We start from the raw sequence: 144,179 nt of genomic DNA, 5'->3' as shown, positions 1-144,179 counted from the left end.
CCTTTCATACAGTCACCTGCTGAGAACAGCTTGAGTGACGTTTTGCCTGTTATTCAGGAGTCATGACAATTCTTACCGAAACTTACTTGATGCCATTCAAAAATCAGTTCCAGTGGCTTTATAATATAACAGTCAATCGTTGCTCACTGGCTTATGTTCATCTTCCTTTTACTGTTAGTTTTGTATTGGTTTTCAATAGCTTTGCCTTCATGTAAATGTTGTTAATACTGTTATTTTTGTTAATTAGCATTTATGTAGTAACTAGCAAAATACCCGCGCTTCGCAGCGGAGAAGTAGTGTGTTAAAGAAGCAATGAAAAGAAAAGGAAACATTTTGAAAATAACGTAACCTGATTGTCAATGTAATTGTTTTGTCACTGTTGTGAGTGATGAGTGTTGTTGTCATATATATATATATATTTACACACACACACATAAACATATATATATATATATACATATCTATACATATACACATATATACACATACACATATATACATACATATATATCTACATATATACACATACATATACATACACACATACATACATACAGTACACACACATATATACACACATACATACTGTACATACACACACATATATACACACAAATACATATATATATATATACATATATACAAACACACATATATAAACATATATATACATATACATACATATCTACATATATACACACACAGCTATTTCGTATCAGTGCAATACGCGGTTTGTTAAAATGGTTGACTCCCGCTCTTACGTGCAATAACAAATCAAATCATTCAGTTGTCTTTGCTCATATGTCATTTTAGAGCTGGACGCCTGGCATCTTTTTGGCCACAAGTTCGTTTCTGTTTGTGTGAGGTTCTGTGTTGTGGAGATTCTCAGGATGGATTGCAGGTGCTCATCAGTGAGGCGACTCCTGTGTGCTGTTTTGTTAGTCTTTATCACTGAGAAGAGCTTCTCACACAGATATGTGCTACCAAACATGCACAAGGTTCGAGCCGCATGTAGACGGACTTTTTTTGTTCATCAAAGTCACCAAAGCGCCGTGCAAACTCAGTGCGCAGTGCGCTCAGTTTATCACCAAAGTGCGTATTTGGGAACACCATAGTGACGACTTGGTTTAACAGTACTTGGCAACAGGGAAAGTGGGGCAAGGTGAACTGGTGCATTTGTGTCTCCCATAAAAGCAGCTTCACTTGAAATCACTTTGTGATTGTGCACGGGTTAAAACGTCCGCTGAAGTGTCAGATTCTTATTTAATTATGCTGTTTTCTGTATCTTCTGAATTGCATTCAGGTTACCCTGATGCAAGGCAGCTGAAGCGCTGCATTATGGGATCTGTAGTTTATTGTGTTACCAGCGCTTCATATACCCGGCTTTAATAACAATAATACAGTATATAAAATGATCTCGGGCGGATATAATTACACGCCGGGCGGATGTGGCCCGCGCCCTTGAGTTTGACACATATGGACTAAATAGAACTTGAAAAGATATGTTTTTCAAATGTGATCGCGCAATTCAGATAGAGTTGACGCAAGACTACAGCCTGCATGCCTCAATGAGTCATCCTCCCTCGCTCTTACTTTTTACCGCTCATCTAATGAATACACTGAGTATGGCTTTACCAAAACAATCATTGATGGCGAATAAAGTATCCATTATTCGAGTATGTAGATCGGGATATATATATATACATATATATATATATATACCCGTGTATCGCAGCGAGAAGTAGTGTGTTAAAAAGGTAGAAAAAGAAAAGGGAACATTTTAAAAATAACGTAACATGACTGTCAATATACAGTATTTGTTTTGTGAGTGTTACTGAGTGTTGCTGTCATCAAGGATTTGATTATCATTATTTCTTTCAATCAGGTTCGTATTTGTAGGATGTGTTGTGTTCAAGTTACATTCCGTGTTTGTCAATCGCTGTAAAGATGACAGGTTTCATTCATCGATTCGTTTCTTACTGCATCAATAAACAGCTCGTCTTCTTCTTTATCTGAGACCTGACACACTGCATGCACGGGTTTTTTACACTGTCTTCCTTTAGCGGGACATTGACTTTTTCCACCGTGTGCTTTGTTTCCACAGTAGCTGGATTTATGAATATGCTTATCAGACGCTTCATATTTTTGCTGCCTTTTCAATTGTGTAATTCGGTTTTGTTCAGCTCTTTGGAACTGTTGCTTTTATCTGTGCACGCGCCAGTTCACGTGAGCCGCTCGGTGTACATGCATCGAAGGTTCCCAGCTGTGCTGGTGCCATCTCGTGCTATGTCCATAGCTGTATTTAATGTTACCTTAGTCCTGGCACTTAAAACTTTCTCTCGCAGTTTCGCTGAGTTTGTGTCAAACACCACCCTGACCATCTCATCTTCCTCTCCATAAGCACAGTCCTTCACCCGTGAATATTTACCCGTGGCAGTTTGCTATTGGATTGCCGCTGACGGACGGCCTTATATGGGCAGGCACTAAATTACAAACGCCAGCGGCAGCCTGTCTATGAACTTAATTTAAAGTGTAGGTTTACATCGTGCTTTGTTTCAGTAGCAGAACTCATGAATATGGTTGTATATGTCACTTTCGCTTCTTATTGTTTCGCTGCCTTCTCAATTATATAATGCATGTTTTCTTAAGCGCTTTTTTGAGGTCTTCCTGGTTTTCTATGTACTGCGTGATTACGTGGGAGGCGTGATGATGTCACACGAAACTCCGCCCCCACAGCGTTGAAGCTCATCTCCATTACAGTAAATGGAGAAAAACTGCTTCCAGTTATGACCATTACGCATAGAATTTCGATATAAAACCTGCCCAACTTTTGTAAGGAAGCTGTAAGGAATGAACCTGCCAAATTTCAGCCTTCCACCCACACGGGAAGTTGGAGAATTAGTGATGAGTCAGTGAGTGAGTCAGTGAGTGAGTCAGTGAGTGAGTGAGGGCTTTGCCTTTTATTAGTATAGATGTATGGTGTATTTTGTTATGTTCCCTGTGATTTGTTGGGTAGCCTTATGAGGGAGGGTCCCCCTAAACCCCCTGACAGTACTGAGGGACTCCCAGGGTGAGCCTGGGAAGTAGGAATTTCAAAGATTCATTTTTTTTTGTTGTTAATATTGTTTCTTTATTTTTAAAGGGTTTTTTTTGCCTTTTTCCTTGTTTGCCTTATGTTTGTGCTTCTTTAATGTTTATATAAGTAAATCATATATAAAGATTAGCTTTTTCTTTGTTCCTGAAGTCTGAGGTTTTATGTTTTCCTTGAAGTGTTTTTGTGTATTTAAAATGGTTAAAGTATTTTTTTGAACTTTAAAAACCAGTTCCTCACTTTGGGACTTGTGGAATTGAGGTCATTCTCTGGGTAAGCCAGTGAAGGACTGGCCTTGTTTGTGGGTCTTTTTGAAGGCCTTTCACCCTTTTCACCATATTTGTATTGTGCATTCACAACAGGATTTACCAAACTATTCTTACACCCAACAATATTGATAATATTGCCTGGAAACCCCCCTGCTTTAATTTCTAAATTTTCCATTAGCGTTTGTGTTCTATAATGGGTGTTAGGTTTTCTAATGTTTCAGCCAATAACTACTTCTTGGCCATAGCTCTTTGCAGCTGCTTCCACTCCCAAGGCATTGAATAGAGATCATTCAGTCATCCTCCTTAATACTAGGAAAATCCTATATAAGGACAAGTTGAACACATCCAGAATGGAGTCATCTGTACATCGACATCATGCGTCTATTTATTCAATACAAAGTAAATCGCATCCAAGTTCTGATCAGTAGACATCTCAGCACTTCTCCTTACTTCAGTCCCCAGAACATGGAAGGCACACTAACAATAAACAGCAAACTACTGCTCTTTCACTGAGTATACTGTTATGCTGGTACATTTATGCCTAGACTTGAGTTCGAGCACCACTGAGATTCAGATCAGGTAGGACAGTCCACCAGTCATGCCCCTCCAGATATCTGGGATGAGAACAAAGCCAATCCTCTCATTGACTGATACCACCTCCAAATGCTACTGCCTTTTCTGAGAAGCAACTCCATACTAGGAAAGAGAGGGATGGGGAAGAGAGAGAGAAAGAGCCTCTGATCAAGAAGCCTGCTTTTTATTCCCAATTCTATGCACAGAGGGGAATCAGATAGTGTCCCACAGGGCATTTTAACCCAATGAAGAAGCCCTGACAACTCCCAACAACAGTGATGCCCCACTACCTAAGTGTATTTATTAATATTGTTCCTACATTGCAGTGCACCTGCCTTGAAATTTACCTGACATCTCAATGTTGGTTTTTCAGACTGAACTTGAAAGAGCTGAGAAAGACTTCATACTGTCAGAAATTCACAAACAAACAATTTTACATGCCCCAAACTACTTTTTCTGTCTGACACATGTTTTATGGTTATATTTGATATTTATTTATTTATCTAATATGTCATCTTACCGTGTAGTGTTACATCACTGTATGTTTCTGCCTCTTCAGGAGTAGTAGTAGGCCCTTTCATTGTACTGTAAAATATGAGAATAAATGAAATTGAAATTGAATTACATTAAACTGAGATCAGTATGTTATAACTTTAAGATAAGACATAATGGTGGTCAAATATGGAATATTTTTCAGGCCATTACTGTAAAGCAAACTGTCAAGGCTCCCCCAACCACAAGTATAACAATAAAGCAGTTGTATTAAAAGGTCCTCCAGCCACATTAAATTCATAATGCTAATAGTTTAACTAGTTGCCTAAATAACAAAACATTTCTTCAGATATCAAAACTTACATTAAAGCACTGAGTCTCTGAAACAAAATAATAATAATAATAATACATTTTATTTATTTAGGGCCTTTCCTATGCTAAAGGTGCTTCCCAGAGTCTCATAAACAAACAGCAGGTATATGTAACACTGGATACAGATGTATTTTGAATGGAACACTAAAACAGATAGATACAGGATATAAAAAAGGCATTATATAGAATAGAGGACAATAAACCAGAGTAAAATACTAAATTCAAAACTAAAAGAAAGCCAAGCAAATAACATCATTTGTGATATAACACACACACACACATTTTTTTAAACATTCTATTGAAATTATTAAAAGCAAGTAACATTCCATACAAGCAAGACAAACTTGACAAAACTAAGTTCAAATCAAATCAACCCCCACCCATGACAAATTATACTGAGCATAAGGACAGAGAGGAAGACTGAGAGAGGAGGCAGAACGTCAGGTTAAGTTAAAAGCCATCCTGAACAGAAGAGTTTTAAGTTGTTTTTTATTTTTCAATGTAAGGAATCAGCTGATCTCATTAATTTCTGAAGTGCATTCCAAAGTTGGGGCGCTATACAGCTAAAGGCCCTATCACCCACAGAGTGCAGGTTAGTGTAGGGCAGAACAAGATTACCAGAATCACCCTTAGTGGGTGAACAGGAGCATAGTGATGGAGAAGGTCACTGATGTAGTTCGGTGCAAGGCCAATTAAAGGTTTGTAAAGCTTTTTTTGTATTTCAATATGGCTTTCTCATAGCTTCATTTTAGTGTAACCCTGATATTCTGCGCCACCACCACCTGATTTAAGCACCGTGCTGTCCCTATATTGATGGATTAAAGGCCACAAGTCCACATGACCATCATCATCAAGTTCTTTCATGTGAAGCCTGAAAACCATGAAAACTGATATATATCATTTATGTTAAGTAGAATGCCCAGAGGGGGCTGGGTAATCTCGTGGCCTCGGAACCCCTGCAGATTTTGTTTTTTTTTTCTCCAGCCATCTGCAGTTTTTTTTTTGTTTGTTTTTTTCTGTCCTCCCTGGCCATCGGACCTTACTTTTATTCTATGTTACTTATGCCTCCAGATACTGATGCCTATGTTGCCTAATTTTATTTTTAGATTTTTTCTTTTTTCTTTCTTCATCTTGTAAAGCACTTTGAGCTACTTCATTTGTTTGAAAACATGTTATATAAATAAATGTTGTTGGTATGTTAATAATAGAATTTTATACTCGATCCTGTAAGGCACAGGGAGCAAATGGAGGCAAAGCAGGATAGATTGTATGTGCTCGACGTTGCTGGTTTTTGTAAGGACTCTTGCAGCAGAGTTTTGAATTAACTGGAGATTTATATAAGATTAGAAGCTGCACCTGCCAGTAGAGAGTTACAGTATGTGATTAAAACATGGGCAAGTTTCTCAGCATTAGAAAAGGAGTGGAAGGAATGAACACGGGAAACGTTTGAGAGGTGGAAGCAGGCAAGTTTCTTAATGTGGTTTATGTTGGTAGAATAAGAAAGGGAGGAATCAAAAATGACACCAAGGAGGTCTGATGAGATCGTCGTCAAAAGTAACTGGCAAGGAGCTCATTTTCTTAAGTTGCGCTTTAGTGCCAATTTTGCAGGAGTTCAGTTTTATTGCAATTTAATTTTAAAGAGTTCTGCTCCATCCAGGTTTTAATTTCACTAAGGCAAGTTGTGAGCTGAGAAAGCCCTGATGAACTTCCACTTTTAACACTGAAATAGAGTGAAGTATCATGTGCATAAAAACGATAACCGAATCCATAGCTACGAATGATATGGCCATGGGAAGCAAACAGATACAAAAGAGCAGGGCCAGGGACAGAGCCCTGAGGAACTCCTTGTGTGACCAGCGCTGAGTTGGATCTGCTGTTGCCAAGACTAACAAACTCTTGCCTGTCAGTCAAATAGGACTTAAACCTTTGGAGGGTAGTGCCAGAGATACCGAGCATGTTCTCTATTCTGGAGAGTAGAATGTCATGTATTGATAGTGTCAAATGCTTCACTAAGATCTAATAAACTTAATAAGCAGGTTTGTCCAGAGTCTGCTGCCATAAGCAAATAATTGGTTATCCGAAGCAGAACAGTTTCATAACTGCACTGCGTTCTGAAACTAGACTGAAAGGGTTCCTTAAAATTATTATAAATTAATTAATTTGTTAGTTTAGAGGATACAACACCCTCAAGAGCTTTTGAGAGAAAAATTAAGTGAGAAATAAGCTGAAAAATATTAAGATTGACAGCATCAAGAACAGACATTTTTAACAGTTGGGTTATACAATAGCAATTTTGAAAGTGGCTGGCACAAAGCCATTCTCAAGGGCTGTATTTATTATTGTCATAACAGTCGGGGTTATGGCACGAAGGCAGGATTTAAGAAGTGTGGTGGGGATGGGGTTCAATTCACAAGTAGTCGGCCTCCTCTTACAAAGAAGGTCATTAACAAATGCAAATTTGACATGTGGGAATTTTGAAAAAGAACTGGATTGAGTGGGAAGACTGGGACAGATGTAAATGGATGGATTTATGTTAGTTGAATTATTTAGATCTTAAATTTTATTGCAGAAAAAGTGGAGGAATTTTTCACAGACTTTAGTAGAGGAGGTAATTGGGCCAGATGCAGGTTGAAGTAGTTTATTGACTACAGAGAACAAAACCCTTGGGTTATTATGGCTACTTTTCATTATTCTGCCATAATTTGTGTTCTTGGCTGCAGTGCATCACTGCAAGCCCTTTAATGGTCAGAAAAAGCCTGGATATGCACTGTGAGGCTAGTTTTACGAGACCTTCTCTCAAAGAGTCGGCCAGCTGCTTTCATAGACTGTAATTCTGAATTGTACCATGGAGTTGAGTGCTTAAAGGAAACCTCCTTACGCTACAAAGGAGGTATTTTATCTAGTGCTGAAAGAAGGGTTGTGTTATAATAATCAATCTAGTTTTGATGGAATAGATGAAGACAGAACCCCAATTTGAGAAAATAACATGTGTAATATACATCAGGAGCGTTTTGCCTTTAATGAATTTGTAATCTGAGCTTTGCACTTTCACTTACGGTATTACTGCATGTTGTGAGAATTCTACAAATGTACTGAATGAAGTGAACACAAGAAGTTACAGTTTGTCCACGTATAGGATAGTCATTTTTGTTTTAATAGAAGTAATCTGTGATCTAAAAATTGGAGGGAAATTTGAATTGGTACTGAAGGGTTTAGATGGCTAAAGTAGTGAGTCCTTAACAGAAGGATAAAAGAGAAGAAAATGTCTCTATTAGCAACAATTCTGAGAGTTTCATAAAAAGAAGCCAATAACTAGTGGCAATAATGAATAAAAGAAAAATTAAGATATTGCGTTTACAAGAGTAAATGGAATGGTAGCAAAGTGAAAGTGCTTTATATGTGATACAAACTACCATAGTCATGATGCTAAACGAAATGGATTAATTCCACTACAAGACCTGAAGGAGGAAACTGTGGAAGTAAACAGAAAGACAGAACAGTTGATGAAGATTAAAGGATTATGTGTTGGATATTTTGTCGTAGTTAATTTTTCCAACCTCCACTGGCCCTTTCTTTAAGGACAGATTTACAGTTGATTGGCAGTTTCCGACCCCTGGGGATTTAATAATAATGACATTAGGTTTTTTGCTTTGAAGCTTAGTTTATTTATTTATTTTTTTATTTGTGAAATATTTTGAAAGGTTTTCACTGCCATTTTTCATTACCTGTTGTTGAGAGCATGTACTTTGAGATTGTGAACTTTCAATCATGATGCAATGGGCTAAAAGTTCACCATGAGGTCCAATCCATATCCGAGTCTAATAATTTTTCCTTTGTGTAACAGTCTGCTGGCTAATACCCTTTTTATTTTTTCAACTCTGATTCTTGTCTTGTTATTTGGTTTTGGTTGCAGTCTTCTTGATTTTGTGGTATTCAACCTGTCTTTTCTCATGGTTACCTATTAAAATCCTTCACACTTTCCTGCAAAGCATGACATTATGGAATGGGAACACCTACCATATAATCAGCTGTTATGCAGCCCAAGTTAGATGTCATGAAGAAGAGATGGAGGAGTTTTGAGCAAGGTTAGAAGTGATGAGAAATATTAATGATGAAGACAAAGTTATTTTGCAAAGGCCAAAAATAAAGGTTTGGAAGACAGCCATGGGTGACATGGGGTGTGAAAAATCTATGAGGAAGGTAGAAACAACTTGAGGTTTGCAAGGAGGCATGAAAAAGTAGTTGTAACACAGCATAGTAGGTTTCAAATTATGAAAGGTTGGAAAGATGAGAGAAAAAGGAGACCTAGTTTGGCCTGAGCTCTCTTCCTGACATAAGTTTCTCTAATCTTTGTTTATTTTGCTGCAAGTCAAGTCAAGTCAAGTTGGGGAGCATGCACTGGTACAGTGCATTGCCACACCCACTACACGTCGAAACAGCTCAGGATCCCGGTTGGCAACCCCCGCAGGCAGACACGCAGTCCAGTCCTACCCTCTGGAAATGACCCTCTATCTGCCACAGCCAGGTGTTACGCGGACGACCCCTTGGCCTGGTCCAGCCACTTGGGCCCCCAACAATGAGGATCTTATGAGCCAGATCACCCTCGGGGAAACACGCCACATGGCCGTAGTGCCGTAACTGACGATCCCTCACAATGCAGGTAATGTGGCTCATTCGGGACTCCATGAGCAACCACTCATTCGACACAAAGTCAAACCAACGGTACCCAAGGATTTTCCAGTGGGACACAGTACCAAAGGAGTCCAGTCTTCGTCTCAGGTCACTGGATAGTGTCCATGTCTCACAACCATATAGTAAGGCAGGAAGCACCAGGACTCTAAAGACTTGGACCTTCATCCTTTTGCATAGATATCGGGAGCACCACACACCCCTTTCCAGCGACCTCATGACCCCTTATGCTCTCCCAGTCTGTCCACTGACTTCACAGGAAGAGTCACCAGAGACATGAATGTCACTGCCAAGGTAAGTAAACCTCTTAACATTTTGGTTGATGGTATTTTGCTGCAGCAATGTATTTATATTTTGTGAAACATTTCAACCAAATTAGTCTACTGGGAACCAAATTGTTTCATGCACATAGACAGATGGGCAGACAGACATAATGTCAACAGGAGATGTTTTTTGCATTATATGCAAACACATCTAATAAAAATAATATGCATTCAGACTTTGATACCAACAAATCCTTATTTCCTTTTAAAGTACTGAACAACATTTACAGTTTTCAGGTATGCACCACTTAATGGCCACATATGGTTCCAAATAGGCAGGTCTAATGTGATTTGGTTGTTAAACGGACCCATATATATTACTGTTCTGGCAAGTATTTTTCTTTTGTAATAGGTTTGTGCAATTTTTTGACAAATTCTTCAGCTGCACTTGCAGCCTCACCATCCACTTTCGTATTGTGCAATTCAAAGTGCTATTTAAAGTGCTTAAACCATGCTGAGCTAAAAGTAAATTGCACGTCATATTCACATTTCAGGTTCAGGTCTTTGCAGTGATCATCATGGTGCTGAGGGGAATTCAATTCAAGATTTGGTGTTTTGTCCGGTTCATAAGCAACCAGACCATTTCTATACCTGAAATTGGTCTCTCTCAGTGCTTCATTAATCTGGTTATATGCTTATGAGACATAATTTACATAGCAAAACTCTGAGAAGAGTCTGGCTGTGGGTTGCAGCACTTCTACTACACAGCACACCCACTACAAGACATAGCTATTTAATAGTTGTCATTACATGAGTAAGTTAACCTCCAATAATTGTAATCTTAATCATAGTGTAAATTTGCTTCATGAAAACGAAAGCCTTGAGGATGTTGAGAAAGGCGCAAATGACTGGGCATGGTGCATTACATGACTGATGTGTAATACCACGGCTGGTAAATATCATCAGATATACAGTATGCAATTTGACAGGCTCACCAATGGAGCAGAGCAGAGCAGCCAGGCCCTACTGGGTTTGTTAGCATACTGTGGACCACCTGCTTTGTGCTTCTCTAAATAATCATACGTCTGCTTCAGGATGCTAGTCTGTGGGAGAGATGAGGGGTCATTAGCCAGAAAGCCCTTAAACAATTGATACTGTATATTTAAAATTATTATTATTCCTTTTAAAACCTCAACCAAAGCAAGCACAGTGTGAAAACTGTTCTCACCCTACTCCTTTCTGCTGTTCTATTTGCATCTGTTATCCATGTCTGACATTACTTTTTGACTGTCTGTTATAACTTACTGGGAATGCCCCAGTAGTTTTTCTTCTTTTTTTTCTGACTGGAGGTGTTGTTTTTATCTCCTCCTGTCATGATTTTGTGTTTGTGAAGGCTAATACTCGTTTTTAAACAATTATTTGCATCCTATTATTTTTACGTTGTTTATGCTTTGAAGCATTGAAGTCTTTATCACACCAACATTTTGTTCTCACCTTTAGTTGCAATTGCCACCATTTTATTTACTGTTACTATGCCCGTCGCCAGTCACATGACAAGACATCCTGTGACCTATGCACTCTGCCTATATAAGAAGGAGGCTTGCAAGTTCTGGCAACCTAGCTTTGGGATATTTTTTAAAAGAACTTCAAGCTTAAAAAGAAGACTTCTTATTATATATTTTTCACCTTAACATTTGACTCCTTACTATTTGGCTCGGTCTGACCCATGTTTATATTTTGACCACATTTTGACAGGGCTTTTACTATTTTTCCTCTCCTGGTTTAGAAATATCATCTCTGTTTTGTGAACACTTACACATTATAGGTGTTTCATAGCACTTGTGTTGTCAACTAGCCATAACTCAACAATATTAATTGATATATTGTTAGGAAACTGTTGTGTTAATCAGATTGAAGTTGCTTTGTTTATTGCATGGTCATGCTAAATAAGAACATTTTTGTGTGCATTGTTGTTTTGATGTAAGATTTTGCATATAACTTGATAAATGTTTTGTTTGTCTTTATTTGTAATTTAGGCAAAGCAATGTAATTTAGTGTTACTTTGGTGAGAGGCATTCGTATTTGCCCAATTTTATGATTTTTCTTTGTAATTTTACGACAGGATTTGGGGGATGTGTTTTAAACCAGTTTGATGAGTATTTATTTGCTAAAGTCTTACTCTCATCCCCCAAACAAAGCCAGGTTAGCTTAACATATGGTCTTGGGGGGGTTGCAGGTGTTAAGATGTACTATTTCCCACATCGGTCTGAGATATGGCTGTCTGGATTGGCTGTAGAGGTTAGACAGAAAACCTATAAATTTGCTTGCTCAACCACATTCTCTCTCTAACCAACATATGATGAAGAAGCATCTCTCTTGCTAAGCTGTTATGATGTAGAAGTATCTTTCTCTTGCTAACAACTGAAGAAGACCATCACACCATGAACTGAAGACAACACATTGAAGAGCACAGCTTCAGCCATTTTGAACAGACATGTGGCTAAAAGCTGAGCACCAATGATGCCTTAACTGGAGACATTAAGTAACTACAAGTCTGTGTACCACCTGAATTACACATCACCATTTTATCAGGTTGTATGGTTGCCAATATTCAAATGTACTTTGCATTTTGTTATTATTTATGAATATTATCAGTAATACATTATTTTATGTGTAACTTAACTCCTGCTTGTCTTTTTACTACATCTAATTGCCTGAGGTTATAGATATAGAAGGGAAGGTGGGAATAAGTTATATACAGTGGTATATGGGGGTAAGTAGAGCAAAATATATTACTCTACCAAGATAAAACAATTGTGTAATTCATTAAATATATAATTTGTTACAGTATACTGAGCCTGCACTCAGTGAAGAGAGCTATGAAACAGTAAAATAACTTGTCTTCTTTCAATTGGAAATTAGATTTATGCTCTGTTACATGCACACAAAAAGGGCTACTCATTACGTAAATCATCATGTTTATATTTAAAAAGGGAATTAGTTATTAAGTTTCAAAGACAGTTCATTTGGAGAAAATGAAAAAAATTAAGGTTCTAGATAAAATACACTTTAGCAAATATTTTTTTTTTTTTGTTAGTTATTTTTCCAAAAATCAATTTGATAGGATTTTTTGCTAAAATTCACAGGATATACTTAGCAACATTTTAAATTAATGAAACCTATTATAATGTGAATGCTATGTGATTTTTTTTTCTATCCCACATGGAAATTATTAACTTTTTCAATGGGCCTATCATATAAATATATCCTGGATTCAGTTTGTATGAACAGAAAATGAACACATATGAAGCAGTGATGTCTTGACTGTAGGGACTACTACCTCACTTTTGGGGAACATATAGTTACTGTTTCATTCTTTTTCTAAAAAAAACAAGAGTGATACTACAAAGTTTTTAAAAGACATAACAGAAGGGTGGTGTTATGGTTTTTCTGCAATAAAAGTCCTTCAAAAGGACTCACAAAAACAGGCCTGGACTTTACTGGTTTCCTCATAATAGACCCCACCTAAGGAAGAGCTGAGCCTCCCAGCACCACATGCAGACATTAGGCCTGTCCAAGCCCCAAAAATTGGGGAACAAACAGGCTTTTAAAGTTAAAATGTCAAAATGTATATTGAAATTCCCCTCAAGGCAACAACAATGAATGTTTGTAAATGACAAATTAATTAGAAATAACAAAAAAGAACATAAAATGGGAAAAACAGAAGAAAGGCAGAAAGGAAGAACAAACTAGTTGCAAAACATACTCCAGAAATCAACAACCAAGAACAGCAGCAAATTTTTCCAAAAAACAGAAAAATCAAGTACTTACCAAAAAGAAAATTGCATTCTTGTAAACTGAATAAGCCACCAATGGACTTTGAAGCTTCAGAGATATAGGGCTAAAAGCAGTCCATCAGTGGCTCTACCAACAAACCAAAAGGAAAAAAGGAGACCACATAATACATACGTAGTCAGTCAGTCATTTCCTAACCAGCTTAGTGCTGAACAGGGTCATGGGGTCTGCTGGAACCTATCTCAGCTAGCATAGGGCGCAGGGCAGGAACAAACTGTGGGCAGGGTACTAGACCATCGTAGGGCATACATACATAGTATATAAATAAAAGAGTCAAATAATAGTAACCAAAAAACACATAAATACAAAAAAAAAATCAGAATATCAGTAATACTTTGCAATAAACAAAGAAGACACAAAAAGGAAAATAAACACAAGTCAAGTACAAAACAATGGCTAAAACATTACAAGATGCAGACAGGCTTACTTCATGCTTTGTGTAAGAGATGGTGAAATTTGGTCAGATTTTTGCTGTAAATATGTTTGTAGATGGTATTGTGACATAGCGAATGGCTGAAGTTAGCAGACAAAATGAGCAAGAAATGTATCCTTATCTCAAGCAAATAATACCAAGAACCTGTGATGAAATAATTATTTCTAGTTGCCTTCTCTTGTCACAAGGATACCTCATAAACACAGAAGGCATGTTTTCTTAAATCCAAAACTTTGTCACTTCAAAGTGTATGTATTTGGTACGTTTTAAGGATTTTTTTCTATCACCTATGAATCTATGTACCCTAAAGCCCAAATGTAAACTGCAAGAACAGAAAAAGTATTTTTAATATTTATAAAAAACAGTTCACTTCAGAACCTAATTTTCATGTGGCAAAATTAATATATACCATGATTGTGAAGAAAAAGCTTTGAATTGAAAATGATCAAACTTATCCTTTAACCAGCCAACATTTTTTTTTAAAATGCATGTGGACAAAGGGGTAAGCCTTATTTACCATAACAGTATAATGTATCCCACTATACACTGAGTAGCCATCTTTGAGTACTTCTGTAATGTGTACTCCACATTATTTACTTATTAGCATCAAATGTGGTGATGATATTTTTTAAAGAAAAAGGACAGATATGTATGTGACATTTGTATGAAAAAAAGAAAAATCTAATGGTTTAAGTGTGTTTTATCTTGACGTGGCTGTATAAGGAATTGCAACCATGCTGGGGTTTTCACATGTGACAGTGCCCCATGCGCATTGGGAAATGGTGAACTACCACTTAATAGACATGCAGCAAACAGAGAGGCAATGGCTACAGACAGGCTAAAATCGCCAGGCTAAAATCGCCTAACTGTAGATATAATGGTGGTCCTTACAGGGGCTTCTCAGAACACCAAGCACATCATATCATTTCACAGGTGATTTATGACAGTTGACAAGGTAAATACAAGAAAAATGGTTGTGGTGAGGTAAGGTTCAGAAACACTGGACATTGTAAAGATGTTCATTGGTCACATGAATCCTGGTTCGTATTGGTTCATGTTGATGGATGGATTAGATTATGGCAAAAACTTAAAGGTATAGGGGTAGAAGTAGTAAAATGACATAAGGAATGTTTTTTTCTAGCTTGTATTAGATGTCTTGATATAGAAAATCATTACTCAAAATACTACAAACTATCTGATCATCATCATCATGTGCCTTAGTAGCATTTTATCCATTGGCAAAGGCTTTTTTTAGCAAGGTAATAATACTATGCGTTACAGTGCTGGTGTGTTCCTGAAATGGATCTAGGAAAATAACAGCAAATTCAACTTAATGCATCCAATAATTCATTCACTAGAGCTCAATCCAATTGCTTATCTGTACAATGAGATGGAAGGAGCTCTTCAGAGTACAGACCCAGCAGCAGCTAGCCTGTTAACAATTACAACCAAACTGGAGCAGAGGTGCAGTGACAAGTTATGTGTGCCTGTTTACATAGGTACTCATTGCAAGAACAAATCTATGGGAATTTCCCTTGACACTCGCTACAAAGAAATGGTTGGAAATCCCCTTAAGGGCACCGTCACTCTATTTTAGTGTGTGAATGTTTGTGACAAATGTTACTTGTTTAGTAATGTTAAATGTTATCAGAGTAGATTTTGTAAATCATGCAGACCATGTATATGTCTGGAAGCAAAAACTGGTTTGACTAGGTTTGTTTAGACAATTTTGGTTAATTCTGATTCACCTATTCAGCCACAGGGTGAGTGGGTAACAGTGAGACAAAGGACTTAGAAGTCAAAATATAGTCCTTCAGCAGTCCTGACTCTTCCTTTCACTGCTGCCTCGGGTGAGAAACATCCATCCTTCCATCCAATATCCAACCCGCTATATCCTAACTACAGAGTCACGGCCAATACAGGGCACAAGGCAGGAAACAAACCCCGGGCAGGGCGCTAGCCCACCGCAGGGCATGCACAGACACACACACCAAGCACACGCTAGGGACAATTTTTTATCTTTTATTTTTCCATCTTTAAAGCTGTTCATGTCTTACTTGAGAACTGTCATGTACCAATCTGAGTTCTATCTTCAATATCATGCAGTGTTCAAAGGTCTTGAGGACATAGAGGCTACATTTGCTAACTATAACCAAAGCTTGCAAACAGCCATTATTGTATGACCTTTTTTTTTTTTTTTAATTTCTGTTGCAGGTATGTGCAATTATTACATATTACAATGTGCAATTTGGGGCGACATGGTGGCGCAGTGGGTAGCACTGCTGCCTCGCAGTTAGGAGCCCCAGGTTCACTCCCTGTGTGGAGTTTGCATGTTCTTCCTGTGTCTGCGTGGGTTTCCTCCCACAGTCCAAAGACATGCAGGTTAGGTGCATTGGTGATTCTAAAAAATTGTCCCCCGTGTGTGTGCGTGTGCCCTGCGGTGGACTGACGCCCTGCCTGGGGTTTGTTTCCTGCCTTGCACCCTGTGTTGGCTGGGATTGGCTCCAGCAGACCCCCGTGTCCCTGTAGTTAGGATATAGCGGATTGGATAATGGATGAATGTGCAATCTGTATTTTTGTGCATGTTATATTTATTTGCATTTTATTTACTTCTTCATTTATTTAGATTTTTAAAATTTACTTTATTAATATACTATGGGGCTTTGCCTCCTGCTTGCTTCGCTGACGAACCCCCTTGCCTGCGCTACATGCCAGTAACTTCACAACACAAATTAGGCTATCTATAAGTCTCCAACTTAATGTTTAAAACCAAAAAATATCTACATACTTCTGTCATATCACCTATGTCCATATATTCGATTTCTTTTTGCTTTTACCTTTTCGGCAATAACGCATTGAATTTTGATTCCGTGTTTGGAATTACATCGTGACAATGCAACGTATAACTGCCTGTGAGTGAATATCGTTTCTTTCACTCTACACGAACTGTGTCTGACAATTGTATTCACACAAATGAGAAATCATTGAACTGTATGCGTGGATGTAAATGTTTCAAATGTGGGCAGAACTTTTCCAAATCTCTTTGCATAAAGTCTTGTCTTGCGGAGCTTGTAATTTTCTGTTGCGGGATTTCACTTCTCACCAAACAACAAATCTTTTAATTCTCGCGGATACTCCTCTTCACTGGGAAGAAACACTACTTTTCCCTGATGGCAACACAAATTAGATGATCTACAAGTCTCTGACTTAAACTTTAAATCTGAACAATATATTCGATCTCTTTTCGTGGTTCTGTTATTTCACCGAGTAATAATTTCCGCTCGTTTGCGCTAATGCAATCTTTACTATCATTTTTTTGAGACTTCAAATTTTTGTACTTCCATTATCTCTAACATGCTCTGCATGTGTATTGCAGCAACGTTTTTGAATTCTTTACAACGTTCTACTTTGTCATCTGCTCTTTGTCTTTTATTTCCGTGCCCGGGGAATGGTTAAATTTCTTGACATAAGTCTCATCTATCAGGACTTAAAAGTATCTCTCTGAAAAAGTCACGTCTCGACTCTCTTCCCAAGACTTTTTTATTATAATATTGAGATTAATATACATATAAATGTACTTATTGCAGTGATTTATTCAATTGGTTGTGTAACAAAATAAAAATAAAGGATCTGTGTTTATTAAATCCTCACTGTCAATTTTATATTAATCTGTATACATTATCTTTGAGAATTTTGCATGTTCTACCCATGCATGCTTCTGTTTTTCTGTGGGCAGTTTTTGCACCAATATGCAGATCGGCTTCATTGTTGCCTCTGTATTGTCCCTGTGTGATTAAATGTGGATGTATATGTGAGTGTGCCAACAATAAAATTTTGCCCTGCAATTTGATCCCCTCAGACCCTAAATTGGGCAAAGCAAGATGGAAAATAGATTAATTTCTACTTTACGCTGTAGACAAACACAATTAATTCATTAACCTTTTTCAACACAAAAAAAACGCAACAAAAGGTTACAAGGGACTTTTTAAAGTGGCTGCTCACTTGACCACAATAAAGATTGTCAACATGAATTTGAGTACTTTACATAAATGAGTGTCACACACATGTGCTTAGGAAGCAGTCAACAAGCTCGAAGGTGAGCAATTTATTACCTGCCGAAGGGTTGAATTATGGTACTGATATCTCTCTTTCTACCTTTACATAGCCAAGGAAGAAAAATAATCCACACTCACTAACAATAACTCCCATATCAGAAACTGGCTCCACAACAATATCCTCTTACGAATCAACCTCACTTCTGACTCCCATAGATGGCGTCACTTCCGATCCCATTCTGATGACATTACTTCCGGTCCATTCTGATGATGCCAACTCCGGTCCCGTAATTATGATGTCACTTCTGGTCCCACAATGAGGATGTCACTTCCGGTCCAAACTGATGATGTCACTTCAGGAACAGACTGATGACATCACTTCCTGCCAACTCATTTCCTTCAGCCATTTTCTGTCTATATAAAAATGACCATTGCAGCTCAATTTGTTGTCTGATGTATGAATTTCAAATTGCATTCTGACCGGTTTTTAAACAACAATTATTATACGGGGCAATTCCCCAACTCTTTAAGATTGTTTTTTGATCTTCATTTATCACATAAGCAACTTTGTTTTACAGAGAAAAAATCTGCAATGAACAATGTTAGAGCTGTAAATGCCTCAGGCTTTAATGACAGATATCAGATTTTTACACGCCAGCATGCTACTAATCAGAACTTTGGATCTCCTATTTGTCTAATCACAACTTCATTCTATTGAACATCTTTTTGATTGAAAATTCTAGAATGGTAATGTAGGACAAAGTGAGCATCACCATTCCGGCTAGGTTTTTTAGTGGCACACAAGGCCAGAATTAACAGGAATGCAGAAACCCAGCTTCACCCCTAATCAGCCTTCCCAAGAACGTAGCTGAACAGCAGCTTGTAACATTTTTGGTCAGCCCTGTACTACATCTGATCACAAAGATATAAATCAGAGTTGAAATGAGCTCTTTGCAGACTCCTGGACACATGGAGGTGCCAAATGGATCACAAAGTTTGAACAAAGAGCTATATTTCAACGAATGGCAATGTGATGGACACTGATTTTGTAACTGGAAGTGACTTTAATTTCAGTTACTAGAGATTGCATCTCATTTAAAATTAGCTGCATTCATCTCTCACATTCTCTAAAACCTCTCCATTCCGAAACCTAAATTCTGATGAGCTGCTGTCTCTTTGTGGACCTGTAAGCTGAAATTCACTCTGCCAAGACAAGCTCTATGCCAGTGACGGAGCCCAGCCTGAGAGTCAATCAGTCTGTGGCACTGCTCAGGTGTTATGAGAGCCCATGTTGCTCTGATAGTGGCCTTCAGGTCTTCTGAATTGTTGGGTCTGGCGTATTGCATCTTCCTCTTCACAATACCCCATAGATTTTCTATGGGGTTAAGGTCAGGCGAGTTTGCTGGCCAATCAAGAACAGGGATACCATGGTCCTTAAACCAGGTACTGGTAGTTTTGGCACTTTGTGAGGTTCCAGGTCCTGTTGGAAAATTAAATCTGCATCTCCATAAAGTTCGTCAGCAGCAGAAAGCATGAAGTGCTCTAAAACTTCCTGGTAGATGGCTGCGTTGACCTAGGACCTCAGAAAACACAATGGACCAACACCAGCAGATGACATGGCATCCCAAACCATCACTGACTGTGGAAACTTTACCCTGGACCTCAAGCAACGTGGATTCTATGCCTCTCCTCTCTTCCTCCAGACTCTGGGACCTTGATTTCCAAAGGAAATGCAAAATTTACTTTCATCAGAGAACATAACTTTGGACCACTCAGCAGCAGTCCAGTCCTTTTTGTCTTTAGCCCAGGCGAGACGCTTCTGACGCTGTCTCTTGTTCAAGAGTGGCTTGACACAAGGAATGTGACAGCTGAAACCCATGTCTTGTATATGTCTGTGCATGGTGGTTCTTGAAGCACTGACTCCAGCTGCAGTCCACTCTTTGTGAATCTCCCCCACAGTTTTGAATGGGTTTTGTTTCACAATCCTCTCCAGGGTGCGGTTATCCCTATTGCTTGTACACTTTTTTCTACCACATCTTGTCCTTCCTTCGCCTCTCTATTAATGTGCTTGGACACAGAGCTCTGTGAACAGCCAGCCTCTTTAGCAATGACCTTTTGTGTCTTGCCCTCCTTGTGCAAGGTGTCAGTGGTCATCTTTTGGACAACTGTCAAGTCAGCAGTCTTCCCCATGATTGTGTAGCCTACAGAACTAGACTGAGAGACCATTTAAAGGCTTTTGCAGGTGTTTTGAGTTAATTAGCTGATTAGAGTGTGGCACCAGGTGTCTTCAATATTGAACCTTTTCACAATATTCTAATTTTCCGAGATACTGAATTTGGGACTTTCATTAGTTGTCAGTTATAATCATCAAAATTAAAAGAAATAAACATTTGAAATACATCAATCTGTGTGTAATGAATGAATCTAATATACAAGTTTCACTTTTTGAATGGAATTACTGAAATAAATCAACTTTGTCATTATATTCTAATTTTATGACTGCCACCTGTAGTAATGATAGTGATTGTTATATTACTTAAGAGTCACTAATGTGTTAGCTTCATTTTTACATCCGTTTTTGTGCAGCCTTTAGCAAATTTACTTTCTGAGTAATATGCTTCCTTTTTCCACTTGTGCAAAAAAAGTCAAGATTACATATATTTCGAAACCTTAAAATGACATCACGAGAAGTTCAGCTTCCCTAAAGTGGCTTGTTGGTTTTTCATACAAATTTTAACACACCTGATAAGTGCAGTCTCACTACACTGAATTGGATTAAGCCATTCCAAAAACTTCTGTGATTCATTAACTTTACTAATGTTACAGGTGAGAAAGAGCATTGTGTTTGCCTTACTAGATGTTGACATAATGATAATCATAAATTTTGACTTCATTTTGATTGTGACTGGCTTAATATTACATGGTTTAATTTAAAAATGGAAGCAAATAGCTTTTTAAAATGGGCTGCTATCACATTAACTCAGAATGGAATGTCTCACCTTCAAAGGACAGATGAATAAGTTCACTTTGCTCATTCTTGGTTTGTTCATTGCTGCCAAACACACACAAGTCTGTAGGGGAGCTGAAGATATAACTAAGGGGATTACTAAGAAATGTTATTCACATACTAGACAGAGCAATATCTAATTCAGAGTTCCTTAACTTCGATGCTGGAGTGTTACAGTAGCTGGAGGTTTTTGTGCTCAAACCATTTGCTTCATCAGAAGACAATCCTTGTTATTTAATTTCATGGTCTGCATGCAGGTCTTCCAACTTGCAAGGGAAAATTTGGGGGTTGGTGGCAGAATTGGCACTCCAGCCACCATAAAAAGCTTCACATTGGTTCCATTCCATCTAAACTAGTGTGGTGCTGAGGTGTCACCGGCTGCATGGCTGTGCTTGGATCTTAATTTGTAATCCTGAGGTGGTTTGTCGTGTGGTGGGTGCAGCAACGCGCTCTACCCATGCCTGCTCCCATACCCGTCTCTCTCACTCATTCTTATATGGTAATTTTTTCCTTTTATGAGGATATCATTTAAATAAACTGTGTGTTGCACCAAATTAGTAATTATCAGTTCTTTTTTCCCATATGGTTTAATACCTTGGCGCCCTGCCCAGGGTTTGTTTCCTGCCTTGCGCCCTGTGCTGGCTGAGATTGGCTCCAGCGGACCCCTGTGACCCTGTAGTTAGGATATAGCGGGTTGGATAATGGATGGATGGATGGATGAATGATTTAATACATTTTATGAAAAACACATGCGTGTGTAAATGGGCCCAATATACAGTAGATGGCAAGCTGATGGCTCCTTTCTCGTGTGCATCACAATTGCTAATTGGCAGCTCGCTATAAAACAGTAGACAATTAAAAACAGAGAATTCTGCATAGACCGTCAAGGTTAAAATAAGCACTTAAGAATTGGGAATTTTGACAAGCAAGTTCATGAAAATGAAGCACAAAAATATTGTTTGAACAATAGCTGCATCGACAATGATGACTGGAGAAGCCCTGGCCACATACAACCCTGACTTGGATTAAGCTGATGTGAGAGTGTTCTTTTACATTGCTGCTTCTACACTATGAAGTATTGTAGAAATTACACATCGGTAGTGTAATCTGCTATCACATCACCCACTGCAAAAGCCAGCATTAACTGTACATCTTTTACTTACAGACAATAACAAAGTGCTCAATTTTTGTACAGAATATGCATGCCTCCTTTCTTTCTAATGCTATTATACGCCTCACTTGCCCTGAAATGTAAAATCTTTTTAAAGTGCTTTGTAATACAGGAAATAATTAACTATTGTGTAATGTGGTAATGTTGTATTAGCTAGTAAAGTGATACATACGGAATATGCATGTTACAAAATATCTTTGAAATCTGTACTTGTTTCAAGTACTTCCTGACACAAAATATCTTTCTTTTTTATTTCTTACTCTGAAGCAACCAACTTGAAATAAGGATGGACTCCTGAAGTCTATTGCTACAGTTTTTGAAATCTTTTATGCTCACTGCAGAGTTCAATTGCATTGGCAGTTATATCTTTTTAAACTTAAAGGTCTGTTGATATTATAGTTCTGTCTGTCATTTTTTTCCATAACAAAATGGTCATTTAATAATTGTAAGACTTTACAATGTAATGAGGGCTTAAATGTCAGAGAGAGACATACTGTATAAGAGGTACTCCAATTTCTAACTAAGGATATGCCAAGTGAAATGTGCCACTAGAATAAAAGGTTTCAGAAATTCTGCAAGATAAAGATCTATCCATTGTTATAATAAAATGTTAATAGTGTGACATTCTTTTGAAACAGGGAGGTAATTCCTAGATGAGTTTAGAGACGTACTGTTAATGATTTTGTCTCTTTATTCAGAAGACTGAAAACTGGCATTGTAACAAAATCATCTGTAAGAGATTTTCATAAAATAAGGCTTATTAAGTATAGGCAGCAATAAAGTTCAAAAAGTATTCAACACATCACTATTTACTGTCTATTTAAGAAGCTTTCCGCTCATGTACACTACTTTACCAACCATTCATCCATTTTCTAAACCCGCTTATCCAGGGAGCGGTTGCCTGGCAGCTGGAGCCCAGGAAGAAGGTAGGAAGAATCCCTAGACCTGGCACCAGTGCATTGCAGGGCAAACACCCCCACACCTGTAAATACACCATGTCCAATGTAGCAATGCCAACTCTCCTCAGCTCATGTCTATGGACTGTGGGATGAAACTGAAGCACCTGAAGGAAACCCACACAGACACGGAGAGAATAAGCAAACTTCTTGCAGGGACCACAATGAACGTAAACTCCATTTTCCGTATTGTGAGGCAGCAGTGCTACCACTGCAGCAGCCTACTATCCCATAAATTTTTCCTGCTTATGAAATATTATTCTTTCATATACCATATATTTTACTTCTATGTGTTATTATTTTTATGCTTACTTTTTCTTGTTTTTATACATGCTTGTTTTTTTTCACTATTATGCCACATCAGGCCTTATTATGATGCCTACAACTAGTCCAGAATGCTGCTGGTCGCTTATTGGGTGGCTTTCGTAAGCGTGACCATATTTTACCAGTATTGACCTCGCTCCATTAGCTTTCAGCAAATTCTATTACCTGTTTTTAAATGTTTGAATGGAACAGCCCTGTCTGATCTCTCGGAACTTCTTCACTTGTATGTGTCAACAAGAACCCACTAGCCAGATGCTCTCAGTTGTGCCAAGGTCGAGGAGCAAGCAAAACGGGGATCGGGCTTTTGCAGTGGCTACTCGTTTTCTCTGGAATGGCTTGTCTTAGGCACAACCCAACACTGGACAATTTTAAGTCATCATTAAAGTCTTGTCTCTTCTCATTGGCATTTGATCCTGCAAGAGGTTGAATGTATGTTTGTATGTGTTGGCTCATGTACATTCATGATTGTAAATGCAGTATATATGCATGGCTGTGGCTGTTTTGAGTTTATCTTTTATCTAATGGTAGGTTTTGCTTGCAGTTTTGTGATGTGTATATAAATATATATATTTTAACTGCTTCTTGTAGCACTTGGGTTACGTTTTGGCTGTTGTAAATGTGCTAAATTAATAAAGTATGCCTTGCCTTGCCTTGTCTTGCCTTCTTTCTAGACTGCCTGTATTATATTAAGAAATCATGTTTTATCATATAAAGAATGGCAACTGGAAACATATGAATATTCTAGGAAATAAAACAAAACCATAAGGTTTTTCATATGTTCACTATTTTTGTTATTAGTTATGACAATACCCAGTGTTGCCCAGATACAGGCCATTGAAAACAATAACATTTCTGTTAGTTCTGCAGTTTATTTTGTAGAAAACCACCTGAACTTGTCATTTCCAAACAGGCACCACTGTAAAGCATCATCTGTAAAGTTTCTCCTTCAACAAAGTTCACTTGGCTTTCGCCATAGTGTGGGAATTTTCCTTAAATGTTGCACTGCAAAGTATTGGCTTTATTTGTTTTTGAGTTATAAAACACACAAAGATTCCAATCTGGCCTGTTGGGCCCCAAGCTGAAGGACCCAAAAGTCAGAGGGCCCCTCATGAAAATTAAACCAACTAGGCATTTGAAATGACTCTGTCTAATGGACAAAAGGAGTGATCTGACTAATAACAGGGACTTTTACGATATTGTTAATGATTGTATAAGGGGAAATGCAAGGTAACAACAACTGATTTATTAATTATTACTCTATGTTTCTCTTCTAGTTGTGTTTTCTATTGTTTTCAGACCTGGTGATATGTGTTTGTATATATTGATTGATTGAGTAAGAATATTAAACAGAGATGGTGTTGGTAGCTATAGTGTTGTTATTTACAGCTCTGCAGAATCAATCGGGCACATTTCACTGTCCAACAACGGGTTCGGGGATTGCCGGCACGACAGTTACCAACCACCTTACGGCCACAGCTCCGTTGGTGGACACCGGTGGTGAGGGTTGCCGTCAAGCTGAAGAAGGAGTCCTACAGGACACTTTTGTCCTGTGGAACACTGGAGGCAGCTGATAGGTACCGGCAGGCCAAGCGGAATGCAGCTTTGGAGGTTACTGAGGCAAAAACTCGGGCATGGGAGGAGTTTGGGGAGGCCATGGAGAACGACTTTCGGACGGCTTCGAGGAGATTCTGGTCCACCATCCGGCGTCTCAGGAGGGGGAAGCAGTGCAGTGTCAGCTCTGTATATAATGGGGATGGTGCGCTACTGACCTCGACTCAGGACGTTGTGGGTCGGTGGGGGGAGTACTTCGAATACCTCCTCAATCCCTTTAACATGCCTTCCAATGAGGAAGCAGAGCCTGGGGACTCGGAGGTGGGCTCCCCCATCTCTGGGACTGAGATCACCGAGGTGGTCAAAAAACTCCTTGGTGGCAGGGGCCCGGGGGTTGATGAGATACGCCCAGAGTTCCTCAAGGCTCCGGATGTTGTAGGACTGTCTTGGTTGACACGCCTCTGCATGGACATCAGGGACAGTGCCTCTGGATTGGCAGACTGGGGTGGTGGTCCTCCAATTTAAGAAGGGGGACTGGAGGGTGTGTTCCAACTACAGAGGGATCACACTCCTCAGCCTCCCTGGAAAAGTCTATTCAGGGGTCCTGGAGAGGAGGGTCCGTCAGATAGTCGAACATTGGATTCAGGAGGAACAGCGTGGTTTTCGTCCTGGTCGCGGAACAGTGGACTAGCTCTACACCCTTAGCAGGGTCCTGGAGGGTGCATGGGAGTTTGTGGACTTGGAAAAAGTGTTTGACCGTGTCCCTTGGGTAATCTTGTGGGGGGTACTCCGAGAGTATGGGGTACCAGACCCCCTGATAAGAGCTGTTCAGTCCCTGTACAATTGGTGTCAGAGCTTGGTCCATTGCTGGCAGTAAGTCGAATCCGTTTCCAGTGAGAGTTAGACTCTGCCAGGGCTGCCCTTTGTCACCGATTCTGTTCATAACTTTTATGGACAGAATTTCTAGGCGCAGCCAGGGTGTTAAAGGGGGTCCGGTTTGGTGGATTCAGGATTGGGTCACTGCATTTTGCAGATGATGTTTTCCTGTTAGCTTCATCAGGCCGTGATCTTCAGCTCTCTCTAAATCGATTCACAGCTGAGTGTGAAGCGGCTGGGATGGGAATCAGCACCTCCAAATCCGAGACCATGGTCCTCAGCCGGAAAAGGGCTGCTCAAAGTGGAGGGCTTCAAGTATCTCGGGGTCTTGTTCATGAGTGAGGGAAGAATTGAGCATGAGATCGACAGGCAGATCGGTGTGGCATCTGCAGTGATGCGGGCTCTGCATCGGTCTGTCGTGGTGAAAAAGGAGCTGAGCTGTAAGGCAAAGCTCTCAATTTACCAGTCGATCTACGTTCCTACCCTCACCTATGGTCATGAGCTATGGGTAGTGACTGAAAGAACGAGATCACAAATACAAGCAGCTGAAATGAGTTTCCTCCGCAGGGTGTCTGGGCTTTCCCTTACAGATGGAGTGAGAAGCTCAGTCATCCGGGAGGGTCTCAAAGTAGAGCCGCTGCTCCTCCGCATCGAGAGGAGTCAGATGAGGTGGCTCAGGCATCTGATCAGGATGCCTCCTGGACGCCTCCCTGGTGAGGTGTTCCGGGTACGTCTAACCGGGAGGAGGCCCCGGGGAAGACCCAGGACACGCTGGAGGGACTTTGTCTCTCGGCTGGCCTGGGAACATCTCGGGATTCCCCCGGAAGAGCTAGAAGAAGTGGCTGGGAGAGGGAAGTCTGGGTATCTCTTCTCAAGCTGCAGGCCCCGGGGCCCGATCTCGGATAAGTGGAAGAGGATGGATGGATGGATGGACATTTCACTGTCAACACAGTGCTGGATGATTAAAGCTCAGCTTGTGAAAGTCAGCAGTCCCATGCTGTAGATTTCATAAACTTCAGCACTGCACCATCTCAATTTGAGTTAAACAGTGGCTGTCATGTTTGTCATTGCCATGTGGGAAAGGAAGGCAGCCAAATGAGGATTACATTATTTCTCAGTTTGTTTTATTGTCAGTTTTTACTTGTTTTGTCTTTTATTGTTAAATATCAATCATTTATACACCTGTGTTCCTTTAAAGCATGCTAATTTTATGCACTATCCACTCATCTAGGATACTGAAGTTATTAGACTGTGTTTGATGTCTTATAAATATAAATATATGTTAGAATTTGGTTGAATATTTAATAGGTCTACATGTTGAATCTGGCAGGTGCATTTGGCTTGTCCAATATCTTTTCAGACCTAGGATCCATCTTTAGCCTATCCCTTCAGGACCTGAGATCCATCTTTGATTAAACATACACCATCTCTTTATTTACAAAACATACTAGTTAAATATACACATCCACCAATCTCTTTAAATCACTTTCTGTTTTATATACTACTGGTAAAGCAGGACCTCTCTTATATTAGAACTTAAGGCAGAAAACTGTTCTGTGTGAGAAATCAGTCTATCGCAGGGCACACTCTCAATTTAGAGTCACTAGTTTGCTCAATAATTAATAATAAAGTGGTACCTTGACATACGAGTGCCGCAACGTACAAGTTTTTTAAGATACGAGCCGTCACTAGGTCGATTTTTTGCCTTGAGTTACGAGCCAAAATTCAAAATATGAGCCATCAAAGAGTTTGCAGCCGCACATTCTGACTGACGACAGAGGAGCTGACAGAACTACAGACTCAGCAACATATGGAAGTTCTGCAGGAGATGGGTATCGCAGAGGAGCTTATTTCTTAAAGTAAGATAAAGGAAGTGTTTGCAATGTGGGAAAAAGTTTTGAACTTTTAAAGAAAAGAATCACCCTGAAAAAGTTGCAACTGATTGCGCAGCGGCGCTTTTTAATGACACTTGCCTAACACTTGACTTTATTGAAAAGAAACACCCTGAAAAAGTTGCAACTGATCGCGCAATGGTGCTATTTAATGACACTTGCCTAACTCATTTCAGAAACATTTTAAAGGAGAGGATTAAACAAAGCTCCTTGGACAGGTTTCTATTGAGACGCCCTGCAAATGAAAGTGACGAAAGCATGGCAAAAAAGAAAAAAACTAGTGAAGAAGAAAATTAGGTTAGGCAAAAGTGAAGTGAAAGAAAAAAACATTACAATACGCTAATCGGCTTTGCCAACATCTGTTTATTTCTTTAGATTCTCTTTTATGTATTAAGTTTTATTTTGTTTGTATACAATATTTGTTCATTATAAATACATTTTCTTATATTGAAAACATTTAACAAAAAATTGGGCTGGTTTTTTGGGGGCTGGCACAAATTAATCTCATTTCAATTAATGGGGAAAATTGATTTGAGATACGAGCATTTTGACTTAGGAGCCCAGTCATGGAACGAATTAAACTTGTATCTCAAAGTATCACTGTAGTTTTAATAATCACAAAACACCAGGAGAAGCAGAAAGAAAATCATCATGAAAATCATCTTAAAATTAAAGATGTAAATCAGCTCCATGTCAGACACAGAATGTTTGCTACATTTCAATAAAAATGTGAAAAAACCACTGTTACCATTTTTTGTGTTGACATCAAAACAAAGAAATTAGGAAACAGCAGTTTGTTTAATTATAGTAGGAGGAGTCCACTTAAAAGCAGAAGTTGGTTGTGATTAAAATCTGAAGTCCTCAGAACTGAAATTGAGAACCCTCGTGCTAGACTTCTAGGTGCATTTCATGCGGTGGGCAAACATTTAAGGATCAAAGATCAAGGATCTTTATTGTCATTCCAGTATGCATATGCAGAAATGAAGTTTGGTACTCAGGTCCCGGTAATTAAACAGTGCCCATGACAGCCCCATAAAAAAAGAACGCCACAAGTAGCTTCTTAACCCCCAAAGCTTTGTGATAAAGGCATCATAGATAAACACAATAAAATAGAACAAAATAACATTTAGTCAGTCAGTCAGTCATTACCCAACTCGTTATATCCTAACACAGGGTCACGGGTGTCTGTTGGAGCCAATCCCAGCCAACACAAGGCAGGAACAAACCTTGGGCAAGGTGCCAGGCCACTGCAGGGCACACACACACCAGGGACAATTTAGGATCACCAGTGCACCTAACTTGCATGTCTTTGGACTATGGGAGGAAACACACGCTGACATGGGGAGAACATGCAAACTCCACACAGGGAGGACCCGGGAAGCAAACCCAGGTCTCCTTACTGCGAGGCAGCAGCACTACCACTTTGCCACCCAAAATAACATTTATACTTACAGTAAATAAAGTAAGATAGATATAGCTAAAAGAAATATTACTGCAGTATGCCCTATAATTAGCAGCAAGTAAAAAAGTTAGCAGCAAATAGTTTAGTACATGAGACTACTGAAACAAAATGCAAAAAAGTATAGTATAAGCCACACAGAGTGTACAGTGAAATTTAGTGATGTTGAATTCAATAGTCTCATAGCGTCCAAGAAGAAGCTTTTCCTTAATCTGGCAGTGCCAGCCTGTAAGATGCTCAATCTTCTGCCTTTTGGGAGATGGCCAAACAGTTTATGTGCAGGATGAGTGACATCTTCCATACTAGTCCTCAATACTCTGTTGGCTGCTGCTGATAATCCACTGTGCAAACTTAACAACTTATTGCAGTGCTCTTGTCTCTGTGGCAGAGCAGCTGCTGTACCACACCGTAATACAGGAGGTGAGGATGCCCTCTACCACACACTTGTAAAAGGATGTCAGAACAGATGGGCACAGACCAGCCCGCTTCAGTTTCCTCAAGAAGTAGAGGCGCTGATGGGCTCTCTTTACCAGACAGGCCGTATTGTAGCTCCAAGAGAAGTTATTTGTAATATGCACCCCCCCAGGTATTTGAAGCAGGTAAAAATTTCAACGTCTTCTCCATTGATGTAAAAGTGGAGAGAACCTGTCTACTGAGTTTTTTTTTCCTGAAGCTAAGGTTGCTAACCTTATACCAAGCCCCCAGTTTAGCCACATTCATCTTGTATGCTGACTCATCATTATGAGTGACAAGTCCTACCACTGCTGTGTCATCCACAAATTTCACTATTTGATTGTTCGGATAGTGAGATATCCAGTCATAAGTCAGCAGAGTATACAGTAGGGGACTCAAAACGCACCCCTGTGGGATGCTGACATCAAGCATGATAGTAAAAGATGTAATGCTGTGGATTCTGAATGACTGGGGCCTGGTTGTTATCAAATCCAAAGCCCAGTTTCAAAGTACTGAGTTTAAACCAGTTGTGACAGCTTGTTCACCAGCATTTGAAGGACGATGGTGTGAAAGGCAAAGCTCAAATCCAAGAAGAGTATATCTGATGAAGACGTCCTGTCTCTCCAGGAGGGTGAGAGCCAGATGAATAACAGAAGAGATGGCGTTTTCTGTGGAGATGATCTTCCTATAAGCACATTGATGGAGGTCCACTGTTATATTGATGATTTATTTTATCTATTCCATTTGCAGCCTCTCAAAATACTTTGAGATTATAGGTGCAAGAGCCACTGGATAGTAATCATTCAAGCAAGACACTGTGGAGCTCTTTTGGACTGGAATGATAGAGGTCTTATGGCATGAGGGTACAGATGCCTGTCACAGTGAGATGTTGAAAATTTTTGTTAGCACCTCTGTTAGCTGGTGAGCACAGTCCTTCAAGACCCTCCCTGGGATCTTATCTGGACATGCATATGGGGATTAATAGAGACTGCTGATGACATGGTGAGGTGCACCTCATCTGATGGAGTGGTTAATTTGACAGTGGGAAAAGTGTTCAATTTCTTGAAATGTGCATAGAAAATATTTAGAGCATTAGGTACAGACAAGTCCGTGGGACACTCTGCCTCTTTGCTATTATAATCTGTGATGCTCTTAATGCCTTACCACATACTCCTGGGGCCAGTGGTAAAAAAAAAGTAAAAAATGTACTTTAAGAGCGTAGTTGTTTTTCACACTTTTTATTCCCATCACCAGTTTCCTTCTTGCTGCCCTAAGCGCAGCTGCATCTCCAGACCTGAAAGTAGAATTCCTCTGCATTCATCCAGGGTTTCTGGTAGTGATGTGTGGTGATTGTTCTGGTCATAGCAACATCCTCAGCACATTTACCGATATAGCTTGTAACTGTTAGTGCATATTCCTCCAGGTCCACAACTCCCCAGTTTGTTGCCTCCTTAAACATCTGACAGTCAGTGCACTCAAGATAGTCCTAAAGCATAGGGCCACCATCAATAGGCCACACAGTGATGGGTTTGTATTGGCTTACTGGACTTCAATGTAGGGCAGTTATAACATAGGGCAATTATCCATCCATCCATCCATTCAATATCCAACTCGCTAAATCCTAACTACAGGATCACAGGTATGGCAATTACATATATATAATTATATATATATATACAGTATATTAATAATAATGATAATAAGGATAATAATAGGCGGCACGGTGGCGCAGTGGTAGTGCTGCTGCCTCGCATTTAGGAGACCCGGGTTGGACCTGCGTAGAGTTTGCATGTTCTCCCCGTGTCTGTGTGAGTTTCCTCCCACAGTCCAAAGACATGCAGGTTAGGTGGATTGGTGATTCTAAATTATCCCTAGTGGGTGTGGGTGTGTGTGTCCTGCGGTGGGTTGGTGCCCTGCCCGGGATTGGTTCCTGCCTTGCGCCCTGTGTTGGCTGGGATTGGCTCCAACAGACCCCGTGACCCTGTGTTTGGATTCAACGGGTTGGAAAATGGATGGATGATAATAATAATGTATAACATATTGTTCAGTATCAATACTTTACATTTATAAAGCAATTTTCTCATTACTCAAAGTGCATCATTGAGTGAGAAGCCACTTCAGCCACTACTAATGCGTAGCACCCTACTGGATAATGCGACAGGAGCCATTATTGCACCATTATGCTCACCACATATTAGCTATTAGGCACCGACGTGGTGACAGAGATAGCCAATTAGAGACTGGGATGATTAAGGGGACAGAATGACTAGGCTGTGGTGAGCAATTCAGCCTGGACATCGGAATACACCTTACTCTACACGAAGGATGCCCAGGGAAATCTTTAAAGACCACAGAGAATCAGGACCTTGGTTTTACATCTCATCCAAAGGACGGTGCCATTTTTACAGCACAGTGTTCCCATCACGGCACTGGGGCCCTGGGATCCACATTCAGATCACTGCTGGCCTCAACAACACCTTTCCTAGCAGCAACCCAAGCTTTTTCTAGATTGTCTCCCGTCAAAGTACTGGCTGGACCTGAACATGGTAAGCTTCCGATGGATGATGTGTTCTGCAGTGCATGTGGAATGACTGCTGGATAATTGTAAATTTTTAATTAAATCCCCTCAAATTCAGCAGTAAAGGAATATTGTTATTCTTCTCATTTTGTGAAATTGCTATCCATCTGTATTTTTCAAGACAAAGTTACAAGGTGTCACTGCTTTTTCTGCTAAGCAGGAACCAGATAAAATTGCACTTCATCACAAGGCATACTGGGACCCATATCTACACTAGGTTTAAAAAGTGTTAATACTTAACTTAACATGGGTTTCTTTAGGATAATGGAGAAAACCATGGAACATAGAGGACATGTGTCAAATTCAAAAACAAAAAACAGCCTCAAACACCTGTAATGAGATCTGCAATGGAGTAATGCTAATCATAGCACTGCTATACCAGCCAGTATCTAACACAGAAAAATGTATATTTATGTTTACAGTGTACATATAATTTTTGCACCTTTAATTGGTTAAAGTTGATTTTAGATTGATTAAAAAGTTTTTCTCTCATTAAAGTGACCTTTTGTGACAATCAACCCAATGCACAACCAAACAGGTTTCTTCCCCATTGTTTTTTCTGTGATTTCTCAACTCATTTTCCGTCCACTTATTGTGCTGAGGGTAGTGGGGGTTAGTGGATTGAGTAGGTCTGACAAGTCTTCCATTTCCCAAGCAATAGTTTTAAACTCCTCCTAGGGAATTTGCAGGCAGTAACAGAATTCTTCTTGATATTTTTTCAGAGGCAATCAAACTAGATGAATAAAAACAACTATTGCCTTCAGCAAGCACATTTGCTGATGACTTTGTTTCTCGATCCTTTGTTCATTTTGATGTGAACAATACACCAAAATAGTCGTAATGCTCCAGTTGGGGTAAGTGAAATATCACTTAAAATGACTAAACCCTGGTCCCAGAGCCGGACTGACGTTTACAATCAGCTGGAGCTTTCCCAGTGGCCTGCTGTCTGGCATTCAGAGCAACCAGTGTAATAAACTAATGGTGAAATTATATAATGTTATTCTAATGGAAAATGCTCTGTGGTGGGCACATATCCTTCGGTTTAACGTCGGAGGGTTTCTTGTTTTTGTTCAAGTCAGGTTTTGACTTCGCATGCGTCTCGCTCTGACAATTAAACAGGAGCGCAATGACGAGATGTGCGTACGTCTGGTGCTTTTGTGATTAAAGTTATATATGAAGATTGCTTAAAAGTTTATAATATACTTCGAATTACATTTGGATGTTGTATGGGTTTTGGTATTTTTTTACTGTGAATTTACTTTGTTTTATTTTTGTTTCAAATTTTAATGAAGTGTATCGTGTGGTCACTTATTTAACGTTTTTGACTGAATATGCTACACGAAATGCTTTATTTTATTTTGTTATTAATGAAACACGTATGTGAATGGAATGGTTTGTGTTTTTAAATGTACCCGTTGTTCTTTATTTCATGATAAGCTTGTTAATGAACGTGTCTTGTTTTTATTTTATTTTAGTATTTTTAAAGTGCGTCTGTTGCGCTCTTACAGTTAAACCTTAGCGCTATGATGAGAGAGTGACTGAAGTGGCTACACGTTTCATAGTTTTTTGTTTATTAAGTGCATTCTTTAAAAATGCTTGACAGAATTCTGTGACACTGAGTCATTTTTTGAGTGTTTTGTCTATTGAAGAAATTCAAAGTGGTCTTTTTTGACTAACACTTCAATCTTTGTGGAAGGGTATTCAGCATTACCATCCAGACGGTGACAGCGGCTGTGCAGATTCCAGACTCACAGTTTAATTATTGTAAACCTAATTTATGCCCTGTGGATTCTATTGACCACTATGTGTAAAAGCTGAATCTACTGTCTCCTCGTTTATATAAAATTCCAAGACAAAATTGTGTTTGCTCTTTTTTGAGTCTGTGCCTGTATAAGAAATATATTGTGTGGCCTTAGACTTGGTAATCCCGGCCTGAATAAGCTTCCCAGTCCGGCCCTGCCTTGTCCTCTTTACCAGGAGCAAACCGCAGCCACAGGTAAGGAGGTGCTGACGGATTGATCCATGCTCCTTCATATTCAGGTATTAACCATCCAAGTGCAAGTCAAGGATCCGTTCTGTGATTCTCAGTACTAATATGATAAGGTGACTTGCTATTTCTGTTATTTATATTTATTATGTGGTAAACCTAGTAACAACGTTACAGAATTTTTAAAGCTGTAATCGAATCTCTTAAATGACAACAACCAAGAAACAATATTTCTGAATTAAGTAGAAACAAGAGAATGCAGAGTGAACGTGTAATGTTTTAAAAGCTTAAATACATTTCTTCTTAATGTGACGTGACGAAAAGATTCTAAATATATTTTATTGTTTTAATGAATGCAAATAAAAAGAACTTCTCACAATTATAACAATTGTTTATGAGTTTAATTTTGCAGACCTGTAAGCTATTGACAAACAGTACGCAGACATCTAAAGTCCAGCCTTCTTCTGTGATTGCGGCATCGATTATCATGAGAAGAGTCAAGGAGCCGCCTCGCACACACCTCCCTGTCGTCTTGAACCCACCTACATACAGATGAAAGATTACGAGAGAGACAGTAAGGGCGGGGCCGCGCGGGATTGGTCCGCTTTCGTCTTTATTGTGACAAAATCCTACAGCGGACTTCATCTCTTGATTTTTGCCTAGACTGCGTCGCTTAACTGAATGCCAAGGACTGCGACGTCCTTTGTAGCTTTATAGGACCGAACACACACGAGGAGCGGCGCCCAGGAGTCGAAGCTTTTCTACGGATTCTTCCCGGTTAGTAATGTGAGTTTCAAAGTTACCGTGCCAATTACTTATTGTACTAAAATAACTAAAAGTAGACGAGCGCTAAACAAAGTCCAAAAGGCAGAAACTAACCGCGAAATGTGGGTAGCATGAAACGCGTTAATATGAACTTTTTGATCCACATCGCTTCCATACGGTCGTAGTTAAATGAGAGTGGAGTGGCCGCGCTTCTCAGCTTTACTTGATCACCAAGCCGCTGCATCGGCGAACAAATGAAGGCGATCGGACGAGAGCGAATCCTACATACGCTTTAGGAAGCAAAAGCTTACTTAATTCATAACGCGAGAAAATGGATTATGTTTATCGCGATGGAAAATGTGTTACCTTCGAGTCACGCCTGTTGTGCCCAAGGAACATGCCTTCCCCTCCCCAGTCTGAGGGGCTTTGTGAGCGCTGTTAAGCTCCCCCGCCGCCAAATTCTCTCTATTGCAGCGGTTTCTTACTTTTTTTTTAAAAACATGTACAGAACGTTAAATTAAACAGGACGTCCGCAAATGTGGCACAATCGTCCTTTTCAGCATCAATAAATGTGATATAGGTGAGAAATGACGTGTTAACTGGAAATACTGTGTAGGCTGCTTATTGATTTATCAGTATGTTTCAATAGCGGATAGATTCAGTCATTTCACTTTACACTTTGTTAAGAGATAGGGACATACCTGATTGGTGCGATGACTACTTATTATAAACCTCAAGTACTTTTATTTATATAGCACATTTCTGTACAAAAAAGTAACTCAAAATGCTTTAAAAAACAAACTAGAAATTACAACTAAAAGTATTAAACAAAAAAGTTTGGATTAAGCATGAAGTACTGTTAAATGGGTAGTCTTGTAATACTTATAAGGGCAATGTCTAATTTGAATGTTATATTGCTATGCTATAGCCAGATGGCTAGAGAGGAGAGGAAAACAAAAATTCTGGCTGGCTTGAATAGTTGGAAAAACAAAACAAACCCATGTGCCAGTTTGTAAGTTCATTTTTGGGAGACCTTAATGCTGCCGCGTTTTGCTTCAACAAGATTCAAAATCGGGAAGTCAGTTTATCTGTAATTGACCTCATTGTTTGATTAACTGGTCACTTTTGCCTCTCCTACTCTGCATTAATAAATTTGCTGTACTGGGATTCACAGTAAAGACTCAAAAGTATTATGGCACCTGGGTGGAGCACTCCCTAGTTCAGAGGTAATGGAATAAAAAAAGAATTACAATACAGTTGAATAGTTAATATAATACCATACAATATTGTGAAATATAACACAGTAGTATACAACACAACATTCTTTGCCTGTGTATGAAATTGTGAAGCAACACTGCTGAAACATTAGTCTTGTCTCACTTGCCACCTTAACTAACTGAAATCAATAACCTTCCTTTTCATCTTCTTCTTAGACTTCATGTAAGTAATGCTGTCAATTTCTGATCAATCAGATTTTGCTACTGTTTCATTTTTAATAGAGAGAATTGCTGGTGAATTCAAACTTGTTTTGGTCATGGATGATCACAGATATGTTTCAATTAGCTTTTGTTTACCAAGACTTCTCTTACGAGTTGATACAATTATATGAATGGTTAGCATAATTTCCAATGTTTGTGAGCATATTCTGCATTTAAAAAACTTCAAAATACCTGAAACATTATATGCACTTTCAGGCAAAAGTACCACCAGTGTCTCAGTTTTTTGGCACAATACTTTACAATTTGCATCACATTAATTGACATCACTAAGCTTTAGTTGACGTTTTTTCCACTTTTGCAATAATTTTAATAATTCATTGTGGTCTTTTTTGATATTGCACAAGAAACCCTAATTTTTCATTGAACTCTTTCATTTGTGGAAATCTTTCTGTCGAGAACGTGATTATATTGTCTAATTTTACAATAAAGGATTAAGGATTGACCAATAAAGTCATTAAGTTGGAGAAATTAAATACTTCTAAATTCACATTTAGTCTTATTGCTGAAATTTGTGCTACACTGGAGGCATTTCATCAGAACTTCTTTACAGTTTTTTATGGTGTAGTGCCCATGTCCATTTTAGGCCCCTGCACTGATTTGCTTGCCATATTGATTTTAAACAAAATACCATTCCACATATAAAGACTAAAATCTTTAATTTTTCTAATTAAAGATTTACCTTCAGAAGTAGCAATTGATTCAATGTTTGAATTTTCTGCTAGTTCAGTTAAGGTTTTTCTTAATTCCAAGGCTTCATTTTTGAAGGCTTTAACACTAGAAATTCTACATTCCCACCTAGTGTTGCATGACGGCTTAGTGTTTAATCTGTTTCTTCTTCAATTCCAATCTGTATGCTGAAGGTGAAAAGAATACAAGAAACCTTTGTATTGCACCAAAGAAATCCCTTGGAAAATGTTAGACTGGCAACACTGTCCCCATTACTAAATTAAAAGAGTGACATTCGCAAGGCATAAAAGATGCTTGTGGATTATGCTTCAATGTTCTAGCCTTAGGATGCAGTATATTGTTTTCTACAAAAATGACGCTGCATGGTAATGGGAATAATGGTAGGTCCTGTCAGGTCGCAATCAAAAAATTACAAGTGGTACCAATGTACTCGACTATGAACACCCTTGATTCTCTTATATTGGCACCATTGTTTTCTACCTGTCTACTGCAATTATCTAAGATAATTTAATTTGCTTTATGTGCTTGGCTTACTCATTTCTAAATCAATTTAATAAACATGATAAACAAAATATAATGAGTAACTCTATGGGCTGACTTTCCACAACTCTGAGAGTGCAAATGAAAAATAATTAGTTTGCATTTATGCTGGAGCACCCAATACATTTAATATACATGAATGAGTGTGTTCCATGAAGTATGTCAGTGGTTTTGGGTTTTGTTTTTTATTTTTTAGAAAAGTGGAATGGCACCATTTAGCAAACTGTTATAATCCCTATCGATCAATAACTATTTGCAAATCAGATAAATGACTATTTTGGTATACCTTATTCCTTCCTAGAAATGTGTTGTGCTTCTGTTCCTCTCAGTCCTTATTTTTTTCCACACTTCTGCTGATGAAACCGTCCGCTGTAAATCCAGTGTTTATTGTCAATGTCATTTCTGGACATATTCTCTACTCAGGCCGTCTCTTCTTGTTGCGTTTCTTTTGCACATACGTGTGGTGTTCCTATCCTGGAAGGTTTCGTATATTTCTAGTATGTACCCATGCTTCGTGTATGCAATTTTATTTTTTAGACGATGAATTAAACAAGCCATGGGGCAAACCCCAAGATATCCCGAGCTCCAGGCAGCCACCCTGTTTGTCCAGTGCTTGTGCCGGCACTTGTGATTTATACTCCTCCAAGAAAGGTTTATTATAGTTATAAATTCTTAAAACTCCCTTGCTAAGTCACCTTTCCTGTGATGTTTGCTTACTTAATTATAACCTAATAATAACAACAATGAGTAGATGAGACACTGGGGTAGGGGTTCTTCAACTTAGTCTTGGGAAATCCATGTGGTTGCAGATGTTTGTTTCAACGAAATGTTTTTTTAAATTTGATTCCTAGCCTAATTAATCAAGCTCTTATTTCCCAATTTCTGTGTTGTGGGATCAATTTTGAAATTACCAAACTTCTTATTAATATATCAAGCTTTTAAATGAAGCATGTTCTATGGTGATGACTCAATGTTACTGTTTTTTTACCTTGGGTTTTAAACATTGTTATTGTTTTCACTCTCCTTTTCTCCTTAACTATTTACTAATGGGGGCATTAGTGGGTCTGACGCTGAAGCAGTTGCCGTCTTCCAGCATTCATTGTCAGCTCTGCTTGTTGTTAATTGTTATTATTAGGGTACAATTAAGAGTGCAAACTGCCCAGTAAAAAGCAGTTTAACCAGAAACAACTAAAGTTAGTTAAGCATTGAAAGCTATGGCAAAAACATTTCAGTGATGTATTTCATGATGTTGTAAAATGTACAAATCACATTGCTGTACTTTTTGGAATGCAAAATAAGAGAAGAGAAAAAAAAGACCAGCTAATTAAACAATGAGATCATTTTGAAGTAAAATGACTCATTGACTGGGAAACTGGCTGGAACACAAACCTGCAGCTCCTAGTGAGCTTGCAGTATAGAATTTGGAAACCATTTCACTAAGGCAGTGCTACTCAGTTAATTCTGGGAGGTCACAGTGGCTTCAGGTTTTCACTTTAACCAATTTCCTATTTTGAGCCCAATTTATTTACTACCAAAGGAATATGTTTTTTTGAGTTTAGCTTTGGATAGCTCTCAAGTTTTAATTCAGCACAATTTATCTATTTTAGTTTTAAACTGTTGCATTTCGGTTTTAATTGTTGCCCATTTTCTTAAGTAGCCATTAGTTAATAATGGTGCAAATAGTGAAGAAACCACCGGATTTCCAGCTAAGTGCTTCCATTTAAACCTATGTATATGCATCATAAACTATCTGTGTTTATAAAATGTTTTGAAATTAATGAGAGAAAATTAAAGGACCAAAAGGTACAAAATCTATTACAGTTTATAAGGCATATGGATAATGTTTTCAGAAAACCAAAAATCTACAATGTGATTAGGATTTATCTTAGAAGAATGAAAGCGTTAACATGCCATATAATTAAATACCAAATTTCATTATCGGTTGGGCCTGGCTTCTAATTACTAAATTGGGTGGAATGAAAACCTGAAGCCACTGTGGCCCTTGCATCTGGGGCACCCTGCAATCCAGAGAAGCTACCATCTATCGTCTTGGGGGAGGCAGTGTCCTTAACACTAGAATTACCAGAGCCTACGAAAAAACTCGTAATTCCGTCCCACCTTAAATTGCTTCTTAAATCCCTTCACACCTCTCCGCCAGCGCCCTTTGTCTTCTAAATGTGCTGATAAAGAGAAGCTAGGAGCAGCCGGCTATTCCAACCCTCCACCAATTTAGAACGTGCACGAACTTCTCTCAACTCATGCCTTGATTGAGTATCTGGGAGAGAAGTGGAGTTTTAGAGTGAAAATAATAGATCGTTATTTGGAACACACGCATTTCATGTCTGTTCTATTTCTACAGTAATCTGTGTCAACACATTATTAAAACAGAAACGTTTTTTATATTCTAGTAGTAGATAACAAAATGTAGGCATAAACTATATAATGTATGAAGCCTGAAGTCCAAATAACAAAGAAACATTTTCATAAAAGGTTCAAATATAACACAACAATTGCGCTTTTATTCAAAAATATAACTGCAGAAACAAAAAGCCGCTTTAACATGCGGCATTGACAGCAGTTTGTTATAATTGCCTCTGTGGTGCAATGGAATCAGTTCTCGCCTTGGAATTAAAAGGTCGCGAGTTCGATCCTGCACCCTTCCGTTTTGAGAAGTAAACTGCTCTTAGTCTTACTATTTTAGAATAAAATTTATGATCCTTGTAAAGGTTAGCTTTTTTTTTTTAATTCACTTTTCATTCTCTCAGTCGCGTTCAGAATCAATCCATACAACCCCATCTGACACGGCTGTTTTCACTAAAGACGCGCTATAGCTCTGCGCTGTACCACGATGCATACTAACACGCCCCCCCCCGTTGTGTAATAGAAACCACAGCATAGAGAGAAGTGTGTACATTGCTTCTTACAGAAAAATGCGATGGTAAAAGTGCACTTTTGTTATACTTTTACACCAATATATGTTCCTGTGTTTGAACGACACGGGCAGATGGGGAGTGTCTGATTATTGCATATAGCGCCGAAGTTACTGCTCTTTACCATTCTTTCCTCTGCATGTCCTGGAGTACAAAAGAAACAGCATACAGCAACATGCGGGGACTGGCAGGAACCCTCAATAAAACTGAATAAAAAGAAAAGCAAGTGATGATGAGATACGAAGAAGGCAGCTTCGCCAGCGTTTGTGTGTCAGAACCCGGTTGGTGGGTCGTTGGGGGTAATTAGTATGCATCGTGGTACACTGCAGAACTATAGCGCGTCTTTAGTGAAAACAGCCGTGTCAGATGGGGTTGTATGGATTGATTCTGAACACGACTGAGAGAATGAAAAGTGAATTTAAAAAAAAAAAAAGCTAACCTTTACAAGGATCATAAATTGCACCGGCTGTTACAGACTGAAATCAAATGTATGCTTTTATTCTAAGATAGTAAGACTAAGAGCAGTTTACTTCTCAAAACGGAGAGGCACAGGATCGAACTCACGGCCTTTTCATTCCAAGGCGAGAACTGATTCTATTGAACCATGGAGGCAGTTACAATTAACAGCTGTTAATGTCGCATGTTAAGGTGGCTTTTTGTTTCTGCACTTATATTTTTGAATAAAAGCGCAATTGTGTTATTCTTGTGAAAATGTTTCTTTGCTATTTGGACTTCAGGCTTCATACATTATATAGTTTATGCCTACATTTTGTCATCTACTACTAGAATATAAAAACGTTTCTGTTTTAACAATGTGTTGACACAGATTACTGTAGAAACGGAACAGACATGAAATGCGTGTGTTCCAAATAACGATCTATTATTTCCACTCTAAAACTCCACTTCACTCCCAGATACTCAATCAAGGCATGAGCTGGGAGAAGTTCGTGCACGTTCTAAATTGGTGGGGGGATGGAATAGCCGACTGCTCCTAGCTTCTCTTTATCAGCACATTTAGAAGACAAAGGGCGCTGGCGGAGAGGTGTGAAGGGATTTAAGAAGCGATTTAACACTAGAATTACCAGAGCCTACGAAAAAACTCGTAATTCCGTCCCACCTTAAACTGCTTCTTTAATCCCTTTGTCTTCTAAATGTGCTGATAAAGAGAAGCCGGCTATTCCATCCCCCCACCAATTTAGAACGTGCACGAACTTCTCTCAGCTCATGCCTTGATTGAGTATCTGGGAGTGAAGTGGAGTTTTAGAGTGAAATAATAGATCGTTGTTTGGAACACACGCATTTCATGTCTGTTCCGTTTCTACAGTAATCTGTGTCAACACATTGTTAAAACAGAAACTTTTTTATATTCTAGTAGTAGATGACAAAATGTAGGCATAAACTATATAATGTATGAAGCCTGAAGTCCAAATAGCAAAGAAACATTTTCACAAGAATAACACAATTGCACTTTTATTCAAACATATAACTGCAGAAACAAAAAGCCGCCTTAACATGCGACATTGACACCAGTTTACTATAACTGACTCTGTGGTTCAATAGATACAGCCCCTGCTTGAATCAAGGGTCACGGGTTCGATCCTGCGCCTCCCTTTTGAGAAGTAAACTGTTCTTAGTCTTACTGTTTTAGAATAAAACATACATTTGATTTCAGTCTGTAACAGCCGGTGCAATTTATGATCTTTGTAAAGGTTAGCTTTTTTTTTTTATTCACTTTTCACTCTCTCAGTCGCGTTCAGAATCAATCCATACAACCCCATCTGACACGGCTGTTTTCACTAAAGACGCGCTATAGCTCTGCAGTGTACCACGATGCATACTAACGCCCCGGTTCTGACACACAAACGCTGGCGAAGCTGCCTTCTTATCTCACCGTCACTTGCTTTTCTTTTATTCAGTTTTATTGAGTGTTCCTGCCAGTCCCGCATGTTGCTGTATGCTTTTTCTTTTGCACCCAGGACATGCAGAAGAAAGAATGGTAAAGACCAACTTCGGCGCTATATGCAATCATCAGACACTCCCCATCTGCCCGTGTCGCTCAAACACAGGAACATATATTGGTGTAAAAGTATAACAAAAGTGCACTTTTATTCAAGTGCACTTTTTCCATCGCCTTTTCCTGTAAGAAGCAGTGTACACACTTCTCTCTATGCTGTGGTTTCTATTACACACCTGAAAGAAAGAGACAATATATGTGAACATATCCAGCATACAGCAACATGCGGGGACTGGCAGGAACACTCAATAAAACTGAATAAAAAGAAAATCAAGTGACGGTGAGATACGAAGAAGACAGCTTCGCCAGCGCCTGTGTGTCAGAACCGGTGGGGGCGTTAGTATGCATCGTGGTACAGCACAGAGCTATAGCGCGTCTGTATTCTGTTTCTTTTGTACTCCAGGGCACGCAGAGGAGAGAATAGTAAAGAGCAGTAAGTTCGGCGCTATATGCAATCATCAGACACTCTCCATCTGCCCGTTGTTTTGTTATACTTTTCAATACTTTTATACTGCTCAAACGGGCATGCTCAAAAATACACGTGTAATGCCACGAAAAGTGCACGCAGACACTTCATTTCGCAAACAAAACAAGTGCACTTTTATTCAAAACTACCTGTATAACCGAAGAAAAAAGAAAGCAAGATACAGTAGGCGATTGATACGACATCTTGCATGGTGCAATGCTAAGAAGTGAAGATTTTCATTCCGTGCTATATAAAATCATCACATTCAAATATTAACAGTTCCCACACACCCAAGGACCGTCCTTCCTACATTTACGACACGTGTACTTGTTGCCGTGTACACACCTCTCTGTGCTATGGTTTCTATTACACTGAATGAGCACCTGACACTGTACTTTCTTCCCTGGGGGAAGGTCCGCATCAGAGAATTTCCAGTTCCTGCATAAATTCACACCCGATCTGACGCTGTTCGTTTTCAAATAATATTGCATTAGTGCGATTATATTTTCACATATATTGTCTTTCTTTCAGGTGTGTAATAGAAACCACAGCATAGAGAGAAGTGTGTACACTGCTTCTTACAGGAAAAGCGATGGAAAAAGTGCACTTGAATAAAAGTGCACTTTTGTTATACTTTTACACCAATATATGTTCCTGTGTTTGAACGACACGGGCAGATGGGGAGTGTCTGATGATTGCATATAGCGCCGAAGTTACTGGTCTTTACCATTCTTTCTTCTGCATGTACCTGGGTGCAAAAGAAAAGCATACAGCAACATGGGACTGGCAGGAACACTCAATAAAACTGAATAAAAAGAAAAGCAAGTGACGGTGAGATACGAAGAAGGCAGCTTCGCCAGCGTTTGTGTGTCAGAACCGGGGGGTTAGTATGCATCGTGGTACACTGCAGAGCTATAGCGCGTCTTTAGTGAAAACAGCCGTGTCAGATGGGGTTGTATGGATTGATTCTGAACGCGACTGAGAGAGTGAAAAGTGAATAAAAAAAAAAGCTAACCTTTACAAAGATCATAAATTGCACCGGCTGTTACAGACTGAAATCAAATGTATGTTTTATTCTAAAACAGTAAGACTAAGAACAGTTTACTTCTCAAAAGGAGGGGCAGGATCGAACCGTGACCCTTGATTCCCAAGCGGGGCTGTATCTATTGAACCACAGAGTCAGTTATAGTAAAGTGGTGTCAATGTCGCATGTTAAGGTGGCTTTTTGTTTCTGCAGTTATATGTTTGAATAAAAGTGCAATTGTGTTATTCTTGTGAAAATGTTTCTTTGCTATTTGGACTTCAGGCTTCATACATTATATAGTTTATGCCTACATTTTGTCATCTACTACTAGAATATAAAAAAAAGTTTCTGTTTTAACAATGTGTTGACACAGATTACTGTAGAAACGGAACAGACATGAAATGCGTGTGTTCCAAACAACGATCTATTATTTCACTCTAAAACTCCACTTCACTCCCAGATACTCAATCAAGGCATGAGCTGAGAGAAGTTCGTGTACGTTCTAAATTGGTGGGGGGATGGAATAGCCGGCTTCTCTTTATCAGCACATTTAGAAGACAAAGGGCGCTGGCGGAGAGGTGTAAAGGGATTTAAGAAGCAGTTTAAGGTGGGACGGAATTACGAGTTTTTTCGTAGGCTCTGGTAATTCTAGTGTTAAGGTGGGACGGAATTACAAATTTTTTCGTAGGCTCTGGTAATTCTAGTGTTAATAAGCTGCCTTCCCCTGCACTAAGGGTTCCAAGGCCAATATACTACCTAGCCACTCTTAGGCAGTTTAATGTACAATAAATGTGGCGGAGCTATTATTCATTACTGTTATGATGCACCTTTTTAAAAGATCTAGTATGGTGGGTTTTATCAATAGATGCAGCATCCATATTCATCCCAGTATCAAAGATGGCTAGAGCTCTTCCTAATAGACCACACTTTGATTCACACCTTTACCTTTCTGGTAAATCTATTTTTAGTTAGCAGTGTGTTACTGTTGCCAAATGGGAATTCATCTACATCCATGATAAGAGATTCACAACACTGGAAAGGTTCCTGGAAGGCTTTAGTCGTTGCAGGCTTTCTCTCCAGCCACTTTCTTAACAAAGAGACATTTAATAAAGGGATAGAATTTTAAGATATAAAGGCTTGTAAGTTTTTGTTTTAGGAACAGACTTCATCTCTGTCAACTAGTCACATTAAGGCACTATGTTTGTGAGCAATGAAGTAATTTGCCCATGATAGTGGATTAATACATGATAAACAAAAAAAACCTAAAGGAAGACAGAAGTTTAGAGGGGATATTGTAGTGCTTGCTGATCATGGCACTGGAAAATGGCAGTGTGTTGCATGCTGAATACCACATGCAAGTTAAGATGTGACTCCGTACATGTGACAGTGTTGACCATATGAGCCTGCTCCTGCTACTAATGAAACATACTTTATTGCCTTGAATTCACTTGCTTTTTCGGTTTCCAAAAGCAAAATTGCATTTTTATCCCTTAACTTGCAGCCAGTTCACAATATGTACCAAACAGGTCAAGTTAAAATATATTCAGATGACGATTTTGGAAATAGAAAATATATGTATATTACTTCATTACTTTGCTTTTCATTGTACTCAATCAAGCACAGTCATTTCTAATATTATGTATGTATATATATATATATACATATATATATAATATATATATATATATATATATACATATACATATACATATACATATACATATATTGTAAGAATGCTAAAGGGCGTGAACCCAACAGACAGATACCCAGACACAGGATAAAAGCACAAAGAAGATCCTTTACTTATTCTTCTTTCTTTAAAGTACGTTTTAAGCACTACAGCCACCATATTCAAATAAAGAAATAATAAACCAATACAATTCTCTCCTCCACACCTGCCAGCAAGCTCTGTCTTCTACCTCCCAACTAAGGCTCTAATCAGTCCTTTATATAGTCCTTGACCTGGAAGTGCTTCTGTTCTTCCTCCCACGTGACTTACTAGCACATCCGGGTCAGCTGGAGAATTCATGTTTTCAATCAGCCCGGAAGTACTTAGGGGCTTCCTTTGGCATAGTCCATTAGTACTTCCGGGCTAAGCGAGAATTTGTTTTCCCACCAACTTCCCACTGCATCCCCTGGTGGCACCCATGGTACCCAGCAGGGCTGTGTTGCCTAACTCCAAGTCCCATAGAGCCCTGCGGGCATCTGGGGAACCGCTACAATCCCGGGAAGCTGCCATCTATCGTCTTGGGGGAGGTGTTGTCCTTAATAAGCTGCCTTCCCCCATCCTTCCATTACTGGGGCGTCTCAGCCAAGATAAACTGCCGGCCATCCCTTACTATATCTATATCTATATAATATAGTTTACTGTCAAATAATGCAAAGAGTATGTGACACGTCTTTCACCCTTATTTGGGCTCATCAGGCATACATGCTGTACTGCACCCCTCACGAGGATCGGACCTTGGACGTCAGCGTCAGAGACAAAGCCCTTTTACGATGCGCCACAGCATGTGATACATTTATTTGACAGCCTGGAGATCTGACAGTAAACTGTGTAACATTCTATGATCTGCTTCTCGCAAGTGGATGCCCATGGCGGATGTTTGCAGACTGCCTGACCAACCATGTGCGTTTCCTGGTAGGTAACCATCCATACAATCAGATTGAGACTCAGACATTAGACATTTCGGATGCTATGAATATATATATATATATTTATATATATATATATATATATATATATATATATATATATATATATATACTGTTATGTTCTAAATATAAAAGTGACTGCAGAGAAAGCATGAAAACTATTTCCGCCCTACAGGGTTTGAGACCCCTTATCCAGATACTGTATATTTTGTTTCCGTAACCCTTGTTGAGTTGTCACTTTTGGTTATGCGTTATGGTATTTCAATTTTCATCCTGTCATTGACTTGTTCAATTTGAGTGTGTCCTGTGATGGGCTCCTGCCCCCTCCAGGATTGGCTTCTGCCTAATGTACAGTGTTGTCAGTGCAGACATGGGCTCTCTGTGACCTTACACTGATTAAAATTGGAAGGATGGTTGTAAAGCAGTGTGTATTTTCCTCAATTTTGCCATTTTTGTGTACTGTATTAATCAGATTTCTTTTTTTTAACATAATGTTAATATTGCCAATGATTTAATTATTCAGTTATTAAAAGAGCCTTTAAAAACTGAGATTACAAGGTAAAAACAAATGGATATAACCAATTGTTTTATTTATTTTTGAAGTGCATATTCAAAATTTTAATATAGATTTTTTTAAATTATGGATGACAAAGTTACAACAATGTAATTTAGAAGGTAGATTAAAAAAAAAATAATAAACACTCAGCAGTGTTATCTGTGGTTATCTATTTTTCCAGTCCATTCAGATCATAACTAAGGAAAAATCAGTAGATGATGTAAATCCAGGTTTCATTTTAATGTCAAATTTTATACTGTATCATGTCATTCTTGTCCATCTTTAGTGTAAACTCATGTTTCTGTGTCCCTTATCCCCAATTCTCCTCACTGGTATTTTAGAATGTGCTATTTTGGTGAAAATTGAATATGTAAATGGAAGAGGTACGTCAATATATGAGGGGTATTCAAAAAGTTTCTGCACTTTTTTTTAACTCTATATACCGTATTAAGAATTTCAAAAACAAATTGCATCACTTTTCTACATAGTCACCATCCTTTGGGATGCAATTTTCATAGCATCGTACCAACTTTTTAATGCCATCAGCAAAAAATATTTTAGGTTGAACACGTAGCCACTGATGCACCACTGCTTTCACATCAAGTTTCTTTATTCATTCCTCGTGGTCGTGGCAGTAGCTGGGTGTCCGGAGCACTCTGCATCGGTCACACTAGTACGGCCATTGTCAAACATTTCAATCCATTTATAGCCGATTTTGCGAGAGAGAACTTTATCCCAGTATTGAGCACAAGTGTGGAGATGAATTTGTGGTCCTGGCACACCTTCTGCCTACAAAAAGCATATGACAGAACACTGTTCCTCTTTGGTGCAATTTATAAGCTTTGCAGCCATCTTCACCACATGGTGACAACTCTTATGCTAAACTGCAAGGGCATCCAGCTTGCCAGACAGAACTAGTCACATGACACTCTCGGACACAACTAATTCTTACTCCTCCCGTCTTCCCCTTTTACAATGAAAATATAAAAATTTTAAACTACCCTCATAGATTTACTGAGACTGATACAGACTCAAAATTAGATACTGGGTGTAGCTGGCTATCCTGGGTAAACCTATGAAATGGTTGTTATCCTGGAGGGGACTTGTTTTGCAGTATTATCATTCAGCTCTAAATTTGAAACAAATTTTGGTATGACAGAGTGTGTTTTTTGATGTTCTTAGATTTCCATCCAGTATTTACAAAAATGCTTAATTTTTTAAAACAAAACTATTAACTTCATATAAATTCAGCTATATACAAGGTGTGTATTTATTGTCAAAAAAAGAACAAAATTGACAGGGAAAGTATTTTCCGCTCGTAAAACTGCCTCAACCTGAAAATGCATGATTTTAAATAGTGATAAGGCTACAGATTGCATACTTGAGCACAAACCTGTGAGATTAAATGTCAGAGTAGTAAACTGTGCTAAAGGTGGTCAACTCACATCTTAGATTATTAGTCATTTACAGAAGTGGGAGTATATGGGCTTCATTGCCACTAAGTAAACTTTTTGTTCTTTTCCCTGTCATGGATTTAAGTGGTCATGATTTTTATGTATTCCTTTTTTGGTCAGTTGTTAACAAGTGTTAGAGGTTTGATGGGGTATTGCACATTATGCACGTTTCATAAGAAGACTGGTAATGGTAGACACCTCCTTACTTGTACTCTGTGTTCATTTTATCAGTAAATTAAACTCCACCTTGCTTTCTTCTGGATTAGTTTTTATAGATAAGATGAAACTGATAAAGATTTTCACTCCAGGATTTATGGTTCAGCTTCAGCCAAAACGGCTGCACTTTGTCTTGGCATCAAGTATGCTCTAAGCTTCAGTTGTGAATATTGCATTTTTAAAACATTGGTCATGTAAAAGTAATATCTTGTGTTTCCTATTTAGACTCCTATAAACCAGTGCTAGTAAGTTCAATGTTTTAAGCACTCCTAATAAAAATGACTGATATGTTTTCCAGTCACAGTGCTGCCAGCAATCGAGAATTGTTAATTAAAACCTGTGAAGAGAGGCCAGACAGGGAAATGTTTTCCAGGGTCAGGGGTACAGAGCTGAGGAAATTCCCACAACAGACTTCAAATAAATGTAAAAGGTCAAACTGGCTGGGTGAGAGCAACTCTATATACCATTTTTTGGAAGGACAGGTGCTGCCAAAGGAAGAAATGCCTGGCAGGTATGTTTGCTCCTGTCACAGAGCTCTAGAACTCATTTAAATTCTTTAACAGTACAGGCAGCTGCTGAAGGGCTGTTGCAATCTCCGGGTTGCAGGGGCCACTAGAGGGAGTTTTAGCCTTTTTTTTTCTGTAGCTGAAGAAGTGCTTTTCTTGACCTGCCTGAGCAAAAGTACCCATGGTAGCAGATTTAGTCCAGCATTACGCCAAATCCCAACGGAATCTGTAATTAGAAGGCATTTTTTGACCCTACATGTCTTATTGATCATGAATAGAGGCAGATAAAAGTTCAAATTGTAGGTTTGTGTTCCTGAAACACTTTTTAAGTGAACGGCAGGTTAAAAAAACTATTGATATAGTTTCTGCGCTGTAGCAAACTTTTGCTGTAACGTATTGTCTACTTACAATATGTTAGCTTTATGTTTTCCCAGTTGATCCATCCTTTCTGTTTCCTCATACTTTTATCATATTTCCTCAGGGCTTCACTAATGGCATAAAAAGCATTGACTACTACCAAGAATGGATAATTTCAATTCTCAGCTCTTCAACAATTTGCGTGATCTCAAAACATTTGTGTTTTTGTTACTATGCTGTTGTTCACATCTCAGGTAGACCCGCAACATTATTGGACTTTCAAAACAATACAAACATTACGTTTCATGTTAGCTACTTAACAGATGTTGACTTTATCTCACTTACAAACAATGTAAACAATTTCTATATTTTTAATACTTACTATTTACCTCTGCTAGGTAACATTTATCAAAGAAAGTGCTATTTATTTTAATTCTTTTGCTAAAATCATGACTTTTGTGTACTTAGTAATGATTTCTGGTTTATGATGCCCCCTATCCCCCAAGGGAGATTCCCTGGTCTCTATGCAGCATGATCATCAGAACCATTTTTATCTTTGGTTTTCTGATATGTAAGACACCAGTAATGTGTTGACTGTGAATGGAAATTCACTTGAATTGATAGGCCTATCCTTTTTACTCATCAGCTGAGATTGGAACTCTTGCTTGTTATTTTCTTATTGGTCCTACCATTGTCAGCTTTCTTTTCAGGACTTCCTGTCCTAAATTGTCACATGTGATTTTGTGACAATGGAATTCCTGTGTCATGTCCAGGACAGCTTGTTTTTTTTCAGAAACTCCTCCACAGGGCTTCCCAGTGTGTACATACATATTGCATACATATGATGAAGTAGCATCACGGGCAGTCCAGATCTTGATTTCATATTTTGCAGGATTAGACAGCATTTACTGCTTGAAGGTATTGTTTAACCCATGGTTATAGCTCATGGGAAGGTCATTCCACCCACTTATTCCATGTACCCTAATTGCAGCTAGCTTTTCAAAGTAGATATCAAAGCAGATAATCTTTGAAATATTGTTAAAAAGTTTTTATAGACTTTATTGCAAGGAGAATTCTTCACTGGATCTAGAAACACCAACAAGTAATAAACACCCCAGTGTTTGTATGTAAATTAGTATGGCCAGTTTCCTTCCATCCCTGAATAAGTGCAGTGCAGAATGATTTCTGGTGGTTTCAGGAATAAAAAATTTAATAGAAGACCTGATGTCTTGCAGTTATCTATTGAGCACATCTGTCTTGTTTAAAATTCTCCAAAATGTTTCCAGTGCAAAATCCAACCTGCAAACATTGCAATCAAGTTCTAGCCTCATCAGGCCATATGTTTTGCATGTGCACCAAATTAACATCATTTTGGACCAAAAACTTTAAATGCCTTTCAAACAGCCTTGGTGTCACAATCCCTCCTAATCCATTATCAGCTGTGTTTGGTGAACTCCAAGATGGGCTTAAAGTGGAGAAGAACAACCAAACTCTAATGGCTTTTACTTCACCACTAGCACGTACACTTATCTTGCTCAACTGGAAGAATCTTAATTCACCTCTTTCAAGTCAGTGGGTAACTGATGATACAGTGCATCCGGAAAGTATTCACAGCGCATCACTTTTTCCACATTTTGTTATGTTACAGCCTTATTCCAAAATGGATTCAATTCATTTTTTTTCTCAGAATTCTACACACAACACCCCATACTGACAACGTGAAAAAAGTTTACTTGAGATTTTTGCAAATTTATTAAAAATAAAAAATTGAGAAAGCACATGTACATAAGTATTCACAGCCTTTGCCATGAAGCACAAAATTGAGCTCATGTGCATCCTGTTTCCCCTGATCATCCTTGAGATGTTTCTGCAGCTTAATTGGAGTCCACCGGTGGTAAATTCAGTTGATTGGACATGATTTGGAAAGGCACACACCTGTCTATATAAGGTCCCACAATTGACAGTTCATGTCAGAGCACAAATCATGCATGAAGTCAAAGGAATTGTCTGTAGACCTCCGAAACAGGATTGTCTCGAGGCACAAATCTGGGGAAGGTTACAGAAAAATTTCTGCTGCTTTGAAGGACCCAATGAGCACAGTGGCCTCCATCATCCGTAAGTGGAAGAAGTTCAAAACCACCAGGACTCTTCCTAGAGCTGGCCGGCCATCTAAACTGAGTGATCGGGAGAGGAGGGCCTTAGTCAGGGAGGTGACCAAGAACACTATGGTCACTCTGTCAAAGCTCCAGAGGTCCTCTGTGGAGAGAGGAGAACCTTCTAGAAGGACAATAATCTCTGCAGCAATCCACCAATCAGGCCTGTATGGTAGAGTGGCCAGACAGAAGCCACTCCTTAGTAAAAGGCACATGGCAGCCCCCCTGGAGTTTGCCAAAAGGCACCTGAAGGACTCTCAGACCATGAGAAACAAAATTCTATGGTCTGATGAGACAAAGATTGAACTCTTTGGTGTGAATGCCAGGCGTCACGTTTGGAGGAAACCAGGCACCGCTCATCACCAGGCCAATATCATCCCTTACAGTGAAGCATGGTGGTGGCAGCATCATGCTGTGGGGATGTTTTTCAGTGGCAGGAACTGGGAGGCTAGTCAGGATAACGGGAGAGATGACTGCAGCAATGTACAGAGACATCCTGGATGAAAACCTGCTCCAGAGCGCTCATGACCTCAGACTGAGGCGACGGTTTTTCTTTTAGCAGGACAATGACCCTAAGTACACAGCCAAGATATTAAAGGAGTGGCTTCAGGACAACTCTGTGAATGTCCTTGAGTGGCCCAGCCAGAGCCCAGACTTGAATCCGATTGAACATCTCTGGAGAGATCTTAAAATGGCTGTGTACCGATGCTTCCCATCCAACCTGATGGAGCTTGAGAGGCGCTGCAAAGAGGAGTGGGTGAAACTGGCCAAGGATAGGTGTGCCAAGCTTGTGGCATCATATTCTAAAAGACTTGAGGCGGTAATTGCTGCCAAACGTGCATCGACAAACTATTGAGCAAAGGCTGTGAATACTTATGTACATGTGATTTCTCAGTTTTTTATTTTTAATAAATTTTCAAAAACCTCAAGTAAACTTTTTTCACGTTGTCATTATGGGGTGTTGTGTGTAGAATTCTGAGGAAAAAAATGAATTTAATCCATTTTGGAATAAGGCTGTAACATAAAATGTGGAAAAAGTGATGCGCTGTGAATACTTTCCGGATATACTGTTTGAAATTGGAAAAATCTAATTCTCACTTAAAGGATCAGTGCAGAACTTTTTCAAAACCTGGCAGGATCTAATCAATAACATTCTAGAATAAGCATTTGAATTGAGGAAGTGGATTTTATATCCTCTTTTTATTCATTTATTAATATATTTATTTACTTATTTTTAGTAGTTTAAAGTTTTACTCTGTTGGCCTAGCTCTCTTTCTGTGGGTGGGGGATGATTTGTTTCAAACCTAGTTTTGTTAAACTTGACTTGCTTGTATGGAATGTTATTTCATTTTAATAAAATCAATAAAATGATTTAAAATAAATAAATAAAGTGACTCCTAAGGTCATCTGGAAAAATTCTCTTGCCATACTAGTTGGTTTTTGAATAGGGACCACAGTATGCAGAATTTTGTAATTGTTGTGTCCATCCCACCAATTCCATTTTGTAAAGAAATGAGAATGATTAGTCTGATAGTCTGATGAGATTAGGTATTGTGTGTGAAAGGGAATGGTATTGTTGGAGGTTGAACGGATATGGAAGAGTTGATAGAGGTGTTCATGGTGTTTATGATGGTCATGTAAATGAGTGATCTGATAGGGTGTTAGGTGTTGGGTATTTGTAAACAATGCCATGAAAGTGGTGTTATTGTTGTTTTATAGACAGTTTCCACACCTGCATTGCTGTCAAACCTAGCAGACCCAAATTTCACCAATGTAATGCAAATGTGTTTGGGAGGGCCACAGTACGTATACACTCAATAAAAATTCATCCGTTAACGTGTTTTTCAAAGAAAATGAGCCAAGGACATTCTGTCTCAGGTGTTTTTTTTAAAAAGTTAATAAACATATAATCATTTAGTAACCAAGCAAGGGTTAATCTGATTTTTTCCTCTGAATTTATCCCTGCCCTGTAGCCACAGTATACTTTTTCAAATTTCCAAGAGAAGTGGTGGTGGGGTGGCTATTAGTAAGCATTTCATTAAATCCTGCGCTTTCCGTGTAGTATTGCCCAGCATCAACAAGATGCAGTTACTTAGTCAGAAAGCATGGTAATGCAGCTATCCAATAAGCACTCAGCCATCTATATTGCCAAGTCAGCAGAATTTCAAATGCCATGCACAAAACATTTGATTACTGTATTTGACATTTGTAACATTTTGTTAAACATTCCTAGTGTTTGCTACGAAAAAAACACCATTTGCTACCTGAGGTAATATATATTTTAAGGAAGGTTTGATGATTGTAGTTTTTGTGACCATCCCACTAATAAATGATGTGCATTTTAAATATAACATTAATAAATCACCTCAATCTAATTCAGGGTTGTTTTGTCCATTGTATATCCTAGTAATATGAAGCAGGACATAGCCCTAGAGTGGATGACACTGCAGGGTTCACTCACTGTTATTTCCAAACTCGAACAGAGTCAAGGTGGCATTACCTAACTGTCTAACTAGTTTTTCTTTGGGGAACCCAGAATGCTGAATCTACTACTTTGAAACTACATTTTTCTGAAACTTTTTGGTTTTATTTGAATTCACAGACACATGAAGCACAATATTTCTTGTTTTAAATTTGGATCTGATGCGTCTTAATTTGAACTGCACTGTTGTAATGAGAAGGATTATACATTTTTTTTCTTATATCATTCAAGGCTGTCGATGTGTGATAGGTGGAAAATCCCTTATACAAAAGCAAACTGTTCACTTAAAGCTTACACCTTAAAATAATCAGGATACAGTAATTGTTCATGTCTGCACTTGCACTATGCTTACACTACAAATGGCCATGAGCATAGATACATTTTGCCACATTGCTAGCGAGTCCTAGCATTTTTAAGTACAGTTTACCCAACAATACATGAAGAACAGATACATTTGCTTTGATACTCTAGACCCTGCTGGCTTTGTTTTTGTGTGACATGTTTGATTGTGTCTGCCCCTAGCATTTTGTGAAGATGTTTTGGCTAAGCTTTGCTAAATCTTGGAGGCAATTACAATCAAGCAAGTCAGTGATTGGGACATTTTACTAAAAAAAATAATAATAAAATAAAATTAGCTATTTAACAAAATAAGCAGTGCGTCCTATATGCAGAGAAACATACCACCATTTTCTTATGATTCCACAATTTTCTCCAACAAAACCTTTTTCAAGGCTATTTAAAACTTGCACTGCACTCTGATGACAGGAATCATTCATTGTTTTTTGCTCTTACTTGTGCGTCAAGTCTTTTCTAAATCAAGGAGTGGCAGAATTGTTTTTATATCTTTAACGTCCATGGTCTTAATATAAGTTTTCCCTGCCATTTTGACAGCATACTCACAATCAGAATCCATCCATCCATTTTCCAACCCGGTATATCCTAACTACAGGGTCATGGGGGTCTGCTGGAGCCAATCCCAGCAAGGCAGGAAACAAACACCGGGCAGGGCACTGGCCCACCACAGGGCACACAATCAGAATTGTTGGACTTCAAACATCTTGAGGTGAATTTAATGTCTGCACCAGTGCTGCCTTCATTCCTAAGAATTCCAGCATGGTACTCCTGATTTATTCTACAGTGTTTAACCACTTTGTCCCACATTTAGAAGAACATCCATCTTTACTCCTGTCACATTGGCAACTTTTAAATTGAAAAGCCTTACTTCCCCTAATTCTGACCCACTGTAGTCTCTCAACCTCCCCAGCAGTTCTCTTTGAAGCTCACATAATGGTAGTCAGAGCTCTACTCTTATTGGTAAGATAGGGAGCAAACCCACAGATTCCCCCATATTGTGTTCTCTGTGTTGAGCAAAATGTGAAGATATGGAATGTTCATGTCATTGTACATGCAGGCAAAAGTACAGATATGAATGTTTGCTTGTCCCCTGACTGATTTTTGTACCTCATTGTAGCCATACTGTCCACAATAGGTCAAAGGTGTTTTCCCCTTTTCCTTTACATTTGGTCAGCCTGTTTGTGGTATAATTTCCATTTCCATTTTCTTTGCTGTTTCTTATGCATGTGTACAAATTTAGAATTTGAAAATTAACTTGGACTGTCGTTACCTGAACTCAAAAATGTATAACTGTGAGACAGGATTGATTACTTCAACATACCATTTATATATATATACCTGTATATATGACGTGTGCTTTCACATATGGGTTGTACTTATGAACATTAGTTTGTCTTCAAAAGCCAAACAAATGACAGATTCAGTGTTTACAGATTTGTATTTAGCAACGAAGTATGCTGTTTTATTTGTTCTACTAACTGTATCTTGGTTAACATGGTACATGTCACATTATTAGGGAGATGTACCTTGTCCTTAGAGGCACTAAAGCACTAAATAAATTTTATTTTGTTATTAACAAATGGATCATTTTATACTATCGCTGCTGTAGACAAGCCAAATAGGCACTTTGTTTTAACTCTTGCCTCGAGGTTTACTTAAAGCAACTGTTGTTTGCGCTGGCAGACATCCCACAGTTCTATACATTTAACTGTGGATGTGTGTGAGGTAACCCTCCGTTCGTGACAATAAACAGAATGTGAGCTGGACAGATGCTTGAACTAATGGACATTTGTAGAAGAGCTCATTGCAATTTACAGAATGAGTACGAAACTTCCTTTCAATTATTGGGAATGTGTAGGACACTGTTAAAAACAATTGATCTTGTTATCTTTTCAGTTTCTCTTAACAAATGTGCAACTATACAAGTTAAGCAATTACAAATTACAAATAATTTGACTGGTAACATTATTTCACTTTGAAAGCATGCACCAATTTACTTCTGAACTAATTCCATAATGGCGTAAAAGTGCCAATGACGTGAGCCAGTGTGTGTGTTTGAATGCTTTTTTCTTTTTTTAAATAACAAGTATGATTCTTACACTCCAATAGCATAAAAGCATAAGAAATTTGACAAATGAGAGGAGACAATTCAGTCCATCAATCCCTGCGGGAACACAAAGTGAACTTGGGGCAGTTTTTCTAAATGCTTCTCCTCTGCTCTAAAAGTATTCAGTTTGCATCTTACTCTGTCCCATTCAGTTGTAAACCTCAGATTATTTTATTGCAACACTTTAAAATTTCAAGTTTAAACAGCCTTGTCACCCAACACGCCTTGTTCCACAGTTAGTCTCCATCTTCTGTGACTGCTTGTTTGAGGAACTAATGCCTAAAACAAAAAGTTGTAATTAAAAATATTCAAGCCACCTTTATTAAAATATTGCTGCATCTGTAAAGCAGAAAAAAACATACTGATTGTGCAGACTCGACTCGATACTGTGACATTCCTATTATCCTGGGTGAGTTCACAGGTGTCAACTGGCTTTTTATTCTTTATGTTGTGATGTTAACTGTATTCCACTGTCTGTTGGACACTTCAAAATAATAAAGCAAGCTCACCATTACCCTGCCTATCTCTTATCTGCTCTTTTACTTTGCTTGCTGTTCACACCCTTAGTAGCTAACTGGTATTCTTCCTGATCTAAAACTGCTCTGCTTGTGCCTATTTGACAGCAAGATGCATCACAATGCGTTTGTACTGCAGGATTCCAGCTGTGTTTTTCAAGCAGGACCTATGCAACGGTGTCATAAGCAACTTCTAATCTGCAGTTGCATGAGTTAAAAAAATTTTAGAATGTTGGCTTGTATGTATTTCATTTCCTTTTTGTGGCTGCTTTTATGACTCACAGTCCCAAGAAAGGACTTTCGCACCCAGCAGTCAGTACTAGACTGAAAAAAGACGACAGTGCAGTTAATTTTGATGACTCTTATTTAAATAACATGAACCTGACTTACTACCAGGATTATTCTCTTTTTTTCTATTTTTTGCTGTTTGTTTTGGTTGTTGCTGTCAGGGTGGTCATTATCATAATAATAAAGTATGAAAAAGTGTATATAAATTTCAAATACATTCAAATAATTATTTATTTTTAATTTGAATAGTCATAAGGTTATTTTTTATTCAAACCTGCCAACACTGTAATTTCTTCCTCCATTCTAAGGACAGATAATGAAAGCTGTTAACTCATAAAAACCAAAATGAGGATATCCCTACTTGTCTGTGTGTTTCCAAGAAAATGAAATTTGTGCCCCCCCCCCATGCAGGGATACCCACTACAAACTTCATCATATGAAAAAGATATCAAAAAGGTACATTTCTTAAAAGTGCAAAATAGATGAATTCATAGGAAAAGAAACAAAAGAGCAGAACACACATTTCTGGCCACCACTTTTTCATGCACTTTACTTTCGAACAATTTCAGTTTCTGGCACACAAATCTTGCAGTTTCTCTCTGTCTCTCTCTCTCTCTCTCTTTATCTCTTATATATATTTCTCTTCTGGTTCGTCTTGCTTCCTCTTCTAAACCCTTCCCCATGCTGCCTGCGGCCTCCCATACACTCTCATGTCACTTTTCTCAGGTCCTATTCCTCCTTTGGACTACCGTGTTCCCTGCTCCTCTCTCATGACCCCATTGGTGTCACGTCACCGCCCGATACCTAGCCTGACCGCGTGACATTTCACTTCGGCCATGTCTGCGCCTGGGAGTCTTTTCTGTAGCCTGCTACAGGAAGGTACTCTCTCGACCATTAGCATTGGTTTCGCTCCTTTCTATTTTTGTTATACTGTGATTACGTTGTTTCCTAAGCCTTTGTTCTAAAATGAATGACATCATCTTCTCTGTTGATGGGTTTTTGTACAATGTCATCTGTATTCCGGGATCCGGCAACTGCCTGTTCCTATCGGTGGGTTATTTCTTGACACAAACGGTTGACGAAGGAAATTCACTCTCACTATGACATAGGGCAGTAGATTTCGTTGCATCACATTGGGACAGATTTGGAGACGTTCTTCCTGTTGTTCTTTTCAATGCAAGTTGAATTATCACAACAAGTTAGGAGTACTATCAATACATGGCGGTGAAGCTGAAATTCAATCTCTTTCCGAGATTAAATCTTTTGACTCGTTATATGTCATCTCCAGCAAAACGCCTATTCACAACTGCATCTTTCAAGAAGTATTTCTTCTTGATTTCTGAATTCCTTTCTCACTATTTTACATTCCTATTCTTACACCGCCGTATGCGATGGCGGACGTCGGCTAGTTTTTTTTATTATCAGGTATTATTCTGCCCTGCACCATCCTAGTGGTGCTCTTGTCCCTGTAAACTTTTTGACATGTTAAAATAATAATAATAATAATTCTTTACATTTATAAAGCACTTTTCTCACTACTCATAGCACTTTAGTGAGTGAGGAGCCACTACAACCACCACTAATGTGTAGCATCCAAATGAATGAGGTGATGGCAGCCATTTTTGTGCCACCACACATTACCTGTTAAGTGGTGATGTGGTGAGAGAGATGGCCAGTTAAAAGACAGGGGATGATTAAGGGGCCAGAATGACTAGGCTATTGTGGGCAGTTTAACCTTGACTTTGGGAAATACCCTACACTTTACAAAAGGTGACCAGGGATCTTTTATGACCACAGAGAGTCAGAGCCTTGGTTTTACATTCCATCTGAAGGATGGCGCACCATATCACATCATATTCTGCTCATCGTTTTTGTGTGTTTTTTACATATTGCTGTTGCATTTCAATTTTATGAATGTAAAAAGTACTAAACAACTGTAAAGCAATACTGAAACATTTCACAATCTATTTCATTTTCATTGCAATGTCTTCTTCAAATGCATCATTTAGAGCTAAACTGAATGTAAGAGCTGTTGATCAATGCATTGTACTTGAAAGTAGTGGTGTTTTGGTACGCATTAGTGATAGAATTATAGCAGTTCACTTTGTTCTTTAAATCGTAGATAACAGATAAACAAGCACATTTGTGATGAAGTGGTGTTCTTCGTTGAGCATATGTTTGGTTATGGAGCAACAAATAAACAGTGTGCTCTTGGAAATGTAAAGAATGTCGTAATTAGCTAAAATATCATTAGAGCTATAAAAATGCTTTTCAGTATTGCTCTTCTATTAACATGTTTGTCGTTTAGTTAACCAGTTAATAACCAAAAGTTGCAAATGGCAAGTTTGCTTGTATTTGGAAAGCTGTTTTGTTGCGGCTTGAATTTCTCACTGGTCAAATGCATATGAATAAAACCTCAACATCTGCATGTCGGGAGGGGGGATGGAGAGATCACAGTATGATAATTTAAGTGTATAGTTGAGCAGCCTTCAAAGTGTTAAAGATGAACTGTATTCAGAGAAATAGGAAGAAAAATGTACAGAAAACTAGGCACATAGCATACTTCAGTAGTAAATATACTAGGTGTTTTACTGGGTGCTTTTATTTGTACTGTTTATAAAGGCCTAAGGATTCTATTCCATTTGTAATGCAGGTTGTACGTGACATATATCTTGTATGATTTTTGATGTCTATTTGGATTTTTTTGTTTGCACGGGTAGAGGATTGTCTTGTTAATCTTCAAGATGGTTCATTGTCCTTTTCTCATACATGTCAATGTTTTGGTCACTGACACTAAATTGAAAAGAAATACCAAGCTGCATCTGCATTATGAGTGAACAAAGACGTGTGTATCATTGCTCCAAACACTTTACAGTTTATCTATATTTCTTATAAATATACATTTCCTGTTCAGGATCTTTAGAATCTCCCTAATCTCTGTTAAATGTTCTTTAATGATTATATTCTGCATATGCAGTTGCTGTTTACAAAGAAGACAAATACTAGAAGCCTTCAAACATTATAACTTTTATTTTGAATAAATATGAATTGTATCAATAACACTATATAGTATCATTATTTTCATTAGAATTTTGCTAAGATGCAAACTCAGATCTTGTTGCTTGAATATACGGAATAATAATATAATAATCCAAGAAGATACTTTCAACTTTGTGTAATTAGAGAATGTTTCTGTTATATCTATACTAATAAAAGGCAAAGCCCTCACTCACTGACTGACTGACTCATCACTAATTCTGCAATTTCCTGTATCGGTAGAAGGCTGAAATTTGGCAGGCTCATTCCTTACAGCTTCCTTACAAAAGTTGGGCAGGTTTCATTTCGAAATTCTACGCGTAATGGTCATAACTGGAAGCTATTTTTCTGCATATACTGTAATGGAGTTGAGCTCGAAAGCCGGGGCGGAGTTTCGTGTGACATCATCACGCCTCCCACGTAATCACGCAGTACGTAGAAAACCAGGAAGAGCTCCAAAAACCGCTGAAGAAAACATACATTATATAATTAAGAAGGCAGCGAAACAATTAGAAGCGAGCGGGTGACATATAAAACCATATTCAGCCGGTCACGTGAACTGACGCAGTGCGCAGACAAAAAGCAACAGTTCCAAGGAGTGATGAACAAAAACCGAATTACACTGCAACGCTCAAATAGACAAACCACACGCAGTGGCGCAAGAGTAGAGGCTTCGCCTCTAGTGCCGAGGTTTGATTCCCAAGAGGGGATGCACTGAGTATGTACGCGCGCTTCCCGATTCATTTTAGCCTCGCATCCCCTTGGTTTGAGACGTATGAAAAATATGCGGTTAACGCAGAAAGACAGATCACCAATTAAAGCTTTATGAATAATGGATACTTTATTCGCGATCAATGATTGTTTTGGTAAAGCCATACTCAGTGTATTCATTAGATGAACGGTAAAAAAGTAAGAGCGAGGGGAGGGTAACTTATTGAGGCACGCAGGCAAAACCACAATAGCACGCGGGCTTGATGTACTGTAGTGCGCGTCAACTTGATCTGAATTGCGGGATCACATTTGAAAAAATATATCTTTTCAAGTTCTATTTAGTCCATGTGTGTCAAACTCAAGGCCCGCAGGCCACATCCGGCCAGCGTGTAATTATATCCGCCCGCTAGATCATTTTATATATTATTGTTATTAATGGCCCGGGGATATGAAGCGCTGGTAACACAATAAACTACAGATCCCATAATGCAGCGCTTCAGCTGCCTTGCCGAACACTTACCGCGTTAATCAAGTCTAGCTTATGATGCTGCAAGTTATTGTGAAGCAAGCCCACACGATGCCAAAGAGAAACGGTGATTCTGAACATAGAGCCTTTAAAAACCGATGGGAGGCTGAGTATATGTTTACTGACATTGCCGGTAAACCCATGTGTCTCATTTGTGGAGCTAATGTGGCTGTAATTACAGAATTTAATCTAAGACGGCACAATGAGACAAAACATCAAGATAACCTGAAAGACCTGAATGGAATGCACAAGGTACAGAAAGCAGAAGAGTTAAAGAAGAATCTGACACTTCAGCAGACGTTTTTACCCGTGCAAAATCACAATGTGATTTCAAGTGAAGTTACTTTTATGGGAGACACAAATGCACCAGTGCAACTTGCCCCACTTTCCCTGTTGCCAAGTAATGTTGAACCAAGTCGGCACTACGGTGTTCCCAAATACGCACTTTACTGATAAACTGAGCGCACTGAGTTCGCACGGCGATGTTTTTCATTTTTCTTCCTTAATATATATATATGTGTGTGTGTGTGTGTGTGTATATGTATATATGTATGTATATATATGTTTATATATGTGTGTGTGTATGTGTATATGTATATATGTAGATATGTATGTATATATATATGTGGATGTATGTGTATATATGTATGTATATATATATATGTATGTATATATGTGTGTGTGTATATATATGTGTATATGTATATATGTATATATATATATGACAGCAACACTCATCACTCACAACAGTGACAAAACAATTACATTGACAATCATGTTACGTTATTTTCAAAATGTTTCCTTTTCTTTTTCATTGCTTCTTCAACACACTACTTCTCCGCTGCGAAGCGCGGGTATTTTGCTAGACTATTATATCTTTCAATACTTTTTTGGTGTATAGGGTATCAGAAGGATTTGTTTTATTACCCTGTCAGAAATTCATGGAACATTTTACAAAATTATATTGAACTGTACCTGTGGAGCAAAATTGTTATTTATAATAATTATTATAATACTTTATTTGTTTACTTATAATAACAGATTACATGAATACACAGACATTATAAAAGCCATAGTTAATATGTGAAAGAATTGTGTGGGATATGTAATATTCTGTAGATCAGTTGTGGCTTTAAATTTGATTGTATGTAGCACAACCCAGGTGTGCTTCATTGGCAAAATTCTAGTGATGGAGTTTGAGAACATGTACAGTGTATAGTTTCTGTATTAAAAATTATATTATAAGGTCATTGGTTTTGAAACCACAATCTGATATATCCATGGTTTTGAAATCTGCAACCAGCACTGTAAAAGCAATGGACGTAGCATCCCAGAACATGCTGACAGCTGAGCAATGAAATCCTTAGAAATATCACAGCACAGTTGATATTCACCAAATGTAGACATTATGAGAATCATCTCTAATTCAGTCACAAATTTCAGTACTGTCTGTCATTGTCATTTTGAGGAAACTGTAAAAGTATAAATGAGTCCAAGTACGCCTTTGGTATATAATGTCTAATTAAGTGCTGGTTCTGATTTTTGCACCTATTGTTTTGCACTTATGAATGTATCCACAGTAGCCTTCGAGTTATTGATGAGAGGCAGCTTATCATAATTCTGCAGTTATCACAGTGGATTTAATAGTGTGATCACAGATGTACAGTATATAGACAGAGAAGCAAATTTGTATCGACTGCCACGTCCACGATCAGGTTCATCTTTGCAGAACAGAGCACAGCAGGTGAGCTTGCCTTCTGTCAGTTAAACCTCATGACTTCTGAAGCGAGAAACTAGTGTTATACTTTCAGGAAGTTTATTTACATACAGTGTAATAACATTGTTTCTGTTTTTAACAGTTTATTTTCTGTGTTGTGCTTTTTTTTGTCCTATGCTTAATAGTGGAATATTTAGTAAAGCTGATGCTTAGGCCTTGTATTTAAAACGTTATGTGCAGTATCTGATTTTGATAATTGTTCACTTTCTTTTCTTAAACTTAGATATAAAAGCTACCCTAGATTTAGCACTGAAGCACAGGCAGATATTAATAAACTTTATATGATATAGTTTGTAAAAATCTATCTATTGAATACGAGCAGTATTATATTTGAGTTACATTATGTTTTCATGTTTTTATTGTCCGCATTTTTTTGCATCTTTTGGTGTCTTTATTTTTTATAGTTAACCTTAGGTCTTATCTCATTTTGAAACCTTATTTTTAACTTTCAAATGGTGAGTTTTTAAAGAATAATGTATATTGAAGAGGATTATGTTTGACCAAAGGCAAAGTTTCAACAAAGCTATATATCTGAGATGCTTTTCTGTTGATGTACTTTTTTATTTGGCCCTGTTTGAAAGACTCTTCAGACACCTCCCCATAAAATACTTATACTTAAACATCAAACCATTTTTAACTTTTTCTATATTTGAAAAAAAAATCATGATTCTAATTTAGAACTTAAACTTTTTCTTTGATATCATGCATCTATTTTTCTGATTAATTTAGGTAGTATTGTCAAATGTCATCTGAAATGAAACCTCAAGTTTGAGTGAAAGCTTTTGAGTTGCCTACAGTAAAAGCAGCAGATGGTTAGATGACTAAGATGTATACTTTATTTATCCTGTGAGACTTCTGTAGAAGTGAGAACAGTTGCATTTTTCACATGGTATTTTCTTTTCCTTGTGTTTATATTAAGGTGTTGTACCATGTTAGCCATTCTGAATGTAGTGAGAAGTTAAGTAAAATGACACCTTTTATTGGTAACTAAAAAAGATTACAATATGCAAGCTTTCGAGGTAACTCAGGCCTCTTCTTCAGGCAAGGAGAAGAAGCCTGAGTTGCCTTGAAACCTTCCATATTGTTTTTATACTAAAGATGTACTCTTCAGTGCTCAACAGTGCTCTTAAAGATAAAGCCCTGGGGCGTCATGTACACTCACCTAAAGGATTATTAGGAACACCATACTAATACGGTGTTTGACCCCCTTTCGCCTTCAGAACTGCCTTAATTCTACGTGGCATTGATTCAACAAGGTGCTGAAAGCATTTTTTAGAAATGTTGGCCCATATTGATAGGATAGCATCTTGCAGTTGATGGAGATTTGTGGGATGCACATCCAGGGCACGAAGCTCCCGTTCCACCACATCCCAAAGATGCTCAATTGGGTTGAGATCTGGTGACTGTGGTTTTAGTACAGTGAACTCATTGTCATGTCCAAGAAACCAATTTGAAATGATTCGAGCTTTATGACATGGTGCATTATCATGCTGGAAGTAGCCATCAGAGGATGGGTACATGGTGGTCATGAAGGGATGGACATGGTCAGAAACAATGCTCAGGTAACCTGTGGCATTTAAACGATGCCCAATTGGCACTAAGGGGCCTAAAGTGTGCCAAGAAAACATCCCCCATACCATTACACCACCACCACCAGGCTGCACAGTGGTAACAAGGCATGATGGATCCATGTTTTCATTCCGTTTACTCATCAGACCAGGCAACATTTTTCCAGTCTTCAACTGTCCAATTTTGGTGAGCTTGTGCAAATTGTAGCCTCTTTTTCCTATTTGTAGTGGAGATGAGTGGTACCCGGTGGGGTCTTCTGCTGTTGTAGCCCATCCGCCTCAAGGTTGTGCGTGTTGTGGCTTCACAAATGCTTTGCTGCATACCTCGGTTGTAACCAGGGCTGTGGAGTCGGTAGATAAATGCTCCGACTCCGACTCCTCAGTTTCTAAATCTTCCGAATCCGACTCCCCGACTCCGACTCCTCTGAATTTATATACTATGCTAATGTATTTTCTACATCCATTGAAGGAAAGGGAGGCAACATACATGTCATTTCACCACAGAACTACTGGCTAGGAAGCCAACACTCTACTATAATGCTAGATTAAAGACAAACACAATTGATTAGCTGCCGCAGATTGCGGGTGTCCTCATGGATGGGCAGATCCAGCTTGCCGAAAATCTCGACCACCGCCCCCATCCAAAGTAATGTGATGCCTCTGTCTGCTGCAGTGGCTGTCTCCTCTGTCAGCCAGCCGGAAGTTTAGTGCATTGTGTCACTCACCGGCCAGCTGATCAGCAGAACGAGCCTCTGCTGGAGACAGGTAGGGAGATCTGTGTTCTCGGCTCCTTCGGCCCCCTTCACTAGCGCATAGCGAAGGGGAGCCGACGGAGCTGAGAACACACCAGATTATTTTTCAGGCTTTTGACGCGTGATGACTTGTTGAACGGCCGAGAAATCGGCAGTGCATCTGTAAATGTATGGGGGGCTTTAGGCTAGGTTCACAGTTCCCTGTAACAGTGGAACACGACACAATGGAAAGCGGTGCCGCACCTTACCTGTGCATTACATCCCATATAGTGACGCATACAGTCAATGAAAAGCATGCTTCATGGTTACTTGACATGTTCGTTTTGTGGTAACATTATGCACTGCATGCATTGGGCTTTATTCTTACAGCAGAGAAGTAGTTCATTATGACTGTTTGTGAATTGGGACATTTCAACTTACTTTTTTAATTCCCATTTAAATTTAGTAGGAGTCGGAGTCGGTTAACTTTTTGCCGACTCCGACTCCAGGTACCCAAAATTGTCTCCGACTCCGACTCCACAGCCCTGGTTGTAACGAGTGGTTATTTCAGTCAAATTTGCTCTTCTGTCAGCTTGAATCAGTCGGCCCATTCTCCTCTGACCTCTAGCATCATTTTCGCCCACAGGACTGCCGCATACTGGATGTTTTTCCCTTTTCACACCATTCTTTGTAAACCCTAGAAATGGTTGTGCGTGAAGATCCCAGTAACTGAGCAGATTGTGAAATACTCAGACAGGCCCGTCTGGCACCAACAACCATGCCATGCTCAAAATTGCTTAAATCACCTTTCTTTCCCATTGTGACATTCAGTTTGGAGTTCAGGAGATTGTCTTGACCAGGACCACACCCCTAAATGCATTGAAGCACTGCCATGTGATTGGTTGATTAGATAATTGCATTAATGAGAAATTGAACAGGTGTTCCTAGTAATCCTTTAGGTGAGTGTATAACATATTGCGCACAATTCACACTAAAACATGGCGTATGGACAAAACGAGAAATGTGAATAGGCACAAAATAATTCAGATGCATAAAACTGTTCATAATCAAAGCTATACGCCCTTTCCCTTTATAAAACCTAATCAACATAACACACATACACATGCCTATAGCCCCACCCCAACTCAAGTCAGAATTTTGCCTATTTCAATATACAAATCAATATAAATAGCAACTTCTGTTCAGTGTTTTGTTAAAAGACAATGGCAAAACATATGTACAAAGGCAGACTTTCAGCAACTGTGAACTGGAGATCCTGTACATTGAAGTGGAGGCAAGGAAAAGCATGCTATTTGCTGAATTTAAGCAGTGTTAGAAACAACAAAAGGAAATTTTTGGAGTGACACAGCATGGTGGAGGCACTCAGGAGTTCATGTTCAGGAAGTCACACAGTACCCAAAATAAAAAGAAGTAGTCAAATATCATAGTCGACGTGAAAAGGCAGCCACTGAGTCTCATAAAGAAACGTATTAGGGCCACAGAGAAGAAAAAAAAATATGGACACAGTGAAAGAAAAAATGTCTATGTTGAGATTAAAGTCAACTGTAATCTCATAGTTTAATTTGTCATTAAAGTTTAATGTCAAAACCTTCATCTTAAATCAATTTTTAATTTACTAGAGTTTCTCAAACACCCATTGTAACTAAAGCAGCACGTCAAATGATTTGTATTCTTGGTGTTCCCTGACCCTGTTGTTAATCACTCCATGCTTCTTAAATGGGCTTTGTCTTATGCCGACAGGAGCCTGCAGGCACTAATCGCCACACAGAATATATCACATTCATGATATTACAGCTCTCTTAACATTTTAGAATACAAAGATGTAAACTTGATATAATTTTCATGATGAAATGCATTGAAACATGTGTTAAACATGTGGGGGAACGGTGGTGCAGGGGTAGTGCTGTTGCAGTAAGGGGGTCATGTCCCTGCCGGGAGTTTGTATGTTTTCCTGATGGATTTCCTTGGTGTGCTCTGGTTTCCTTTCAGAGGCATGCAAGTTAGGGGATTTGGTGATGTTAAATTGGGACCATTAGTGTATGTATGTGCTGGTATTCACATTGTGATGAGCTGGCACCCTGATCAGGGATTGCTTGCTGAAACGGGCGCAACCCTGAATGGATGAATGGAATAATTAAACATGTATAACAATGATTTTTCAATGTGCCTTAAAAGTTATTATAACCATTAAGATATGTTCTGTTAACAGCAACAGTATCAGAACCTGCCTTTTTATCTGCAGAAGCTTCCACTTGTTTAGAAAACAAGTCTTTTATCAATAAGGACCCCTTCATAAAATCCAATACTATTTAAACAACTGCACATTTGCACATTCCTAATGGTACCTACCCTTTGGGTAGTCTGTAGCAATGGTCTGTGTTACTTTTCCAACATTATACTTTTGACACACAATGCATTGAACAAGATAATTGGAATGTGGTGGAAAACCTTGCCATGTTTGTTCAATTAAGTTAGTCTTTCAAGTCATAGAAATTTAAGATGTCCTAAAAGAAATGAGGGCAAGAAACAGAATGATTAGGAGCCACTCTTCGGCTGTCAGGTGATCACCACAATCCTTGTTTTTGGACATAAAGCACAATTATGAGATAGCCAAGTACTGTATGTTTCTCAGTTTTTCTGGTGGCATCTGTTGCACAGGGATAAGTTAATAATAGAAAGAGAAACAGGGAACAATAAAACCATTAGCAGACTATTTATCAAGGAACTGTGCTTTATATATGTACCAGAGGAAGTAAGAGAACCACCCTGTTTCCACAAAATGGCAAAATAATAAATGCTACTCAAAGTGTAATGCAGACTTTCGTAAATATTGATATTCTTTTAAGAAACAGGAATGAGCGAAAGCAAAAAATACCTTTGCCTTTGAAGTGAAATAAATGGAAGAATGATGTTTAGCACCCTCTACGCAGGCAGCAGGAGAACATACAGAATAACTAGTTGCTGAGAACCATCAAGCACTCAAGTAGAGCAAGATAACAGATTGTTGTTGAGCGAGTTGTCTTGCAGATTTTAAAAAGGTGAAAACAGCTGAGTAACTGGTAATTCATAAGCCATGCACTCCTTAGGAGATGTCAGCAATTGCAGCAACATTTAAGGTCCCGATGCACTGAATTGTAATGTTTTGAGCCATGATAAGAGAAAGCTTATACTGTATTTGGTAAGGCACAATGCAGTAAAATACTGAATATCAGTGTGAGTAGATAAAGCGTACTGCATGTAGAATAGCTACATTATGACCAGAAACGGTTAGTCATGTTGCCAAAAAAAAAATGAGGATAGTTTTTATGGCATGAATTTGTTAAGGAGTGTTGTGCATAGTAATTAATTATGATATGTATGAGCTTCACTCAGATCCTAACACAAAGTAATTCTCCAGTGTGGCATCTGTATGCACAGCTAGTAACAAATTTTGCTTGCCAGTAACATTTTTAGTTAATATCATCTAGCAGTAAATGCCTATATAATGTGAGATATAGGTGCAAAATGAATCATCCATTCCAATACAGTATTTAGCTGTTACAAGCTGGGAATAAAGTTATGGTGTGAAATCATAAACAAAGATGCACCACATCTAAACAGAAAACCGGTGATCAGTGACTGTAAATTTCTAATGCTTTTTTTTTAATTGTCAGTAGCAGTAATTTAGCATGAGACATCCTGCCATTTCAAGAAACACCACATCCATGGTATAAATAACAAATCAACTGGTATATCTTGTGTGAGAGGGAGAGAGAGAGAAGAAAAAGATGGTGTTTTTTGCAGTGGGCCAGTCTTTATGTTCACTTAATGAATTGGGCCTTCAATAGACTGGTACTCTGTTCAGGGCCATTTTTTGTTTTGCACCTAACTCTGCTAAGATTACTTCTGGCCCTGGGTAGACCTAAATTATATTAAGTGGGTTTCTGACATAACTTGAAGACAAGTAAAAATTGGCAAATTTTGGGCCCACTGGTTTGTGTATAAAAACCTAGCATGACTGATCCAAGTTTGTTAGAAGTAAGAAATGATAACTATACTGGAGTTTTGTTCCTCAAGTTATTTTTTTTTTTTCAAAAAGGTTTTTGCAGATTTTTAAAGTGTTTCTTCCACTACAATATCCCCAGTTAGGCTCAGCATTTCCCAAAACTTTTTGAGAGTAGCCTAGGAAACATTCTACCAGCCATTTCCTAGTTTTCATCTGAAAGGTATTCTACATGACCACTCATACACAGGTGTTTGCTTTAGCCATTGCTGTAGCTGTTCCCTTTATGGTTTTCCACTACCAGTCAGTCAAATCTGAAGAACATTTGCATCAAAGACCTTCTTGTTCAACCCGTGCTTCCCTGATTGCTGGTGTTTTGGCCCTAGACCCATGTTCTTGCCCCCATTACATAGGTCTTCAGCAGAGTCAGAGACTACCTTGGCCAGTCCCCCATTTATGCCACTCAAGGTATAGTGGCTGTGTTTCGTAAATGATAATTGAAATTTCTCAATAAGACTGCAGTAGTTAAAGATAGGCAAGTACAAGTAGTAAGTACAATTAATAGGGAAAGCCAAATGATTTAAAAGATATACAAACTACAAAGAATAAAGGAGTCTCATAATACAAACCAGTTAATGGTATTTGTTTCTAATTGCAAATGATACATTGAAGAACTGGAGGAGCATGGTGTCCTTTGAAATGTATTGTCCTTTGCTTGCTGCCAGTCACTTTGTGTCTTCTCAAGGATGCTGGCTATGCACTTTTTGCTCACCATAACATTTGTGGAATAAAATATAGAAGGGTTCCATAAAATACTGAATTGTGCAGTTAAGCAAGTGTACATTATAACACCATCAGGCATTTATTATGTTTTGAAGGATGCTGGTTATGTGCTCACTATCTGCCACACTTGTGTTTGCTGCAAAAAGTTGACTTGTCATGCTCTTTGTTTGCCATGCTCAAGCTTAATATAAAAAAGAAACAAATGCATGAGTTATTGATTTACACACTGTTGTTAAATAACTTACTCAACTGACTCCTATTTGGCACACTGAGCACTGCTCTATTTAATAGGGCTTCAGTACCCTGCTATGATCTTTTTAATCATCTCGCCATTTTTTGCTGAGTAGGAAAAAATCTGCTTGAAACTATTTGTGGAAAGATCAACACTATTTTTTATGTTGAATTAGTCATTCTTTTAAATACTATTCATCTCCATTTCAGGGATAGTATTCAGATTTATATGTATGTATTTTTGTGTAAAGCCTGATAATCATGGGGTCCTCTGCAGTTCTGGTAGGATCTTTGCTCACACCATTAAGAAATGTACAGGTTTTGAATAAAGAATGTAACAAAGCCAATCATTCTTTAGATCTGTTGAAACTAAATCCTGAGTGAAATATCTTGTCATAGCAAAACCGGTGTAGGGAGTGTATGCAAGAAAAGACATGTCTTGGGTATTGTTGTGACTGTCAAGTGATGTTTAGCTGTGGCAATGAAAACTCTTTGCTGATGAAAATTTAGTGTATTCTGAAGACTCTGCAAGTTTTGACCTAAGCTTAGAAGTGGTAACTCTTATTTTAGCTGGATTGGAAAGATGAATTCACGTAACGAAGAAAGTAACTGTCCTAACATGGCATTTAAATGCCATTTTATGTTGGCAATATATTGGCATTTATGTCTCTCATTAGAAAAATCAAGGTGTATGTGTCCTATAATGGTTTGTCATGTTATCACATAGTTTGGTGGTATTAGTATTGTGCACAATAGTTAAATGCAAGATTTGAAAAATAATTTAAGTACTAGTGCTTCTTTCTTCATCTGTTTTACACTCCTGTATTGATAGAATTTTACATTTGTCTTTGCTCTCAGTAGCATACATATTTAAGACCGTTGTTCAGCAAGCAAAACAGATAGGAACAATACACCATATGATATGATGCCATATTGTGCAAACTGGAAAACAGTAATGATGTGATCTTTTAATGTGTATTTTGGTATAACAAGTCACATGCAATATTGTGCAACACTCCTGTATAGTGTGACCATTTATTTATGAAGAGTTTGCTCTTTTCTGCTACACATGCAGTCTTAAGAATAAAATGTCTTATGTAGTGTTTTTTTTAACCTCTAAGCATGTACTTGCCTTTTTACACTAAAGCAGCTATAAACAAGTGATGTGCTAGAAATATGTTTACCCCTTGATTAACATAATTTATAATGTATTCATGTTCTATATAGGCTTCATTATGTGGCTTTCTCATAGTTATGAGATGAGAAATTTTCTCTGATATGCAAGTGGTAGAAAATGAGAAAAAAATAAGACATTATGAAAAACTCTGGTACTCAGCCATCCAACTGTTAATTTGAATTAATTCAGTGAAGGGTTTGGTAGATAGAGTACGCTGATTTATGTCAAAAAAAGACTGATTAAACAACTCAAACCTGTTTCTTGGCTTGTTTAATCTGACTTTAGAACATTACAACCATCCATCTATTATCCAACCCGCTATATCCTAAGGGGGTCTGCTGGAGCCAATCCCAGCCAGCACAAGGTGCATGGCAGGAAAAAAACCCGGGCAGGGCACCAGCATACCGCATAGATCAATACCTTTTACCAATAATATCTTCTAGATCAGGATGAAAAATGAATGATTTTTCTCCCTCTGTTATGTGATCTATTTTTTTTAAAACAGGTATAATGGAGAATTTCTGTTAAGTGTTTCCATTAGTTTTGAGGTATTGTTAATTGGGATTATTACAGGTCATTAGTGCTTTAAATTTTTCCTGGTTTCATGTGAACCTTGATAACATTATCTATCACCTCCATTATTTCATTTCTTCATGTGCTGTTTCTGTCTTTCGTTTTACATTGGTCTCTTATGTTTCTGTGAAAACTTTAAAGGATCTCAAAGAAACCAGCACATCAAATCAACACTTTTACTCTCTTGTGCAAATAAAAAAAGCAAAAAAAAATTGCAAAAGAAATAGTGCTGTCAAATATATCATAGTAGCAGTTTAATGGGCATCAAAATTGATTTTTTTATCTGTAAATACTGTATTTAAACCAAATACTGACAGAAACAAACAATCTCAATTCAGGAAAACAACACTAAATGTTGTAAGGCAGAAAAATGTCAGCATGCAGCTTTTTCATTTATTTGCTTCTTCTTATGCTGCCAAGTCTAAACCATATGCTCTAATCTCTAAAGTACGTTTCACAGAAATGTGTGTTCTGTAGCTGTGTATTTGCTTGGATCTAGTTTACTATGTCAATTCCAAATCAGTGTCACCTGAGTGAATGTGAGCATGTGCACGGTAGACAGGTGGCCAGATCAGGGTTGGTTCCCACTTTGTGTCAAGGAACCAAAACTGAATTAAGAAGGGTGGATGATGGATAAATGGCTTGATGTTTGAAATGTATTGATAAAATTAACTGATAACCACTTACAATATATCTATTTTTCTCTTTTCTCCCCTTTTTTTTAATAGCTGGATTTTCACAATCTTGACTTCGTGCGGAAAAGAATGGTTAAGATTTTTTTTATGAAGAGGTTTTTGTGGGTAATTGGTGCTTTTCTTGTAATCTTAATTCTGGATTACTCCTTAAAACCTAACCAAGCTCCACAAGAAAAGTTAAGAACATTTACAACTTACTTGGCTCAAAATATTATTTCACTGCAAAGTCAAAGTAACTTTTCTCAAACGCTCAGTGTAAGCTACAAAAAGGTCACTGAGAGACCTTCCAGGAGCACTTTGAACAATAAGAGCATTCCAAAAGAAGAGAATAAGATAAACAAATTAGGTTTCAACAAGGTTTTCCCAGTCTGGAATGAGGAGACATCTACAAGCTTGCTTACATCACTGCTGAAGAAAATCTGGATCAACTATCTTTCAATGAACAAGTACAATGTGACGTTTAATTTTAAAAAGAAGGCAGTGAAACTATCTAGAGAAGAACTCCTTTGTGAATTAAAAAGTAAGCTATATCCTGTCAAGATGCTCACACTGGCAGATGGATTTCCTGAGGGTAAAGATAAACATGATGATTGGAAGTCCTACTTGCCAACGAAACCTTTTAAGGATGTTTTTGGTAAACTTAAGAGGTGTGCTGTGGTGTCATCTGCAGGTTCTCTGAGATGGTCTGGCCTTGGTCGAGAAATTGGTAGGTGTAAGTTTAATCTTTAAAGGAGCCACATGTGGCAAATGTGTATGTTTTCTTTTTTTTTTTTTTTTTGGTGTTCTGTTGGAAAACAAATCTATTTGGTTTAATGTCCTGTAAGTCAGATGAACCTTTGAAAAAATTATTTAACATGATCTGGTTGTACTGTCTAAAACATGAGTGTTTTTTTTCCACTAGATGAACATGATGCTGTGCTGAGATTTAATGCAGCCCCTACATCGGCGAGATTCATCCGTGATGTTGGGAGTAAGACAACCATTAGATTTATTAATTCACAGGTAACTAATTAATGTCTGTAGATATTTTGTTTATTGATAATTGAATTGTATTGATCAGGATCAGGAGAATACTGAGAACTGTGTGATAATCTAATTATTATATTGGTAGATACATTAGATGAAAAATACAACTAGTGATATAAAGTTAAGACAACAATTACACAAGTTTTCCATTTAAATGCCACTGCAAGAGAATGTCTGGTTATTGGGGCAAATGCAATATCTTATTCAGTCATGGCAGGGATCGACAATCTTCTTAAAGCAAGATTCACAAAGAGCAGCAATGGGTAGAAAAGGGGGTATGAGATACAATTTTTTAATGTAATATGGGCATACAGTATATGCATTTAACACAAAGCCAAAACTTCAAGCACTTATAGGAAATAAAGAAAAACAATTTAATGAGACTTCTGACACTGTATTTCCGCAGAGTTGTTTCATGTTCGGTGAGTAGTTGGAAGACTTCAATTTTAAACAGGATTCCAAACTTACATCATTAAGCTGACTTCATAGCTCGCATTTGGTGTCATTCATGTTGGAGAACATCTGTTCACAAGAATAAGTGGACCCAAAAATCATCAAAATTTCAAACTCTACTATTTTGAGTTGACAATAATAGTCTGGAAGGTTGTTCCATGTTTCAAAAATCAGTTGGTCTCTCTTTCGACAGTTGGAAAGTTCAGTCCATTTGTAATTCATGGTTAAAGTCGCCTTTTTCTCTTTCCAGGTTTTCTAGTTCCACTTGTAAAGATATAAATTTTGAAGACCACAAATCTTTGCTTTTCAAATGTGTTAGTTTTAGTTCAAATTGAGCTCTGTCAACTGTTGAAACAGTGAAGAATTTAATCGATTGACAAGAATGAAAGAGTGAACTTTTTATTTCTGAAATCTTTGAAGCGACCAGTAAATGAATTATGCATTTTTGTAATACTTGCCAGAAAGATTAATAACACTTCCAGTAGTTTCCAGATATTTTCTTAATGTTTTGAAATGAAACAGATTTCCACCTTTCAAGTCTTCTACTAACAAAAGTAGTTTTGTTTGAGCAGGGTAAGAAAGCCTTTACTGGATGTTCCATCTGTAGCGATAGATACCAATTTATTGATGTCAATTTCCCTAACAGTTGAAAATTCCAAAATTGCTGTAGAGATATCTTCACCTCGAGTTTGTCCTTATAAGGAGTAATTTAATTCTTCATGGAGACTTTTATTGGAAACATACACTCTCAGGTGGCTAATTTGTGCAATTTCCTTCATGTCACGACTCGTCACATGCCAAAAAAAATACAGATACCGATTTTATTTCTGTAATCTGTTGATCTGTCACATTCTTACCCATCTTAATGATTCTGTCATGAACAGTATTTTGTGGAGTGTCTTTAATCTTTCTTAATAATATTTTCTTCATTGTTGAAGTCAGAGTAGAGATGCCAGAATTAAAAAGCACTTTTTTTACATATTCTCCAATCTGTGAAAGGATTGTTGTGCTTTGCAATCTAATGAGAAATGGCAAAACTTGCTGATTTTTACATAATTTACTTTAAATTGGTCACTGCTTTTTTCTTTCTTCTCCGAATGAATTATTTTTTGCAAATTCATTGTGTCTTGTTAAAAAGTGAAGTGAAGTTAAGGATTGCAGGGAATACCAATAGCTGATAGAGCCTAGTATTCCCATAACAAAAGGAGAGCCATTGTAACATTAAAAGTTGTTCCCAGGCCTGGTCAGACATCACCCTTAAAAAAAAGGTTTTAAGCTACTTCATGGCAGGGTTTGGTAAGACATTAGGCAGGGTTTGGTAAGACATTGGGCAGAGTTAAGAAAGGGAGAGCTGGAAGGTAAGAAGTGGAGTAGTTACAAAGACTGATAACCGATTAAGTATATCTCAGCTACCATCAGCCATGCACAAATGGTGCACTTGTACATCCTTTTTACAAACCCAGTGCACTGCTTTGCTTTACATCTGATTTGAATTTGCTGTAGATTTGTAATAGCACAATTTAAAAAGCCAGACATAAAGGAACTAGAATAGCCAGCTCTGCTTTATTGACCTTAGTGAATTACCTTTTGTATATTATGCCTATTAAAACGTTACCTTAACTTTGCGCAGTTATAGGAAGCAGGTTTTATACTTTTCCCTTTATTAATGTTCAGTTCTTTTGAATTTCGTCAAACTTTACAGATACATAGCTTGAAAGCATTTTCTCTTCCACCCAGTATTTTTTTGTAAATATCTTGACAGACCCATTACTTGTTTCGGTTGCTGGTAACTGTCTGTCACAAATTACTCCTGACACTCTTCTCCACCCATTCCACCCTGCCTGCACTCTGTTTTTCACCTCTCTTCCACAATCTCTGTTACTCTGTACTGTTGATTCCAAGTATTTAACCTCATTAACCTTCTCTAACTCTACTCCCTGCATCCTCACCATTCCACTGACCTTCCCCTCATTCAGACACATGTATTCTGTCTTGTTCCTACTGATCTTCATTCCTCTCCTCTCTAGAGCACATCTCCACCTTTCCAGGGTCTCCTAAACCTGCTCCTTCTCTTGCTGTAGATCGCAATGTCATCAGCAAACATCATATTCCAAAGGGACTCCTGTCTAATCTCATCTGTCAACCTGTCCATCACCATTGCAAATAAGAAAGGGCTCAGAGCCATTCCCTGATATAATCCCACATCCACCTTGAATGCGTCCATCCCTCCTATTGCAGACCTCACCACTGTCACACTTCTCATCGTACATATCCTGTACAACTCTTACATACTTCTCTGCCACTCCCGACTTCCTCATACAATACCACAACTCCTCTTGCAGCACCCTATCATATGCTTTCTCCAGGTCCACAAAAACACAATGCAACTCCTTCTGGCCTTCTCTATACTTCTCCATCAACACCCTCAGAGCAAACATTGCATATTGTTGCTCTTTCTTGGCATGGAACCATACTGCTGCTCACCAATCATCACCTCCCTTCTTAACCTAGCTTCCACTACTCTTTCCCATAACTTCATGCTGTGGCTCATCATTTGTATCCCCATGTAGTTACTACAACTCTGCACATTCCCTTTATTCTTAAAAATCGGTACCAGTACACTTCTTCGCCAGTCCTCAGGCATCCTCTCACTTTCCAATATTCCATTAAACAATCTGGTTAAAAACTCCATTGCCATCTCTCCTAAACACCTCCATACTTCCACAGGTATGTCATCTGGACTAACAGCCTTTCCATTCTTCATCCTCTTCATAGCTGTCCTTGCTTCCACCTTACTAATCCATTGCACTTCCTAATTCACTATCACCACATCATCCAACCTTCTCTCTCTCTCTCTCTCTCTCTCTCTCTCTCTCTCTCATTCTTTTCATTCATCAGCCTCTCAAAGTACTCTTTCCATGTTCTCAACACATCCTCCTCTCTTATGAGTATATTTCATCATTATCCTTTACTAGCAAAATACCCACGCTTCACAGCGGCGAAGTACTGCATTAAAATTTTTAATAAGAAGGAAATTAAACCTTTTTAAACTGAGGGAAAATATGCCAATAATTATTTGTTAAGGATCTCTTTGTATACCATGTTGTCAGTTCGGCCCTCCGGTTGTAACATGACCAAGCTGTGCGCTGAGCTTACTCTTGAGCATATAACTTACAGTTGGCCATGTGAACAGTAATCTTGTCTCAAATCTCACAGCTTGGATTGCTGCTGTCATAATCGGTTTGAGTTTCATGGTTTGTTTCAATTACGACATTATTTATAGGACTTGTGTTGAAGAGACATTCGGCATCTGTCAAGCATTGTAAGCACACAACCGGTTTCATCGATAAAATCACATCCAGCTTTTGAGAGTTTAAACATTCATAAACATCAAAGTGTCCACTACTGAAATCGTCACCTGTCAATCTAAGATGTTTAAGAGGCATTGGCGGTTTCGAAAGGTGTAAAATATTTGCCATTTCGGTACACTTGAAAGCGACAACCGAACAATTCAGCGGCAGCCATCAACTCACATGCAGAACCATAGGATATCAAGAGTGAGCCTGATATGGCCGTGCAATATGTAACAAAGAGAATGGAAATGGTAGGTGCCATCTCCAGGCATGGGAACCACTCAGTAAGTGACAGTTCTTTGATCGATAGTGATCATCTCGATAGACATGGTAATGGGGGTTGGAACGATAAAGGAAATGGGTACCTGAGCAATGTAAAGTAAGTCTAAAATACCTACACAATAACTATAATTGTAATAAATAAACAATAAAACAGCGGAGAAGCCGTGGATTAAACAAAAAGGCTGTAGTTATCAGTAAGGAGACGTGAATCCCGTGGCGAAGCAAGGAAGGGAATGTAGAGACCGGAGCGACGGACGGCCTTATATAGGCAGGCAGCCAACAACGTGGGAGGCGTTGGCATGGGGGACCCAACGCCACCTCACACGGTGACCGAGGTGCAGGCAATGGACGTTTATATGTACGTAAGTAGGATTCAGTTAGCGTTGGGAACCCGTGTACCAAATGTCTTGAAGATGGGCCCATAAGTAACAAAGACCGTTGAAAAGTTCAATATGGCGGCCGACAGTGGCATCATACCACTGAAACAAGTACGTACATTGGTTTCAGTTAGTTCAGGGAAGCCGCCTACCAAATTTCGAGAAGATGGGGCCATAAATAAGAAAGTTCAACATGGTGGACGTTGTTGACCATTATGCATAGAATTTCTAAATGAAACCTGCTTAACTTTTGTAAGTAAGCTGTAAGGAATGAGCCTCCCAAATTTCAGCCTTCTACCTACATGGGAAGTTGGAGAATTAGTAATGTTGGAAAGTTCAATATGGCGGCTGACAGTGGCGTCATACCACCAAAATAAGTACGTACATTGGTTTCGGTTAGCTCAGGGAAGCCACCTACCAAATTTCGTGAAGATGGGGCCGTAAATAAGAAAGTTCAACATGGCGAACGTTGTTGACCGTTATGACCGTTACACGTAGAATTTCGAAATGAAACCGGCTTAACTATTGTAAGTAACCTGTAAGGAATGAGTCTGCCAAATTTCAGCCTTCTACCTAATCGGGAAGTTGGAGAATTAGTGACGTTGGAAAGTTCAATATGGCGGCCGACAGTGGTGTCATACCAACGAAATAAGTACGGATATCGGTTTCCGTTAAAAGTTCAATATGTCGGCCGACAGTGGCGTCATACCACCGAAATAAGTACAAAATTTCAGCCTTCTACCTACACGGGAAGTTGGAGAATTAGTGACGTTGTAAAGTTCAATATGGCAGCTGACAGTGGCGTCATACCACTGAAATAAGTATGTACATTGGTTTCGGTTAGCGCAAGGAAGCTGCCTACCAAATTTCGTGAAGATGGGGCCATGAATAAGAAAGTTCAGCATGGCGGACGTTGTTGACCGTTATGCATAGAATTTCGAAATGAAACCTGCTTAACTTTTGTAAGTAAGCTGTAAGGAATGGGCCTGCCAAATTTCAGCCTTCTACCTACACGGGAAGTTGGAGAATTAGTGACATTTGGAAAATTCAATATGGCGGCCGACAGTGGCGTCATACCACCGAAATAAGTACGTACATTGGTTTTGGTTAGCGCAGGGAAGCCACCTACCAAATTTCGTGAAGATGGGGTCAGCCTTCTACCTACACGGGAAGTTTGAAAATTGGTGACGTTGAAAAGTTCAATATGGCGGCCGCCAGTGGCGTAATACCATCGAAATAAGTAAGTACATCGGTTTCGGTTAGCGCAGGGTAGCCGCCTACCAAATTTCGTGAAGATAGGGCCATGAATAAAGTTCAACATGGCGGACGTTGTCGACCGTTATGACCGTTACGTGTAGAATTTCGAAATGAAACCTGCTTAACTTTTGTAAGTAAGCTGTAAGGAATGAGCCTGCCAAATTTTAGCCTTCTACCTACATGGGAAGTTGGAGAATTAGTGATGAGTCAGTGAGTGAGTGAGTCAGTCAGTCAGTGAGGGCTTTGCCTTTTATTATTATAGATGACCCTAACCTGCTGCACATCTTCCCCAGCTCAATCCCTATGTCTAGCCAATTGGTACAGGTCCTTTTCTCCCTCTATAGTGTCCAACCTCTCATAAACTCATCATATGCCTTTTCTTTAGCCTTTGCCACCTCTCTCATTACCTTGCACCTTATCTCCTTGTACTTGTGTCTACTTTCTGCATCTCTCTGACTATCCCACTTCTTCTTCACCATCCTCTCCCTCTGTATATTCTCCTGTACTTCCCCTTTCCACCAACAGGTTTCCTTTTCCTCCTTCCTCTGTCCAGATGTCACACCAAGCACCCATCTTGCTGTCACCCTTACTACTTCTGCTGTAGTTGCCCAGCTGTCTGGTAACTCTTCATTGCCACACAGTGCCTGTCTTATCTCCTCCCTAAACTAACCTTGCAGTCTTCCTTTTTCAACTTCCACCATTTGATCTTTGGCTCTGACCTAACTCTCCTCCTCTTCTTGATCTCCAGTGTCATCCTATAGACCAGTGGTTCCCAAACTGTGGTACCAGTGGTACGCGGAGCGTTTTCAGGTGGTACGCATCGCAGTCCCTTTAATTTAATTTATCTGTGCAAAACCCTTTATGACAAGCCTGTTGTGAGCAAAAACCAATGAAACTGTTTAAATACAATAATACCTGGATTCCCAAATTTAGTGTGGTGTGAAATTTCGTCATCTGAATAAATAAAACCTATTATTCGAATCAGTATTTAGTTCATTTAATGCTACCATAATTCCGTTTCGCGGAAGTCAGCTTCTACTTCTTCACTGTTTGAGCTTTTGCTCACTAGATGAACGCACAACACTAACACTATTTAGTCCTCGGTAACTCTAACTCACAGAAACCGCTCGCATTTGTTGTTATACGTGCACTGCTGCTGTATCGCATCATAGTCACTAGATCTAAGCACAAAGCCGATACCATTTTGTCTTCGATAACTGCGTCACATACAGGCCGAAGGCAGGATTTAGTTTCGGTGCGGAATTTATCAATTTATGTACATGCACAAATTTTTTCATTAATTTTATGCATAATTTATTCCAATTCTTTAACTTTTATTCAGATTTTGGGGTGGTTTAGACCCGAACTCCCCCCCTTACAGCTCTCCCTCCCTTTCAACAAGGTGCAGGTGGTACGCAACGCAACTCACTTAACCACAGGTGGTACTTGACGTCCAAAGGTTTGGGAACCCCTGCTATAGACCACCATCCTATGCTGTCTAACTGCACTTTCCCCTGCCACCATTTTGCAGTCTTTAATCTCCTTCAGATTGACTCTTCTGCATAGGATATAATTTACCTGTGTGCATCTTCCTCCACTCTTGTACAGTATGTAACCTGATATTCCCCTCTCTTCTTAAAATACATATTCACCCCAGCCATGTCCAATCTTTTTGCAAAATCCATTATCTTCTGACCTTCTTCATTCCTCTCCTTGACACCATGCCTACCCATCATCTCCTCGTCTCCTCTGTTCCCTTCACCAACATGTCCATTGATATCCGCTCCACTTTCCGTCCCATGGGTACACTGTTCATCACTTCATCCACTTCACTCCAGAAATCTTCTTTCTCATCCATCGCATACCCAACTTGCGGGGCATATGTACTAACAACATTCATCATCACACCTCAAATTTCTAGCTTTATAATCATTACTCTGTCTGTACTTTTCACTTCCAAAACATTCTTGACATACTGTTCCTTCAGAATAACCCCTACCCCATTTCTCCTCCCATCCACACTATGATAGAACAATTTGAATCCACCTCCGATCCACCTTCCCTTCCATTTAGTCTCTTGCACGCACAATATATCAAACTTTCTTCTCTCCATCATATCAGCTAACTTTCTCCCCTTACCAGTCATACTGCCAACATCCAAAGTTCCTATCCTTAACGCTAGAATTACCAGAGCCTACGAAAAAACTCATAGATCCGTCCCACCTTTAAATGCTTTGCACCTTTCTGTCAGCGTCTTTTGTCTTTTAAATGTGTTGATAAGCAGCAAACAGCAAGCAGCCTGCTATCACATCCCTCCACCCCACACAGTTTCCTCAGCTCAAGTCTGTTTACCTGCATGTCAGTTGCTTAGAGTTGTATAGAGTGAGAAGTCAAACAAAATGACACCTTTTATAAATACTATATCATTATTTGGAACACTTGCATTTCATGTGTATTCCGTGTCTACAACGATCTATGTAAACATATCGTTAAAACAGAAATGTTTTTCATGTTTTAGTAATAATTGCCAAAATGTAGACATGAATAGTATAATGTGTGAAGCCTGAATTCCAAATATCAAAGAAACACTTTCACAAAAGGTACAAATATAACAGAACAAATGCGCTTCCATTCAAAAATATAACTGCAAAAAAGAACCCGTGTTAGGGTGCGACATTGACACACAGTTGCTATGACAGCTTTGGTGGTGCAACGGTATTAACTATTGACTGGTAATCAAAGCTTCACAGGTTCGATCCTGGCCAAGTCCATTTTGAGAAGTGAGCTGCTCATGTTCTTACTATTTTAGAATAAAAACATACATTTGATTCCAGCCTGTAACAGCCGGTGTAATTTATGATACTTGTAAAGGTTAGCTTTGTTTTTTGTTTTTTTTTATTCAGTTTTATTCTCTCAGCCACATATACAATCCCAACTCCACTTTTACAGACTGACAAAAACACACACAAAACCCCCTAAAAATCAATTTTACAGGAAAAACGACGCTCTAAAACATTATATGCCAGTGCCTGCAGGTGAGCTGACGCTCTAAAATATTATATGCGAGTGCATGCTGTTTAGCACCTGATGACGTGTTCCAGCCAGCCAATCACTGTAATGCCAGCTCCTGACATGGCTAGTGGCATTACAGTGAGGGCAGTACTTACCTGCCCCTTGATTGGCTGTCTCCAACCCGCGAAACGTGTGGTGCTCGTTCGAGTAGCGCCATGCTCCGAGCATAGCGATGCTCGAGCCGAACACATGTTCGGCCAAGCATGCTCGCTCATCACTAGTAAATAGATAAATAACATTCGATCTGGCTTTTATGTAAGTAACATATACTGTAAATGTTAATGTTTTGGGCAAATGCACCTTTCTTCGTATGTAAGTACTTATGGCGGTTGTTGTTAACCCGGAACTCGACCAATCCAGTAAGGAAATCTGTATTGTTGTCCACATGTTGATCTGGCAAAATTTTACACCGGATGCCCTTCCTGACATAACCCTCCCCATTTATCTGGGCTTGGGGCTGGCACGAAGAAACACACTGGTTTGTGCATCCCCTGTGCCTGGGTTTCTAGACTACTCAGTTTTTTTTTTTCTGTCTAGTTCATTAAAGAAATCTATAAAGTCTTTGCTACTAATATTGGGTGGAATTGTGCCTGAGAGCACTGATTACTTATTTAGCTGTTTTTAAAAATAAAACCTACAGGTTTAAGTTTATTTATCCCTATGGAGACGCATTCAAAGTGTACCTTCTAGAGGGCTTTCTTAAACTAAGTTACAGAATTATCAGTCCACTGAATTAGGTTTGTTTTCTACATTTTGCCTCAACGTTTTGACATTCTAATTTAGGATGGCATGTGGTATCATTTAAAACTTGGCGAATCCCTTTTCACTTGTAAAAGAAGTTAAAACAAACATAAAAAGAGTTGGGGTGCCAGATGCAAGCCCTATTTAATAGCTGATTGTTATGTAAAAGAAAGGAAAAAATAGTTGCTGAGTCTGACAAAACCATTGGGCCTTCTTCAGCAGTCATTCAACTGGCACCATTTTGGTGGTGTGTGGGATTTGTGGAGAGGTCACTGCCTCTCTTCCAAGGTATACATTTTTCTGTCCAAGGAACAGGAAAGGAAAATGAGTATAAATTGGCTGTGTTACATTCAGAATCACCCCATGAAAAAAGCTCACTATATTCATGCATATGATTATTATTATATTAATATTAATTGCGTTTTGAGTAAAGCTGCACTTTTCAAAGGCTACTTTACATGCAAGTTAGTTATGTGTGGGGTGATAATAGCATTAGATCAGTGCACAGATTAGAAACTGTTAGAATGTCAGTAAATCTTGGAAGTAATATTTGAAAGTGTCATTGATAGCCTGGATAATTGCATTTTGAGTATTAGTATCTTTGGTGACAATTTAGCCTACAGTTATAGTTGTGAAAGTAACTAGAACTTTTCACAGTTTGGAAGGGCATGTTATCATAAGCTACACTCAACTACAACAGATGAGATTAGAAAAAGAGTGTGCCAATTTCAGTGTTCATATGTGAATTTCAAGGTTATCCCACAAGATACTGTAACTAAAATATATGTACAGTATATTAATAAAGTAAATTCACAGAGAATGTTGCTTATCTCAACTGCAGATGAGGAATGTGATGCAAGAAGTCTATTTGATAATATACCTATCAGTACCTCAAAGTATTTAAAAATTGTTCAGCGTTGTTGCTCCATTTTGACTCATTTGTTTCTCCATGCTTTTTTTTAGGTCGTATCTACAGAGGCACACAGATTTCTGACAGATCCTTTGTATAGAGATACTGTTTTGGTTATGTGGGATCCAGCACCCTATTCTAAAAACATTACTCACGTAAGTGAAATGAATATTTGTAGCCATCCTTTCAGTGTTTCTAAATTTCTTAAATGTATCATTTCTTTGTGCTAATTTCAGAATCCTTTACATGTTAAAAATTGATATTTTTTTCCGACTCATTCAATGACATTACTAGGAAGTCATCCTAGTACAGTAGTACCTCTGGTCACAACTGTAATTCATTCCAAAACTCTGGATGCAACTCGATTTGGTCACGACCCGAACATAATTTCCCCATAAGATTGTATGTAAATACAATTAATCCATTTCAGACCGCACGAACTGTATGTAAACTATCTATCTATCTAAATATATATATATTTTTAAGTACAAAAATAGTTAATTATACCATAGAATGCACAGTTTAATAGTAAACTAAATGTAAAACAATTGAATACCACTGAGAAACCCTTGGACAACAGAGAAAACTAACATTGTAAGAGTTTGTGCTAGACCCTTACGAACTGCTTGCTGTAAAAACGTTTTTTATGAGTTTTAAGCACAGGGAAAAAAATGAAATGCCATTTTTCTTGCGAAACTTTTCAAACCATCCTCTACTGGCTTTAAATGCCTCACCTTTGCCACTCGAAGAAGGATTTTTTTTTCAGCAAATCGCCATGAATCTTCCTGGCTTTCTCGCATATGATTGCTTTGCTTACGCTATCCCCTGCAAGCTGGTTCTTGTTCAACCACATTAGCAACAGTTTTTCCACCTCTTCCAGCACGTGAAGCCTCTGCTTGGTTAACATTGCAACTCCTTTTGCAACATCGACTTGGTTCAACATTACTTGGCAACAGGGAAAGTGGGGCAAGTTGCACTAGTGCATTTGTGTCTCCCATAAAAGCAGCTTCACTTGAAATCACTTTGTGATTGTGCACGGGTAAAAACGTCCGCTGAAGTGTCAGATTCTTATTTAATTCTTCTGCTTTCTGTATCTTCTGCATTGCATTCAGGTCTTTCAGGTTACCGTGATGTTTTGTCTCATAGTGCCGTCTTAGATTAAATTCTGTAATTACAGCCACATTAGCTCCACAAATGAGACACACGGGTTCAGTAAACATATACTCAGCCTCCCATCGGTTTTTAAAGGCTCTATTTTCAGAATCAACTTTTCTCTTCAGCATCGTGTGAGGTAGCTTCGCAATAACTTGCAGCATCATAAGCTAGACTTGATTAACGCGGTAAATGTTCGGCCAAGGCAGCTGAAGCGCTGCATTATGGGATCTGTAGTTTATTGTGTTACCAGCGCTTCATATACCCGGGCCATTCATAACAATAATACAGTATATAAAATGATCTCGCGGGCCGGATATAATTACATCCCTTGAGTTTGACACATATGGACTAAATAGAACTTGAAAAGATATATTTTTTTCAAATGTGATCGCGCAATTCAGATAGAGTTGACGCAAGACTACAGCCTGCATGCCGCAATAAGTCATCCTCCCTCGCTCTTACTTTTTTACCGTTCATCTAATGAATACACTGAGTATGGCTTTACCAAAACAATCATTGATGGCGAATAAAGTATCCACTATTTGAGTATGTAGATCGGGATATATATATACATATATATATACCCGCGTATCACAGCGGAAAAGTAGTGTGTTAAAAAAGCTATGAAAAAGAAAAGGGAACATTTTAAAAATAACGTAACATGACTGTCAATATACAGTATTTGTTTTGTGAGTGTTACTGAGTGTTGCTGTCATCAAGGATTTGATTATCATTATTTCTTTCAATCAGGTTCGTATTTGTAGGATGTGTTGTGTTCAAGTTACATTCTGTGTTTGTCAATCGTTGTAAAGATGACAGGTTTCATTCATCGATTCGTTTCTTACTGCATCAATAAACAGCTCGTCTTCTTCTTTATCTGAGACCTGACACACTGCATGCACGGGTTTTTTTTACACTGTCTTCCTTTAGCGGGACATTGACTTTTCCACCGTGTGCTTTGTTTCCGCAGTAGCTGGATTTATGAATATGCTTGTATGTATCAGACACTTCATATTTTTTGCTGCCTTTTCAATTGTGTAATTCGGTTTTTGTTCAGTTTGGAACTGTTGCTTTTTGGCTGTGCACTGCGTCAGTTCACGTGAGCCACTCGGTGTACATGCATCGAAGGTTCCCAGCTGTGCTGGTGCCATCTCGTGCTATGTCCATGGCTGTATTTAATGTTACCTTAGTCCTGGCACTTAAAACTTTCTCTCGCAGTTTCGCTGAGTTTGTGCCAAACACCACGCTGACCATCTCATCTTCCTCTGCATAAGCACAGTCGTTCACCCGTGAATATTTAGTGGGAGTTTGCTATTGGATTGCCGCTGACGGACGGCCTTTTATGGGCAGGCACTAAATTGCAAATGCCAGCGGAGCCTGTCTATGAACTTAATTTAAAGTGTAGGTTTACATCGTGCTTTGTTTCCGAAGTAGCAGAACTCATGAATATGGTTGTATATGTCACTCGCTCGCTTCTTATTGTTTTGCTGCCTTCTCAATTATATAATGCTTGTTTTCTTCAGCGCTTTTTGGAGGTCTTCCTGGTTTTCTATGTACTGCGTGATTACGTGGGAGGCGTGATGATGTCACACGAAACTCCGCCCCCACGGCGTTCAAGCTCATCTCCATTACAGTAAATGGAGAAAAACAGCTTCCAGTTATGACCATTACGCGTAGAATTTCGAAATGAAACCTGCCCAACTTTTGTAAGGAAGCTGTAAGGAATGAACCTGCCAAATTTCAGCCTTCCACCCACACGGGAAGTTGGAGAATTAGTGATGAGTCAGTGAGTGAGTGAGTGAGTGAGGGCTTTGCCTTTTATTAGTATAGATATATATATATATATATATATATATATATATATATATATATATATATATATATATATATATATATAATAAAAAATTGTAGGAAGAAAAACCCACAGGGAAATTGAGATCTTTATTTCAGCATTTTTTTAGAAAATTTGGTATGTGTATGTGAATTTGTCTTTCAATGTCCGTGATGTGCCTTTACTTTTTTCTAACAGCTGTTTCAGTACACCTTCCTCTTACAGCTAATATCTGTCTGCATATCCACTCACACATGTCATCCTTGTAGCAGAACATCTTCATATTCATCTTTCCCATGACCAACTTCAAATTATAGTTCCAACAGATCAGGAAGCTGTTCTGTTATAAGTGTACTTTTTACCAAGTGTACATTTCCACTGAAGCTTCAATTTAATGTTTTTATTGTATTAAAAAAATAAAAGCCAGCATTTTGATAGCCCTTCAGAACTATTCACATTATAGAGCCATTTGCCACTGAATGACATTACAGCAGCAGATCATTTTGAGCTGCGGGTTTACACTACTTAGGCAATACTTTTTTTATAAGGAAATTTAAACAGTCACCAATGAGTATTGCAGCTTTGCTGCCATCAGTAAAAGACAGATATTTTCAAATGTATAAGATTTTTTGCAATCAAATTATTAGATGTTACAGTGAGAGAATTTAATTTAGAGAATTGAATTGGCCAAATTTAACAGTATAACACTTTGCTGCACAGTTAGAGGTACATTGTCAGGATTTTATATTGATATGCTGTATAATGTAATTTTGCATTGAAATGTACATCACTTATCAAGATAAACTACAGCAAACATGTGAAAGGCAATATTTAAATTGTCTTCTTTCTCTTTTCAGTGGTTCAATAATCCAGATTACAATTTCTTTGACAAATATAAAGAGTACCGCATTAAAAACCCAAATCAGTTCTTTTATGTAATGAATCCAACATTTCAGTGGGACCTGTGGGATATAATTCAAGATAATTCAGATGACAATATTCAGAGGAATCCTCCATCCTCAGGAATTCAAGGTAAGTGACAGTTGTTTACCTGAAGGTGTGTGTTAAGGGATTTTCTTTTAAATATGATCCTCAGAGGAAGGGAATTCACTTGTAAATTGTTTGTGCCTGGAGCATGTGTACTTTGGTGCAGCAGTTATTATTAAATTTTCATCTTCTCTTATTCAATTCTGGGCCTTGTTGAGTGACTTTATGGAAATTAGTGCAACCAGAAGAGTATCGTGAAGACAGGTGATTAGAACAGAATGGATTGGATTAGAGCAGCAGGTTATTTAAGATTAAGGTTCTTTGATGTTAATATTTCTTAAATCCCACTAAAGCTACTAGGTGAAACCTTTGACATGTTCACAACACCAAAAGGTTGCAGTGCCCTCACTGTGTGCATTGTCAGGGCAAGAGCCATGCCTGTAACAAAAAGACAAATTCCAAAACTACCACTCAGCGGGTTAGCTAAGATGTAAGCAAATGTTTTCCACTGCTGTTGTCAAAGAGTGTTGACATGTAGGGCATAACGTAGATGGTGAAAGAATTTAAGGTGGCAAAAACAGATTTGACACACAGAGAACGCATATTGCAGTGGGATCGTCATTTTTATCACTGGTTTGTTGTACAAAGGCGTGTCATGCAAAAACAGCTTATTCAAGAAATGATTTCGTATTTTTTTTAAATCTCTCATAATTAATGTCTTGTCTCTATGATACTTGTAAATTTTTAGACCAATGTACTTTTTTCTGAAGAATACAGGCTGTTTTAGGCTTATACACAAACATAATATTTGTAATAAAGTTTGGTAAACATGATACATTATTGAAAAGAATCTGTGATGTTTTATAATTTAAAATAATAAGGACAAATACTTTTGTGTCTAGCAGACAGAGAACAACGTATAGGGGATTCAAATAGTTTTGAACAATAAATATGAGGGTCAATGCAAGCATTTGCAAGAATTTTCTGTGAAGATTATGTTTAGGGCAGAAAGGGCATGCATACACAACACTTGAAGCAAATATGTCTGGAATACGTATTCTAATTTAGGGAGATGACGAATAAAAGAGATGATCTGCTGAGATAGTCAGTGAAAAATAGAAAAACTGAGAGCAGCACGGGCTTTATTTTTGGAATACAAATACATCTAAACTTGAGAAGGATATATTGAGACTTTAATATATACAGTAATGGTATAGAGGTATATTAAACATCGTTTCTTAAAAAAATCATTCTGAGAAGTGGGATGAGACAGGGTTATACTCGGTTGACATTACTGAAATAGTGAGGGCAGCCCTGGAAGCCTATAGGGCACATTTCGTGGGATTATTCCAGTTGCAGTTAAAGAGTTAACTAGAAATGACTGATTTGCAGTCTTTTCATTCGATATCAAAAATACTTTATTTTGGTTTTTTTTTGTAATGGTTGAGTTTTAACCAGAGATTACTCGTTATAACCCATTCTCGATATCTTTTTTTGCTGCTGTTGCCTGTTTTCTCTCAGCAGTTCTCTTTTATAAGCATAGTTATTTAACCATCTGATGAGCAAGTTCTCCATTTGGGTTATTGTTCAGCTAGTATTTTTTTAGTTTTTTTTTTCTGATAGAAACTTTATTAATCCCGAAGTAAATTGGCAGGTTACAACCAAAAAGGCAAAGCTACTATTAATAAAAGTTTAGATATTTACTTAAATGTAAAGTAATGAGAATTGCAGAATCTCACAGTATGCCACTCATTGGCACAGTATATTGCATGTAGCATCTTTGTCTGTTAAGATGTCTGCTATGCCAGCTCAGTACCATTTAGCACAGAGAGAAGTATACCATTGCAGCTGGGGGGTGACTTGATCCAAAAGACTCTTAAGATTGAACTAGCCTTTTTAAACAGCTTGTTTAGTCTGTTGACATCACCTGCACTAATACTATTTCTCTAGCACACTATAGCATAGAAAAATATATTGGCCACTGCAGACTGTCAGCAGAAAACTTGTAAGAGTATCTTGCATGCCTTAAACAACCTCAACCTTAGATGTTCCAAAGGACTACAAAATGGCAAAGATTATCCCATTATATGTAAAAGGTGATTGGTCAGACCCAAGTAACTGTATTCCAGTTGGTTTAACATGCCTTCTTTTTCTTCTTTCCGCTGCTCCCATTAGGGGTCGCCACAGTAGGTCATCTTCTTCCATATCTTTCTGTCCTCTGCATCTTGTTCTGTTACACCCATCACCTGCATGTCTTCTCTCACCACATCCATAAATCTTCTCTTGGGCCTTCCTCTTTTTCTCTTGCCTGGCAGCTTTATCCTTAGCATCCTTCTCCTAATATACTCAGCATCTCTCCTCTGCACATGTCCAAACCAACGCAATCTCACCTCTCTGCACTTCTCCATCAACACCCTCAGAGCAAACATCGCATCTGTGGTGCTCTTTTTTGGCATGAAACTATACTGCTGCTAACTAACCATCACTTCACTTCTTAACCTAGCTTCCACTACTCTTTCCCATAACTTCATGCTGTGGCTCATCAATTGTATCCCCCTGTTGTTACTACAGTCCTGCACATGCCCCTTATTCTTAAATATCGGCACCAGTACACTTCTTCTCCACACCTCAGACATCCTCTCACTTTCCAAGATTCCATTAAACAATCTGGTTAAAAACTACACTGCCATCTCTCCTAAACACCTCCATGCTTCCACAGGTATGTCATCTGGACCAACGGCTTTTCCATTCTTCATCCTCTCCACAGCTGTCCTTACTTCCTCCTTGGTAATCATCCAACCTCTTCTCTCTCTTTTTCTCTCCATTCATAAGCCTTTCAAAGTACTCTTTCCATCTGCTCAACACACTCTCCTCTCTTGTGAGTACATTTCCATCTTTATCCTTTATTACCCAAACCTGCTGCACATCTTTCCCAGCTCGATCCCTCTGTCTAGACAATCGGTACAGGTCCTTTTCTCCCTCTTTAGTGTCCAACCTCTCATATAACTCATCATGCGCTTTTTCTTTAGCCTTCGCCACCTCTTTCTTCACCTTGTGCCATATCTGCTTGTACTCTTGTCTACTTTCTGCATCTCTCTGACTATCCCACTTCTTCTTTGCCATCCTCTTACTCTGTATACTCTCCTGTATTTCTTCATTCCACCACCAGGTTTCCTTTTCCTCCTTTCTCTGCCCAGATGTCACACCAAGCACCTCAAATTTCCACCTTCATAATAATTACTCTGTTTGACACTCTTTTCACTTCCAAAACACTCTTGACATACTGTTCCTTCAGAATAACCCTACTCCATTTCTCCTCCTATCCACACCATGATAGAACAATTTGAATCCACCTCCGATCCACCTGGCCTTACTCCCCTTCCATTTAGTCTCTTGCACGCACAATATATCAACCTTCTTTTTCTCCATCATATCGGCTAACTGTCTCCCCTTACCAGTCATTCTGGCAACATTCAAAGTTCCTACCCTCAGTTCCACTCTCTTTACCTTCCTCCTCTTCTCCTGCCTCTGGACACGTCTCCCCCCTCTTCTTCTCCTTCTCCTTCTTCGGCCAAAAGTAGCCCAATTTCTGCCAACACCCTGTTGGCTAACAGAACTGTTGGCGGTCGTTGTTAACCCGGGGCTCGACCGATCCGGTATAGAAATTTGTATTGTTGTCCGTATATTGATTTGGCAAAGTTTTACACCAGATGCCCTTCCTGATGTAACCCTCCCCATTTATCCGGGCTTGGGACCAGCACGAAGAAACACACTGGTTTGTGCATCCCCTGTGGCTGGGTTAGGTTTAACATGTATCAAAGGTAAATTAATGAAAGGAATTATTAAGGAAAAGATTGAGCAGTACATGACAAGAACAGGAATTTTACTGAACAGTCAGCACAGGTTTAGAGAGAAGAGGTTGTGTTTTACTGATATGCTGGAATTCTATGAGGAAACAACAACAGGATACAATCAGAGTGGTGCATGTGATATTATTTATCTTGAATCTTTTGATAAGGTTCTACTTGAGAAATTGGCCATCAAACTAAAATAGTTGGGAGTTCAGGGTGTATTGTGTAGATGGGTGCAGAATTGACTAAAACACAAGAAGCAGAGGGTTATGGTTTGAGAAACCTTAGCAGGATTGGGTAAAGTTAAGAGCGGTGTCATTCGGTGGTCAGTGCTAGGGTTGCTACTATTTTTAATATATAAAAATTATCTGGATAGAAATATAAATAGCAAGCTGGTTAAGTTTGCATATGATAACAAGTTAGGTGGACTGTCATATAATATACTTGGACAGTATACAGACTTGGACAGATTTGTGGCAGATGAAATTTAATGTCAGTAAATATAAAGTATTACATGTAGAAAGTCAACATTTTAGGTTTGAATACACAATGGGAGGTCTGAAACTTGAAAGTACATCTTATGAGAAGGATTTTGGAGTCACAGTCGACTCTACACTATTAACTTCAGAAGCCATTAAGAAGGCTAACAGAATGTTAGGTTATAAAGCACGATGTGTGGAGTTCAAGTCCAGGGAGGTTATGTTCAAGTTTTATAATGAAGTGGTGAGGCCTCATCTGGAGTACTATGTGCAGTTTTGATCTCCAGTCTACAAGAAAGACATAAAAGCACTAAAAAACAATCTAGAGAAGAGCGACTAGGCTGATTCCAGGGCTACAGGGGAAGAGTTGTGATGAAAGATTAAAAGAGTGAGCCTTTTCAGTTTAAGCAAAAGAAGATTAAGAGGTGACATGATTACGTGTTTAGAATTATGAAAGGAATTAGTAGGAATAGTAAATTGAGACTTATTTTAAAATTAGTTCATCAAGAACACATGGACAAAGTTGGAAAGTTGTTAAGAGTAAATTTCACATAAACATTGGGACGTTTTTCTTCACACAGAGAACCACATACACAAGGAGTATGTTGCCTTTTGAATGGACAATTGGAACTTGACCTGATATTGTTTTGGAGGATTTAGGTGAATAGGATTGTCGCACCTGTTAGGCTGAATGACCTGTTCTTGTCAACATTTTTTTAATGTTCTAAATACTAGTGATTTCATTTAGGAGCCCACAACAAATTTCATAAATTAAAGATAATTCACAGATGCTGCAGAAATACCTTGTTTCAATTTTGAAGAGTTGTGCAAATGCATAATACCCTTCATTTTAGTTTCTGGATATTTTTTATGGATATAGAAAGATTTTTTTTAATAACTAGTTGTTTCCAAAGTAATCCAGTAGGTGGTAGAATTTCTCCCAGGGAATAATAATTAAAGGATAAGTTTAGTATTTTGGAAATCAAGGGTAACTTTTCAGAGTCATGTCATGTATTCATTTTTCTGGGAGACCATTGTTAGGTAAAGTGTAATTCATAGATTTTAAAAAGGTTCTCATTTCCCTTAATATCCTAGAGTCATGCTCAATACAGTACTGGAATTAACGTAAAACAAAAGTTTTAAAATATGCTAAAAAAGTTCCACTTCAAAGTGACAAAGTTTCAATTTTCAGAAAGCATGCCATTCACATTTTAGAGGTATGTTTATGGCAATGAAACAAACATTTTATACACATTCAGAATGATATCTTTCCTGAGGGATACACATTAGGGTTCACAGCAGCTGGTGCAGGTGGGTTTTTTTCATGCAGATATCTAGTGTAATGGAAGCTGTGTTGCAAATTATAAGTCCTAGAATAGAACATCACTTAGTAAAACGCATGTCTGTGGCAGCTTGTTACAATATTTACTTTCAGTTAAAATGGATTTAAAATGTGAATGCACAAAGGGAGTATCTACAGTTTCCACCCACCCAGATTCAATAATCTTTTTGAAGCTACGGCACTTAGACAGGACTTGTGAGGCATCTGCGCTAAGCAATGAGATGCTACCATCTAACAAGATCAAAAAACAAAGTTTAAAGTTGTCTGTATGTATGCTTCCCACCTCAGTAACTACACATAAGCAAGATTCGAAAATGCATGTATTGAAATACAATTAAAACAACAATAAAAAATTGTTTAAAATCTGTCACACCAATACAGGTCCACAGCAAAGCAATATGACAATGGCTAGATCTGGAGACATATCTGTTTGTCCAGCATAGGTCCTCTGTTGACATTTTACAGTTTTTATTTGCAGGAGAAGCTGAGTGGCATATAATCAGCCTTACATGTATCTAATGCCTTAGCTTTCACAGTTCTTGGCGGTCTTCTAATTTTATTTGTTTATTGTGATTTTTTTAAATATCAATAATATCCACTTAATCTAGGCTGATCTTTGAAACACTAGACATAAGAAAAATCCAAAGTGCACTCGGCCACACAGTAAACTCATACTTGGCCACTATTCATAAACAAGAAAAGTGGAAAACCCACACATACATGGGGAAAACATGCAAACTCCACCCAGATGATGACTAGGATGAGAATCAAGCCCGATATTTTTCGCTACTGCTGCTGCATCACAGCTCCAGATTATTTACTGTGTTCCTATAATCTCTTTCAATGTAATATAAACATTAACTTCTAAAGACTACTTTCAGTTCCAACGAACATTTATATGTATGTATACAGTAATCCCTCCTCGATCACGGGGGTTGCGTTCCAGAACCCCCCGCGAAAGGTGAAAATCCGCGAAGTAAAAACCATACATTTATATTGTTGTTTTTATATTGTCATGCTTGTGTCACAGATTTGCACAGAAACACAGGAGGTTGTAGAGACAGGGACTTTAAAACACTGCAAACAAACATTTGTCTCTTTTTCAAAAGTTTAAACTATGCTCCATGACAAGACAGAGATGACAGTTCCGTCTCACAATTAAAAGAATGCAAAACTATCTTCCTCTTTAAAGGAGTGCGCGTCAGGAGCAGAGAATGTCAGAGAGAGAGAGACAGAGAGCGAAAAGCAAACAATCAAAAATCAATAGGTGCTGTTAGAGCTTCTAAGTATGCAAAACACAGCGTGGGAAGCATATCATATATCTTTAAGGAGTTTTATTTAATACATAATATGTGCTCTGATTGGGTAGCTTCTCTGCCATCCGCCAGTAGCGTCCCTTGTATGAAATCAACTTGGGCAAACCAACTGAGGAAGCATGTACCATAAATTAAAAGACCCATTGTCCACAGAAATCCGAGAACCAGCAAAAAATCAGTGATAAATATTTAGATATGCTTACATATAAAATCCATGATGGAGTGAAGCCGCGAAAGTCGAAGTGCGATATAGCGAGGGATTACTGTATACTTTTCTTTTAGATTACGTGATGATACTCATTCATTATTTTTAATGGATCTACTAGTATTAATGTAGGCTATGTGCACACTACTCCTGTCCACTTTGGATTTTATTTCTTCTTATTTTTTTCCGGCCATTTTTTTTCATTTCTTTTTTTTTCTTTCCATATACAGTATATCACTGTGTGGTTAATGCGTATATACAGTATCTTTATTAATTACAGGATATTTACTCCCTGTCCTTTACAGTAAATGTGTGCATTCAGTCTGAATCATTAAACATTTCTTATTGAGGAGGAATTCATATTTAGTGTTACTTTGTTTTTGATTTTGTTTCGTTTTTTTTTTTTAAATGTTTTTGAAAATGTAGAGATCTGGTTAAAAACTCTTTCGATGAAATAATAATGTTATATACATAAGGTTATATTTTCTCTACAGAAGTGCCAACTTAATTTTATTTTTTTAATGTGATCTTTTGTCTCCCAATTTGTAGTTTCATTTGTGTATAGTGTCTGTACACTTCAGTGGCTGGAATGCACATAAGAACAGTAGCATAGACGCAAAGAGAGCACATTAACAGATTTGGAAGAATGGAAGCAATGTTCGGTTTGGCAATGTCAGTATGTAGGCTTTTATTTATGTAGCATGCATTTACGGTAGTTTTGCTTCCAAAGTGAAAGTAAACTTGTCCCTTTGCTTCAGCTGTGTAGTCTCTGTTATTAATCAGTTTATCCGTCATTGATCATATTCACATATTTGGCGCAATATTTCTTAGGTACTACTGTAAAAATAATTTGGCTTTGAAAATCTGTCCTTGTCATGTTCACATAGATGACATCCTGAGAATCACATAGCAGTGTCCAGCCTGTAGCATGAGCCTTGTGCCTTGACGGGGTATAAGGTGTCCTGGAGGCTCGACGTTGTAGATTGCTCCAAGTAACTAGGTAGCCTAGAAGGTTCAACCCTTCATTTTGCTGTCATTTTTCCTTCATCTTCCATCTTTGCAAGTTTATTTACATTTCTAACAAATAGTTGGCATAACACAAGTCACCTCTCAAATCTTGTAGCAAGACAACTCAAAATTTCATGTTGGGAAAAGCAGTGTTTTATAAATGAGCTTTTACCGGCCTGCTGGATCCTGACATGTGCTGAATTTCACTCTTCGAAATCAGACCACTGTCAAGATGTGTAACCTCCATTAATAAGTAAGGGATTTGCACTCCAATATTGTGAATTACTATTAAAAGTGTGATTATTGTAATTTACTGTTCACTTGTGGCAGCTCAGAAAAGCTGTACTGTCAGACAGAATACTGACATGGTACACCTGACCTGTTTCTCTTTGCTTTTCAGGGATCATACTGATGATGAGCCTTTGTGAGGAAGTGAATGTCTACGAATTCCTGCCTTCCAGGAGAAGAACGGATCTGTGTCATTATTACCAGAGCTTTCAGGATCGAGCTTGTATTGTAGGTGCCTATCACCCTTTACTCTATGAGAAGAATTTGATCAAGCGAATTAACTCTGGAAGTGACAATGACATCTATTATTATGGGAAAGCCGTTTTGAAAGGTTTTGAAACTTTTGATTGTGCAAACACTTGAAGACCATTTTGTCATTTCTGCTTCAGAGCAGGGTGAAATCACGGGATACTTCTAAGGCCAGCAACAAAGAATCCTGTGTTTGCTGATGAGGGAGGTGAGATGTGTCTGAAGATGATATGTGGTCCTCAAGTTATGAAACAGGAAGGATTTTTTGAGCTGCATCAACTTGCCGGTGGAAATTCTAACTTAATGAACCTGATTATGAAATAATTATCATTGAAGTAAGAATACTATGAATAAGTACAAAGTTGGGAACATGAAAGCTGAGCACTTTTTTCCATCAGAGTTATATTATTTGCCAATGACAGTTTTGTCCAAGAACATTTTTTAACACTGATTCCAATGTGAAAAGTAGCCAGAGGCCATTTTATTACATCCACCCAACACTTTGTTTTAGTAAATTCTCATTTATCATGGCGCTAAGGAGTAGCAATGAAAATAACAATTTCATTGTACTCTTTGCATATGCCAGTATTGTTAGTGCACCATTTTGTGTATTGTTGTGTGCTACTCTCCACAAAATGGGCCTAATTGGAAAAAAGGAAATTTCTGTTTTTGTGGCCTGTGCACAAAGAGTGGTTATTTTATTATACAGAAGATGCAATCACTTAATTTCAGTTGAAATACTGTATATTACAGGTTTTTGGTTTTTTTTGGGTGAGTATGGAAAGCATTTCTTTACAAAGACAGCACACCTATGCATATATAAGCAATACATAAAACTACAGTATTTTCAAAACTTTTTAAGCCATTTAAAAATGACTAAATAGCACCTCAGGGACACATTTATTGTCAGTTCAGATTTACTGCATAATTCAAACATGGGGAAGTGGGGAGCCAGAAGCTATCACAGCAGCATCCGTACCAGTTCTGGATGAATGAGGTGCCCGTCTATAGCTGGGCACAGTCATGAACACAGGGCCAGTGCAGACTGATCGCTTCATGTAGCGTGCACTTTATAGTAAATCTTTGCTCAAATCTGTTTTCTCCAGTGATGGAAAAAGCACACAGCTGTAACCTAGGAACTTTAACAAGCACATAAAGCATAAGTAAAATTATTATGTTTATGAAAGCTAGCAGCTCACAAACGGAGGCCCAAGGTTTGTCTTAAATACTGTTAAATGCTGGCTTTCTGGTGGGGTAGAGGAGCAGCCATTGAGAAGTCAGTTCTACTAAGCTGTTTACAACTTCATTGTCATGTGCCTACCAACCTGTTAGCCAAACTGTGTGACAAAATTCATAACAATATGTGGTTTGTCACATCCATCAAATGTTTACTTTATATTTGAAAATTGGAGGGATACAATAAAGGTTAATTTATGGATTTCTAAAATGGTGTGTTTTTGTTTCTTTTATCATTTTGGAAATGTCCAGCTTGATTGTGAGGGATTAGGTAAAATAATAGCACGCTGCCATTTGGTATAGTGTGATTAAATCATACATTTAGCTACCGATTGCCTGTATTTGCGGGACAGAACAAGCTTTTAACAATTCGTACCTTGAAGTGTTTTTCCATTCACCGTGTGTGTACTGTGAACCCACAACAACAAAAAAAAAGTCAGTTTATGATGAAGAGAAAAACCAACCACTGTTTCCTGGAAGAAACATTTATTAAGGTCACTGCTCAAAGCAGCCTCCATCACTCACCTACAGAAAGTGCCCTCCTTTTATCTTCAGAACAAAGCTGGAAAGTCACCTTGGCAGGGGCTTCCCCCAGTGTGCACTTGCTTCTGGGTGGCACTGCTGCTCTGGTGGGGGCTTTAAAACTACTGCCTGTTGTATAGTATGGACCTTGATTTGCGAGTAAAAAAAAGAGCTAAAACCTGCTTGCTAAATCCCTTGTATAATTCTGGTTTGTTATCCTTTACTGGTGCCTATTTATATATTTTTAACTATTTTTCTGATGCTTTGTACTGCATATTTATTTACATGGTAGTTTATAAGCACTGATGTTTGTTTGTCTTGGGACATATATAAAAACTCATTTGTTATTTTGCATTCTTCCAATAATAAGAAAGAAGCAAAACGTCTGCAAATGACAGTGATGCCATAAGGTGACTCGTAGCTTCTAAAGCATGGCAGCAGCCTCCTTTATCTGGCAAGTGCAATATTGATCATCATCCTGATTTTAAAGACGATGGCACAGAGTTACTTTCCAGTTTTGTTACTTTCAAGTGGCCATCCAGTCTGTGAGTGCAGGATACTTACAATGAAGTGTACTCACCTTCGGCCTACCTCCACATCTCTCTGCAGCATTCCTATACTGGCACAGCTTTAATATTTCAATTCTGCACAATTTTGACATTGTTAGGGCAATGGGCACTTGAGATTGATCTGTTTGAATTGAAAGTTTTTCAGAAGTTGAAGTATAACCTCCTGACTGTAGACATATTGTTAACGCCACCTAGTAGCTAATTCATAAACTGACCTAAATTTTGACTTCACCAGGCACTTGGAGCCTCATTTAAACAACTGTGCGTAGACTGAGACATGAAAACATGCGCACGTCAAAAAAAAATTGTTTGCCAACAAAAAAGCACACTAAAACCTGATGTACACACATTTCTGTACAATGTACCGTTTATAAATCACAACCACCTTGTAGCGGTGCTACATGATTAATGTCATCATAGATGTATTTTGTGCCGACTTCTGTCTTTTGTAGTGTTGTCCTGTTTACACGGTCTGTGTATATGTAAATAAGCTGCCCTGGAAACAACAGGGGGAAGGATAACACTGTGGAACCGTGGTCCCTCATGATAATTGGTCCTGTCAATTCCATCACCTGCATCCGATCATTTGTTATTTAAACGGAAGGACAGAATGAAAAACAAAAGTCTTGTTCTACTAGGCTGCCATTCCACTACAGAAACAGGAGAAAGCACCACTTCAAATCATTCACACCTTTGTCCACCTGCCACTTTCAATGCCCGACAACAATAGCTTTGTACCGCAAAACCCCAAGGTTCTGGATCACGCCATGTACTGAGGATAAACACGGTGAGACTGTTTCTTATTGTTTGGGGAGAAAAGCAAGCCGTCATTTTAATCTGTGTGCGTTCCATGGGACTATTTTTCCTGCTGAACCAGGTTCACAAACAGTATCCATTTTCTGTTAAATCTTCTGGACTTTTATGTGCATTTGTACTTTCTGTGTGTCTTATTGAGTTCGTGTTCAGCGTGGGGGTCAATGGAGGGTTTGTATTATATATTAACTTTGTGCTGCACTTTTTACTATTACTTTTCACCAGACACTTTTGGGGTTGAATGTTATGTCGGGGTTGGTTGGGGTATAATATATATATATTGTTTGGAGTTTTTTCATATCTTTAATTATTAATATATACTCACTTTATTATTTTACGTATTGTTTGTTTTCTGGCTTATTTTTGTTTGTTGATTTGGGGACATTCATTTGGAAGAAGTATGGCTTGTCAGGTCTAACGTCCTCGGCTTTCCAGGCCACGTGTCTTGGTGGTGTAGCTGCCGGTTTGGGAGAGTGAGTCAGCTGTTACAACCTTGTAAATGTGCATAAGTGAACACGCCATGAATGAAACCTTGAACCACCCATATATGGAGCATGCTAATCAACCTCATACATATGCAATCACGATGCTGCAGAACTTCACTGGTTGGTAGAGCAGCCTTCCTCCAGACACATCAAGACACTGCCCTTGTTATTCAAGAGTATCTGGCTGCACACCACAACTGAGACCTCAAGAGACTGCATGTACATTCTGAGGGTCCAGGAAAGACATAAGGTGCCGGTGTCCGAGTGGATATCCACTTTCACTTGCCACATGTAATATTACAATGAATAGTGCAGGCCATGTAAAACACTGATGGTTCAGACAGGTTCCTTACTGTTTCCTGCAGAGGCATTAGCTCTCTTGGAAATGTGTTCTTTTAATATTGTGGCTTATTAAATAATTAGACGATATCATAATATACCAGAAAAGGCGATATCCCTCCCATAGTGATTACGGCGGTACAAGAATCACATGAGACAAAATATCTTTTAGCTTACATTTACTGACGTTTTACGCAGTTACAGACGAGGAGGCATATGGACAGACTTTATCCAGGTGGGAATCTGGATCAACACAGTCAGCCATTTTTTCCGTCCCTACGCTGGGAGGGTTTCCAACACCTATGTTGGCACAGGCCTCGAAGGGTCTGGCCACTGTCCAGACCTTTTATATGGTTCTTGCTTCATTTGCTGGTCTTCTCCGTCTCCGAACAAGGGCTGAATTCCTCTCCCACAAAATACAGAAATATCATAGTGCTTACATGTCGATTCTCATTCTCCCAAGAAGGAAAGAAGGTTTGTGCTGATAGAGGACAGAAATACCCTAACCTGTGTTTAAGCTGACTATACAAGCCTCCAGTTGTCTTTGGCTATCTAATCCAATGCTTGGTCAGCAATTCTAACTGCTGAGCCTCTGTGTGCCACAGTTAACATGCACATGTGAATAAAACTCATAACAGTATTGTCCATATACAGTGACATAAAGAAAAATGTAGTATTACAAGCCACCCTTTGTCACTGGATCTGTGACAAAAAACAATGTTTGAAAGTCATATCCACAAAACAAAAGGTACTTGATCCCCCATCACAGTGTCAATATTTCAAGTCATTTTGGACATGTGAGATGTAGTATCACTATAGCTTCTGTACCATTCATCTAAAACCAGCGTAAACATGGACAAACAGTTACATTTAACATGCTGTTATCAAGTAGTGATATCTCATCAATGGTGTTAGTGGAGATTTTTGCCCTGTTATTTCTTACATAGTCTGTGTTGTGTCTACATATTACTGAATTCATGCAGTGGGTGTCATAGCATCAGATTATATTACAATCCTATATAGCATCTTGATGGATTACACTATTCTTTGGCACTTCTATCATTTCTAGCTTCAATATGTTGCTAGATGTGCCCACCCTTTGATGTCTGATCCCTTTATGAGTTACAATAGTTGTAACATAACTCAGATGCTATTCTAGCTTCATTGCTATGATTATTAATTGTTCTTAACTAGTATTATTGCATAATTGTTCATTCACTATCTGTTATCCTCCCCAACTTCACTATCAGATGTTCTATTCCAAGTTACCAATTTACAAGTTCACATCATTGATAAATCATGCATATCCTCATACCTTTGAGCCCTTCTTATAATAGTATCAAGTATTTCCTAGACTATATATATATATATATATATATATATGCCTTGTCCAACCAGTGGTTTGTTAACAAAGTCTCTTTCTTGGTGGCTTTGCAGATTGGTAACTTTGCAGATCCGTCTGAACAAAGTGTGACTGCTTCAAGGCACTAAAGTTTGTTGTTACTGGAACAGAAAGTAAACAGTCCTTTTATCAGTAGGGAGCTCATAAGATGAACACATGGTGACTGTCCCTTTTAGCAGAGGTGCACTTCCCTCTAGCTTGCACTGTATTCAGTGGTCATTCATGGGAGTCTTCAACAGCTGTCACATCACCTCAGTGGCCACAGCCTGTCCCTGCCACAGTCCATAAAACTTGTCTTAGTTCATGGCATCAAATCTGAGTAGCTGGACTTGCAATCTTTCTTTAGTTCTTTACTCCGTTCCTCTGGAAAGCAAGTGTTTCTTCACCAGCTATTCTCAGGTATGTGCAACAGATTAAAAGTCATTAGTGCAGTACAGTCTCTGTAAATCTTCGTTTGTATATACACCACCTGTTACTTCATTCATAAAACTTTACCACTGAATGGAGAGGCTTTAACCACTAAATTTAGTGGATAAACTTAAGCTACTTGCTATGCTAAACTAGCGAAGGGTGGAAGGTAGAGCAAATACATAACATAAAGCAATTATTTCCCAATCATATGTATCATACAAATGCAGCATTATAAATGACAATTCTAGACCCGCAGTTCAGTCTCATAAAATAACAGTAAGAAATAGAGTAATACATTTAAACTATGCTAGTGACAATGTTTCTTCAGTAGGATCATACATTACACAAAATTAACACATTGCCTCAGTTATCCAAGTGTCTTAACTTATAACAGGATGTTATATACAATGGTTCTAATGTATAACTGAATAATCCATTTTGCTATGTGCATTATCACTGAGCATTAACCTAATACATTGATGCAATAACAACTCTTCCTAAAATTAATCACTTACAGAGACAAATCAATAAATGTATTTCAATTCTAATACAGTCTGTAATTACTGAAGTGACAATAATAATAATCATTTGTCATACATCAAAATATGTAAACCCTCTATACTGTTTTTTTCAAAGAACGAAATCAGTCTAGTGTTCATTTGTTTGCATTTTTTCATTAAAACATTTTAACACTTGCACTAAATCAGCATGCAAGAAAATTATTCTAATAGCTGCTATTCATTAATTTATGATTGATAAATATTCACTATCCTACGATTAGATTATTTCTAATTGCTATGCCCAAACTTGCTATTAAGCTATTTTTTGCAACTTGTATAAAACATAGTTTGTGTTTTCCATCCGTTGGTCACTGGATTTGCTGAATCTGGAGAACAAGAACATCTATAGATTTTAAATGCAACTTTTATGCTTATAACACTTTTCATGAAATTCAGATTTGAAAATTCTTCTCTTTAACTGACCATGTTACAAGCTATTCTGAGATTCGTCGAGGTCAATAAGTCATGGCGTTATTTAAACTCTGCATCTGTTTGCAGGCTTCAAAACACAGACCAGGCACAGATTGTGTTATCAATCACCAGTCATGATCACTATTGATATTCACATGTATTACATTTAACTTTGAATATTCTTATATGGGACGTCTCCCATTTCTACAGTTTAACATTCTTAGTCAGCTGACGAACATAGAAAGACAGACGTACAAATGACATAAACACGCATCTGCCACCCCAGACTCTGAATAAAAATAATTTATTCGTCTTTTATTTTCTTTTCTAGATTCTAAACTCTGCTTCATGTCCAAGTAGAATTACTTAGCTAAAGCAGAAATTCGTTCACTAGAGAACAGACAATCAACCTTCACTCGTTTCAGTCATTTCTACACACAGTATTTGGCAATTGCTTCATTCTTTCACATGTATTCACATACTCACGTTCTCTTTTACAACAATACTTCATTCACAGAATAAAGTTCTCGATTTCTAGCACACGTGCTATAAACTCACTCGAGGTTGTGCTTTTTTGTTTATCTATAGGGTTTCACCATGCAACATACTTAAGCACGTCTTTTCCTTCATGCTTATTATTAATCAAACAACATCTCAGGCCGCAAGCTGATATTACTGAAAATATTAGGAATGCTTCTTACCTCAGTTTCATACGCTATTTTCCAGATCATGGAATTTTCGTGGCGAACATCACGACTCAGCGTCAAACGAGGGTAACGTATTACCCGTTGGCGATCCGTAAATTCTGCGACAACAAGAAAATCCACGCGAGGAAATCACGCAGCACAATTCCACAACAAGAAAGTGTTCCCAGAAAAGTTATGCGGTCACAAAGAATATTCTGACTTAACAAGGAAAACATACATGCTTGAACCTTTATCTCATATCACCGGGCAAGTGTGCTAACCACTGCGCCACCATACATTCCCTTAAGAGTTCCCAAAATACATAACCTCCATTCATGCACAATCGGGCACATGCTACATATCCGTGAGAACTTGTCTCCCTTATTATTTAGTATTATTAAAGAGTATTTTTCCTTTAAACTTGATCAGGGTTTAAAAGAAAAATGTTTTGCACGTTTATAAGTTTTAAACAAAAGTGGAGACATTCTTTTTTGATTTGCTTTAAACCAATTGTTCTTATTGTAAGTTTTAACCCCAAATGTATTTATTCTTTTTCCACTTTGTTGTTCGAGCTCTTTTGCATTTTAGCTATATGTGTACACCGTTTTACAAATTCTTTTTAAACATTAGCTTATAAAGTATGTTCGTTATTTAAGCTATATTTAAAAGGTAATTTAATTATTTCTGTGTGTTTAAACACACGGCAATTTCTTAAAAGTACCAAAATAGGTGGGGGTTTTGCCAAAACCTTTAACCTTTACCCTTGTAGGTAGACTGATAGAAACAGCTGGCGTCTTTTAGACTGCTTGTAACACGTGGACGAAGCTTGTATTTTTGCATCGAGCTGCTTGGATGCCATTAAAGATTTCTACAAATTATTTTAGCGATCGTGATTGAGACGTTATGGATTCTATCGCTGTTGCTTTGATTTCATCTTTAAGTTTTTTCAGCTCCACGGAATTACCACGCAAACGGCAAGGTGAGTGCAATGCCTGCATGTCTTGTCTGCCTGCCGCAACTAATATACAATAACGCCGTTCTTTATAGCCTTCAATATTGTTTTCTAAAGGCTAGCGATGTAATTTATTGTAAATACGTGTTTCCCAACACGGCATTTACTTTTCTAGGTAGATTTTGGGCTTCGACGGCCATTAATTAATCTGTGCTGCCCCTGTGAGTGCCGTTTCATTTTACTGGACAGCCAGTCTCGTGCCATCAGTTTCAATCTTGTTGTATTCCATTTATTTTGTCCAATTTTAGTCCCACTTATGCGTTAAACTTAAAAGTCCAACCTTAAAGTTCACTCTCATACCGTAGGTAGCAGACGCTACCACGATTCGCCGACAGATGTCGGGCTTTCTTTCCAGCCTCATGCACTGTGCCGAGTTTGACAAGTCCGCCTCTTGTCTTTTGATGGGATAAATTAATCAGGCCAGGCATGTTAAGGCAGTTTTTAATTCTCGGCCGGAGTCCATGACCGTCGCGCAACCAATCCGAAATATATATATCAAATATTATTACCGAGCCTCCCATTCATCAGTGTAAGCATATGTTTAATATATATATAAAATATTATAATTAATATATAATAATATAATTATTAATGTAGCCACAATCCTGCCGACTACGCCATTATGTTTCCTGCAGAGGCATTAGCTCTCTTGGAAATGTGTTCTTTTAATATTGTGGCTTATTAAATAATTAGACAATATCATAATATACCAGAAAAGGCGATATCCCTCCCATAGTGATTACGGTACAAGAATCACATGAGACAAAATATCTTTTAGCTTACATTTACTGACGTTTTACGCAGTTACAGACGAGGAGGCATATGGACAGACTTTATCCAGGTGGGAATCTGGATCAACACAGTCAGCCATTTTTTCCGTCCCTACGCTGGGAGGGTTTCCAACACCTATTGTTGGCACAGCCTCGAAGGGTCTGGCCACTGTCCAGACCTTTTATATGGTTCTTGCTTCATTTGCTGGTCTTCTCGTTTCCAAACAAGGGCTGAATTCCTCTCCCACAAAATACAGAAATATCATAGTGCTTACATGTCGATTCTCATTCTCCCAAGAAGGAAAGAAGGTTTGTGCTGATAGAGGACAGAAATACCCTAACCTGTGTTTAAGCTGACTACACAAGCCTCCAGTTGTCTTTGGCTATCTAATCCAATGCTTGGTCAGCAATTCTAACTGCTGAGCCTCTGTGTGCCACAGTTAACATGCACATGTGAATAAAACTCATAACAGTATTGTCCATATACAGTGACATAAAGAAAAATGTAGTATTACACTTCCCAACAAGCCAGCCACTACATACAGTAGCGTTGCATCTACCAAAGCTCTTTGCCTCAAAATAAATGAATCACAGCTTGAGCCAGGCCACTGAGACACAATGTTTGTCAGGCCACATCTCGGCATCACAGATAACTTGTTTGTTAGTGAATTGTCAGTAATCATGGCTAACAAAAGCAGCTTCATCCACACTAGGTGCCCTTATTTCAAAATGAGTGCTGCAAATAGCTAAGATTACGTTAGCAGAAACAGACACTGCTTCAAATTGTCTTTTTTTGCTGGCAAAAACATGTAATGTCATATGCACTCACATGATCCAAAACTGAACATAGCGCCTTGCTGGTTGGTAAGTGGCTTCCAGCACAGTGGGCATGACAGAGTGTGAATTTTAACTGAGATATTCCTGTCTTGGGGGTCAGATAGCTAAGAAGTGACAAGAAAACAAAACGGTTCTTCAGTGCAAATACACAACGTTGGCCCTGTTAAAAGGAAACTAAAATACAGTCTGAGTATCATATTCAGTGCTTTAGAAGTGCAATAATATGTTTGTCACATTGGGTAACAATCTAATCCTAGCTAAGTGATATGAATTATTTGTGATTTGTCATTTAGCTTGTTTTGGCTGCGTTTCCCTCCTTGATCGAGGGCATCGCAAATTTTCCAGTTTCTTTGAAATGTTGCGTATGCATGGATAAGAATTGCAGTAAATATATAACTGTACCACGGGCGGCACGGTGGCGCTGCTGCCTCGCAGTTAGGAGACCCGGGTTTGTTTCCCGGGTCCTCCCTGCGTGGAGTTTGCATGTTCTCCCCGTTTCTGCGTGGGTTTCCTCCAGACGGTCCGGTTTCCTCCCGCTGTCCAAAGACATGCCGGTTAGGTGGATTGGCGATTCTAAATTGGCCCTAGTGTGTGCTTGGTGTGTTTGTGTGTGTCCTGCGGTGGGCTGGCACCCTGCCCAGGATTGGTTTGTGCCCTGTGTTGGCTGGGATTGGCTCCAGCAGACCCCCTTTGACCCTGTGTTCAGATTCAGCGGGTTGGAAAATGGATGGATGGATATAAATGTACCATGGTCAAGTTGTCTTTTATAAATCCCAATATTTGCGTGGAAAGTGGTGTATGCATATTTCAAGTCTATTTTTGTGTATATATAAGCTTTATAAACAAGGCTCTTGGTGAGTAAGCTGCAATTAGTTATAAGATTGCAGCTAAGAATGTAGTGCTGAGCCACAGCTGAGCACCAGTGCTTAGGCTACGAAACAAGACCAGTCTGTCTGCCGCTCTCAGATTCAGCACTAGACTTTCTATAACAGCAAGTAGAGCCAGTCTCGAAAGTTCAGATCAGCACATGTAAAGAAGACCCTCTGGGATGGGCCTCAGACACTTGCCTTCTATAATGTTTTTCTTTTCCACAATGTTTACCGCTCCATCACGATGTTCTTAAACCACTACATTGTAATTATTTTTTTTATTATAAATTGAATTTATTTACAAAACAAAGCAAATTTCAATAGACAAAAAGAAAAGGTTAGTCCAAACAGAATTGCAATCCACCCTATATCCACTTTAATGAGTGTCTGTGTGTGCGTCTACTTGCTATGTCTGTTTTTACAAAAGATGGTGCAGCATATTTTTATAAAATGTGTTGCAGTTGTCATTCCAATAGATGGCGTGTCACAAACATTAACACCACTTATACGAATCCCATACCAATTGGCACATAAGAGATATACAGTATGCATTGCATTTGTTATTCCAACAGATGGCACATCATGATCATTTGTAGTAATGGATTTTATTACTACAAATGTTTGTGATGCACCATCTATTGGAATGACAAACGCAATATATTTTTATACTACATGCATTTCCAAATAGATGGTGCACTGCAAACGTTATCACTGAGGTCTGTGTTGATTACTTAGATGGGTAGCACACCTAGTGGTTCATCACACTATAAACCCCACCTTTATTTAGAACAGAGAGCTAATTAGTAATAAAACCCATTCTGTTATACATCATCATATTGATTAAAAGAACGGGAATTTGACAGAAATACTGGCAGGGGCCTGGCAGACTGACAGTATTCTAAAATCACATTCACGGAGTCTTGACAAATTCTAAAGATGCTCTGCACAGCATCTTGTAGAGCAAACTAGATTTTTAATTAGTTTTGGATAATAAAAGCTATTGTTATACTATTGGCACTGAAACCTTCAACATGAAACACACTTTGGGATGATGATGATGATGATGATGTTTTCTCATTGATTACTGGAGTGTATCAAGACTCCAAACACCACTGTAAGAGGATTTGGAATTATCATAAATCCAACACTATCAAGTAAATAATGTGTGTTACAACAACATTTATTTATATAGCATATATATATTCATACAAATGATGTAGCTCATAGTGCTTTACAAGATGAAGAAAAATATAAAAATATTTTTAAAATATATATAAGGTGAAGATAGAAAAACCCAACTACAGCATATTACTAAAAAGTTTATAACTCTATGGCAACAGGATTTTGCCTGGCTTAGATACAATACAGAGAAGCAAAACAGCGTGTTATGACTTTTGTTCTAAAGTAGATGGAGATAATGTGGTGTAAAGCTGATTCTCTTGTATCATTTCACACTATGATAAAACAACTGCGCAAGTCAACAGCACAAAGCCTCTCGAGACTGCGTGACAGCTAGAAGTGCATCTCGTCACACACTGTCAGCTTAGAACACAAACCAGTTGACCAAGAAAGAATTCAAAAGTGTGCAGATGAGGTTCATTGTCGCTTGCTTATTGGAAAATTTTATGACATTAATTTATTACATTTAATTCTCAAACTGCACTAATGATTTGAAAGTCTTGAAGACATGTGGCAATGAGGCAGCACAGTTTAAGTGTGTTGGATGCACTGCAGATGAAACAAAATGAACAGCAATTCCATGGCATTGGTATCAGCCTGCAGCACAGGCATGTCAGAAAGAGGGAAGCGAAATTGGAGGGCAGGCACTTTTGTTTCATTGTTTACTACCCAAACTTGAACTGGCAATGCTGAGTTCTCAGGGCTCTGTTACATCTATTGAAAAGGTGGCATGCGGTATGGACGGGCATCCCAACCAGGAGAGGAGATGGTACCTTTTCCCAGATGGGAGACTCCTGGAGAACAGACAGACATTCCGGCCAAGAAAGACAAAGGCACCTGACCCGCAAAGGACTTCTCAGGAGGAGAGATGGATATCCTGACCAGGAATTCCGTACCAGGGAAAGGCATCCTGACAAGATATCTTTTGAGGATCTTCCCTGGCTGGGATTAAAGAAGAGGACAGAGAAGGACCATCTCTGAGGGATGTTGGTATTTCCGTCAGGCATTAGATGGCAGCAGCCCTCCATATTGACACCCATTGAGGAACCAGCAAGGAATGCCAGGTGTTGCAGTTTGGCAGCATGGCCCTGCTGGGGTCCATGGGTGCCTCAAAGGGGTGCTGCAGGGAGATGTGCTCCCCAATTTGTGGGATTTCTGTATGACGTGGAAGTGCTTCCCTCAGACAGTAACCCTAGCACCGGAAGTACTCCCGTGTCCTCAATAAAAGGGACCGCACTCCTTCATCCAGGTGAGTCGGTGCTGGGAGGAAGGAAAGCAACATTCGACTGGAGGAGGGCAGTGCATGAGAGAACAAAAGAGAGTATTGTGATGAGAGGGAGAGACAAAACCTGTGCTTGTGTTTTATGAACTTTTTGATGGCATTTTGGAAAATAAACCATCCATTATTTGAACCTGCGGCTGTGTTCATGTGATCGTGTTTGGGGTTTGGGGCTCGCTGGTTCCCCAGTTCCATCACACCTTCTACAACTAATGCAGAAAACATTACTGAAAGCAAGTGGTTTAGAGAGTTGGGCAGATCAGTATGGTGTCAATCAGCTGTTAAAACTCATCCCTGGCTACCTCCTGTTTATGCAGCGTTGTCTGTTTCGATTCACATAAAGTTACATGAAAGTCAGTCAGTTATTATCCAACCCATCCATTATCCAACCCGCTATATCCTAACTACAGGATCATGGAGGTCTGCTGGAGCCACTCCCAGCCAACACAGAGTGCAAGGCAGGAACAAATCCCGGTCAGGGGGCCAGCCCACTGCAGGGCACACACACACATCAGGGACAATGTAGGATCACCAATGCACCTATCCTGCATGTCTTTGGACTTTGGGAGGAAACCGGAGCATCCAGAGGGAACCCACGCAAACATGGGGAGAACATGCAGGGAGGACTCGGGAAGCGATACCCAGGTCTCCTTACTACGAGGCAGCAGAGCTACCACTGCGCAACCGTGCCACCCTGTTACATGAAGTGACATTAAAATTAGTACACACACGATAAGGAGCCCAGCCAAGGTTTCAGCAGCAATATACTGTAGTTAACTGAAGCAAGAAATATGTCTTTGTGCATATTTCATTTTTATTTTGTTTGTTCTTATTTGTGTGCATGCTGGACAGAAGACACATCTCTATATGTATAAAATCCAACATCTGTATGTCTGTCTGCTTTTCATGAGAGAACTACTTAATGGATTTTTTTTCTTTAATTTGCTTGAACATTCCAATTGATTTTGCGACTTCTGTCATCATGCTAAGTATCATAGTTCGCTTGTGGTACAGATTTATTTTTGCGAATCCTAGATACAGGCTGCGGGCCGAGCGTAGGGGGCGGGGCCCTCCTCACTGATGCACCAGCCTCCGTACAAGTCGGTGTACCTCTTGCCATGTTTTGCAGCTTACCTTACCTGTTTGTTTATTGATTTTTAAAATATGTCCTGTTTCACCGCTATGCGGGCAGAGCCGCAGGGGACAGCTCCTTCATACAGTTTGATCAAACAATACCTTCACTTGCTCTTACAGGCTCACTCATGTTCGCCCTCTTTCATTGCTGTCTTGCCTTTCTGTTGTTCTTTTTTCTTTTCACTCTTTCTTCTGACTCCCCTTATATTCCGTCGGTGCAGTGACTCTAACACAGACCGAATGAAGCCAATGAACCAATCAAAGCAGGCCACACCCTCACATGACGGTGTACCCCGTCTCGATCACTCCACCAACTCCATGCAGCCGCGGGAGCCTGCACACCCATGAAGAACGAGCCTTCCAATTTATCTATTTATTTTTTGGCTAAAGAACCCTTGCTACTTAGCTGCAGCCCCACCACTCTACACCCTGATATATGTTGCTAGACATTTTGGTTACTACAATATGTGACGCGTGAGTGTTGTGGTGTATAAAATCAGTGAATTTTTCTCTATATTTTCAGTATATTTTTTCTCAATCCCAACAAGATGAATTCAGATACATAACACTTGTATAGGCATTGCAACATCAAAAGCATATCCTCTGCCCTTCTACCTCACTTTTATAACAGTTGTTTACAGCATATTGCTAAATTGGTTTACAGTCTGGGAAAGGAAGACATGCCGATACCTCAGGCTATCAATTACTGTATGGATGGACATCTGGGACAACATATTGCTAAATTAGTTTATAGCCTGGGAAAGGAGTCACGGTCTTGCACCCAAGAGAAGACACTGATTCCAAAGTCTTCAGGAAAAATAACTTTAATTTCATCAAAACAAGCACAGCCAGGGTTTTTATTCAAACGGGAGCTACCATTTTAATACCCACAGACACAGTTAACTTGGAGTAATGGGGCCAGGTTAGTGGCCAGGTTAGACTGTTCCCTGCATCAACTATCGTCTGACAGGCACGTTACGTGGCAAGGCTGTGAACCTGCAGTCGCCTCAGTGATGGACAAGCAATCCCTGGCTGTGTTGATAGAGTTTTGGTGCGCCTGAAAACAGAAGGGCTACAGAAGTATGAATGATATTCTTAAGATGCAAATAAATTATTCCCTAATTGTCTTGGATTAAATAGTGAGTAGGTTGGAGAAGGTTGAAGAAAGGGATAGGCTAACAGATGAAAGCTTCTCTACCTTGAAATGTGTCCTACTTTGGTTCCATATTGTAAGTAATTGGTGGACAACTGGATTTCTGGTAAATTGACGGTAAATAATAATGACTGGAGCACAGAGCAGGGCATACAAAGAAGATGTAGAAATTGATTTGGTTTCCATTGTAAGCCACAGCAGTGTAAATTCATGGATTTCTGCCAATTTCCAAGATTGTTTTGTGTGAAGTTTTGCTGCCTGGTAATAAAATTGAATGTTTGATTTTTGTAGATTCCCCATTTTGGCCATTTTGAATTCCAGGTGAATACTTTTATAATTGAGTCTAATTTTTTTTAAACAATGATTTGTTTACATATGCCGGAAGGTTTGACTGGAATAGGCTTAGAAGCTTAGGCAGGATGTTTATCTTGATAGTATTGATTTTGCCTGCTAAGGTGAGATGTAGGATGGACCATTTGTTATCAGCTTGTTAGATTTTTTCCCACAATACCTCCGAAACTGTATTGGAAAAAGTTCTTTATATTTATATTTACTTGTGATTGCTATCCCCAGATATTTAAACTGCTATGATAATATGCTGTAAACGAAAGAAGCTTTGTCCACGAGAAGAACACAATGTGAGCGCAGAAGTATTAATTAACTATGCTGCTGGAAGCAACTTTATCATTTCACGTGGTTCATTGTCAGATGGGGTTAAAGCAGTTCATTCTCACAAAAAATGCCTAAAGGCAATGAAAACACAATGAAAGCACTTTGAGTCTAGAAATTAGACTCAAATTTAATATATCTGTAGATGGCTTCTTCATATTGTGAAGTCGTAGAACTTTAAACCTGACTATATGTATACCACAACGTCCTGGGGGCTTTCCTAACCTTTTTGGCAAACACGTAGACAGTTTGGTTACTGTGTGTTTGTGTGCACTTAGTCGTGTTTGAAGTTGTTTGTAGGAAAGCCTGTGAATGGTATGTCAGATGTTGAACCCTTTTGCTCACATAACAGAAAAGAAGATAGCAGGAAGTAGTTACTTTTCAGTAAACAGACAAGAAGAATGTAACATTTGGATTGATGACATTTTTGGCTGAAGGTTGTGCAGCTCCCAACCCAAATATCTGAGATCTGTCTTTAATTGAATGAATGTGGTACCACAGGTATCATCTCCCATATCCAGAGATGGTTGGCTGGACCGTGAATATACTGTATGAGTACAAAATCATTGACAAAGCTGGAAAACACAAAGCTAAAGTAGACACTCTTAGCTGCTTTTCTGTTGCTAAAAATGCAAACTACTAAAAACAACTGTTGCTGAAAAACCCCATTATCATATTAGTAAGCACAAAAATAAGTAAATACATAAAAATTTACAGAATCTCTTTTTGGACTAACAGGAAGTGGAAACTACAACATAAATTATCATTGGGTGCCAGAATGTATACTTTGGAAATGCGTTTATGAGGCTGTCCAAATAAATGTTAAAATAACACTTTAAGAGGTGTTGACATGTTACACTAGCCCAGAGTTGGCAGCTCAGCACTGCAGTTGTTAAAAATGCACACTGAAATTGTGTCAATCAAAAATCAGTGTTTCATAGTGCTAAATATGGAGACGTGAGTGTCAGTAAATAGCTTTTGAGTGAGAGTTTAAGGAGTTTTGTGCTATTTTCGAATCTGACAAACCTACCAGAGAAATTGTTCATATTTTCTAGACCTTTTTCAAAACCCTACAGCTTATTTTAATTGTATTTTTCTGTTTCTCACTACAAGGGGGTTTGGAGTGAATTTCCTGAAAAGCGAAATGAGATATTAATATGATATACAGTATTTAAGCTGCTAACAACATACTATCTTCTTCTTCTTCTTTCGGCTGCTCCCGTTAGGGGTCACCACAGCGGATCATCTTCTTCCATATCTTTCTGTCCTCTGTATCTTGTTCTGTTACACCCATCACCTGCATGTCCTCTCTTACCACAGCCATAAACCTTCTTTTAAGCCTTCTTCTTTTCCTCTTACCTGGCAGCTCTATCCTTAGCATCCTTCTCCCAATACGCTCCGCATACTATAACATTCTCAATCCTGGTAAATGCAATTCACTGTAAGTTGGACTATGGCAGATGCACACACTCAAACGCTTAGAATTAGTATATTTAATGTAATGCATGTTTTCTCATTTTTTTCAGTAATTTATGTTGGGTATCTGTTTTCATGTCAGTGTGCAGTAAAAACACAGATGTGATTTGCTTGCTGCATACAGAAAGCTCTAAATCTCATGCCCTATGGCCTGTTCATAGCCTAACAGTATGACACAACATGGCCTGTTTGGCGCAGTTTGAGGAACATACAAAAGGACATATGAACTGGTCAGATTTTTTCACCAGTAATTATGACTGGCTTATGAGTGACTTTCAAGAGTCATTCTATTGCAACTATACTATGTGCTGAGTTGGCTCTGGCATTTGAAAGACAGACTGCCCACTTGTTCATTTGCAAGTTTTTGACAACAGGCACCTACGAGAGGGAATTAACCAACAGGTCAGGAACATCTCAGCTAAGCTTCAGCTCCATTATACCTTCAGTCCTGGGAGCCTTAAATGACTGACAAGGCACTACATTCCCTTTATGTATGCTTTCGTTGTACATGCCAACATAATAAATAAATTTACAGCAGTGTCCACTTTACCTAATGCAATTGTGGCAATTGACAGCACTCATATTGCAATAAGGGCATCTTGCGCGAATGAAGCTGCTTTTGTTATCTGTTAGGGTCTACATTCCATTAATGCATAAAAAAATCTGTGTTGCCAAGATGAAACTGACAAAAGTTGTGGATCAGTTGGTTGGATCAACCCAGGATTTTTTTTTTTTTTTGAGGCAAAGTAACTTTTACATAATAGCTGGCTTGTTGGTAAGTTACGTAAATGGCTGAAACCTCAGTGTTGCATATGGCCTATACTATTCATTGTAATTCAGAAATCCTGTCATTACATTGCTGGCACCAGATCCCCAAAGAGCAGAACACAGGCTGACTTGAACATTGTGAATAATCCATCCATCCATTTTCTAACCCGCTGAATCCGAATACAGGGTCACGGGAGTCTGCCGGAGCCAATCCCAGCCAACACAGGGCACAAGGCAGGAACCAATCCTGGGCAGGGTGCCAACCCACCGCAGGACACACACAAACACACACTAGGGCCAATTTAGAATCGCCAATCCACCTAACCTGCATGTCTTTGGATTGTGGGAGGAAACCGGAGCGCCCGGAGGAAACCCACGCAGACACGGGAGAACATGCAAACTCCACGCAGGGAGGACCCAGGAAGCGAACCCAGGTCTCCTAACTGCGAGGCAGCAGCGCTACCACTGCACCACCGTGCCGCCCCGTTGTGAATAAATCCAAATCATATTATGTAATATTATCTACTGCTGAATTCTACTCTGTACTTGTAATATTTCTGTTGCACTATTATATTGTATTGAGGATTACTTGTGTTCTGTTCTGTGTATTTTATTTACCCCTTTTTTTGACACCCGCTGCATGCACTCCTACCTGGAAAGGGGTCTCTCTTTCCCAAGGCTTCTTCCATTTTTTCCCTACAAGTGTTTTTTTGGGTGTTTCTCCTTGTCGTCTTAGAGAGCCAAGGCTGGGGGGCTGTCAAAGCCCATGTGGCACTTATGTGATTTTGGGCTATACGAAAATAAATTGTATTGTATTAGGCAATAACACTGTCTGTCTCCTCATTGAACTATAAGTTAATAAAATAATTTAAAAATTTTCTTTTTCTTCCAGTGGTTTACAATTTTGAAATGATCAAAACATCTTCAATAAAGAACATAATATATTTGGTAATGTTAAATGAAGTCTACAAATTAATTTGGTGCTTTTTAAATGCTTTTCCATATATACATAATTTTAAGCTAACATTACATTGTAATAATAACTTAAACAACACTGACAATTCAACTCTAAATTCAACCACATTGGCATTTGAACACTTTTCAGTTTGCCTTGTTAGAAGAATGTGTGACAGTGCCAGTCAACTCCATGCTCCCACTTGTGCTTTGGGAGCCTCTTGAAGTTGACACCATCGATAGCATAACCAGAAGAGTCGGCATATGAGGACATAACGCAAAGTAAGGTGTAGGTGCAAAAGTGCCCCAGTGCTTTTATTTAAAACAAGAAAAAACAGTGTTCAAGAGTGCCATGAAATCAATCCATAATAAATAAATAATCCAATAAAACAAAGTGATGGAGGTTAAAATCCAAATAATCCCTTAAAATAAGGTTAAAACACCACAGAAAACTGTCCTTTAAAAATTGAGTTCTGATGTACTCCTTCAATACTTGACGTCTCATTGGCTTCACCCTAACGGATCCCTGCAGCCAGAGAAGAACCTAATCTGCAGTTCATTCACCCTTCCACACTGCTCTGAGGCTCAGGCCCATTGTAGCTCTTTCTGACTCCCAGCAGTGCACCACACCAAGCCTCCATGTCCAGCTGCCAGGCTCGCTTCCCTGCAATCCGTTACCGCCCGCAGGACAACTCACTGAGCCTTTCCTTCCCCTGCAGCTGTTCCAACTAAGCACCGTGCATCAGTCAGTCCAGCTTACAGGTCACTCAGCTGGAGTGACCATCAATCCGTGAGCATTGGTCGCACACTCCCACAAGTTACCGCCTCCCAGCTGTCTGCTTTCTCACTTTCTTGGTCACACGCATTCCCTCTAACTCGCTCCTGCTCCCTCTCTCTCCATCTCAATTTCCTTTTTTCATGTGCTGGCTCTTTCTTATATGCTTCCATGGGCACAGCTCTCAAGCGTGCACCGCAGGAAGCCAATAAAGCAATTGAGACAGACAACATCTCGCCCCAATTACTCCATCATCACCCTGCAGCTGCCTGAACACTCACACCCACATGAGCTGGCCAATTAAATATTTGTTTATTTTAAATGACCACCTTTTTCTGAGCTGTGGACCACATAAGGCTGGCAGAGAGCATGTAATTTTCTCATCCTACTTAATTTAGTTCAGAGATGCTAATGATTATCCTAGCAGATTTGGGTGAAAGGGCCAACCCTGCATGAAGTGTCAGTCCATCATGGGCTTCTCTCAATGCAGTTCAATTGAATATGTGTTTGTGGTTAGTAAGATAGTGACCTGCCTTGGGGCGACTTTGGTTACAAAAAGTGTGCCACTACAGAAAAAAAGGCTGGGAAATCCTCATATAGATAATAGTATGAGGCTAATTATTTTGGCAGGCTTAGTGAAATGACTTAATTTAATCAGAAAGTAATTGAGAAATGTTCAGGCCTCAAGGAAAGTAGGGTGAAATTTATTTTCAAGTAAATATAGGAATCTTGGTCATAAAGGCAGAATAAGATTTAGGTTGGACTTATCCTATGGGTGTAGTACAAGATAGGTTGGGGGGCGAGTTACGTTTTAAGATATAGGGGTCTGTGGATCTTACAGTGGGAGTTTGAGCCCAAGTGAATTAAGCCTGGCAAACTTGCATAGGACTGGGAAGACTGGCAGTAAGTGTAAAAGAAAATTAAGGTGGAAATGACTCTGTAGGTGTAGAAAATGATAAACTGTGAGACAAGACTTGACAAAAAAATCTAGTGATTGTATGATGTTGATTTTTGGAATACAGTGGAAATGGCCAAGGACTGGGCACTCTGTTAGCAGAGGCAGAATAAGATGTGGATTGGACTTATGCTATGGATGTTTTATAGGACAATCAGAAGACACCATTATTGGAAGATTACAGAGTTGGACTGGGCAAGTTGTCAGAGGATTGGATAATTTAGAGACAGGTGTAGCATAAAATTTGGGTGGCAGGTGCACCTGTTCTGTTCCATATCCGTAAGACAAGTTATGGGAAGAATAAGAGGATGGTGGATGTCATGGACTGAAGTTTTGGAGCACAGTAGAAATGGGAAAGCTGGTATCAGATTGGGCAGCATGGTGGAAAGGGTATAATACATTTTAGCCTGGATTTGACCTATGGGTCTGGTATTGAACAGTCCAAGATGTGCATTGGCACTATCATGAGAAAATATGGAATGACCAGATAGATAGATGTGAAATGTACTATATAATAAATAGATGTGAAAGGCACTATATAATAGGTAGAGAGATGTGAAAGGCACTATATAACAGATAAGTGCAGTCAATTTGGCCCCCCTAAAAACTGCACCCCCGCCTAATCACCTCATATCGAGTGGAAAACGAAAGTGGTCTGTGATCAGTCATCTCCAACATCGTATTGGCCAACACAACACCATACAAATTCTGATTTGTAAGACTTTCTTCCAGTCTTCAGTAGTCCACAGCTGGTATTTTTAAGACCCTATTTTTTTCTTTAAGGAATGGTTTTTTTACTGCCACTCATCCCATCAAACCTGCAGCACAAAGTCTCTTCTTCACAGTAGAAACTGAGACTTGCTTTTTTCCACCACCGTTAAGCTGTTGGGCTGTGAGGTGTCTATCACATAAGCTGGTGACACCTCAGAAACTTGTCTTCTGTTTGGGTTATGACTTTTGATCAGCCAGATCTCTTCCTATCAGGGTTTCTTCCAGTTTCCAATTGCCTTTGGATTGTGTAGGACATCACTGTACTCACTGACACTTAGTTTTTTTTTGCAATTTCTCAAAATGAAAGGCCTACACTTCTAAGAGGAATAATGCTCAGTCACATTTCATTTGTTAATTGCTGTTTTCCTGCCATTATCATTGGAGTTTAGAGCTTTCTACATTATAATATTGTCCAAGTAGTACTTTAGATGGTATAGTAGCTTGCAAGGCTTAATTTACTTTAATTGCTGCAGAACATCTGTAGAGCGTTACCTATTAGTTGTTCCCTGAAGTAGGGAACTTGTAATATTCTGAAATTTCCTTTTCTTAGTTTCTGCTAACTTAAACTTAAGTTTTAAAGCTCTGGCAGTTTACTGCTTACCTTTTCACCATTTTAGGTCATTCAGTTGCATTTCAACTGATTACATTTAAATATAACTTGGAAGAACTGAGTTGTATTAAAGGTTTTGACTGTTAGTGTATATTGTAACATTTAGGAAGCTTGCCGTTATAGTAGGGTGGGAGGAAACCGCTTTGATTTCTTTGATTAAAAGGGTTTGACTCCTGAAATCATTGATGCTTTGGCAAGTCATAAAATGGTGCATATATTAGATGACATAATTGATCTTGTATAGAAAACTGAGAGACAACAATAAAGAGGAGAACTTTTCTGTATATCCCTCAAAAACTTCTGTGGAGCTTAAAGTGTTAGGAACAACAAATGTGTAGATAGATAGATAGATAGATAGATAGATAGATAGATAGATACTTTATTAATCTCCAAGTGGAAATTCACATACTCCAGCAGCAGCATACTAATAAAAACAATATTAATTAAATACAAATGCAGTGCAAGTTAAAAAATGCAAGGTGGAGAGTGTGAGTCAGGTATAACAGACAATAACTTGTATAATGTTAACGTTTACCTCCTCAGGTGGAATTGAAGAGTCACATAGTGTGGGGGAGGAACGATCTCCTCAGTCTGTCAGTGGAGCAGGACGGTGACAGCAGGCTGCTCCTCTGTCTGGAGATGACACTGTTCAGTGGATGCAGTGGATTCTCCATGATTGACAAAAGCCTGTTCAGCGCCCGTCACTCTGCCACAGATGTCAAACTGTCCAGCTCCGTGTCTACAATACAGCCTGCCTTCCTCACCAATTTGTACAGGCGTGAGGTGTCCCTCTTCTTTATGCTGCCTCCCCAGCGCACCACCGCATAGAAGAGGGCACTCGCCCCCATCGTCTGATAGAACATCTGCAGCATCTTATTGCAGATGTTGAAGGATGCCAGTCTTCTAAGGAAGTATAGTCGGTTCTGTCCTTTCTTACACAGAGCATCAGTATTGGCAGTCCAGTCCAATTTATCATCCAGCTGCACTCCAAGGTATTTATAGGTCTGCACCCTCTGCACACAGTCACCTCTGATGATCATGTGTGCCTTAAAGACTTTAATATCCTTTGCAACACCTCGACAATCTCAGCACTTTTTTAGATTTTGGATCATGTGGTCAAACTTTGGCCCAAGTAAATTCAATTTAAGACTTTTTGAACTGACCCTCTGCTAAAAAAAATTGTGAAATACATTTTAGTATGGTCACTAGATTACAGGTAACTAGATGTCTACTCAACCTCGTGAGTTCAGGCCTGATTATTACTGAATAATAAATCTAGACAAGGGTTTCCTCTTGTTGCTGCTTTAGAATACTGTGTTTAATGAAATTACATTGTTGTGCTTTGCTATTTGTAATGTCATCACGGTTAACTTCTGCATAAACAAAGTCAGCACATACTGTAGCCCTACACAGCTATCTGTACAATACCTGATTAAATTCTTCACTTTGAATGCGCTGTTCTCTTTCACTTTCTTCCAAGTGGAAATGCTCATCCACTCAACACTAATGTATCTGATTGATTAGCATCATTTCCTCATATTTCTTCCTGTTTGGGAAACTGTTTAATTATTTACTTTCTTCCTCTTCTTACAGAGATGAACACCATCATTCACACAGTAATTTTGTTCCTTAGCAGCTTAAACAATAGCAAAGGAACATATCTGGATTGTAAAAGCTGTAAAATGTACTGCCCAGCCCCTATACGACAAACACAAATAAGGGTTTTAGGAGTCAGTGTTACTGTGTAATTAACTTTCAAGCAAGACTAACATGCAACTCTCAGCTCTCAGTCCAAGTCACTAAACAAGGAAGATGACAGCACAGTGTACAACCTCTACACCCTCCAATCCAGTTCTGTGTCAAATAGAACTTCACTAGTTGATTACAGAGTAATAGAAGACATGCAGAAGAATCTCAAAGTAAAACAGCCAGCTGTTTCTCATAAACTTTAACAATAAATGTAATTTGTTATGGCACAATTCAATAGTAAACTATATCCCAACCACAGATATTTTGGTAAGCAGTGCTTCAAAAGGGGAGAAGGGTGCTTTACTGAATAAGATCAACCCAATGGAGGTAGCAGCATCAGAGAGAATGACAATAAAACTGATGGCTATTGCAAACAATGCTGCAGATCTTCTTTCTGACACACTAACACTGAGTACCTTCAGCCATTGAATTATTCAGCAAAAGTGTGTCAAGAAATGCTACTGGGGTTTTTTTATACTAACGACAATATGCTTTTAGAATGTCTTATTCTGACTGCTGTTTTCTCTACAAGAGTGGTGTGACACAGTTGTTAACTTCCTTTCCCTGTTTAAACCCTGACCTCATTTCATCACAGTCTTTGGAAGTCTTGCCCCTTACTCCCTGCACACTATTTAGGAAATGGTTGGACCAGAGCTGACATTCATTTGTGTACCAGCAATTGAAGAAGATGGATCCTGACTCTCAGAAGCTTTACTACCTAGCTGAAGAAGCCCTAATACAGTTGAGATGATTTCTTTCATTTATTTTGATTGCAACAACAGCATTGCCAGTAAACAGGGAATCCACAACAGACTGCAACACTTTAAAATTTGTGCTTCTTATCTTTTTGCTATGTTTATATATTGTGACATCAAACCTTGAGGTGGATGGCAGAAGACCATGAGAGGTTACACTCCTGTCTGTCAAGATCAGAAAGCTGAGGCTGCTGTGCACACAGGTTCACCAAACCAGGAGAGTTGAAGACTGGAAAAATGTGGCCTGGCCTGATGAATCATGATAAAACACACAGATGGTAGGGTCAGAATGTGGCACCAACACCATGAATCCAGGCTGCTGGTGGTGGTGGTAACGATGTAATGGTGTGGGGAATGTTTTCTTGGCCTACTTTGGCCCGTTAATGTCAATCAGTCACCACATAAATGCCATGGTTTATTTGAGTATTGCTGCTGATCATATTCATATCCTCATGGCCACAGCTTCCTCATCTTCTAATGGCTACTTTCAGGATAATAATGTACCATATCAAAAAGAAATTCCTCTCAAACTGGTTTCATGAACATGACAATGAGTTCAGTGTCCTTCAGTGGACTTCCTAGTCGCTGTATCTGAATTGAAAAGAACAACTTCGGGATGTGATGAAAAAAAGGAAAATTTATCGCACGAATATGTAGCTGAGAAACTAGCAGAAATTGCATGAGGCAATCATGTCGTCATGGACCGCAGTCTCTAAGGAGTGTTTCCAACATTCTTTTGAATGAATGCCATTTGAATGAATTTAAAACACAACATTTTGGCTGTTAGATGAAGGGTGCAGCTTTTTATTTGTCTTTTCTTCTGATTATGATTCCCTTTCATATTCAGGATTCACAGAAAGGATGAACACATTTGAAAAGGGGTATAGTGTTTTGGGTTTATAAATGGAAGTGAGTTTTATAACAATACATTTAATCAATTTAACTTTGATGACACACATGAAAAGCTTCCCTAGTGAGGACATAATACCAGAATCATCGTGTGGGCATCAATACCAGTGACTTCAGTATGTGTCATCAGTTGAGTTCTGTGCTGGACACATATTATCTAAAGTGCATTCTGCATATAACATATATAGATAATGTGGATGTTAACCAGCTGCTGTGCAAAGATGTATTGACAGAAGTGTTCCTCAGAGATCAAGTGGCCTTGTGATTTTGTGCTCCTTATTTCATTCATGAAGAGACTGTTTTGCATAATTAGCCTGAAGTACCCCATTGGGAACAGCTTCACTTTAGAAGAATGGAAGTTATATTATGTAAAGCAAGATGAATAGTTGTCTCCGTTAATGCATTTCCAATTGAGCCCAGCTTAGGCAGTGCCTTCTTCCGAATGTGCTAAGCAAGCTGAAGTTAACAAATCCGCTGCTCTGCTAATAGGATGTTGAGTTGTATAATGAACTGTGTAGAACTTACATTAAGAGTGGATTATTTTGTATAAAATCTGTGGGTAGCCAACTCTATAATATTGTGGGTAACTTTGATCTCCTTATCATAAGATAACACAGTTCAGGAAAAAGTGCAGAAAAGAGAAAATAAACTATGAGCTAAAAAGAAATTGAAGTAGATGAATCTTTTAATTGTATAATCTGAGACTTTTATTGCATAATCTGAAACTAAGGAGAGGCACGTCTATATTATTTAAAGCTGTAATGAGGTTAAGAACGGTGGTTGTCAATTGCTGCATTAAAATCAGTTCTTTAATTGAAGTAGATGAAGGTCAGTTTTGCTCAAATGTAAAGAATTTCTTCATCCATATGACATTAAAAACATTGAACAAGTTATCACAAGGTACACCTGAAAGCTGTGAATTTCAAGTCTCAAATCAATGTAGGAATTCATAAACTGGGTGGATAAAAAAATGAAAGGATTTCTTTGGGGTTAAACGCTCTGTTCTCATTTCAAACATGTCTGAGTTCTGAAGTACAAAGCAAAATAAGTTTGTTGGGTTGATACTGCTGACTCAGTGGAACATTAGTGTTGATGTTTTTCTGAAGCTTTTATGTGTCCCTCATGACACGTTTCCTTCTTTGCATTTCTATAACCTGTTAGTCAACTCTAATTTGGAGGAAGATGAGATTACAACATTAGAACATGCTAGACAAGAATGGGACATTCAACCTGACAAAGCTCGTCAGTCCTATCCACTTAATTCTTCTTAAATAACATCAAGTCGAGTTTTGAAAGTCCCACACTACTTGGTAGCTTATTCCATGTGTCTGTGGTTCTCCGTTTAAAGAAAAACTTCCTGATGTTTGTGTGAAATTTCCCGTTAACAAGTTTCCAACTGTGTCCTCGTGTTCTTGATGAACTCATTTTAAAATAACAGTCTCGATCCACTGTACTAATTCCCTTTATAATTTTAAACACTTCAGTCATTTCTCCTCTGAATCTTCTTTTGCTTAAACTGAAAAGGTTCAGCTCTTTATGTCTTTCCTCACAATTCAACCCCTGAAGCCCTGGAATCAGCCTAGTCACTCTTCTCTGGATTATAAAATGTTTTACTGTCACCTAGCATGAAAGGTACCAACTCATAGTTTCAATTTTTAACTCTTCCGAGGCGGATGTCGACTTTTGTCAAAATTCAGGGGTAGTGGATGATTATCAGCTGTAAACTGTGACAAAACTCGCTGTTACATTTCAGTTCGACTCTCTTTAAAGTTAGCGTTGTGGATTTGACAGAGATTTCCTGTGTGTGCATGAGAAGCGAAGAGCAAACAACACCTCAAATGGCATCAACGTCTGGTGAAATGCGAAAGTGAATGTGCAAAACATAATGCTCTGTGGACAATGTTTTACATATCATATCTCTGAGTCGGACTTCTCTGAGTTGTAATGTAAGTGACCTGGAGATCAAAAATGAAAGTGAGGGACCAACATGAGCTGGTTGTGGTGATGAACATGTCCGTTTAGCTAATGCACCTACACCAGCGTTCACTCTGGGAGGACCACCTTGTACAATGACATCAGGTAGAAACCAGACTGAATGACACTATGACCGCTACTGCTTTACGCAGCGTTTTTCAACCTTTAAGTATTTGCAACCCGAGTTTTCATAACAGTTTTAATCACGCCCCCTAAAATTTTTTGAAATGTAGATGCATATTTTATTATACCTACTTAACTTTTATCGACATTTATCTAACTCTATATTTATTGTTCTAGTATCAGAATGTAGTTTAAGTTAATTTGTTTGGGTTTCAACACATGTTTTTTTTTCATATTTTTGATTCTTGTTTTCTTTTTTTCACATCTTTACTCCCCCCTAGGGGGGCCTGCCCCACAGGTTGAGAACCACTGGCTTTACGTATTCCTGCTGGTCAGTTAGCTGCCCACCGCACCGCTAGTAACCCCGAACGGGCACCAACAGCAGCCACGGCATGCAGCAATAGATGTTTTATGTTGATGTATGTGTGAATCCACTGCTTTGTGTGCTTTTCAGAAAACTGGAAAAAATACTCAGCCTTAATGGAGGATACAAAGAAATGTCAAGATTAGCTATTTACCTGTTTCTTTTCTCACTCTTCATATTATAACCTGTGTCTTCAACTCTAGGAATCTCTAATGGCTGTCTGGCTGCTTGCTGACTGTACCGTCTTTTATTTTCAACCCAGTTTTAGCATATTAGAATATTACACCCGTAGTACTTGAGGGCTTCAACTCAACTCTTTCCACAGTTTGATATCACCTCCTAATAATGAGAATCAAAATATTTAAGTCACTCTTGGCTACATAGACTTGAATTCTAGAAACTGAATCTGCCAGCAAATGTCAACAAATGTGGTACCTTTTATAAAATATTTTGTTAGTTTTCCAGTTAGTATTCACTGATGCTTATTTATATGCCATATATAAACTTCTTACTATCGATTTAAGGGATCATTACTATCACATGTATATAGTACAGTGAACACATCGCCATGTTCGGTGCAACATTTTGAGCAACACAGAGCTACCATACATACTGCAGATTTATAATGCCAGGGCCACAATTTGCATCATCCTTTGAAAATAAAACCTAACATCACTGTGACAGCTATATACCATCACATGAGCTGTAGTCAAAAATCATCGATATTAGGAGTAATAGTGGTAATAAGTAGTGTCTAGTATTACAATGAAACATTCCAACAAAACATTATAAGAACATTTCATTGTTTATTCATTACAGATTCCAGAAATGAGAATGAAGTGCCTGCCCACCTTCTTGAGCTTACTCTAATTGACATGTTTCTTTCATCAATTGAAAATAGTACTGAAACCAGGAAAAAAATCGATAATTGTGCACCAATGAGAAATAAATAATATATAATGTATGAAAACGCAAATGCCAATTTCCTGTAAGCTGTCAGCTTGAATGTTATTGTATTAGAAGTGCACAGATAAGATGAGATATTGATTAGTGACCCTTTCTTCATGACATGTCATTAAAAATTAATCAGAGTAAGCAATAAAAAGCTAACAAACAGCCTTTGTTGTACTTTTATTTATTAGACAACTGGACATATTCTTATCAAAATAATAAATAGAAAACAGAAAAGTTTCCTGTTTATATTTCAGTGCCGGTCTGGAAATAATCCGATTGCTCTAATCCTGAACTCTCTTCTTTGGTTTACATGTTTACTAATGATTTCTTCTCTTTTTCCCTTATAAAGCTATGAACAGTTTAAAACCATACTGAACTTATTAATATGTGTATAGCTGAGTATATATTTTTAAAAAAATGTGAAAAGAAATTTTGTCCCTGTAGAGTTGAAATGGTTACTGCTCTTGTTTCAGCCAATTTTTCAGACATCATTTTTTGCTGTTAACTGAACGTGTCTTGCTCTTTGTGAAACAACGGTGCGCACTTCCTGATTAGTTTTTGTAGTTGTACAAGTCCAATTTATCAGAGTCACAGAAACGAGTCACAGAAATCGCAATGAGCTGCTTGTTAGCTGTAAAAACGCGGCCTGGTTTGCTCCACAGTATAGTGGAGGTAACTGTCTCTCAATTTCTAGAACATGCTGAGGACCATCTGGCTCACAGAAACTGCTTCTCATAGATGTTGTACACCAAAGAGACCGTCAGTGAGAGGAGGAACTTCAGATTTCCATCAATAGGAGCCTGCATTTGTGCTGTCATCTGCTGGGGCAGCAACCATGATTGCCTGCCTCCAAACCACAAGGCAAAAGGGTGGAGAAATCGACCATCTTAAGTTCTTGGAATAGTTTTTCTCCAATCATAACTCTTGTCAGAGGCACTTCACACATAAATATGATTTATGTAATGGCTTTATTTTCACATTCTGAGCTCTGAAAGTCTTAACTATTTGTCAACCTAGGATCAATAAATTGATTTCACATTTTGTAAGCCCCCTCTCAAAACTGTTATTACGCGCTTATGTGCAATAAAAATGAATTTATGATTTTTGATATTACTTATGAAGTTTTGATAATTATTTTACTGTATTCATTTTTTATACAAAACATATACAAGATCAACATAAAAAAGGATACAAGTGGGACAAACCATGATGTAGTCAGAGATGCATCTGCACTTTTCGGCAACTGCTAAAGACCAAGGTAAGATTGCCATTCTGACTATTAAATAAGTAAAACCAGTATGGCTTTTTCTGACTTTTATATGATTAATTTATATTTTTTGTGAAGTTCGATTTTTCTGTGTCTCAGGGCCATGAGATTGATCCATTATTTAAAACCATTTTCTCAGAAATAAGAAATCTGAACATGGAGATGCAGTGAACAAAATTCAGAGTCAAAATCCACTCACAGATTGTTACCAGAATCTCACAGAAAATCAAACAGACTAAACCCAACACACAAAGAGTAAGATCAAAACTGAAGAAACATGCAAGGAAATCAAATGCCTTTTAAATCTAAATATTGCTAACTACTGCCACAAATGTCTTGTATTGTTATTTTGAATCCAAACTCACATAACCAAGAAATGCATGACATCATACATGGCAACTCCAGGATGTGAAATGGCAGAAACGAGAATAGAGTTAATTGCATTCCTGTTAAAAATGGTCTCATACACACAAAACAAAGAAATGGAGCTTTCAAAAAACCCTTTGGGGGAAAAAAAGCATCAAGATATGAAGAAAAATGCCAGAGGAATAATAAAAAGAAACCAGATCATATTACTTCCAGTATTTTGCCTTCAAATAGCCAAGTATTCCTTGTCAGTCAATCAGTGAGTCCAAAATGGATGTATAGATTTATACACAGTGGCTTCTAAAAGTATTCAGAAACCTTCACTTTCTGTCCTCTTTATTGTGTTTTACGTTTAATTTTACATTATACAATTGACATTTTTGCCCAGCATTCTACACTCAGTACCTCATAATGGCAAAGTGTTAATGTGTTTTCAGAAAGGTTTGTCGCTGTATTAATAAACAAAACCTCAAATCTCTCTTTTCTATAAGTATTCAGACACTTTGCTATTTCACTCCAGATTATGGTCAGGTGCATCCTGTTTACTTTAATTATTCTAAAGATGTGTCTAAAACTCGATTGGAGTCCACCTGAGGCAAATTGAATTGATCGGACATAATTTAGAAAGGCACACTGCAGTTTATAGAAGATCCCACAATTCACACTGCAGACCAGGATAACAACCAAGTCATGCAGTCCAAAGAACTCTCCATAGACCTTCAGGATCAAACTGTGGTGAAGCATCAATCATGGCAAGGTTATAAAATGATTTCTAAAGTTTTGAGTGTTCCCAGGAGCATAATAGCCTTGATAACTGTGAAACTGAAGAAGTTTGAGACCACCGGGATTCTTCCTAGAACTGGCCATCTGGACAAACTGAGTAACTGGGCAAGAAGAGCCTTGGTGAAGGAGGTGTCCAAGAACCCAATGTTTACTCAATGGCTTCAAAAGCCCTTTGGTGAGATGGGAGAACCTATTGGAAGGAAAACTATCTCAGACACTCGAGTAAAAGGAATATGACAGCCCATTTGCAATTTGCGAAATGGCATTTACAGGACTTTGAGAGCATGAGGAAAAGGATTCTCTGGTCTGATGAGACAGAAATTCAATTCTTTGAACATAAATCCAAGCATTTTTTCTAGTAAAGACCAACTCACCTTCTTAATACCATCCCTACAGTGAAGCATGATGGTGGCAGTATTGTGTTATGGAGCAAAACAGCGACATGGAGACTGGTAAGAATTGAAGGAAGGATGAATGCAGCCAATAGAGTGAGAGGTCCTTAAAGAAAACCTGCTCCAGAGTGCATGAGACAGACTGAGGCAAAGGTTTACCTTTCAGTACAACAATGAGTTAAAGCAGAAAATGAAGACAACGCTGAAGTGGCTTTGGGACAAGTCTTTGTCTGTCCTTGAGTGAGCCCAGAATTAAACCTCATTGAACATCTGTGGAGAGATCTGAAAACAGCAATTTACAGAAGCGTCCCATCCAATCTGATGGAGCTTGAGAGAATCTGCCAGGAAGAACAGGATAAACTCCAGGTGTGCAAAGCATGTAGAGGCTTACCCAAGAAGATTCAAAGCTGTAATTCCTGTCAATTACAGAATTATGGGCCTGAATACTTATTTAAATGAGAGATTTCAGATTTGTACTTTTTAATAATTTTGCAAACCTTTCTGAAAATATTTTTACACTGTTATTATGAGCTAAATGAAGACTGATGGACAAAAATGGCAAATTTATCCATTTAAAATTAAATTTACAACACAATAAATTGTGCAGAAAGTGTGGGAGTCTGAATACTTTCTTAATCCACTGCATTTATAAATATATAGTTCAAAATTGTTTATCTTGGTGAATTTTCTCTGTGGACTATAATTCACTTTGCCTTTCAATAGAAACTCTCCAGCACTATTTACTAAAACAAAGTGATGACTGAAATAATCACACAGAAATACCCTGATTCGATCATTCCCAGAAACACCTCTGTTATTTGACATTTGACTGCAATACGGTTCTGTCCAGTCCTGCTCTGTCCACATTAACTCACTAGACATCGACTGCTTTAACCGGTACAGTATGGTTTGTTCTAAAACCTGACTGAAACTTGTCAAGAATAGAATGTTTAATCATTTAGATGTTTAAAAACTGCCTTTTCTAGAATTTTACTTAAGAAAGGGAAGTTAGAAATTGGTGTAAAATTTTTAAAGATGGAGGAGTTGAGATTACATTTCTTGAGCAGGGGCTTAACAACTGCAGTCTTTAGGCATTCAGGGAAGACCCCGGTATCTAATGATGAGTTTGCTATGTCAAGTACAATATCAAGAAGGACATCACAGAGTTCCTTAAAAAAGTCTGTTGGTATTGAGTCAAGGACCCAGGTGGCGGGTTTTCAGCTGAGAAATTATTCTATGTAGTTCGGGTCAATTGATTCCAGTGAAAAACTTTAACTCGCTTAAAATTGCATGCTGCAGTTCAACAGGATTAACTTTGGGGGGATGTACTGTATCATTTATTTTGTGTTTAAAAATATGACAAAAAGTCCCACAAGCTTCATTAGTACTTTATAGGAGGCATTTCATTGAGTAAGCTGGATTTAAAAGACAATCAATAATTGAGAACAAAACTCTTGGATTACTAGCATTATCATTTATAATTTTAGCGAACTAGGACTACCCCTCAAGGTGGACTGCATTGTTATATTCAGTTATTTGTGCCTTTGGTATTTCAAAGTGAAGTGTTAGTTTAGTTTTTCTCCATTTACGCTCAGCTCTCCAGCATTTTCTCTAAAGATCAGACACTCTTTGTATCTTCCAAAGTGTTTTAGTGCTGGGCGGTTTCTTAATTATTTTTGTTAGGGACCACTATGTTAGTTGTAGGTCTCTCCTTAGTATTCAAATATTCCACTTTACTGGTTACATCGCCAGCTGTAATAGGGCAAGAGAAACATTCAGACTTATTGTATATTAAAATATTAGCAAACTTTGAGGCTGTAGATGAAGTAAAGTAATGTTTTTTAACATTATGTTTGTCATTAGTTGTCTTCTTTTTCTTCTTTCGGCTGCTCCTGTTAGGGGTTGCCAAAGCAGATCATCTTCCATGCCTTTCTGTCCTCTGCATCATGTTCTTTAACACCCATCACCTGCACGTCTTCTCTCTCACCACATCCATAAACCTTCTCTTAGGCCTTCCTCTTTTCCTCTTGCCTGGCAGCTCTATCTTTAGCATCCTTCTCCCAATATACTCAGCATCTCTCCTCTGCACATGTCCAAATCAACACAATCTCTCTGTTTGTAATTAGTTGTAGTTATCAGTATTTCTACATAAAATAATATGCAAAAATGCCTAAATATCCACAACCCACCTCCCATCTACTTTTAATCCATTTGAAATGAGTACATCCAGAGTGTGTCCTCCCTTCCGTGTAGGCTTACTGACATGCTGACCAAGATCAAGAGTGTGCAGTAAGACCATGAATTCTGTTGCTTTCACCCTCTTTAATACAACACACCTAAATCATCACTGGTGTAGCCAGTTGTTTTTAGTCACATAATTAGTTTAATGAAGATCACTTGCCTGTTGTTTTATTGGGTTGTAGTACAAATGCACCTGATCTGGAAGGTCCAACTTGTGGCCAAAATGATGACAAAAGAAACATTCCAGGTAACTCTGTGAAAAGGGGATTGAGAAGCACAAGTCAGGGGATGGAGACAAGAAGAATGTTCAAGTCACCTACTATCCCTTGGAGTCCAATTAAAACATTAAAGAATAGAAAGACTATGGCACAGCTCTAAATCTTCCTAGGGTGGGCCATCCAAAAAAACGTGGTAATCGAGTAAAAAGAAGACTTGAGAAGGACATGAGACCTCTAATGAGTTACAAGCTACAGTGGCTAAGAATGGAAAGATTGTACAACTGCTGCAAGAAGCTTTACCAGTCACAGCTTTATGGGAGATTGGCAAAGAGAACAAACGTGTGACATTTTAGCTGGAATTTTCCAGAAGGCACTTGGGAGACTCTGAAGTGAGCTGGAAGAAGGTTCTAAGGCCCAATAAGACCAAAATTGAGCTTTTTGGCTATTAGTCAAAACGTAATGTAACACTTACTTTTATCAAAAAGCATGGCATTATTCACCGTGATGCATGGTGTTGGCAGCATCATACTACGAGGATGCTTCTCTGTAGCAGGCCCTGGAAGGCTTGTGAGGATAGTTGGGAAAATGAATGGAGCCAAATGCAGAGAAATCCTGGAGGAAAACTTGATGCAGTCTGTAAGAATACTGTACCATGGCATAAGATTTGTTTTCCAGAAAGACAACAACCCCAAGCATAAAGCCAAAGTAATGGCTTAAAAAACAACAATGTTATTGTCCTGGAGTGGCTGAGTCAGAGTACAGATCCCAGTCGAACTGAGAATTTGTAGCTGAACTATTCACTCATGATTTCCATACAAGGGAAAGAAGAAAGTGGGAAAATGGAAGTGTCTAGATGTGCAGTGCTGATAGCGAGAGAGATAGGGAGAGAGAGAGACCTGTGCACACAGACGCAAGGCCATCATGGCTGACAAAGGTGCGTCTACTAAATACTGACCTGAAGGGGGTGAATACTTATGCACTCAATTATTTTGTTTTATATCTGTAATTGATTTCCACATTGAAGCCATCTGGTTTCATTTTGACATGAAATAGTCTTTATCCGTTGCTCAAAAAGCCAAATTAAATCTGTTAAATGTGAAAACCAGCAAGGGTTGAATACTTTTTACAGGCACTTTAACTGTGCTATGCAAGTGTTCAGAAAAAGAAAGGGTGGATAGAAAATGACTGGGAGAGCAAATACCAAGACACACAGACAAGCAGACAGACAGAAAGAGCTGTGCCTGGCCAAAGAATGGCTGAAAATGTATTAATTCAAAAGAAATACTTATGAAATAAAATCTGACACCTATTACTAACCAAAAACTAATTACTCAATTATTGTCATCCAATCTTGGTGCCAGTGATAATAAAATAGGCCTGAATCCCAGCATTGGATTAAGTGAATTCAGTAAATGATTAGATAATACCAAATAAGAGGATGCACATACGTGGCAGATGCCTTCACAAGAAGCACTTAATATCTTGGCAGGAAAATTAAAATTAATATGAATAATCCCGAATGGCCCCTATGCATTTGAATTAACCACTGCCTATCACTACTATAAACCACAAGGCATCAAACATAATGCCTGTAGTCTATTATCCGTTTAAAAAATATCCAAGAACAATGCGAATTGTGTCTTCTTCCGAAGGCTATTTGAGTGCACATGTTACACATTGGCATGCCTTTTACTTTCTGCTTTCTTTTAAACAGGGTTGTTCTTTCTCTTGGGCGGTTCTGGCAGAGCCCACAAAAATGACAGTTGGCTGGATGCCCAGGTTCCTTTGTCTTTTAAATGTTGCCTGGTCACCGTACAGAGGTGACAGTTGATATGTTGATGCATTCCCCTTAGTTGAAAAGCCTCCTAGCCTTTTAATGAATCAATTGCTTGTAGAGCAGATGCATCGCCACTCCCTTCCTTGCTAGTGTGCTAGTAACACAAGGGCTAGACGGAGAGCAAGTGACATTTTTTGATTGTCTTTTACGTTAATCTGCGAGTGAAGGCAGCATCTCTTGGCTTGCCTGGGGGTTTCATTTGAACTTCACCCCAGGTTGCTCTGTGGCTTTTAGTTCAGCCCTCACAGTCGATCTCATTTCAACGTCTATACCTTTAAACCACAATTCATTATTATTCAGACATGAAACCAGCACATTTTTATAGCCGCTTCACAAATGTCACACCATTTAGAACAGCTTTTCTTTCTTGCTCCTTCTTAACTGGTTTGATTTTTCTCAGGTCTGCAGAAATGGTGGCCAACATAATAAGACAATCACAATTCCTCACATTACTTGATGCTGTATAGTCCTGTCAGCCTTGGGGGCTTGTTGTGTTTGACTTGACAACTCCTTATGTGACTTACAGAGTATCTTACCGTAAGTGGGAACACTCAGTGCACAACTTGTCAGCGCGATTTCATCAAATGTGATGACCCAGAAGACATGTTTATGATTCTGCTTGGTTATTTTTAATGACTTACAATTTGCCTGCAGTGATGTATCTTTTGCTAAAGCATTTAAATATATATTTATATAAGATGAAAAATTACAAATGGTGAAAGCAGCACCATCCTGAAGTACATCCTTAGTTATCATCATTAGTAAATGTATATGTGATATTAAAAAAGTTTGGGCTTCCAGTGATCGGACTGAGACACTACAATAGATTGACACCCGGCAATGCACTTAGCTCAGTGCTGCCATAATAGGCTTTGGCTCCCTGTGATTTCAATACTTCTTTATTTGAAAGCTATGTGCATTTATTATGAAAACTGTAACAAACATTCACCTTTCTTGGACTTTTTCATAAATAACTTTGTTATGAGGTGTAATATTATTTTGTTTAATTTGGATTTTAGCTATTAGTCAATGCAAAACAGCTCTAAAGCTAAAATAAAAATAGAATACATAAATCATACCTTAAATTATTAATAGTCAGAACTATTTCCGCTAACCGGAAGTGGTACTTTACCTCTTATTCATGCAGCTGCAGAGTCTAATTTATTCAAGTTTACTGTTATAATAATTGTTCAATATATTATTAATTAGTCTCTTGTGGAAGCCGGCCCGGACACAGACAGGTGGACACATTGATGTCACCCAACACATGTTTATTTACAGTCATATTTACAGTTGTGCACCTCAAAACCCCCAAAGTCCCCAAAGTCCTGGCCACAACACCAATGCCTTCACTCTTCAGGCCGCCTACTCACCTCCTCCCAGACCTTGTCTTCCTCACTCCCGACCCCAGCCATTGTCTGAAGGGAGGATGCCCCTTTTATAAGCACCCGGATGTGCCCCAGGTGTGCTCCGGCAATCTTCCACCGACACGCCCCACTCCGGGTGTCCCTGCCCTTCTTCCCCCCAGCACTTCCAGGTGTGGCGGAAGTGCTGAGGTCCAGGGTCCACATAGCAACCAGGGTGGTCACCCCCACGTGGTCTGAGGTGGGTGTACGTCCTCTTCCAGTTCTCCAAGGCGTCCTGGCTGGGTCGCCCCGCCCCAGGCATCTGCCACACTCACCCTGTCATAGCATTGTAAAGAAGATATCACCAGCTGTCTGCTCTACTTGCAATGACAACAGGTACCATAATTATACATCCTTTTCCCTTCTCGGTCACTATCTGTTTTATTTTTAATTACAATTTTACACGTTTATGTGTGTATGTATGGAAGAAATTAAATTAGTAACCCTTTTTTTTTCTTATTATACTAAAGAAGATTGTTAAACATCATATTCTTGGTTTATTGTTGCATTATTTAACATCATTCCAGGGTTTGCTATCTTAACATTTCAAGAATGTTGAAGATTTTCTTTTCGTTTTTTTTTTTTTGTTATACTTATAGTATTTAGACTGTATTGGCAATAGATATCTCAATTTTAATTCTCAAAGTTTAAACTGTGCTCCATGACAAGACAGAGATGACAGTTCTTTCTCACAATTAAAAGAATGCAAACATATCTTCCTCTTCAAAGGAGTGTGCATCAGGAGCAGAGAATGTCAGAGAAAGAGAGAGACAGAGAGAGAGAAAAGCAAACAATCCCCCAGGCATCTGCCACACTCTCTATTATAAAAAGAAATCTTACCTTGGGAAGAGAGACGAGACGTGATGTTCTCGGAGAGACACTTTAAAGTCCTGTGAGATAAGAGATCGCATTAGCACAAACAAACGGAAATTATTACTCGGTGAAATAACGGAACAGCGAAAAGAGATTGAATATACTGTTCGGATTTAAACTTTAAGTCGGAGGCTTGTAGATCGTCTAATTCGTGTTGCCATCAGGGAAAAGTAGTGTTTCTTCCCAATGTAGAGGCATATCTACAAGAATTAAAACATGAGATTGTTGTTATCTCCGGGCTGTCTCACAAGGACTTTTACCATAAGATTCTTTCAAGTCCCCTACTTACAACCATTTTCAAATAAGTTCACGGACATCTAACCTCTTAGTCATGTAAAGGCTTTTATCCGACACACGTCCTGTGCTCTCAGCTCTTATAAATACTTTCTAGATGACACGTCAATGACTAAGCGAAGAAGAAAGAGCAGTGTGTGCAGATCACACGGCAGCAAGCCAGTAGTTGATCGAGCAAAGAGGAGGTAAAAAAAAAACGGTATGTGTTTCCTGTTGTATCACCGTTTAAGAGGGGGTTTCGGAGGAGCGACCGTGTCTCCTTAAGGTGCGTTCAGCCCATCTCTTCACAACACGAGCGGAAGTGACGCGAAGTGGCTGGCAAGTAGCGCTGGCATTGTTGGCAAGTGAAGCCCCCTAGTTTCTAAAAGAAAGAGAACTAAATGACAATTGTTTTTGAAGATGCTATATGCATGCAGTGGGACGTTGATGGCCACGTACTCTGTAAGGGCTTGCCTAACAGTTTCGCCTACTTTGTTTGAAGTGGTGTGTGGCTGTGCTATAGGCTGTGCTATGTTTCTCTCCACTGAAGCAGCTTCGTCCAACCAAGCCGTGGTAGTATGTTCTTTTTCTCATTCCCAAAAATTGGGCAGTGCACAGCAAGCAGCAACCACATATGGAATGAAGCTAAAATGGAAATCACTGCTCTTGAGGAGAACTCTCCATTGTAACTTGAATCTCCGATCTCCGATTTAAGCCACAATTCTGGCAGCACTTAGGTACGCACTGAATGACTCTTGCTATGGGGTTAGACCTGGAGTCTGTGTAAACCTCTTCATTAGCCATTAAGATAGAGGAATTAGGAAGTAGACCGCTTGCATCCTCTGGATTTTCTTGGCTTCTTGTGTATCAAAACACAAATTATAGTTAAAGGAGGGGAGAATTGCCTTCAACAGTTTGGCAAAACAAAATAGGTTTTGCTTTTGACCAATAAAATGTTGATCTACTGTCTAATTCCTGATCCTTAACATTAACAATACTCTGTGTGTACAAGTGAAACTTCTCTTTGGGAGAAGGTGGATTGAGATTATCTGAGGACATTGGCATCACATGCATTCCTGGGAATCATACAGCTGATGTTCCAAAAACTGGAAAATAAAAACAAAACAACATGGTAGCAAGCAAGAAGCTGATATGCCTAGCAACTTCTTGTAAAATGTTCTATGTCAACTATGCAAATGCTGCAGTATGATATGTATTCTTACCAGTACTGCTCATTATGATTAATGATTATTATGTTCATCCTTTTCAGTTGAGAAAGTTGCGGTAGCCATCACTGGGTGCTAAGACATCCTGTCACTTTTGGAATGTAAAACCGCCTCTCAATACACTGGGCTATTTCCTGAGTGTCATACAGAATTGAAGTTCTGATAAAGTCACTCCTTTTCGACACTTTGCCTTTACAGAAAATGTACATTTTTATATAATTAATTTGTGTACACCAAAACTGATTAGTGATCAGCCTGTACTCTTCACATATACTGAGCCTATAAAGAGCAATTGGAACTCGTGTTTCTAAAGAAGAGCAGAGGTGCATGCACGGTCTCTGGATCACTTACAACTTACATAATTTTACAAACACACTTCTTGACATTTGACAAGTTTTCCCTCCATTCATTTTTGGTGAACTCTTTCAAAACAGCTCTGTCCCAGCAGTCTTTGCTTCGCACATACATCCAGCAGGCACACAGAGGAAACAGTCAACAAAGATACATTTCTTGAGGTAAGTGTTTGGGTAATTGTATTTTTGCATCTGCTAATTGAAGTAATCTGTCTTAATATTTCAGAAATTAACACATTTATGTTGACGAGCTGAATGTACATTGCTGAGCTCAGCAGCACAATTCTTGTTGATGACGGCAAACTTTTTGTTTTGTGCAATTTAAAGACGTTGGAGAGTTTTGCCAAAGGAGAACTCTAGAAAATTACTTGAACATGTAAATGCTGATTATTAAGAAACCATTTTCTGGCTTAACCTGATTAAGTGTGTGCATGTAAACACACTCAGTAATGATATTCCTTTGGCTATTGAAGATCTTTGCATGTCCAATTTGTGGTGGGGCTGGGATTGAGAGAGCGTAAATGTAATCCCAAGTAATAGAGACCATAAAAAATGCTGATTTCAATTATAAAGTATTGTAGGAAGGCAGTACATTAAGTGAACTAAGTGAAACACTGAGCAAAATGCATTTCCATAACAATAAATTTGACAATCCTTTATTTAATCATTCCACTCATTTGAAAATCATGTAAATACTTTTGGAGAGTCCCAGGAGCCTAAATTCATTCTAGCTATATCAGGTACAAGGCAGGAATCCACCCTGCGCATAACACCATCCCATCACAGGGGACATTCATAAACATACACAATAGCCCATTAACTGAGCAAGTGAATGTGTGGACTAAAAACCATGCAGACATTTATAGAACGTGTGCAATCTACAGACGGAGCTGGAGTTGAAATACAATAATACTAACCACTGTGCCTCTTTGCTGATCTGAATTTTCCTTTAAAATATATTTATAGCCATTACCTCTCCCAAGTCTAACATTACGTATAACCCATTTAGCATCTCAAACAGTCTCAATTCTGTGCATCAGGAATTCATTCACTGGGGATTCTGATCCTCGCTGACTCAAAATCAGCCATACAAGTCATGCAGAGTTTTAAGCCACACATTCACTTTACAAACTTCACACTTCCCATCCCAAAGGTCCTCTGTTATACTGAGATCTGAAGACTGTGCCATCCATTGGAATAAACTGAAGTTATTGACGTTTGTAGAACTAATTTAGGAGGTATGCTTTATGAAATGGTGTTTTATCTTGCTGGAACTATTCATTTCAAAATGGGTAGGCTTTGACTATACAGCAGTGCCGGACAGCGACATTGCATGTGGATATTAAGGCATTCAAATTATACTTAATCCTCTCATCTGTAAGTCACATCACAAACCGAAATTTGTGAGACCGGAACATATTTTTCCTGTCTTCATTCATATCCATAATACCCCATATTCGTGTTCTTGACTGTCAGAAGTAGAATCTGGAGCGGTTTTTTGCTGCTCTAGCTCATCTGCTTCAGGATTCTCTGTGTTCAGAAATGCCTTGTTATGTAAAACGATTGTAAAGAACTGTTATTTGAGTATTTGTGGCCATTCCATTAGCATGAAAGGCCATTCTCCTCTAACCTTTCTTGGTAACAACACGGAACTGACAGTCACTGGATGTTTTTTTTTCGTTTTTTACATTATACTCTGTATTTTGTCGTGTAGTGTCCTGTGGTGACCTTTGTGAAAAAGAGACCAGAGAGACGGATTAAGAGTTGGGGAAACGTCCCCATATACTGTAGGTGAACCAAAATATTTGCTTTTTGTACAGCACTGCAAAAGTGAGCATATACATTCGCCATTGATGCTGGAAAGGCAGCTGGTTTTATGGCAGATGGACCGGAAACTGGTGCAGAGGTGAAATGACGTGAACGGGATGTGATGGAGATGATATCATCAGAGGGCAACCGGGTTGAAGTCGTCATGTGGGGAAGGCTGAAATGCAGAAGTTCTTCCTCGTACGTGCTCGTATTTTAGCAGAGACTTCACTTCAAGGCATTAGTCCTGCCGTGTTATATTCCCTGTCTGGTGAGTTTTCATGCTCTGTTGGTCCTTCCCCTAGTCGCGCGTGTAGACACCCTTTATATTCTTTCTTGTGTAGACTTAACCAAAATGTTTCAAATCCCATATGCTTAGCACTCTGTGGTCTGGTACACTACTTCAGTTCAGCACTTCCTCTCCCTCTTCCCTTCTTTATCTATAACTTCAGGCATTTAGACAGAATGAAAAAACAGGCAAGAGAAAAAGCTACACTTTTAGCTATGTGTTATAAACAATACATTTTATTTTACAGTAACTGATGCCATATTAGCAAATAGAATGTGGCTTTGTAAACCAAAACTGCATAACCCGTTAATGCTAGGTGTATAATTTTAGGTAGCGCAATATCTTATATGTGCATTCAATTCTTCCTGGTCAGTTCATCATCTGCAGAGCCCCAGGGAGCCAACTTTCTTTAGATCTTCATCTGGTTTGCTTTGTCAGGATGTAACATGGCAGAGAGAGACACAGCCGGCCTTTGCAAGCCTCTCTGACTTTATTGTCCATGTGTAACTCTTGACAAACACACCTTCCTGGGCCATTCACCTCAAGTAATTTTGTTTCTTCAAGCAAACAACCAAGAAAGGAAATGTAAGCATTAAGCAATAAAACTAGTGATCTCTGTCATAGATGGACAGCAATTCAGTCATAAAAACTATGTATACTGTACTATAAAGATAGTAGTGAGTCAGAGCGACCACATCAACAAACACACCCCAACTGAAGTCACTAAGATTACGAGTCTTACCCATTAGTCATACCTAAGCACTCAATGGTATCTGTGTTCTCTGTATATGAAGGTGCAGCAAATGATGGACTGTTCCAAAGAACAGGCGATTTGTGGTAAAGAGTAGTTGAGGCTAATAAAATGCTCTCTGAGTGTACGTAGTATATAAGGGAAAGCCCCTGTAATCCAGTTCAGGATGGTGGGATGCTGGTGCCTTCTTTCAGTAGCCGGAACAATCCCTGAACAGGGTATCACTTGGTGGTCCACTCACACACACCCCCATCCACACTCGCATTCACATAGAGCTAATACGAAATTGTTAGTTAACTAAAAGACATGTTTTTGGAGATGCATGAAGACAGCCCACTAAAACACAAGCGGGGACAAGCAAACAGGCAAAGAGGTGAGACATTCTCTGGCACTGCATAATATGGCGTGTTACAGTAATCAGTATATTGGCATCACCAAACTGAACACTAGAATGGTTCTCATAGCGTCAAGTAGCTGTTAACAGAAATGTGATTAAGTGATATTAGCTTGAAATGTGAATGTTACTTCCAAAGTTAATACAAATTTCTTTTCTTATGAGAATGAATGTTTAATGTTTGAAAGCAAATGCCAAAAGGGGAATGTAAGCATCGATTTAAGACCTAACTGAAATAAACAATTCTTGGAAGTTACAGCAACGTTTTATTGGAAAGTGAATGGTATTGACCAATAACCTTGGAAACGATGAGAAGATTTCAGAAGCTTACTTGCAATCTGTCAATATAGGTCAAGAAATCATGAAGTGCCATTTTGATAAGCATTTTTGTGAAGTATTTCTAAATGTCCCAGATGAAGGAAATGTTTCCAACGCTGTTTCCAAAAGGAGACGTAACATTTAATGATTATTTTGAAGAAAGAAAAAGACACTCGGACTTTTAAGATATTGAAATACTAATAAAGAATTGCTTAGAAATACACTAGAAAAATAACAATTATAATTCCAGCAACATCCTTAAGCATTTATCAAGGCAATCAGGAAATCCAATATAGTTTTGTTCATCTTCAGTGCAACATTTAAAGAAAAATATGACAAAACCATATTCTTTATAAAAAGGTAACCATAGAAACCGCACAGAACTAAATTGGATTTTAATGAAATCTTACAAAGGTTGTATACATATTGACTGTGGGTTGTATTGTTTTTTAAATGATGGCCTAATGTCTGCACCATCAGCATATAATTAAAGATTACTTTTACAACGTAAAATTCTGTGATCAATTTCACCACACCATTGTGCTAAAGATGCAGATAAGCATATCTGTGAGTACACCACCGGGACCACTATTCCAATTAAAAGAGCACATCTATGGTATTGTAATCCTGTTTCCTTCCTAAGATAGAATGTCTGAAGACAAAGCTGGAAATTATAACCAGAAAAGAAAGTGATGGGTCAGTCAAGAAAGTGATGGGTCAGTCAATCAAAAAGTATTGAGCTGCCCCAGAAACTGCAGTCAAGATAAGATTAGAGTACTTTTCATCATTTCTACAAACAAGTATTCACTTTATTTTTAAGTTTAAGTTCAGAGAGGGAGCATAAGCAACCCCTATTCCTTAAAAAATATTTTAACAGATTAACACAGAGCAGCACTAACATTAGATAAAATAATCAAACACAACCAAAAGAGGATATGAAAATAAACTTTAATGAAATGAAGAGAACTACAATATATCCTAATTCTTCAAACAAATTAAGTCATTCATAAAATATGAGGTCTATACTCACTTCCAAACTGCAGAGCAAGTCAAAATATGAAATCCAGAACTAATTTAGAAAAATTTAAACGAAGTAACCATGTAATGTTCAGAAATTCCAATCCCATAGTAAATGGATAATTTAAAAGTACAAGCACCTCACAAAATACAAGAAAGGAAAGATTTAACCAATCTAGCACTAAAAAGACAACGTCGGCACTTGAGTAAGCCAATTAAAATATGAATCAATCAACCATTAGGGATACACATATGGATATCCAATAGATAGATAGATAGATAGATAGATAGATAGATAGATAGATAGTGTTAGGGATGCCAGGGGCCACGACCCAGCCGGGACGCCTTGGAGGACCGGAAGTGGGTGTGCGCCCATCTGGGATCACGTGGGGGCCGCCTTCCTGATTGCTTTGGGGGCCACGGGTGCAGGGCATGGAAGCCCCACCCTGTAGGGGCCCGTGGTCAACCTCAGGAGGCGCCCCAATGCCTTGGGAACCCTGGACCCCAGTACTTCCGCCACACCAGGAAGTGCTGGGGGGAAGAGAAGCAGGGACACCCGGAGAGCTTCCGGGAGAACAGCCGGCACTTCCGCCTCTCTGGGCGTGTCAGCGGAAGATTGTCGGGGAGCATCTGGAGCTCATCCGGGTGAGGATAAAAGGGACCGCCTCCCTCCAGTCGACAGCAAGAGTCGGGTGGAAGTAGATGGAGCTCGGAGGAGAAGAGTGGAGGCGGTCTGAGGACTGTGCAAGGCATTGTAGTGCGGCCAGGACTGTATGGGGTGATTGGTGCTGCGGCACTGGGTTAGTGCACTTTACTTGTATATAGACTTTGTAAATAAACACGCGTGTGGCGAAACAACATGTCTGCCTGTCTGTGTCCGGGCTGTACCCCACAATAGATAGATAGATAGATAGATAGATAGATAGATAGATAGATAGATAGATAGATAGATAGATAGATAGATAGATAGAACTTTATTTGTTCTCACC

At 38.7% G+C, this 144,179-nt stretch overlaps 1 protein-coding gene across 2 annotated transcripts; it reads left to right on the top strand.

The window, feature by feature from the left end:
• The first annotated feature begins 34,975 nt into the window (after positions 1–34,975).
• LOC120533855 (beta-galactoside alpha-2,6-sialyltransferase 1-like) lies at positions 34,976–99,348 on the top strand. Of its 2 annotated transcripts, none has more exons than XM_039760901.1 (6): positions 34,976–35,123; positions 73,759–74,431; positions 74,627–74,727; positions 85,250–85,351; positions 89,040–89,214; positions 97,771–99,348. In XM_039760901.1, exons 2-6 carry the CDS (start codon positions 73,795–73,797, stop codon positions 98,019–98,021), a joined length of 1,266 nt encoding a protein of 421 aa, XP_039616835.1. In that variant the 5' UTR covers positions 34,976–35,123; positions 73,759–73,794; the 3' UTR covers positions 98,022–99,348. The 2 variants fall into 2 exon arrangements, with proteins under 2 accessions (XP_039616835.1, XP_039616844.1); XM_039760910.1 differs by having other exon boundaries at positions 34,976–35,132.
• The last annotated feature ends 44,831 nt before the right edge of the window (positions 99,349–144,179 follow it).

Source organism: Polypterus senegalus, chromosome 1 (genome assembly GCF_016835505.1).
Source record: "Polypterus senegalus isolate Bchr_013 chromosome 1, ASM1683550v1, whole genome shotgun sequence".
Taxonomy (NCBI): domain Eukaryota; kingdom Metazoa; phylum Chordata; class Cladistia; order Polypteriformes; family Polypteridae; genus Polypterus; species Polypterus senegalus.
This window is presented reverse-complemented; position numbering and strand designations above follow the sequence as displayed.

Coding starts and splice junctions, on each gene's coding strand:
- LOC120533855 (XM_039760901.1), top strand. CDS start 73,795: ATGGTTAAGATTTTTTTTATGAAGAGGTTTTTGTGGGTAATTGGTGCT. Junction 74,432..74,626: donor TGGCCTTGGTCGAGAAATTG/GTAGGTGTAAGT, acceptor TTTTTCCACTAG/ATGAACATGATGCTGTGCTG. Junction 85,352..89,039: donor ATTCTAAAAACATTACTCAC/GTAAGTGAAATG, acceptor TTCTCTTTTCAG/TGGTTCAATAATCCAGATTA.